The following is a 116,678-nucleotide window of genomic DNA, read 5'->3' as shown; positions in this document are numbered from 1 at the left end:
ATAAAACCATCGTTTGTCGGTAAATTTTTGTCAATTTTCCACGACTCATTACTTTGAAAAATTACCTAAAATACATCCACGCTAGGATTTAGGCATCCACGCTAGATTATGGACACTTCACTATGGCGAATAGAAAGCGACCAGGGGCGATAGTCGCATTTGCCTCATGTTCGGCGGAAATCGGTAAGTTCCAACATATGCGCAACATTTTCTATATTTGGGTACGATGACGTCGTCAGCGTACCCATTTTTGGAAGGTGCGTACCCATATATAGAAAATCCTTCCAAAAATGGAAGGCTTTCTAAAAATGGAAGATTTGACCACAGTTTCCCCGACTGATTACCACTTAGCATGACAACTGTAAAGGGTCTGCATAAGTTAGGGTGATGAATCCTAACCAGCCATACTGTGTAGGCTAAAAATCGCCATGGGGATATATTTAAGAAATACAAAATTTTACTGTAACCAACAAGCTCTGTGGTATTTTCAGGAATTGAGTAATAAGTGATTGAGTTGAATTTATTGTCAGGACCATTCATGCTGTGGGTGTTATAGTCTCACATCAAATGGCACATTGCTGAGACCAAGGCTGTAGAGTGTAGAGCCAATGGATTTTTATCAACTCGTGACTCTCCCACTCTGACTCCAGACAAGTGTTGACTTACTGACTCCAACTTTGACTCCACAGCCCTGCCAGTTCTGCAGAGTTGATGGATTTTAGGTGACTGACTCCAGCTCCAGTTTCCCAAATTGACTGACTCCAGTCAGAACTGTTGACTCTACCTGACTCAGACTCTGACTTTGCAGCCCTGGCTAAGATACAGAATCAATATGCATAAAACATTGGGTAGATAATGTTTTATTAAAGCATGCTGCTCAGTAGGTATACACAATGCAGATTATAAAACAGGTAGAACCACTATCTGAAAGGATATGAGGGCCATAGGCCCATAACTAAGAATGTGAGACAAGCAGAGCTAAGACAAATCACATTCTCTGCCATATTGTATTTGGTTGGTACTCTAACCACTGCTTGGCCACTGACCACAAATCATATCGCTGCTCCTGCTGAGAGCAAACAGTGAGCGGCAGCTAGCCCTGGCTCTAGCTATTAATCAGCTCTGGCGGAAATGGACACTCCCACTGAGTTACAGGAGTGGCTAACTTTGGTGTTGAGTGCTCTTGCGAGGAACATATTGTTATAATAACTCAAAATGAATGACCTTTTCGAATTTGCCAATTGGCACAAATTTGTGCCAATTGCTTGTCTGATGATGCCCTGTGGGCGAAAATTCACCTAAATACCTACATCATTTTCGACATTTAAACTTTCTATATTCGAGGAAAAGGTCATTCATTTTGAGTGGCTAACTTCCTTTCATTGCGTTCCATGCCGCCATGGCCCATCTATTGCATCTACAGTTGATCTGTTTGCTTCATATGGTATCCATCCTCATCACTGCCACCGACCGTTTCAGTCTCGGGTCTCGCCACCCCCACCTAGCCGGCCACCATGGGGAAGAGTATGCGCAGCAAGCGGAAGCAGAAGCTGAAGCGGGAGCGCCGTGAGAAGTTCAAGGTGAAGGAGCTGAAGAAGCTGAAGGACATGCTGCGCGCGGCCGGGGAGAACGTGGACGGCGCCTCGGAGGCAGTCATGGTGGACGCGGAGGAAAGTGAGTCGGGCAGCGGGGGGAGGGCAGTTCTCGCAAATAGCGTAAACACGGTGGTACGTAGCGCCACCGAATTTCAGACACACTATGGGGATCTATTTCACACATGCCCTGTGAATTTTGAATCTCAGCCTGAGACTCGCTAGCTCACAATAACCGGTGCATTGTCTAATAACATTGAAATTGTACTGTTTTTTATGAAGCCTAGAGTTTTGCACCGATTTTATTCAGACTTGCAGGATTTAGTAAACTCACCGAGAGCCATAGCATGTATCCCGGTTTTTCGAATTAGGTTGGCACGAGGTTATCTGAAGGTCATGATGACTTATGGGATTTTTTTTTTCGAGTAGCCCCAATTGTGAAAATGTGAGAAATAGACGCTCCATTTCAACCTTTTTATGTTGTACTTCCTCAGTTTATATATCAATACGCGACTTAGTTCGCGACATTTGCTGTAAGAACGCGGTCAAACTATGTTTTTGCTTATAACTTGGCACACAGTGAAGCTGGAGCTGAAACATTGGCGTTAGGGTATTCCTTTTGAGCAGCCAAGTCGAATACTATGCGATAGGATGCATTTGGTGAGATTATGAACCTACTTTTACCCTTTAAATGACCTTTAGAAGTTTACTTTAACTCGTATAAAGTACCTACATCATTCGATGCTATTGACGTTCTGATTTCACTGGTGCTGTTATTTTTGCTCTATCTTTCCTAGAAGAAAAGTTTAAGCCATTTCCGCTCCCGCTCCATTTCAACATTTTTATGTTGTACTTCCTCAGTTTATATATCAATACGCGACTTAGTTCGCGACATTTGCTGTAAGAACGCGGTCAAACTATGTTTTTGCTTATAGCTTGGCACACACTATGGGGGAATTCACATTTTTTCACCCATCCCAGTACGAGCAAACCCCATTATTATAACCCCGTTTATATTAAACACGCTTTTGGCGTGTTTTAGCGAAATTTTTAACTTGTATAAAGTACTACATCATTCGATGTTTTTAACGTGCTGAGTACTCCGGCTGAGTTCACTGGTGCTTTTATTTTTGCTCTATCTTTCCTAGAAGAAAGGTTATAAGCCCAAAGCTTTTGACGTGTATTAGCGAAATATTCACCTTCATACCCTCCAAAAGTCAAAACCCCCTTAAATACTGACCTAAAATCTCCAAATTGGCACAGGGGCGAGATTTTCTATCGGTCCACCTACCCTGTAAATTTGGCATTTTGAACTAATCGCTGCGGGGGGTTAACCCTCGCCTTGGCCAGGCGAGGGTTAATCTCACTTTTCATTGAGGCAGGTAATCGTTTTTCAAACCCCATATCACATCGCACTTATATCCATCACTACTAATCGTCTCGCTCCCTCCCACAGTGAAGTCGAAGCGGACCAAGAAGAAGCCAGAGGAGCTGGCCGAAGGCGAAGAGGCGATGGAAGTTACCAAGGAGAAGACCTCCTCCTTCCACCCGGTTACACTGAAGAACGAGCACGGCAACTACCCGGTCTGGATGAACCGGCGACAGATCAAACGGCACAAGAAGCTGACCTCCAAGACGGCAGACGAGGGCTACAAGAAGGGACGCAAGAGGAGGAAGCTGTAACCTATCCGGCTAGGGAGTGGGGGGGGGGCGGGGTATGGCGAGGTACCGGGCGTTGGGTATCTGTGACGGTCTCTCGCGGTGCTGTTTCTATAATGAAACCAGACATTAATTTCCACTAGTGTCGGAGGGAGGACCTGTGTGATGTCTCCGCCGTATTAAGTAGACTTGACGTACAAGAAACGGCTATCACCACCGCCGGGCCTTATTCACTAAGAGGTACGTCTCCAGAGTTACGCCGCTACATGCGGTTTGATCAGTGGTGTTACAAGTGACGGATACAATAAAACACAGGCACAAATGTATTTGTCAATTTTGCATTTTTACTTTTCTGACATACTACATTTCGCCCTACACCCGGTTATAGCAGAGGGTGAAATAGGTCACCGGTTCGATCACATTTTTTGCATTCTTACCAACCACACAGCAAACGCGATGCGGTAGATGCCGCGTCCTCAATCGCATTGCCATGCCATAGCAACCGCGCAAAGACTTCGTTTGTCGCCTGATACTGGCTGCAGTGGTTTGCTTCCGAGCGTTTCGTTTGCCGTGGGCGTGTGAGATTGCCAATTTCCCTGGGACCAATTCGTCATGGATCAACACTCAACAGTGCTACGAAAAGCACTGGAAAAGCTGTATACCTACTTTGAATGCGCACGTTGAGCAGCCGTTATTGGGTGCTCCGGACATGCTTGGCATGGCAAACATGGTCAAACTGCGTCCATTTTTAGAATGCCTCCTACGAGCTGGCGTGAAACCAACGTTAATGAATTATGCTGCTTAGGGTTCTGGAAGTCGGACTGAGATAAAAATTATCAAGTCAAATTTGAGCGATTTTGTTCGACCTATGCTAATTAAGACTGCTTTGCTGTGACGGTGAAGCCGTTGACATTCGTAATCGTGTAGAGCCTAGCTGAAAAAAAAACAATGTCGTATGGCGCAATGGACTCAACCGGTATATTATGATTCACCATGTAAATCCCACGATCAGTCTACTCGACAGTGAACATATGGTGTCCCGGTTACTACAATCCGGTCTCACTTACCACATGGCTATCCGATTCAGCGCAGGTTCACGATTTGGCCGTTAGGCGGCGCTTCGGTCACGGTGCGAGTCTGCGAGCCACCGACCCGCCGTGGGGGCGTGGGGGGGGGGGGACGGCTCGGCAGCCGCTAAGTTCGGTGTTGCAGACAGACGCGTGGTGACGGTGGTCCAGGCAGGTTGTGGAACTGGGGTGGAGAGAGTGGAAGGACCACATTCACAAGACGGCGGAGAGTGCCGACTGACAAGTATCTCAGACTTGTGGATAACGTTTAACACTGTTGCAAGCGTAGTGTCAAAATATCGGAGCTTCCCGATTTTCTCGAAGCTTATGAGAAAGCGATTCCAACTAACAACATTGGAGGGAAGGTAGAGTGGATTACGTTTTAGTGCGAAGCTCGCATATGCTGTGAAGCCAAGGGATGGTGGATGGAGAGCCATGACTAATCGTAATCGGCGTCTCGTTCTTATCCGTTGACAGCCACGTGAATGCAAACTGGGTGCTATTGACCCGTCAAATGGTAATGTAATAACTCCGATTAGGTATTGGGTACTGGGTACTCCGATTACAGCTATTACTGGTTATCAGCGTTGACTCACCTCAGTTGAAGAGGTGCTCTCGAACGTTGCACTACCATGCGTGGTAGCCGTCCTCTATGAGAAACACGAGGCCGAGTAGGTACATTTAAAGGTCGATGGTTCTGCAGACAACAGTGCAAAGTGTGAAAGAGCGTTGGTGGTTTTCTGACACAGGCAGGCAACTGTGGATTACCGGGTATCTCAACGTACCGTGATGGGTTTCAAACGGTGTGTTGGCTTCATGCATGTTTGTTTAGTGTTTACGGTGGTAATTATTGTGGTAAATAGTCAGGGACAGGAGGATCAAGTGCATCGGATACGACAACGACGGGAGTCGGAGTCGCAGTCTGAGGACCTCCAGGAGGAGCAGTCTCACCCGTTACAGCAGTCTCAGCAGCAGCAGCTGCAACATCAACGGGAAGAGCAGCAGGAACAGGAGCAACAGCAACGGCGGCAGCGGGAGCAGCAGCTGCCGCGTCAACAGAGGGAGCATGATGACGGACAACAGCTTCAACGGCAGCAGCAGGAGCAGCTCGACTCGCAGACGCAGGTGGAAAATGAGGCTCGGACATCAGTATCGCCGTCGCCAACTGTCCAACCACGCATCGGGCCTACCGACTCCGCAACGGATAACTCTCAGCAGGATCCTCACCAAGCTGAGACGGATGGCCGACAGCAGAGGCTAACGGAAACCCAGGGTCACGACGAGGAGATTGATGCTTACACCACTGAGGTCGTGACTGATGTTAGCCGGGATCAAGAGCTGCAACAGGTAGAGGAGGGAGAAGACGAGGAAGGACAAACACAGACAGTGAGGATAGAAGACGAAGATTTACAGCAACAGCTAGAAGACGGAGAAGTGGTGGTCGAAGAGGAAGAAGACGAAGTGCTATCGGACTTGCCGTCGAGCCTGCCGACCCTGCGCTGGGGCGAGGCGGCCACCATCACCAAGTGCTGTCCGCCCGAGGAGGTGCTGGTCCGACAGACCGACGGCCAGCCGCCCACCTGCCAGCCGGTGCCGGCCGACCAGCGCTGGCGGCCACTGCTGCTCAACGGCCGCTCGGGCCAGCGCGTGGCGCCCAGCGCGCGCTCGGCGCTGGTCTCCGGTAACGTCAGCTGCGCCGGCCAGCACTTCTGGCTGGACTCGACGGCCGGGGATCGGTTCGAGCTGCTCACCACGGGCCACCTGTACATGCGGCGCGCCGACGCGCTGCTGGCGCCGCTGTCGTTCTGCGCCGACCGGCTGCTCTCGCGGCCGGAGCGGCCGCCGGAGGAGGCCGGACCGCCGGCGCCGCTGCGGGCCGGCCGGGCGGCGCGCGTCTGCACCCTCTCGCTGCAGGAGCGCAGCTCTCTGCTGGACGAGCACACGCTGTGGCCGGCCTGCGCGCGGCGCCGCTGCCTGCGCAAGTGCTGTCCGCGCGGCCTCAAGGTGCGCTGGCACGACCAGCTGTGTGTGCCGCAGACGGGCGAGCGGCCGTGGCGACCCGGCTTCTGGCAGCAGGCCGGCAACGTCACCGACTACCTGACCGTGGCCGGCAACCCGCCGTGTCGGGCTGACGACGGCTCCTTCCGCAAGGTGTTCGCCCTGGAGCCGGCCTACACGGACGACGACCAGTTCTTCCTGAAGGAGGACGGCCGTCTGTGGGTGCCGCGCCAGGAGGCCACCATCCCGCTGGAGGACTTCTGTGTTGATCAGGTGAGCTGGCTTAAGAGGCCAGCAGATGACTATATTTATTACGGATGCATCGGCTTCATCTGATCCTGAGCTTGTTCAGTCATTTTCATTTCTTCTTTCATGTACTTATTTTTCGATCATTCATTCATCCATTCATTCGTGCGTCCATTCGATCGTTCGTTCGTTCATTCATTCATTCATTCATTCATTCATTCATTCATTCATTCATTCATTCATTGGATGTCCTGCCCATTTAAAATTAGAACCGTGTTGTTCGTTCGCTTTATTTGCGAACTGATTGATCAACTATTCCATTGCTGTTTAGTTTTAGCTCGGCTAAAATTTAGCAAAGACCGGCACCTCGAAGTGACGAGCCATCTCTTCCGCCTCCCCCCCCCCCCCCCCATAGGTGGAGTACGAGCACCCGCAGAAGCCGGGCGTCCTAATCGACTATCACGCGGCGATCGTCTGTTTCGGCGAGTCGTCGGGCTCGGCGGCCGGCGCGCGCGTCTCGGCGGCCACGCACCTGTACCGCGCGCTGCTGCTGGTCTCGGCTCTGTTCCTGCTGGCCACGCTGGTCGTCTACTGCGCCGTGCCAGAGCTGCGCAACCTGCACGGCCGGTGCCTGCTCTCGCACGTGGCCGCGCTGCTGGCCGCCTACGGCTGTAACCTGGCTGCACAACTGGAGGTCGTCTACTCGAGCATGGCCGCCTGCCAGGTCACAGGTCAGTCCAGGTCATACTATACAGGTCACAGGTCGGTCGAGGTCACACTGTACAGATGACAAGGTGATCAGGGTCACACTGTAAAGGTTACAGGTCAGCCGAGGTCACACTGTTCAGGTCACAGGTCGGTCGAGATTACATGGAGGGATCACAAGGTCACTTGAGGTCACACTGTACACTGTACAGGACACTGGTCAGTCATTCACGGCCTTGACGAAAAAAAGTATTTATGTACCTCGCAGTCAGCGAGGGCTGTACGTACTCTGTGGTCTCCTGAAACAGAATAACTTTGGTCTTGGCTGGCCGGGCCAATTCACCACAAACCCAAATATGGCTCAGCTCAATCAGCATCCGCATTAGGTATGCTAAGCCCTCGAGACTGTCACTGTCCCTCTGCAGTAATGCTGCACTCCTCTCTGCTGCCGCTGTGCCTCTTTCCTGCAGTTCCTGAGTCTCCAGTTGCACATTCCAGTCGTTCCTCTCAGCTCCACTCCCAGAGGAGTTGAGATGCCGACCGCATCTGCAAACCGCATCCCGTTTACGTTATGACTAATGACATCAGTGCTCAGCGTGCGACTAATTCATTCGGCAAGCTTCAAAGATCACATATGCTTATTGCATACCTACTCTATTTACCAGGCGATTATGTATGCTGTCCGATTAGATCACACTCAAATGCGAATGCTAGGCATAGAAGGAATGTCACAGAGCTATTTTCAAAGTAACTAGACAAAACGGGTGGCCCAGCTATCGATTATTGACCGGGGTTGTTTTCTTCAAACCGACCTGTATATACGCCGATACCGGTATCATGACATTGGTTATCGTATACCTATCACATGACCTGAATACGGGGTTATGTCTACCACATTCGGCGATGAAGGTGGTATGAGCGTCAATGGTAAAATCATATGCGACCTCTGATCATTGTGGTTACGTTTTCAGTGATATTTCACTCCCCGTTATCAGTCATATGAAATTACGAGTATCGGGTCGAGGCAATAATTCTACACGTCATTCGTATTTCGTACCATTGCAAAAGCGGCTTATGCACAGATGCAGCCGTTAGGTATTGGACACTAATGTGTCGTAGGTATCTGAAACACTTCGATGCATCGACTAGCAAACTAACCGGAAGCGCTGGTTTCAGCGCTGGTGATGTACTTTTCATTTTTGGCGGCGTGTTTCTGGCTGAACGCCATGAGTTTCGACATCTGGCTGACGTTCAGGTGAGTTTTCCTCTACACCTGTGTTGTCTTTGTCCAGGCGGCACTTTGCGCTGGGATTGTGTGTTGTGCGCAATCGAGCCGTCACTGTCAAGACACCGTTGCTGACCGCAAGCCACTCCTGTAAGACCACATCCTGTACATAAGACAGGCTCCATACGACCACCGGTAATGGCAGAGCGCCATTAAATGTCCGGTTATTTCCCCGCAGAATAAGATTGCGCCGTTATTCTGTCAGCATGACGGATTACGCCAAGTCGGCGGATGTAGATTTTTAACGAGACGGTGCTGGATCGCTTTGTTTATCAAGCTGTGAATAGTAGATGATTCCCGTCCCGGTCGAACGGGTCGAACACTCCCCAAGCTATGCTCGGTTCATATTGTCTCGAAGCGTTTGACTCCGTAACTTCATTTAATTAACCGTTATCCCACTGCAATTATTCATTCACGCAATTGTTATGTTCTTTGTCGCACGTTTTGCGCTCACATGACTGTCTTCTGTCGCCAGCCGGATCCGCTCGGCAGCTCCGAACAGAAGTCAGACGGGCCGCTTCGTCAAGTACTCGCTGTACTGCTGGTGCTGCCCGCTGGTGCTCACAGCCGTGGTGCTCACCATGCAGTTCGCGCCCGACTGGCTGGTGCCGCCCGAAAACTTCATCAGGCCGCGGCTAGGAGAGCAGAGCTGCTGGTTTCCAGGTAGGTTTAGAGCTGCTGATTTCCAGGTGGGTTTTCACGCGGGATGACATTGCCAGGCGTAATGAAGACTGAATGACCAAAAGGGGATTGCCAATGGTGCAGACGGTGCCCCGACCGTTTGATCCGAACAGAAATGCACGTTGCACACTCGTGTTAGCACCAAAACCTAACTACTCGGTAAATCGGTTAGGGAAAAAGAGCGATGTTTTTGCAACAGAAATTAACTGCATGGGATATTTCAAGCCTTGGTCATTTTACGGTGAGCAGGAAATCGAGCCGAATGTATGGGTAACCACATTGTGTTATCAATCTTGGGAGTTCCGACGTCTTATGAACTTATATAGGCAGGAACAAATGCGTGCTCGTGCGCGCGATAAACGGTATAGCGCTAGCCATTGCTGTGGGCTTTCCAGGACTACTTGTTCGCTGGAATCGCATGTCTCATTCCTGGGAAAACTGGACTATGAGCTAGCGCCTAGACCCTCTTACAACGCCCTGCTTCTATGTGTGTTGCCTATTCGGGACGTTCAGTACAGCAAAGTTTATCGAGGTCGACGTACAGTCCATCTCCGTAAAGTGGCGTGCGGAGTCAACTTCATAGCCTGGCGCGGTCTTGGAAAAACACCATCACTCAGCGGACAGAACCGTAAGTGGTGGGGTTTCCTGCGTAACTGCCGTCTGGTCTGTGACAAACGAGAACCCGGACGAGTTGTGACGAACGTTTTGTCCGCAATGAGACGACGAGGGGAATTGGCTAGGCGCTGGGAGAGTGGGAGGAGAGTACCAACCGCTGTACCCAGCACACTGACGATAAAAACTCGGTCAGGCTATTCAAACAAAATCATCTCTTCATTCATTCTACGGGAGCACGATATTTCTCTGGCAGTGCGTACTCATAGGTACCTATACAATATACATCCATGCGTGTGGGTAAAGGTGCGTCTTACTGCTTTTTATTCGGGGCAATACTCTCTTCACCAATATCATATTTATGGAAGTCATAAAATGTAGCGCGGGCTGCCCTTTTATTCACTGGAAACCAATTTATAGTCATTTTTATGTTATCCCGATATTTAGTGATTGCTGCAACACTTAGTGGTGATCGTTTGAACTTTTAAGAACTTTTGTACAGTGCCGGAGCTGGGGTAGACCTATGGGCTATGTTCATTACGGCAATTGAAGGATCATCCCCCCATCGGTGTTGTATAATTCTGGCTGGCTGTCTTGGCCTCAGTTGGCCTCAGCCTTTGGGCCCTAATAACTGCGTCGCAGGGTGCCGTCTTCTAACGGATGTTCCATTACTTGAATTGCCGCGCATCGCGTGTGTTAATGCACGCTGTCTGAGTAATGAGGAGATCAGTAAGATGTTGGTATAAAATCGGCGAGACACTGTTGCCTGCTATACTTCGTGCGTGCCGCACGCATGGATAATTTGCGCCGCGGGAGGCAGACAATCGCATTTAGTTAGGACAGCGTAAGGAATAAGGAGCTTTGCACACGAAGTGGGTGTCGGAATTTCACACAACTAGTCCGTTTCGTTGATGAAAAGATATCTCTGACAGGTGATAATGTTTGTCTACTTTAAGTGGAACTGTGGCCCAAGATGGGAGCAATGATAGCGCATTGCGTGCTGTTACAAATTCACTTATCAAATGGTTGTATGTGGACGATTTCGCTTGCTTATCAAACAACAGCTCTTGAAACTGCTTCGGGGCTCGTTGATACAATTCCATCCAGATGCTACACTGGAATAGAATGTGTTTATACGATAGAGACCATTGGACAGCGATTGATGCGACACAGGTCGCGGGCCTGTTGCAGACAGCGTCCATTCTAACTCGATAAACACTGGAGCGCCTTGATACGTATACGTTTCAATACAAATTGCAAATATCTATTGCGAAACAATGTAGACATCTCCTAGGTAGTTGATCCGTTTGTACTAATTATAGCAGACAGCAGATAAGTCATATTTTTAAAGGACACAAATAATGGTGAGGAGACAGGATAGACTCAAGGTCCAGATAATATGTGTTGAGGTGCGCCCGTAACGCGAGAGACGTGACAAGCACACGAGGCCGTGACGACTGTTACGTGACGCCGGCCCGCTGGGCTAGCTCGCCGCCGTCTGCCATCACGTCACATCAGTTACGTGACGTGACTGGCTGTTTGCATGCAACTCTACCCGAATAACAAGCTGAAGCTCACGTGGCTTTTGGCCGGGCAGTATCCTTGCGTAATCCGGTGTAATGAAAGGTATGCTAGAGCTCAAATGATATAGCGACAAAAAGGGTGACAAGCTCAAAGCCAGCCAGTTTGCTAACGAGCGAAAAACATTCAACTTGTCTAAATCTCAAAAGAGCAATTACAACTACAACTCTTATATGAAATATCTCGTATTTTTCCTTTAGGGTCACCGTGCCAATCCACCAATGAACTGAACTCTTAAAAAGTGCACGTACGATGCACACACAATGCACGACCTGAGCATTTGAGCAGTGTGCACTTTGCACAGTGCACATATCACAACCATGTAGGTAAACATAGTCGTATAAGCATCGATACCGATATTACACCAACCTCCTCCAAACGGCGTCACCACGGTACGTTTGAGGTCTGCACGCTTGTCTGAGCGGCTTTGATATCATTTGTCAGTAGGTTACAAAGCATGGCCCAAAGCGAGACCATAACGGTTCATTTCGCCGAAGCGTCCCACAGCCCAGACTCTTGGTTGTCACTCGGGATCCATATAGCTCAGCTTGCAGTTCGTTTAACGGCTGAATGTGAAAGGGAAGCTGGAAACGTATTTGAGGCGTATTTTTTCAAGCTGATCCGTTTGACATATTCCCTATGCAGTATGCACCTATCATATATAGGTTCACACGCATTCATGCATGTAACACACATATGGGCATGTTTCCTTTGGAACAGCTCCACGTCCACGCTCGTGGCTAGTGAACGTTTACCCGACAGTGAAGGTAGCTCTACTCTGGTAGGCCTGGTAGGTACCGCCGTAGATCAGACGACGTGATATCAGTTTACGCGTGTAGTAGCATGAATGACGTCATTTATGTTCGGTGATGCGGCGGCGCCGAAGGGCTATCACTGGCTGTTTCTGTTGGCGCTCGTTGGGTGATCGAGTCAAGGGTAAGAGGCTTCAGGTCGTCACAGCTCAGGCAGCCGACCGACCGACTCTGGCCGAAAGGAGCGGTCAGGACAGGGCCACACGGACGGGGAAACGTCCATGTGCACAGTCTTTGAGAAGCCACCGGCGGATTCAGGTTAATCCCTCGGTCGCGGGCACAATCCCCTCCCCGTGGCGTCCGAATTTAAAGCATTATTTACAGGGGTTTATAACTCCCCCCTCCCCGTGTCCACCAAGATGGGTCAGTGACGACCGTCTTTGCAAGAGGTCACAATCATAAGTCACTGGTAACCGGAGCAGCACATTCGTATTTCGTGCGCTTTGATAAAGCTGTTTTTGCCGACTGAAACGCACATATTCACCTACTGACCCCATTGCTCCTGTCCTATATTTCGATATCCACCAGCCGTTTTTGTTGCCAGTCCCGGTAAAGAAGACGTTGCTCTGGTTTCCTTCCGCTATCCGGCTGTACCGCGCGCTGATTCCTCACATTGCTTTGTTGCTCAATGCTCATTCATTTATGACGTGTCTGACATATTGCAACCAGCGGAAGATGAGTCATCGTTTGCGACATTTCAGGGAGCCTGGAGATGCTGGTCTACTTCCACGTCCCCATTCTGGTGCTGATGACGGCTAACCTCGTCTTCTTCGTGCTCACCGCCAAGAACCTTCTTCAGACCGAGAAGGATACTCGCATGGCCGGCAGGCAGAAGAAGGGCATTGAGAAGTACGTACTTCTCGGTTTCATAGGGTTTCATTGAAGGTGCTGCCGAGTTCCGCATTTTTATGGAAGCTTTTTGTTTCCTCAATTGTCTGGCATTACCCGCGGAACATGCCTATTCTCGCAAACTACGGAGTACCTATAGTCTATACTGATGCGTGTACCTATTTGCTTGCTTAACCGGCCCCTATCATTACTAGACTGATGCGAATGAAATGAAAACATGCCTGCAACCACCCTTATTTAGTCTGTCACCTGACACCATTTTCTGTTGCAGGTTCAAAATCTACGTGAACCTGTTTATTGTGATGGGCGTGGCGTGGATAGCCGAGGCGCTGTCCGTACACCTGGGACCTAAGGAGGTCTGGTGAGTGTCTGCCTGTTCTGCGGGTCCTAATTGTGCCCACTGCCCATTCATTAAGCTGCTAATTATCGCTGTCAGTGGAAAACCCGTGACGAACTTATCGCGTCAGGGCGCGCCAGCTGCGCCTGCGAGCCACACTGCTGTTGGCCCAATCTGCCGTCTTATTGACAGTGCAGAGACCAGTTGTACCCAATTACTTGACTTCATAGTCTCATTTACAGAGTACCATCTGATCTTTGTCACCACGCAACATAACACAGTCATGGACTGGGTAATTAGTCCGATAGACTTTTCCCTCCCATTTTACATGGCAATAAAACCGCATTCTCTTTTCTCTTACAAATATTGACGCACACATCGGTCAGGGTTCGATACGTGCTACATGAACTGTGGAGTTGTTCTCAAGTTATTTTAATGCCCATACATCGCACAACGGTGCATACCTACATTAGTACATTTTAATCCGTCGAATGTCACCGAAGGGTGTTTGAGAATGCATTCGACCCCTGTGACCTTTCTAAGTCTAATAACGTCGTCAGTGCTGATGCCTTTGTGCGGTTTACTGTCGTAAGTTTCTGGCGCGTGTCTTGCCGCAATTTATGGGCGACGTTTCTGTCAACATCACCAGGCCACTTCCTGCCGTAATGGGATGGCTCATGGCATTGGTAATGAATGGCCCAGCGCCAGCTAACAGGTATCCAAATTTGAACCTGTTCCTTACGGCTCGCGAGATCCACCTCTGCATCGATAGATTCTGATCCATTTTCGCACTTCTTTTAGGCGCAATAAATCACTTTCATCCTGCCGATTAAATTTAAACCGTCTTTGTAAAAAAAAAAAAACATGAAAAAACATGAAGTGCCAAAGTGTCATCCGATGCAGACAAGCTGCATCCATGAGTCAAGGACGTGGCCACCGTCATCGTCGTCATCCTACAGTATCATTTAATGTTGATCGGCTGGTTGATCGGTTTCCTTTCCTTTCTACAGGATTATAACGGACGTCTTCAACGCTCTGCAAGGCTTCTTCATCTTCATCTTGTTCACGCTCCGCCAAAACACGCGCAATACTATCCGCAGGCACTTCGCCTCCTCCCCGCTATGCGGCCGCTGCTGCCCGTCCACCGTCCATCTGCCGGGCTTCTCTTCGTCCCGCAAGACGGCGAGCACCTCCGTGCCCTCTGGGGAGGCTGGGGAGGCCTCCCAGCAGCACCGACAGCAGCAGGGGGAGGCCGGGGAGGGGTCACCAGCGCGGGAGACTGCCGCACTGTGCGGCACCGCTGCGGATCCGGAGCAGGAGGAGGAGGTTATCGGTAGGGAAGACGCAAGCTAATTGGTCCGTTTATTGAACTTTGTTGTTGCTTATTTATGTAATACGAAGGATTTATATTTTTGTTCAGTGTGGTTGAAGCGTCGATGCTTCAAAGTGGTGAGATTATAATTGGAATCATCAACTGAGTTGTTTATTGTTTATCGAGGTTGTTGTTTATCGAGACTAGGCGTAGTAAATGTTTCCTACATGCCGGGGTATGTCTTAAGCACAGCACGAGCCGGGCAGTAAAACTATGACCAAGAAACTGTCGGTGTCAGAATGCCATGTTATTTGATAGGCCGGGCAGGAAACAAAAGTTTACTGCCCGAGTTTACTGCCCAGGGCAATGACCTCTAAACTACAGTTTATCGCATTAGCCCAGAGGTATAATTGATAGGGAATGTATAATTGACATCATTATTGCATGATATTTGCCGCGTAAAATTAGAAAACTAACATTTTTTTTTGGTAAAAAAATATCTGCTCTGCTTATTAAGGGTTTTGAAATGCTTAGTATTGGTTACAAAGCCGAAATTATGGCAAGATATGCTCCTATTAATCGAAATCCGTTATCGCTTGTTTCTTATCTTCGTTTGATATGTCCACTGATACCTTGGGCCTAAGTTATTGCGTTATTATTTGACAGTTGTAGTCCTTTCCTCGAGACAAACATGTAAAATATGGAAAATATAATGTATTTCACGAAAGTTTAGCCATAGGTCATCAACAAAGTACGATTACATAAATAAAGAAAAGATTCTTGCAAGGGCACTGGAAAATTCACGTTTAATCACTAGGAATATTACACCTTCTACCTTCTTCTTGTTCTTATGTCGTGGCAAATTATTCATGCATGATGTTCCTTGGATATCCAATTGTTGTGCCATTCTGAGTTGATATTTTCAGACGCGAATCTTTTTGAAGTGAGGTATTTTGATGCATTTTCTTCTATAAATTTCCTTTAAAGCTTTATCCACAGCAGTAGCGCAATCACTGTTCGGAAACTATGGACAAAACAATTGTATAAGTGTCACCAAAACCTGTCGAAACTACTTAGCATGTATGCGGCATGTAGGAAAAATCTTACTGACCTCAGCCGTACGAAATTATTTGGAAACTCGGTTTGCAAAATTTGACTCCGGCCCTCGTGCTTCGCACTCGGGCCTACGTCAATTTTGCAAACCTCGTTTCCAAATAATTTCGTCGGCCCGGTCAGTAATATATATTCGCGACTGCCGCTCATGTTTTCAGAAGTCACTGTAATGCGAGTGAGAGACATTGGCTAACGCGTCGCTTTCAGTGAGCAGATCATGATGAACGTACGTTTGGTCTCGAGATGAGGGTACCAGCGACCAGCAGCTGAAGTCTGGACGCGGTGAATTTCTCACCTTTTCCCCTACTCGAGTGGGATCGGGATACACTTGGTCTGGGTCTGACTGCTGGGTTGCTTGCACAGCCGATAGTGGAAGGTATCCAGGCCGGATCCTAACTCTGGTCACTGGAACCCTCATCCTGAATTGATTCATGTGATGTTAACGCTTTCATTGTTGCATTGGCTAATGTTCACGGTTGACAGGTAACCTGTCCCTCATGCGCTCTGTGGTCAATGGTATATTACCATACCACACCATACGATGTAGCTTGTAAAGATGTTTCTCATGCCGCCCGGTAATGCTAGGTTAGAGTGTTCTGTGATCGATTTCTGTTGACTGTTGGCAGTATTGGCGCTTCATGTGTTTTATCAATCATATTGTTAAATGTCACGCAGTGAAGCAGCTTGTGCAAACAATATTAATCACAATATCGCTAAGTTGATGTTGTGCGATGGCTTCCCACTGCAAACAGGGCGAATTTAGCACGGATACCGTTTATTGAAGATGATTACTGGGAACTGTGAGGGATGATGCTCGCTAACCACGCATTTACATTTTAGATATCCCATTAGAGAATATTGACGGCTGTATTTAAACCCGTGTATTTTTTGAACCTATGACTGAATATACGATTCAACTTAACGTTAACATCGAACAACTGGCAAAAAGAGCGCCAAAGATGAGGAAACATGGTGATGACGGCTAACACACGATCACATCTGTTCACACAATCTACTAACATGACGGAATTATCCCAATTCATCCGTGGATTCCTCGTTGTGGGAATTCAAATAATGAAACCGCCTGCAAACGAAGGCCCCGACACGGACGTGCCACAATGACTACACAGATACGACCGCCCAAGCACGTGGTGTCCCCAAATGTTCCCACCAACCGGTGAGATGATGGAGCTCTCCTGGGCGCCCGCAGCGCCGCGCCGCGGCCAACAGGAGAACTTGAGCTTGGCCGCCTGCCGGTAGACGTCTCTCAGCTTACCTGGAGAGGCTCCGCCGCGCCGCCCCACCGCTGGAAAAATGCAGCACCCAGTCTAAATTGTGCACCCCACAGGGACAGACCTTGCTAATTCACACACGTCCGGGACACGGGGGAGGCTGTCAGTCCACTTGATCTGTTTTAAAACGTCCACTGAATGTGTAGACCAGCGACCGACTTTTTCTGTGGTTTATCAAAGGCTATGACAGAAGGCAGAGCTGTGTACCAGCAAGCAAGATCAGCGAGCTGGAGTATTCAGAGACAGCCTCCCTCGCGATCACTGACGTCTACCGCCACCTCATGAGCTATCTGGAGGTGAGGGACGAAGAAACAGCGGTGGCGGTGCGCCTAATCACTGCATCGGACCCGTCATCTGATAGGCTTAGGGAATAGCGGGACGTAAAATTTCTTTGGATTGAGGATAAAAGTCATAATTTGCTCCCCTGTGTGATGCCGAAAATCGGAGACAACTTTGATAAGTGATGGCTGTTATAATTTCATTGTGGAGTAAAATATGGGGATATTCCCATGTCAAAAAGCGATATAATTAAAATTTCGCCATTTCGTTTGCCACCAGTTTGAATGCCAAAGCAGGAGCGGTATCAGATGATGATAACCATAAATATGATTGCGATCAGAACCGAGCAGCATTTGGGCGCGCACCACCGCTGTTACAGCTCAAGATCACACCTTTTCCACGCCACTCTGCGGGCTTCGAGAGAACTCGAGAGGTCTAAGAGCGCCCCGAGAGCCAGCCAGGGATGGTGTCACCTGTAAGGGGTGTCCTGGCGGACCTCGTGCCGCGGCACTCCAGCTCGGCTGCTCCTGAAAGGTGCGGCTGCCCCTCGGATTCCCGCGGGGCTGTCGTGTCCAGGGCTGTCTAGATCTGTGGTCGTCATCGGAACGTCTCACTTTCTTTTGTCTTACAGTCGGTCTAAGGAGTGTGTATGTTTTGAGGGCGACTAAATACCAGTTGGTTGTTCTTAATTGGCAACGTTTAGGAGTTGACAGTAATGTAAAATAACTTTAAACAGTTTAAACCATTGGTTGCCAACCACAAAATTGAAAGGAGCACAGCTGTTGTCATCGACCACGGCTGAAGGTTTTGTACAAAAAGGAGTGTCATGAAGAGAACTAACTACAATGAAACCGAAAAAGCTCGGAGCGAACAAGCCTAACGTGCGTATCTGGTACCAAAAGCCAAGAGGCTTCCCAGACACCATGATATAACTGTAACGTTTAACAGTGAAAAGTGTTCTCTACTCTAAACCTTAGTTGCAGGTAGGTTAGTAGCCTTTGGCGAGTATTGTAATAAAAGGGTAAATAACCGTGGATGAATATGCATTTGGTGCATTAAACGTCATAATAAGAAAACAAATGTATAATAATCTGGATGTTGAAAGATAGTAAACAATGTCGTGATGACTGATTTTTAGTAAATTGCAGTTCTAAATCACGACTTTCTGGTGCAAAATCAATTGATGGCTACCGATTTGCAAGTGACCGTTTTACGTTAGACCTCGATCCCCGATTGTGTCCCTGTATCCCGGGTCACGGGTGTGGTCTGGGGTTGGACTGACCTCTTTTTAAGCAGGGGACTAACCTCGGATTGTGCCCGTGACGCCGCCGGTGTTACCGTCACACTCTCTCTCTCAGTCTCTGTTAACGCAGCTCTCGCGCGCGCACCGCACGGCGGGCGCGGTACCTATTACCGACTGAGTCACCGTACGACCGGTCAGAGTACATCAGAGACAAAACAGCAGCAAAGTAAGCGATCGACGGTCATTGGACGCTCATACAGAGAAATAAGGACAATAGTGGACTGACACACACACACACACCTGTGAGGACCAGACTGCAGCATTCACCATCGCACAGAGGACAAAATGGCAACCGATAAAGAAGTAAGCTGTAAAAATCAACACCCCTACACCAAGGTTCTTAAAACGAAAATGCTGCACGCTCCTCAAGATCCTTTACAAGTCGACATTTTCGAAAAGTATCAACAGTCAACACAATATAAAAAACAATCATAGCAAAAAATCACAACACTGATACCAACAGGCAACTGTAGAAACAAGCTATAATTCCTCCGAAACAAGAGTACCACACAGATCTTTAACCTCCTATTAGCTCCTGAGTCCTGATACAACACAATAACCATGATAAACACAGCAGAAGTAACACAAGTCACAAACCCGATTCCACACTGCGTAACACCTCCTCTCAATCAGCGTCTGTAAAAGACAGAACCACCCTTCAACCGCCTCCACGCCCGCCTCATCCTCGTCGAACCATCCAGTTCCTCCTCCTGCTCTGCCCCGCGGCTGCTCCCGCTCCCGCCCCGCCCCCTCTCACCTGCTTCTGGTTCCCCTGTGAACGGTACAGCGCCTCTCTCGTGTCAGGTCAGCCAGGGCGGCGGCCGGCGCGGTGCTTACCTGTCCTCGGCTCGTCACTCGTCACCTGGGCTGGCGGAGACGGGCGGAGCGGCGGCGGCGGCGGCGGCTCCGGCTCCGGCTCCGGCGGCGGGATCACTCGCGGCGGTGGGGCTCTGGGCTCCATCGGCTGCGGGGGACGGGGGAGGGGGTCAGGAGCTGGCAGCGGTAGAAACGCACACGAGCCAGAACACTCTCACTCCTGACTTGAAATATATCTCTTGAATACTCGCATTGGTGATAAATAAACATGCATGCGTTTCGCTGAAATCACAAAAAAGTTGCAAAAGCTTTGAAGCACAATTATTGCGAGCTTAGAAATGCGATGCATTACTAAATATCAATGCATCATCGGCTTAGCGACAAGGTTGCTCTAACCAGCGCTTAACGAAAAAGTTGCCATCATCCTTACATTTGTGCGACTCGCCGTTCTGATCCATGGGCTCGTCCTTGCTGTCCGCCTCTCGCCTTCGCTTCGAGTCCGGCTCCTGCGAAGAGCGCTTGTCTCCCGATGCTCGCCGCTCTCGAGATCCGTCTCGGTCCCGGGATCTCCGCTTCTCCTTGGAGTCACGCCTTTCCTTGGAGTCACGCCTCTCCTTCGAGTCACGCCTGTCTTTGGAGTCACGCCTGTCCTTGGAGTCCCGTCTGTCCTTCGAGTCCCGTCTCTCCTTAGAACGTCTGGGACTTCGGCTGAAATCGGAGGATGCGTTTCACAGATACATCGCAAGTACAAGACCGATAGACGACTTATTATTTCTCACAAAACCTACGATTACCTGAAGTTATCTCAATCATCTTTAAGCAAAAGCATGAATGAGCCATCAAATGTTTAGCTACTGGCACTAATCTATAAAAATCATGCCGCAATATCAACCACCGCCACCGCGAGACTCAGTGCCGGCGCTCCCAGAAATGATCCCCACCTTCGCTCGCGACTGGAGCGCCGCGACGATCGGTGGCTCCTCTCGCGGCTCCTGCGCCGCTCCCGGCTCTTGCTGCGGCTCCGGCGCCGCTCCCGGCTCCGGCTGCGGCTCCTGGAACGAAGCAAACGGAGTCATGGACGCCACAGACGAAATGCAAACGAAGAGCGCCCACAAAAACTGCACGTCGCTGGACGAGCGCTGGGTAGGGGGGAGCATGAATTCTCAAATCTCAACCCCTTCCTAAAAAAAAACAGCACTTTTTTCAATATGTCACTCATATTACGCATTCGCAGGTCATCAATCGCAGATTTATAATTGTCATTGATATCAACATTGATCTTTTTGTAGGGCAAATTTTCTGATAATTTACTTTGGAAAACACCGGTCATGCAATAACACACAACTAATTAAGGGTGCGTTTCACGCGTAACGCTATGAGAAACGTTTTTCGTAAATATCTAGAGCATCGTTGCTTCGATTGCCTTCGTTTTTGGATATGTTATGAAGAACGTTAACCTCGTCATCACAGAGTGGTTACTGTTGTTCTGGCATCCACATATACTGAGCAATTGAGACAAACATATTGCAAAATCAAAATTTCAAACGAATAGAACTCAATAACGGATTGTCGTACGACTGTGATGTTTGCAGTTTTTGACTGACGAAACCAAGGAAAACATTTCCTAGCAAGCCTTTTTTCAAATTTTGTACTATGTTTTGCATGATACAATTTTCATCTTGCAGAGCATTGCATAAAAGCCCTGACAACAATTTCAAAAATGTGGCTGCTAGGAATCATAAAGACATCGATTCTCTACACAATCCTGTATAGAGAATCATCATTGCATGCATCACTATACAGTTCTATTCATTTGAAAGTCATTGCACAGCTAGTTCATAAAATCGCCGAGAGATGTCTCTGGCTGTATGGCCCGCGCGTTTCGACGGTCCCCTCGGCTCGTCACTCAGCGGCGTTTGTTGACACAGTGTCACACCCATTAGTTACGGCGCTCCGCTGGCCTTCGGCCGCCGTCGAGGTACTCTGAACCCAACCCTCCCCGCTAAGTCTCGCCGTGACCAGACGGGTCGGAGACTCATCCCACGATCTATCCATGAGCGGCGCCCAGCCAGGCGTCTCCTATCGCGCGCCTCTCACTCTTGATCGGGAGTACGCCGGGAAGAGCTTGTGAGAAACTGACAACTTTGAAAGATGTCACAAGTTTGTGTGAGTGGTAGGTATTACGAACAGCGAACAGGTATATTTTGACAATAGGTATTTGACCTGACCTGGGCAGTCGGTAGACGGTACTGAACATAGGTAATGAAAATAACCAGCAATATCTACAAATTCCATGGAGACATAGACCCTAAGTGACGTGAGACCAAATATCAGTTCGATTGTTATGTCAAAACCCTCGCCTTGGCAGGGTATTTTTCATACCCCTCCCCCGGCGTTTCGTTCGAAACTAAGCGTCGTAGCTCGCTTCGCAACAAAGAGCAGTCGATTGCTCTCAACGCGTACCTACTCGCGATTGGTGGTATATCTTTTTACCCTAATTCAATATTTGACCCAGTTTTGGCAGGTCAAAGGTCAAATTTCGGGGAAAGCTGCAATTGTCCAAATTACTTAGCCAATATTGGCGAATCTATGAAAGATAGCGACATGAAACCTTCATGGCCGTGTTTCTCAACGAATTAGCAACAAAATGATAATGATAAATAATTGATTACATTTCAGCCAAAATAGCGTCTCTGGAGATAGGACTCGGGATGGTATCTACTGTAGCTCTGAAGCGGTTACAAAATGAAAAAAGTGTTTTTTAAAGCATATGCGATAATCCGGCACTATACAGTAGTGTAGCTCATGCTGATAGCTCATGCAATACCCCAAGTTTCGAGCATCTAGGATATACCTGAACTGGGTGACCTAAACTTCTGAGACCGGGGTTCCACAATTTCACACACGATTGCGATGAGAAATTGGTGTATGATAAGCTATGCCAAGTTTCGCGGCGCTTATACGGGCAAAAAAACTTGCAAGTTTGACCAAAGAACGCCCCACTTCCCCAAGCGCGGATTAACCCTCGCCCGTAAACGGTGTTTTGCCACCTTCGCCCATGCAGGGGGGGGGCGACCCCCCCCCCCTGGCGTTTGAAAACGGAGCGTCGTAGAGCTTAGCGGAAAAGACCAACAGATTGCTCTCAACGAGATCTCGCGATTGGTGGTATATGTTTTGGTCCTAGGTCAACATTTGACCTACTTATGACCGGTCAAAGGTCAAATTTTCGGAAAAATCTAACTTTTTCAGATTTCCGCGGCGATTGCGGCAAAACGGTAAGAGATATCGACTTGAAACCTTCACTATCGTGATCCTTGATCAATTCTCTATCGTTTGGTGTGTATTTCGATGTCATAACTCTAAAAATGATGCGTTGGGAGCATCGGAAGTCTGCAAGGTCATTTGTGCATTGGGTCACGTCAGGCGTGTGACGTCACTGACCTGACCCTGACCCAAAATGAACTACAAGAAACAACCGACGATGCCTGAAATGGATAGCAAATTCGAATTCAGGGCATAAAAATACCCCGAAAAGGCATACAAGTGCAAGAAGTCATTACAGGTCAACCGAGGTCACTGACCTGACCTTGACCTTTAGTAACCTTGAAAAGGTCAACGGACATTGTGCCAATGTCAAATCAGCCAGTTATGATTCTAAAACAATCCATCAGTGTGTCAGGTCAGTCGGCATTTATACCAATGTGAAGCAATCTCCAACTTAGCGTAAATCTGGCCGGAGGTTGTTCCCTTTATGACGTCATAACTCCGTGACCTGACATGACCTTGACAAAAAAAAAATACCAAAAGTTGCGCAAAGGATGCCCCATAGGGTACTGAAAATTTGAGCAGGCTATCTGAAACGGTTCGGCGTGTAGCTAAGAAAAACCTCAGGGGGGGGTGCACCCCCCCCCCTACATGGGCGAGGGTTAATGAAGCTATCACTATGAATGTGACTGAAGCTCCTTTCCTGTACCTCATTCTGTTAGCCCTTTCATTTTTCCGGTCTTTCCCTATCCGTGTGTGTCCGCGTGGGTTCTGCCCAATGTTATTCGACTGAGAGCATGACATCTGGTCCTTTCCGCCCGGCCTGACCGGCGCGGCGGACCCGTGCCACTCCTCCCCGAACTCCCGGGGCGCGGATTGGGAGGGGCTCTCCGCTAACAGATGGATGGACAGGGGAAATGTGATACTTGTCCTACGACAACAAACCGGCGTTCAGCGCTAGGGCCATCTACTGGTCTAGAAACGTATCTCTATGTCGGCAAGATCCTCGCCAGGTGGTGTAAAGGTCGCGTGAAACGCACCCTTAAGTAGGACGTACTGAAATCATTGGCGATAATAGGTGGCAGTGCCATAGCTCCTACCTGTGCTTGCTGCGACGATCCTTGTCCCTGTCGCGATCCCGGTCGCGACTTTTCCCATCACGATCCCGGTCGCGACTTTTTCTGTCGCGATCGCGACTTTTTCTGTCGCGATCGCGACTTTTTCTGTCGCGATCGCGACTCTTTCCATCACGATCCCTGTCGCGACTTCTTCTATCCCGATCGCGACTTTTTCCATCGCGATCCCTGTCGCGACTTTTCCCATCACGATCCCGGTCACGACTTTTTCTATCGCGATCGCGGTCCCTGCTTCTGTCCCGCCGGCGGTCTCTACTGCGGTCTCTACTGCGGTCTCGCCGGTCCCGGTCCCGATCGCGGCTCCTGTGACTTCTATCGCGATCACGATCGCGGTCGCGGTCTCGGTCTCTGTCACTGCCGCGACTTCGCGCACGGTCCCGGTCCCGACTTCGATCTCTTGTGCGATCACGATCGCGATCACGGTCTCTGTCGCGATCTTTGCCGCGGCTACGCTCTCGGTCTCGGTCCTTGTCGCGACTTTTTCCGCGACTCTTCTCTCGCTCCAGCCTTTTCTTCTCCTCCTCTTCCTGTTTCCGTCGTTCTTCCCGCTCCTTTTCTCGTTTGGCCTCGCGCTCTTGCTTCTCTCTCAGCCGAAAATCCTGGGAAGACAGCACAGAAGTGTCACAAAAGGAAAGTGTTTAAATTTGGAAGCCCTTCATAAAAAAACACTGCAGTGAAGAGTTAGCTATAAAACACACTTCGTAGGGGGAAGAGGTGGCAACGCGCGCCCTTATCTCTACCTGTCAAACTCAGAACTGAAAACAAAAGAAACTAATGGACAAGGCCATCTAAAGAAGGTACAGTCACTCGCCCGCCAACCAATCAGACAAAGATCCTGAGTGACGTCCTGAGGCCCCGTTAGGATGTCATCAAAAGTGGAGTGACATGGGCCTGCTAATGGATATGTCGGTGTCCAACACACGGCCACTCACGCGCAGTTCGTCGACGGCGTCTCGCAGTTTGGCGTATCCCATGTGCATTTTGCCGGTGAGGTGGTCGTCGATACGCTGCTGGGCGTCGCCGACGATCAGGAACGAGCCGCAGATGTCACACACCTGCATCTGCTTCTCCTGTGAGGCGGCCATTTCGGCCGCCTGGTGCCACACCGAGCCCTCATTGGCGCGACGCAGCTGATCGCGCTCGTCCTTGAGCTTGTCGCACAGCTTCATAATGCCCTGGGCCTCCTCCACCTGTGTGCCAGGGAGCAGATGTCAGAAATCAGCGACGGTTACTGCATGATGCATGCGCTTCAATATCGCAGAGGTACCCATATCATAACCAGCCTTCTAGTTCTAAAAACGATGCACATATGTTCGAGCGTTTTATGTTGTTTGATTTATGGTCAAGTCTTAGGTACACATGGCCAAAATGTGCGATTAACTCCACCTCACCCCTAGGATCACTTTCATTACTCGCTATATCTCGCACAGACCTGGCCCTTGCATCCGAGTTCCTCAGCCTCCTCCACGAGTTTGTTGATTTTCGTGGTCAGCATCTGGATCTTCTCCTCGTGTCGGCTGAACTGCGGTGGTACCAGTGAGGCCAGTTTGCGGTCGTTGGGCTGCAGCTCCAGGCGCTGGCGCTGCTTCTGGATCTTCTTCTCCACTTCATTCAGCATTGACTGCAACAAGAATAAGCATACCTATTGAAGGGATTCGACATTCCACAAAACACAAAATTATAGTTACAAATTGTGACAGCAATATTCAATGCGAAGAACTTGATAACAATATATGCATATTAAAAACACAGTAGGAAGAAAATAAAGTAGTTTTTGCTTATCACCAGCGAATTATCAATAGAAAAACACAATTCTAACGAATAAAATTTGTCTATTTCAAACAACCTGTGGTTACATTCGCCTGCAATTACCTGGGCAAAACGGTTGAACTCGTCCTCGTAGGGCTGTCGTTTGAACGCCGGCAGTTTGTCAAACTCTGCTTTGACGTCATCATCGTGGAGCCCTCCGCACGAGCCAAGGTCGGCCTTGGTGTTCGTGAAGAGATCATGTGGACACAGCTTTGCCAGGAACATATGGCACATCTGGGGACAGAGTGATGATATGACATACATCAACGTTGAACCTTTAAATTCGTTGTTTAAAAGGAAAGACGGTACCTCCCCTAAAAATACCTACATTACCTTTTCCTACGTTCCTCTGCACAAAATGAAATGGAAGCTGCATTTTACATGGATTTTTTTTACACATTTCTAATGATGACACAGACGACGAGACAGCGTCCGTCGCCATCTACACCCAGAGAAAATCTAGACGTCACATAAACCGAACAAAAGAGCGAGCCGTCAAATAAACCCACTGAGTCAGCCCACTTCGCTGAGCTCAATCAACGACTCGTCGCTGGAAACAGTTCGCCAGTCCCAACTGAAGACTCGGAGTCGGCGCCCGTCGGACTGGGAGTGCCGAGGGACTGCCAGGCTCGGACGAGTGACACGCTCAGGGATGTGTCTCGAAGGGGCGAGGTATGTGTCCCGGGGGCGGTGGGCGGGGACGAGGGGCGGGTCCCGGGACCAGTGGGCTGGACCGCCATTCAAAGGTCAGCAGTATTGCATGTGACCTATGGTGCTAAGATAAACCATAAAGACATAATTTGCTAGACGCTAGTATGAACATAATTCCATATGTCACTCCACATAAACACCATTCCACAACTATAGTAGAGGTTGGGGATTAATTGCTTGACCAACATGCTCAGATGGCTAAAAAAGGAGTGACAAAGAAAAAAGATTACTTCTTTTTACCAGGGATGCCCAATGACTCCCAAACATCACATGGCCATGTTTTTTTTTTAAATTCCAAAGTTGATAAATTTTGAAAATTTAAAAAAAATCTAACGTCAAGTATGTTCCTTCACTAAAATTGAAACTGTTCCAACAGAGGAGCAACCTCTGCCCATCTATCCTTTCACTGAAATGGCAGCACTTACCTCTGGTGAGTCCCATGTTAGCTTCTTTTCCTGTTCATTTGGCATCAGGTTTCGACTCCTTCCCATCAGCTCATTGAGCAGTTTGGCAGCATAGTCAGTCATGTTGACAACCTTTAAGACTAACTATAGAATTATTCAGCTTATTTCTTGACAATCCTGAAATGTAAGAAAAACAGTGACTTGAAAAGACACATACATGAGTCCCATGCCAAACATCTTCATCCATTAAAGCAAACAATGACAGAAGATTCTTTTTTCTATCATATGACAAATATACTATGGATGCTGGTTTTTCACCATTCAGCCAGAGTTGAAAAAGTCCATACCCTACACTGGGCATCCCAGCCCCAGGACATCTTTCATGAGCCAAAATTCAGTGCAAATAATTTTGCTCCAAATATATGGCATAATTTGCAGTGTAAGACATTGGTTACTTAAGGCTCACTAATTCACTAGTGCCTTTAACCTTTTATAATGTCTAAGTAAATACACATACTTATGGGTTATCTGTCATAAACAGTAAGAAGTTTGGCAACAAATAAAAGGAGACTTGGTAAAAGGCAGGTTGAACAAGAATGATTTTATGTAGAAGTTCTTTAAAATGGAGAGGACAACACACAGTCAGTACATGGATACTAGTTCATAAATATGCTACATTTGGCTTGGGTACCTATGCCAGGCATTGCTTGTTCAGCACATCCCCTTGCCATTCCCGATTGCCACATTTTGAATCTGCCAGCGATTACAGTGGAATCTGAAAACAGGGCGTCTGGGTCGATTTGGTCAAGGATCTTGAAATTCATTTGATCTAATCATGTAACAATTAGGCTGTTAAGTGTTAAAGGCACCAAGACCTGGAGAATGTCCCAATAATCACATGGCTAAAAATTCCCTCTGGGGCCATGTTTACATTTCCACCATGATTACCTGGTTGAAGTAGTTAGGGTATTAGTAAGTCTGGCATTCCAGGAAGATGCCAGATTGGGAGGATGGAAATGTTATAGACCAAAACAAACCGGTATTCTTATAGCAGGCGTCTCACATGCTGCCACCGGTTTGGGAAAAGTCGCTAGATTCGTCAGGACTCAGGTCTAGAGATGTTTCTACCAATTCGCTATATAGGGTAATTACATAGCGGTGATTTAAAAAACGGCGTCAGTTTTTTTTTCTGAGGGGGCAGGGAGGGGGGTACAACAGATAACTTGTTTCCCGGGAACGCCTGATCGGAGTCAGGCTTGCAAGGCCGCGTTGGAAAGCGTTCGAGTAGGTAAGCCTAATGGCTAATAAGTAACGCGAATTATCATCGGATACGGGATACTGGGGGAGGGGTGCGTGGGGGGATTGCCTCTTGACCGATAGCTCGGGAACGGCTGATCGGAGCCAGGCTTGCACAAGGCGACGTTGGAAAGCGGTCGTGTAGACAAGCCTAATTAGTAATGCAGACTAACATCGGGATACTGGGGGGGGGGTCTGCGTGGGGGGGGGGGTTGCCCCCTGACCGATAGCTGGGGAACGGCTGATCGGAGCCAGGCTTGCCAATTGCCCCCCTGACCGATAGCTCGGGAACGGCTGATCGGAGCCACGCATGCAATGCAGCGTTGGAAAGTGTTCGAGTAGACAATCCTAATTAGTACCGCCCCCCCCCCCTCCCCCCCCACGCGACCCTCCCCCTAGTATCCCGATGATAATTTGCATTACCGTAAAATGGGGTGTTAAGGGACAGTGGGGTGATAAGGGACAGTTGCGTGGGAAAAACTTTGAGTCATATTATGTTCCTAATTTGAGAAGGTTAAATAAAAACTTGAGTGTGGTAGTTGACACTGTTTTGTTCTCGACTATAGGACAAAATGTCATGGTTTTTCATGCAAGTGATTTGGTTCAAAAATGGTTTTGAAAATCATGCTACATTTTCTTAAAATTGAAACATCTCCAAAACTCTGTGTGTACCACATAAACTGGTAGGTGTACAGGGAAAATGAATGCATAGGTGTATTGTCACATGTATTGCTCATGTTTCCTGAAAAACTTATACAAATCCACTGATTCATTCATCATCCTCTTCCTCTTTTCTGGACACATGCATATTTTGAGATGGATGTGGGGTGCTAAGGGACAGGGAAGAAAAAACAAAAAATAATATCTAAATATAATTTCATAAACTTTTCTTTCAGTGGGCATGGAAAACACCAAATTCCACATAAAATGTTGGCAAGCTCATGCTTTTATCTCTAACACATCTTAACTTATATCACAAAACACCTCAAAACTCCCTATCACTCTCTTTTACAATGATTGATCAATGAAGACTGATGTAGTTAAATGTGATGTCATCATAAAAAGGCCAAAACAAAGAGGGCAACATAATGACAAGTGACTAGCTTCAAAATGGGTTTTTTGTTGATAACAGAAGGGTACTTTTTGGTTCTGTTAACCTTATAATTAGCACATTTCCAGAAGCATAAACTGCATAGCATGTAATTGGCTAAAAAGGCCATTAGTGGTGAATGAACCTGACTTAGTTTGTCACAGAATATGCAAAACATTTCAATAAATAAATTGTGTGCCCTTTCACACCCCAATTGTGGGCATTTGATGACCATTTCTTGGAATAATATAGGTGTCCCTTATCACCCCACATTGGGGTGCTAAGGGACAGTAATGAAAAATAATAAAAAATAATATGCAGGGATATATTTTAAAAACTTTAATGTAGCAGGTATGTAAAGCACCAAATTCCACATAAAATGCTGACAGTTTGATGCTTCTACCTCCAACCCTTCTTGAGTTATATAACAAAACATCTCAAAACTGTCCCTTAACACCCCATTTTACGGTACTAATTAGGCTTGTCTACTCGACCGCTTTCCAACGCCACCTTGCATCCCTGGCTCCGATCAGCCGTTTCCGAGCTACCGGTCAAGGGGCAATCCCCCACGCACCCCCCCCCCAGCATCCCGATGATAATTTGCATTACTAATTAGGATTGTCTACTCGGACGCTTTCCGACGCCGCATTGCAAGCCTGGCTCTGATCAGCCGTTCCCGAGCTATCGGTCAGGGGGGGGGGGGCACCCCCCCCCCAGTATCCCGATGTTAGTCTGCATTACTAATTAGGCTTGTCTACTCAACCGCTTTCCAACGTCGCCTTGCAAGCCTGGCTCCGATTAGCCGTTCCCGAGCTATCGGTCAAGGGGCAATCCCCCCACGCACCCCCCCCCAGCTTCCCGATGATAATTTGCATTACTAATTAGGCTTGTCTACTCGACCGCTTTCCAACGTCGCCTTGCAAGCCTAGCTCCGATCAGCCGTTCCCGAGCTATTGGTCAAGGGGCAATCCCCCACGCACCCCCCCCCCCCCACCTCCCCCAGTATCCGATGATAATTCGCATTACTAATTAGCCATTAGGCTTGTCTACTCGAACGCTTTCCAACGCGGCCTTGCAAGCCTGACTCCGATCAGGCGTTCCCGGGAAGCAAGTTATCTGTTGTACCCCCCTTGCCCCCCCAGAAAAACTGACTCCGTTTGAGAAATCACCGCTATGTAATTACCCTATATTGATATATCGAATTGGTAGAAATATCTCTAGACCTGACGAATCTAGCGACTTTTCCCAAACCGGTGGCAGCATGTGAGACGCCTGCTATAAGAATACCAACAAACCTAAACTTACCTGACCTAACCTTACCTACAAACCTACAACCTACAATTTACAAACCTACAACATACCCTACAAAACCTTCAACCTACAACGGTATCTGGCATCTTCCTGGGATGATGATGATGATGAATTGAGGTTTTTGGGCGCCCGGACTACAGTGGTCATCAGTGCCCATCATCTTCCTGGGATGCCAGGCTTACTTCAACTTAAGCCATAGTTTGAGTTAGTGCGAGAAAGAGACAATGAGCCCATTAGCACTGGCCGTAACATGGTGTTTCTAACAAGTCTCTACTTCACATATTCTTCGATGGTTTCGATTCAGTGCTCTTCGTGTCGTTTTACGAGATAATTTTGTAAACTGCAAAGTGTCATTATTTCAATTTCCGGCACAGCTTGAGCTCAAGCTAGGGATCCGCAACAAGCCCCACGTAGAGTAGACGCGGCTTGTATTTCATACTAAATGCCGTCAGACTATAAAGAATAATCAACAAAAACCCTCACAATCTATTTGTATGATGCAAATTTCAATTTAATAATAAATTCTGAACATTCATTCACTTGTATCTTGCTAGTTGTTGCTAGTATTCACAACATTTTAAGGAGAAATCACGAGCCAAATAGCGCACGCTTGCGGCGCTTTCGCTTATCACTTGTTTAAAGTGGTGTAGAAATTTGCAGTGAATTTGTCGATGATATTTTAGTGGTTTTCTGCAGTTTTTGCACCTTAAAACATCAATCTTCAATCAGTTTTGGCTTTAGACCTTTTCGAAACAAATTTGTTTTTAACATAATTGCGATATATGTTTTTTCGGTAGAATATATAATGTTGTTCAGCAGTATAATTATCCTGGGCTCTTTTCTGGCGCATGCGCTCTGAATATGACGCCATAACCCGACTCGCTATTGTGATTGGTCGGCTGGTCGATGCCTATCTCTATACGGCCTTGGGTCGATGCCCTCGGGCGATAGCAGAAATTTGTGATAACCCGGGTCAGGTCACGCATTTTGTCGGTGGTCGTCGTTCCGTGTGGAGGGGCTGCTAGTTTTCAACCAGTTTCCGTCCAGTTTCATTTCAGCCTGGAGCGAATGGTGGCCAGCTAAGTGATAGGTAACAAGTTCATGAATATATATTCTGCTGAATTCCAGCAGTTTGCATCCGATAATAACTCAATAGTCTATTGAAGCCATCGATTGATTATTGTGATAATTTAAATGACTTTAGAATAACAAAATTCAGGTAAGTGCTGAGGACTTCTGACTGCTTATATAAAAGGCCACGTCATGGGCCGCAAGAAGAAGAAGCAGCAGAAGCCATGGTGCTGGTATCCTTTTTGTTTTGTTTGGTGTTTTTGCTGAGATGAATCGTAATCATTTTATGGCTTTGTGCTGGCTGATTCCCAGTTGTGCTGTGGCTAATAGCTGCCTGAATATGGATTTATTCTGTAGCTAGCACTTAGCAGCACTTAGAACATTGACACATCTTCACCTAAGGGCCTGATTTTCAGCCATTTTTTGCCCACTTCTTGTCATGAGTTTGCACTAATCTTGAAAATGTCAGTACTAGGTAGGTACAACCTGCCTGCCTATGCGTACTGCAGTTCTATTGTCAGTTGACGAATAATCAGTGTTGTACTTGTGACAATTCAGTATTGACAATTCAGTATGACAGTATGATGAATGTGTTGTGAATGAATAGGTATGTTGTGACAATTCAGTATGATGAGCTGAGATAGGCCTACTCTAGAGAATGTGAGTTTTCAAGATAGGATACCTAGTTGTGTATACTGCTGTGAATTCCATGCAGGTGTTGCTCTGAACTTAAAGATTGTTGCATCTCCATGTTGTGTCTTAGTTCCTTAACCAGAAATATAGGTACTGCAACCGAGAGTTTGATGACGAGAAGATCCTGATACAACACCAGAAGGCAAAACACTTCAAGTGTCACATCTGCCACAAGAAGTTGTACACAGGTCCAGGGCTTTCAATTCATTGTATGCAGGTGAGTGCCCCATCACCATCTGCCTGCTTCAAACAACTGACCTTTTATTGGAGTTTTGGCTAATTTTCCTGCAACACTTCAATGTGTATGGTTTGCCCTGTGGATGTTCAGCAAGGGTGTGAGCATGCTGGCTGACGTTGGGAGGCCACCAGTTGACATGGAGTACCGCTGCTTATGCCCTGCCTCACCGCTCCGTAGGTGCACAAGGAGACTGTTGACAAGGTCCCTAATGCAGTGCCCAGCCGGAACAACATAGAAATTGAGATATATGGCATGGAGGGCATCCCGGAAGATGACCTCAAGGCCCATGAGCAGAGTGCCAAGTCTGGGCCCGCAGACTCGGACGGTATGTCTTCCACCGATCACACCCACCGGACTGTCTGCTTCTAGAAGCTCTGCAATGTCATCTTTGCATGAACAGTGGTTGTACATTACTGTCGCCAAAGACAGGTTTTCCTAATTGGTCTTGAGTATAATGAGCTATATGTGTATTTCACCTGATTTTACTATGGAGATTACTATTTTGACTTGTCCATTGTGGTGTTTGATAGTGGTATCACAGATTTTCAACATCCTGTGTTTTGTGAAAGGTAAGTCTTGCTAGTTAGAAGTTGTTTCCTTGTAACATTCTGAAAGAAAATGATTAAATATAGCTTTACCTTTGACAGAGCTTAGAGAACAAAGGGAAATATTATCTCAACTTTCAGACCAATAACTAAGGCTTTTGCCAGTTGTGAGGCATTCATTTCAGCAGCCCTCATGACAACACTACGCTTATTCAGATAATCTTCAACCTGTTTTGTTTCCATCTGTTTCTATCTGCTCACACCTCACGATGTCTGACCCCCCACCGCCGCCGGTCGCCCAGGCGAGCCGTCCGCCTCCAGCCCGGACGTGGCCCGGCCCGGTAGCAAACCGGCCACGCCGGCCTCTCCCGGCGTGGGCGCAGCGTTCGGCGGGTCGGGCCTGCCCGGCCTCTCGGCGGCCAGCAGCGCGGCCATGCTCGGTCAGATGACACCCATCGGGCCGATGGCGCCCTACATGCTGCCAGGGTGAGAAAAGGGGGTCGCAATGTCGATCTGTGAGCCGATGACAGGGCTCACTTCGAGGAGAGGGGAGGGGGAGAATCTTGCGGCGTGCCTCGGTCGATGGGATAGAGGGGAGAAGGCAGAGAGAAGCATCTTTGGGAGGAAGGACGGTGTTTGACTTGATTTATGACAGGCATCGATTGGCTCAACTGACTGTTAATTTGGATGAGTGAAGTGATTGATAACGGTTATACTGTGTGCTTGCCGTCACAAATAAGCATTGCATGCTCATTCTGTTGTTCGTAGAGTCGGATATTAGTGCGTTAACTTATTCCCACCAAGCTAGCTGACCCGACGCTGCCCTGTTTCAGGATGATTGGCCCCATGGGCCAGCTAACGCACATCCCCGGTATGGGCATGGCGGTACCGGGCGGCGTGCGACCCCTCTTCCCCTCGGCACAGGTAAGCCACCCCTGCCCCCACCCTCCCCGGGAGTCGCGAGGTCATGGGCTCACGGGGTGAGATCGATCGTCTTCCTGGGTGACGTGCGATGGACGGGGAGTGAGTGTCTGAGTGATAGGCTGATGCCCTGCAGTCTATGTCCGGACGATCGCTCTTGGCAGGACAGTAGGTGATGATGAAACAGTGATGGACGCGCTGTGTATAATGTGGTGCAAATATTTACCGTGCTGGTATGATATTGCGCCGCAGGCGGGTGGCAAGTCGCTGAAATAGCGCTAGGATTCGATGGTTGCGAAATCACGGGTGGGCATCAACATTGAATGTGTAGTGTATTTATAGTTCGTTAAAGTATATGCTTGAACGTTAGCTCGTATACGAAATATCGCCTATGTGATCTGTTTCTAAGAACATATATTATTTACTTGAATACCTATCTTCAATGTGATTGACTAAATTCCTTTTCGTCGATTTGGGATATAGAGGATTCTTCATGGCTCCGAGTGGAAGATAAGGATATCTTTTCCAAGCGGGTTACTGAAAAACCGAGCGACGAAGGAGCGAGGTTTTTCTGTAACACGCGAGGAAAAGATATCCGATCTTCCACGAGTGAGCCATGAGGAATCCTATATCTTTCTATGTTGAGGTTTATTCTTGATTAATGAAATATTAGGTATATTTAAATGTATTCATCTATGTAAAAATAGATTCAGAGTAGTTTGTTCTTATTTCATAAGTTTCATCCATAAACAACCATTAAAAATGTCGTTCGGTTATTGACCCATCATCACTTAAACTCTTGATTTTTCGCTATGAACCCTCGAGACCTTATCTTTGCATCTCCGAGGGATGCAGAGATAACAAATTCTTATCTCTGCATCTCAGAGGAGTGCGAGATAGAAATATCCCTGCACTGTAGACCCAATGGCAAATAAACCTCAACTAGAAAGATATCTGTATACTGAAGCCGTCGCGCCTGTGATTTGCTCTCAAAATTTACGATAAACGATGTAAAATTCTAACCGCATAACATCGTCGTTAATATTTCGGGGTCTCTCACTTGTCTCCATGATATCTATAACACTTTTAAATCCTTTCATATAATGTGACTCAAACCTTACGTCGAATTCTGCGCGTTGTGCAGCGTTGGCTTTCCGATTTATGGCGACTGCCGGCTGCTCAGCTCTGGTGGGCCGCGCTGACTGTCTCTGTGTCTGGTCTTTCCCACCAGGCCAGGGTGTCCGGCAGTCGGGCCGGCCGGCTCGCGCGCCCGCCCGCCGTCTGTGCCTTGTTTTGCCCGTGACCAGGTACCCCAGACCTCTGGCTGCTCGCCCGCTCGCTCGCCCGTCCGCGCGCGCTGCACCCGCCCCCGACGACTGAATGTCTCCCTCTTTCTGTCTTTCTGTCCGTCTTTCTCTGTGTCGGTTGGATGGTCACTAGAGGCCAGTCGCGGAGCAGCAGACGTACGTACTTTGGCCGACCGCTGGCTCTCCCCTCTGTCTCCCTCTCTCACTCTTTCTCTCTGTGTCTGTTTGGGTGTCTTGGACGGGACGCCAGTTCCTCCTAGCCGGGCGGTACTAACGCCGGGGGAGCAGCCTGCAGGGCGTGCCCGATCAGGCCGCAGTGCGCCGCCCAGCTTTGGTTTCGAGTGCATGGTCGCCCAGATGGGGAAGCGCGTCGCTTCTGAGCGCATTGCTCGCGCTCCGGTCGGCCGCCGGCCACCGGTCAGATGCATGCCGTGGTGTTGGTTTGCCGATGGTTTTTGGTGTGTCTGAAGTCACTGCACAGAGTTAGCGCACAGTACGAGTTGCACAGGTTTCATCTCTTGCAGCCGCAGCTTAAACAGCCCGTTTAACATAGCTAACATGATATTCCCCGGATGCTGGAGCTGTGTCCCGTATTTGTGTACTCGGTGGCCCCCAGCCTTGTCTGTTACCTGTTTATACAAACGCTCGGCACGCGAAGTAGCAGATGTAAAAGTATTGTCAGTCTTACGCACTGAGACTTATCTATCGGTGTTACCTTCGTTGCTATTTCTGACCTATGTGTTTGTTTCCCCGCGATTAATCTACATTTGCAGACTGATATTAAATGCGTACCTAGCGTGCTTTACCGAGAGGTCGTGTACTATGGTATGCGTCGCCGCAGCTAGTACCAAAAGTATCTAACTCTTTTTATGAAGCTTATTATATAGCTATCTGTTACATTGGAGCATACATATGCTTCATGTTTACACACATCTACGTCTATACAATTTTGATGCTGGCAAGATTTTCGCTGAGACGCCGGTGCTCTTCTCATACATCACCGTTATTATCGTTATGGGCATCACTTGCATAGTCACAAAGGAAGACCTATTTTGCTCTTTGTGCGGGTATGTGGTCAGATTGGCATGCAGTGGGTCGCGGGCTGCCGTCGCCGTTTCGGCAGCTGTGTGCGGGCGTCGAGCCTGGTAGGCGTCGGCTGTCTTCGCCGGGGCGAGTCGACGATACGCGATCGATGCGGCCCCACCTGACGAGCGCCGCCCGCCCCTCCCCGTGCTGCCGGCGCGGCGCCCCTCCCCGCGCGGCGCGGCGCGTGTGGCCGCCGCTATTTCTGTCCCGGGCCAGTGGGACCCCAGCCAGGCACCGGCGCCGTGCCGGTGGCCCCGCCGCGGCCGCCGGCGGCGTCCCAAAGCGTCCTGTGCCGTCCCCCTCCCCTCTGCCGGCAGCCGCCGCTGTTGCTACCTTGGGTGGATGACACTAGACTGGTCCCGTTGTTTCCCACCCCGACTCGGCTAGCGTCGCCTCCCTCATCTTGTACTGTCCCGTCCTGACTCCAGCACATCACATCCTATTCCATTTCGGTCACACAATTTTGGCCATATTCGTTCTAGCTGACTGTATTCTAGCCCGGCCAAATTTGGCCAATATCATTCGCTGGCTTGGAAAGCTAGAGTCAGTGTGATTGTGCGCCGATTGTCCCCAGCAGAGTTGTTGAGCTCAGCACTGGGCTCAGCACCAATCTCAGCACCAATCTTAGCGCCGAGCTCAGCACTGAGCTTAGCACAGAACGCGCCCCGGTTTCGTGAACAGAGACCTGCTATTGTCACTCCGCTACTGCAGACCACAGTCAGTCGTGCCGCGCGGAGGGCAGACAAATGTCCCTACAGCTGTGGCTCGACCATCAGATGCACCGGTGCCATGCAGCCGGCTGCTGCTCGGGTTAGGGCGCTATATTGGGGCGGCCGACGGCAGCCGACCGTCGTATGAAAAGGTCACGCAATATTGTCTAGACTGAGAATGGCAAAAGTTGAAAATGTCAGCGGGATTGAATTTGTGCGGTTGGATGCGTTGCAAATGGAGCAGGGCTTCAAGCAATTTACTTGACATGTGTTTGCGTCTTCTCGCATTCCGGATCATCGGCTTTGTATTATTACCAAGCCTGGGTGGCCCCGCGGTACATCCTAACGCCTCTGAATTATTTGATGTGTATTGAGTTGATATGCGTGTTTTCACATCGTACCGTTTGTGTTACCACAGCATTGGTGTATGCAGTGTCTGCCTGCCATCAATGTCCCACATTTGTCTTCTTTAACCGGGGCCCACTCCTTCCTATCCAGGGACCCTTCTATCATCTCTGCGACTATCACCCCCACTACTGTCAGTATCTCTCCGTCGTAGTCCGATAGTTGCTCGGTTGTGACGGGAGCCGCTGTTGACAGGTGTCGTCACCGGCTCCTGTGGGGTCCTCGGCGGCGTCACGGAGTACCTTCCCGGCCTACAGGTGAGCTCACGGTATTAACACGACACAGGGCCGGCTTATCCAGAATTGGAGGATCAAAAGCATGCGATAGCATGCTTTTGCATCCGGAAATTCCCATTGGTGGGTCGCTGAAAAAAGTTCGGCTGAACCTGTTTGTCAGTGAGTGAGTACGTGAGTATGTGAGTGAGTTTGTCCAAGCTTTTTTGGACCTGGAGTCAAAATGGGTGGACCGATCGGGACGAAAGTGGGACCGTTTGATTCGTCTCCGGCGAGGTAAACTTTTGGTGCTGGCCTCGGTTCGCTCGGTGCTTCGTGGCACATGCTATTCCGCTTCAAAGTTTCGGTGACACGAAATTTTTTGTCAAGACTACAGGTCAACCCGAGGTCACGGGCAAAGCCATACTGGCGGGACGCATCGGTGACACCTTGAACCAGTTTCCAGGGGGGTCACCGTCTGCGAGGGGTGCAGGCTGCACGTGCTGGGGTCGGAAAACCGTTTTGACGTGAGGTCCTCTGGCTCAAAGAAATTTTAAGCTATCAACCTCAAAATCGGTTCAATGGTAGTCCCAGGCAAGGCCTCCAAAATAATGCACATTTGGTTGAGCTAAACTCTGTGGTGCATGAGCTATGCACGTGCAAGCCGATTGCACCCCTTCGTACGTTACCACGCCTGCAGGGTAAACGGCAGCTCTAACTGGTTCAAAACTTGCAGGTCGTAAGAAGAATACATTTGATCACGACATTCCGGCGAGATAATATCCGAGGGGTGCAAGCTGCGCGTGCGGGGGGCGGATAACGGTTTTGACGAGGGATCCTCTGATCCCGGGAAACGTCGATCTAGCGACACAAAAGTCGGTACACTGATAGAACTAGACACACGCTACATGATGTTATGAAAATGACTGCACTGGGGTGCCTGGGACATGAACTATGCACGTGCAGTTAATTCATATCTTACTGTAGGTCATTAGAAAAAAGCAAAACGCTTTCTTTTTAATGAAGTCATTTGGGCTATGGATCCTCCAATTCTGGCCCAAGGCAACGCACGAGCGCTGCCGGCATCTAGTTCAGTAGCTGTAGTGAGCTGTAGGTGAGCTCTATAGTAGGTGAGCTCACTTTGTAAGAACGACAAAGAGCCGACTTGAGTCACCACGAAATGGTATGGAAGCTTCACGGAACTAGTTATTACGGAAGTATCGTGGAAGTATTTGATGCCATGGGATAGCATGAAAGGTCACAACTCACAAGCTGTCACCGATTTGGCGCATAATCAATACCGGTGATTTATAATACGTGTACGCTAGTTATTGTCTGAGGCTGATAGTAGTTATTTGAGGTTGCAACTTACTACGTAGCTCATAAAGGAAAGCAATACTCTAAAAGTCACGTCTCCACAATATTGAATCGTAATGTGAGGAACGGGATTGGACGACCGACCGTGGCCCGCTCGTCTCTGGACGCCGGGTCTGGCTGACGGGCTGTATTGGGACTGGGCATTGGGGAGGAGTGAGGTGTGTACGTCGTTCGGCCGTCCCTCGCAGCGGTCCACAATGATCGATGAATCAATCGACAGTGGGGGTTGTGGGGAGGGGATGGGTCTGGAGTATGGAGCCTGGGCTTCGACGCTGTCACCAGGGACTGGTCGTGCTTTATCGTAAATCGTCGTATGTGGCTAGTCTGCTAGCACAATGCATTTAGAGTCTTTGTTGTGATTGCTGTGTTCAGTGTTCACATTGTTTACTGCGAATTGTTTTGTAATGCATGCGTCACCGAATGGCTAGCGGATCTGCCCTCACCTCATCGAACCTCAACTGCGTGCTGTGTTAGCTTCGTAGCCTGTTTGGTGCCGCATCTCTTTTCAATATCACTACGCTTGCTTTTCCAACAAATGACATTATTGACCCTGCAGTTACCCCGTCTGTATGAATATGGGATAAACCGGTTGGGTATGTTTATCCCATATTACTACAATCTTATCAATTAACATGTGTCCTAACGTGTCGTCCACAGCCAGGCGACGGGCAGCAGCGGCAGCAGTAGCGGCGCCTCCACCAAAACGACCACATCCACAGCCACGTCCCGGCCTGCGCTGATACCCCAGGTGGCCGGGGCCACGAGCAAAATCGTCCACCCGGAGGAGGACGTATCCCTGGTGAGTTGTGGAAAGAGTACGGAGAGGAGAGAGCGAGGAGAGGCGCCCGCTCGAGGGTTGGGATGAGCTGTGGGCCCGGTCGAAGGAAGTCGGCGGCCGCTGTATTGATTTGGATGGTTTGGACGGTGAAAATGGCGTCTGGAGAGGATGGGAAGGTCTCAATGGGAGGGCAGGCGGTCGGTCGGTTGGAGTTTATGAGCTGACGCAGCTGTTTGAGCCGGGGTGAAGTGGGTCGTTCGTTAGTGAGAATGACTGGCCAGGTTTTGCTTTCAAATGCGCGATGTTTTTTAAAACGGTTGTTACATCGCTGCGCAGTACACAATGCGAAGTGATACATGCATATTTCGCTCTAACGAACTGGATTAAACAATTCAGACTTTTTATTTATCTGGCCATCCGACCGGAGTGAAGAGCCACAGAAACAAACATCAAATTGACACCGCTCCATAAAATTACGCCACTTGTCCACTGTTGCGTCGACGGTATTGACCAACGCTTTTTTGTTTTCACCTCATCACAGTATGCATCCCCTACTATACCTCTCGTGTCGGCTGATTATCCACCTTCGCATGCCTTAATATCCTTTTCCAATTATCTCACTATTATTTGACAATCATTCTGGCCTCCCCGACGGATTCCTTATGTGTCCTCTGGTCACCCTCGCCCGTGCATCTAGGGACTTTGACACTCCCCTTATTTCCCTTTTGGACCGTTAGCACGTTCTGACTCTCCCCGTGCTATCTTCCCCAGGAGGAGTGTCGGCTGCGGCTGCCGCGCTACCAGCGATTCCGGCCTCGTCCGCCGCCGTCACCGCCCGGTCTGGCCGCGGCCGCAGCCGCCAACGCCGCTGCCGCCGCAGCCGCAGCCGCCGCCAACGCGGCAGCCACGGCCAACGCCACAGCTGCCCTGGAGGTACGGACGACCAGGGGGGGGGGGGAGGGGGGGGGGGGAGGATTGGGCGTTGAAGGGCTTTGGGTGGTGCTGATGAGTGACTTGTGAGGTGTTGTGTTTGTGTGATTGTGTTTGTGTGGTGTTGTGCTGTGCCTGTGTGATTGTGCGAGTGGTGCGTGGTGGATGGCTTTGGGGAATGACGGACAAATGAGAGTGGATTCTCGTGTTGTTTGGTAATGGACGGTACCTAATGATATAATGGTAATGGGGTGATATTGAGAAAGGAGCTTCATTGTGGTGGATGCGGTGGAGGTGTTGGATATTTGATATGGCGATTGTCTTCTGGATATATTTACCTTTACTTTTGTCCTTTTATGCTATACATTTTTCACTAATCCGCGAAAATGAAGAGCTCAAAAATAATTTTTATATCACACAACATCGAAGTAATACAGACAACACAGATCCAAAAAGACCTTTGTCAGTAAATTTGTCAGTAAAGCAACCACCTTACACATAACAGCATTATCTTTTTCAGCTTATTATGATAATCAAAAATGTTTGAAATTACGAAACATTTCCCTGAGGATTGCCCTCGTTTTATTTCTTTCACCCGTGTCATGGTTCGATTTTCGTTGAATACGGAAAATGATACCGCCTCTGCGATATGTCAGCGTTTATGGACGATGCCCTTATCACCTACACCTTTTTACGCCCAATTTAGGCGGCAGTGCACACATTTCAGTAATAGTGCAGACGATTTCGACAGTATGGCATAGTCTGTCTGTGCCGAAGTGTCGAAATCGGTTGCACTATTACTAAACTGTGTGCACTATGTCTAATGTCTATACTTGGCCGTAAAAAGGTGCATATCCTGCCGCTTATACCTCTCGCCCAGTGACCAGGGGTTGTCCTTTTCGCTGGTGGGCCGTCCGTGCGGCGTGGCCTCAGCAGTCGCCTACTCTGTGTTTGCAGAGAGTGCTCGTGGCCCGCCTGCGGCCTACTCAGCTGTGCCGGTCGGCCCCGCCCCCCGCCCCCGCCCCCGCCCCCCGCCCCCGCTCGTGTGCCGTGCTCTCTTGGTCCGCCCCGCCCGCCCGTCGCAGACTGTACCGCTGCTCTAGTGCTAGATTGGCTTACTGCATGCTTGTATGCCTGAATAGACGAACCAGCACTGCTCAAAGTGTGGAAGGTCTGTACAGAACCGGGCGCGGCTGTGAGTAATTCGTCACAGCGCTCTTCCAGCATGCTTCGCTTGTCTTCCCGCTTAGTGACCCGTACTGCTCGTCCCTTTCCTTGTCGTTCTTGATTTTCGGTTACTCCCGCTTCGCTCCGGCCCTTAGGAGCAGTTTGCTCTGGTTTGCTAGTTAGCTAGGTGTTTATTACGACCAGTTTCGTGTTTGTTGTCTGCTTCTTACGACGTGTGGATGTCTTTATTCGTCACCTGGGCTGGACAAGCTTCAAACCACCGTGTGCTGAAGGGCATGGAATATATGGGCTATGGCCCGATGTTCAAGACACGCCTCCACCAGTTTAAATCGTTTGCTTGTCTTGTAGCAGGCACCGTCGTGAAATTTAAGATCCCAGTTCTTGTTTCAGGTAGATCATGCACGAATTGCGCTGTAGCAGTCAGCAAGTTAACGTGTCGTAAATGAAAGCAATAAGCATCCATATTTGGCATTTGCACGTCTTTATCTAAACATCTGGATAATTATTTGTTGACATTTTTTCTGTATTGACTCACTCGATGGCACTTTCAAAAACATCTTTTCCACCAGAGTTTCTGTAACATCACAAGGGCTGTAGATGCAGGTAAATATTGTTTCAGGTAATTTCACGTTTCACTTCAACTCCTCTTCTCAGTAATTGTCACCTCACATATTGCAATGGCGGCGTTTGATTGCATGCTGCCTATTTCATACCCGGGTCGACTTTGATAGGAAATGCTCAGTCTTTCTAGCAGCTGTTCTTCGTTCACTGTTTATACTTTGGTCGCTTTTCCATATATGTCTACCTTAGATAAATCCAAAATCGATGTAATGTGGCATTTATTGTCAATATATCAGTAGTGTATAAATTCTGGAACACTTCGCCTGTTCTGTTTTTCATCCGACACCACATAAATCACTTTGTTGTCCGTTGCATGTCTGCATGTTCCCCCATATATCAACAGCAGCTGCTGTATTATAGCCAGTGTGCCGTTATCAACACCCACGATGACGTTTTGCTGCGTTTAACGTTCCGGCGTGTGCTGTCGATCTCAGCTTAGTCTATGGAAGTGCTCGTGTCTTGTGTAATCATCTGCTGAATCGGAAGAAGACAGTTTGTACTGCTCTGCCTTACTTGCATGCTGCATATCTTGCCTGTTTGCTTGTCTTAGCAACACTAGCTGCCGACTCCGGGCAGCGTTTTGCGGCAGTCGCGCTGGGATTTGGTGATGGATACCCGCCTGGCGCGTCGTTCCGCTTGTCGAGGTCACTTAGCCTGATGTGGGTGCCAGCCGGAACTGTGTACACTACACCTTATTCGCCTATCAGTGTGTGTATGTGTGTGTGTGTGGGGGGGGGGGTACGTTTGTGTGTGGTGCGGTCTCGACATGCAGGCGAGTCGCTCGGACTGGATTTCGATGGACTGTTGAGTTGGCCGCTTCGCCACGGTATATCGCCTACCTTTCATATCCCAACCTGACCTGATCTGACCTGACTTGGTCGTTTCAGGAGGAGCGTCGCAACCAACTGGCCAAGTACCACCAGCAGATGCGGGCGGCGGCGGCGGCGGCGGCGGCCGTCTCGATGCCGGCCGTCTCGATGCCGACCGTGTCTCTGATCCCCCAGCCGCTGATGGGATCGCTGGCTAATGTCATGGCCATGCAGCAGCAGCCCCGTCTGGTGGTCAGCCAGCCGACGCCGCTGCCCATACCCCAGGTGGGTGCCGACGGAGGAGGGTGATTAGGGGGACGGTGGGGCTGTATCCGCAGCTGGGTTGGCTGGTTTGTGGTGTCTGTACGTGCATAGTACGTGTCGAGTGTCTGGTGTATGTCTCAGTGGTCTGGTGGGGTTGATGTGTTAGTACGGCGTGTATACGTGGTCTGTTTTATACAATTGCTTTATTCAAATATCAGTTTTCATCATAAATCATATTTCTTGTGTCCAGAAATTGGAGTAGGAAATAGGTGTGGCTGTTTTGTATAATTCAACTGTTGTGATGTCTGTGTGCAATACATTGTCTGCAACTGCAGCTGAGCCCGACCACCAGTCTGTCTGTCTGTCTGTCTGCCTGTGTCTGTGTCTGGGTCTGTCTATCTGTCTCTGTCTGTGTGTGTGAGACCGCGCCGCCGTTTGTCTGCAGCTGCTGAGCCCGCCCTCCAGTCGGGCGGCGCCCGCCGAACAGCCGTTCCCCGCACAGGTTAGCGCTGCAACCGAGCCCGCCTGAACCCCGGCTGACCTGACCTGGATCAACAGTCAGACCACCGCCGACTGACCCTTCCCCCGGCGACTGCCGTGCATGTGATAGTGGCGGTGTGACCTGTGTATAGCTGTGCATGAGTTGAGAGCTGCGCACGTGTGGTTGTGAGTGGAGCACCTACCCGGAGTAGATAGGACTACTGACAGCTAGTGGAAGTGCTGTGCTGGTGCCTGGGACAGACGGAGAATTGCATTAAAGAAAGGTACGTTGTAACCATCTGTTGTCAGCTGTAGATTGTAGCTTATATGCTCGGTTTGAGGTAGAAGAGAAGGAGGCATCCGGATCCTTCAAGATTACAGACGCAGCAGACGGCGCGGTTCTTTAAAGCAGGTTTGTTTCTGGTGGATATGCTTGTGCAGTGGTTTATACATCCCAGTAGCTTTTTGTAGTTTTATGAACGTTGCAGGTGTTGGTATTTGACAGTTTGAAACACAGCCATTTTTTTCGATTTAAATATTTTGCACCATTGAGTTTGATGTTTCGACTTTCGATAACCGTTTATTACATTGTCTCGAAATGCTAAGTGCACGTGATTGTTTCCAATATTTAATACACCATCGACGAGTAGCTAGTGATCCGCACAAAATTCGCTTGCAGTATAAATGATGCCATTCCATCCCCTGTGTTTTGCGGTTCGGCCGTATCAGCTATCGTGAAATAATTCATATTCAATATCAGGAAGGAGCTTTGGCCAGCTCACATACGAATCAACTTTCCTCGGATTCTCATTCGTGAGTAGAGCACACTCACATTGGCCTTCCCCTGGCTGGCTTGGGTGAGAGAGACTGGTGTCACTCGCTTTTCCGACGGATGCCCAGCAGGGTACGTGCCACCTGTGCGCCAGCGTTCGCATGCGTGCGCCTGTCCACAGGGCAGCAGGCGTCATTCCGTGTGTCAGCCTGGTCAATTCAGCATTATCACAGCATCATGTATGTAACGTCATAGTATCGCTGTAACATCGTGTGCAGCTTTTTCATCCACAGGGTGAAGCTCACAACGCCATCGTCTAGTCTGCTCTGCTCCCCCTCCCCCTCCCAGCTTCCTGTCTGTCGCTCAGCTCGGTGTCTGACGGCCGTCCCGTGCGCCTCCGTCCGACAGATCCCCCATCTGCTGCGGCCCGGCTACCTACCGGTCTCAATGGGCGCGCCACAGCTGCTGGGGCAGCCGCCACATCAGCTGCTGTTTGCGCCGCGGCCGCCCGCCCTGCAGTCGCAGCCGCACGGTGAGTCAACGAGGGAGACTCAGAGTCATCGACTGAGTCAATGAGTCATCGACTTATCGATTAGCTGCCTGTCGCCATGAACTTTGCCGCTGTGCGTGATCCTAGACATTGAGGCTGGTCTTTGGTGTTTGTCCGACTTACTTTGTGTTTGTATCACCCGGGGTCTGGTGTATCAAGGTTTTCAGGGTCCGTGTGTTAAATCCGAGGTCTGATAGTGTCGTATTGTATATTCTGATCAAGTGTTGTTGTGTGACATTGGATGTGCGTCTGGGCAAGATGCCGAGCTATCAGAGTTTCGGGTCCTGGCTGATGGTGTGTATGATCAGTTTCTACGTTTGGGCTGGGAGCTATGTGTAATATCTGTGGAGTTAATATGTGACGCGTGTCTGGTGCAGGTTCCGCTCGTGATCCGGTAACTGTGTCTACTATTTTACCAAGGATATCTCTTTCTCTCGTGCTTACCAATCAGTGTCTAGTTTCCCACGTTGTAAAGGATAAGCGGATCAGCAGTGTTATCTGACGTACTGGTGGTGTATTAGCTCGCTGTGATACTGTGGTCTGGTCGCCAACATTCAGCGACGTCTGTCGGTTATTACACCCGTCACGCTTGTGAGCGGTCTCCTGTCCATTTTATCAACAGATTCCCTCTCCTAATTCCTGTATGCTCCCGACTGTGAGGTGCTCTACCTCTGTCGTTTACCTTAATTCGTCCATGTGTCTTTTTCCGTTTGTGTTGTCCATCCCATTCTACGCAGCAGCTCTTTAATTTGCTCACTGCATTTGTTCCTTTGTTTTGCTGTCTGTTTTGTCGTGTTCGGGATCGTCTATCTCTACCTGTGCCTTTCAAACATCGTCCACTTTCCTCGTTATATTTGGTTGATTCTTGTGTTATTCTCCTCAATTTTCCTCAGCATTTGTTCGTGTATGTTCTCTGTGACTTGTAACCATTTTGTCTATTCATTTTATTTAGTATTATTTCGTTTGTTTGTTCGTTCATGCTCGTTTCATGTCTACTTTTGTTTAGTTTTTATCACTTTCATTTAGTACACTGGATAACATTTCAGCGGTCGATGTCGCGCCGGCCGCCCTGAGCGAGGTCGCTGAGCTATCTGACCGAGTAGCACACCTCCCCACCCCACCCGTCAACACTGTGGGACCGCCTGTCGCCAACCAGCCAATGTGTTACAGACGACCCGCGTGGCGCGCGTGCGCCCCTCGGCCGCGCGCCGCGCGCCGCGCCGCAGACGCTGCCTGCCAGATAAGTGTGCCTGTGTCGAGAGAAGCGCGCGTGTGGGTTCACCGCCGCTGTGCACCGCCCGCGTAGTAGGCCGCGCGGCCCGCCCGCCCGCCCGACCGCCAGCCCTGTGTCTCACTCCGGTGATCTGGATACCGCTTGGCTCATGCTGTAGGCGTCCGATGCGGCCCCGTGTCCCGTCCCCAGTTTGTTACGCAGCGCTCCGGACCCGTCTCTATCTATCTATCACTCTATCTATCTCCGTTTTGCTGTCTGTTTTCTGTCTCTGTCTGTATCTATTTGCTCTCTGTCTCCTGCGCGCGGCTGCGTTTGGCCTGCGGTGCCCGTTGTTTGTTATTGGCGGTGCGTGGCGGGCGCGTGCCGCCGCAGCTTGGGCCACTGACTGACTGACTGGTGGAGGGTAGCGCATGGCTGCTGGGCGGTCGCCGCTCCGGCCGGCCGGCCCCGGTAGTATATCTGGTCTGACTAACGTCTGGTCGGCGGCAGCGGCCAGAATCCAAGGTGAGTGAGCAGGTGAGTGCGCGCTGCCGCCGCCGCCGGCGCCGCAGGAGGAGCTGCGACTGCCGGCCGACCGCACTGACCGCGCCGGCCGTGTGTCGTTGCAGCGCACCTGTTGGCGGCGCCGGGCGCCCCGCTGCTGCCGCCTGGCTTCCACCTGCCGCCCGGACTGCTGGGAGCGGCCGCGCCGCCGGCGCCACACCCGCACCAGCTGCTGGCCGCTGCACCGACCCCCTTCCCGCCGGGCGCCGCCGCCGCCGCCGCAGCCGCCGCCTTCATGCCGAGGTTCATCTTCCGGTAGAGCGCGCGTGCGCGACTCTGACGGACGAAGATGGAGTTGCGCGGACGGAGTCGGCCCACGCGTGTCACCGCCACCGGCGGGCACTCAGAGCGGGGTGTCTGGGAGTGTGGGACTCGTGTCTGGGTGTGTGAGTGTCGCAGAGTGCCACCAGTGTCTGTGCTGTCGTGCCCTGACGGCGGCGGCGGGTGCAGTGCCCCCTCCCAGTCGCCCGCCGGCTCACCCGCGGGCACACCGGCCCGTGATACTTCTAGTCCCGGATCTGCAGAGGTGGCGCCCGGAGCAGGCCGCTCGCCCCGCCGCCGCCGCCAGCCGCGCCCCGCGACTGCGAGCCGCGCCGGCTGACTGGCCCCGTTCTCTCTTCTCTCGATAGCTAGTGGAGCGGCGGCGCTCGCGCCGGGCGCTCTCTCCCTGTCAGTGAGTACGGGCTGTCCGGTAAGGCGCCGGCGGGCCGCGCCCGGCCCGCCGGCCGGCCGCTCTCTCGTATACTCGTCTTCTTTGTACACTGCTTCGTCTGCATGTGGGTGCTGCGGGCGCGGGTCCGGCCGCCGCCGCCGGGCAGACTCCTGGGTCTGTTCCGGCGGCCGGTGGCCGGGTGGCGCCGCCCGCTCGCCCTTCAGCCGTCAGAAAGTGCATGTGAGGCGGCCTCGGTGGCCTGCGTGTGAGTGTGTCGCTCCCCTGCCACCCGTCCCGGCCCGTCCCGGCCCGGCCCGTCACTGCCCTCCGGTCCACCCCGCCCCTGTCCGAGTCATTGCCGGGCTCATAAGATCACCTGAGGCTTCCTCTCACCCCCAATAGCCAGATCCAATGCCCCGGGTGCGGGGAAAGTTTGGTATGAGGGATGTTTTAAGAGGAGCAGTAGGGGCCTCCCGGGACCTGCCTAGGTGCTGGATAAAGGGTGAGGGGAGGAGGGAAAGTGAAGGACTGACGTCCAGCAGTGAAGACAGGATTGAGGATAGTAGCGGTCAAACGACCATCCCTAGGACCGAATAAGAAATTGGCGGTTGGGGAAGGGGAGCAGTTCTTGTTTCGGCAATCCCTGGATTGCTGTGTACTTACGGCAATGTAATTGTAATTTATCGGAGCTAACAATCATACGCGTGCCACTCGCTTGTCAACAGAAATAATGGAATGGCATTTTAGCTAACCAAACGCTATGAAGACTGGATAATGGGTATGCCATGTTACAACATATGTTACATCATACTTACGGCATTGATAACGTTTCCTCGGGGATACGATTCAGCAAGCGGGCATTGTCCGCAAAAATTGTATCGAGGTATGAAGTCAAATGACTGGGAAATTCACTACTGTAGCCCACCCACTTAACGCCGCCGAAAGGAATGAGGGTGTGCTATTTGCCGAGCTTTGGGGCAGGACTGAAAGGAAACGTGCATGTAGCTGACGGAAAGTTCGACTGTTGATCGTTGCTGGTGAGCCGTTCACCTGTTTCCATCTAGTCACCGGGGCCGAAAAGATTCAGGGCCTCGTGCTCCCAACGAGTACACAGATACTCGTGTGGAGACACCAACTTCCAGGGTATATTGGAGACTGGAGTCATCCGGCCTCGTGTAAAAGCGAGGTGTTTTCATGGTGGGGACTTTTTTTCTTCGGGGACGCTTGTTTGTCGACTCTTTAAGGTTATTTCAGCGACTGCCTAGATCAATTTAAGGAAGCTGCAGTAAGGCAGTAGGACGAGGCTTGCCGCAGAGGTGTATAATATATAAGCGTCGGATGTGCTGCCTGAAATGGTGGATGCTAAAGTTAACTTTTGTTGTGCTTTCTCAAATCGCGCGTCTAGCTGTTTCTGCCTTCATTTGCCCGCAGAGGTGTCACCTGTAGTGTCGATCGGCCCCTATTGCGGCCTGAAAATGAAGCTTACGTGTGCGCGAGTGAAGTTAAGCTTAAGCTGTGTCTGCTGTTGGCTCTTGGGGGCTCGGGGGCCGTGGGACGGAACACACAAATTGACCCTTAATTTGGGACCGTGAAATTGGGACCTTAGAGTCTGTGATTGTTAGAATTTGGGACATTTTACCGGTGACAGTTATCGTTACCCCTCTCATTGGATATAACTCGTTGGCCATTTAATCCTCGTGGTCATTGGGTCCTGGGAATGGTCCAACTCATGGTCTCCGGTCCTGGTGCTCTGGGGTCCCAGGGCGACTGGTCTACCCCTCTACGTGGCCCCTTTTCCTGGGGTCCATCCCCAGGTCTCGGTTCGGTGATCCAGTGGTCCATCCCCGGTTCGTGATCCCTCGGTCCGTGATCCCTAGGTCCATGCTCACCGGGTTCGCGATCCCCAGGCCTGTCAATCCCAGATCCTTGATCCCCAGAATCATGCTCCCCAGATCCATGCTCCCTCGGTCCCGGCCCCGAGGCGACCTCTGTCGCCGGCGCCGTCCCGGCCGGAGTCTGTCGTCTCGCAGTGTCGCCGCCACCGCGCGCCACTGTTGGAGCCGCCCCCCAGAGGGCGCTCCCCGGCCAGGCCGGCGAGACGGCGGCGCCGGCCGCCCCCGCCCCCGCCCCCGCCCATAGAGCTCTGACTGTCCCCTCGGTATGCGTACATCACTATTAGTTATCTCGGGCATATACATATAAATACCTTCTAATAAAGACGGCTCTGCTCGTTGAAGCGTATCCATAATGTACTGTTGGTTTTCCTGAGGCGGGTCGCTGCCGGCGGCGGCGGGTAGAGGCTGGTCATCCCGCCGCCCCCGCCGCCGCCGCCGCCGGTCGCGACCCGCCCCCACTGACTGTCGGTTTTGGGTGCTTGCCTGGCTTGCTGGCTGAGGTGGCGTGATCGGGCGGCGAGGCGCCGACTCGCAGCGACTGCGCTGCTGGCTGCCGGGCCGCCGCCGCCGCCGCCCCCGCCCTGAGAGCTGGCGGCGGCGGCGGCGGCGGCGGCGGTCCGGCCGCCCTCGTCTCGGAGAGGACGAGCGAGCCGCGCCGGCCGCGCGCCCTAACGTTGGTGGAAGGTGGCCGGAGAGGCACTCACACGCGGAGGTGGCCGGTCCGACGGCCAGTTTGGTACGCACCGCTAGACGTAACGCTTGCCGACACCCGGCCGCAACTCTGTAGATCCGAGTCTGACTGCCCGAGGCGCCTGTCGCTCGTAGGGAGAGGAGGGGAGGTGTGGTGTGGTGCACACAGAACGAGAAAGAGGAACGGAGTGGCTTTGGACAACTCCAGACTTCAGGATAGAAGATTGAATGTCTCGCCGTTGAAGATGCAGCCGGTTGATACAAGCTGGCATCGTCCATCGTTACAAACACAGTGTCCCAAAATTTCTCAGTTAGGGTGGGAAGTGACATCCAAATCAAAATAATATTCCACTCTCACCTCCAATTTTCCACAGCAATTTTTCACTCCCTATTTTCCAATAAAAAGCATCTGCATGTACCTTCTACCTCCCTCCATAGTTTATTCAATTATCTAGTATAAAGCAGCTCCCACATCCTCCAACAACCACAGATAAATTGTTGATCCCTGTTTTGCGCTCTTTTTTTGTGTGCCTCTTACTGACATTTTTCCACTCTCACAGCCCCTTTGTAGTGATGAATATTCCCCTCCGACACCCAAGCCGAAATATAATTTTGGGACACTGTACAAACATCGACGAAGTAAGCCTCGTCTACCAAACGAAGTCTGCCAGGTCCTGGATGAAGATGCACTGGAATGTCTGGTGGGATCGGTCGGACCCGTCGCTTGAGGATACTGGACTGTCCTTCATTTGGGCAAAGCGAGCTGCTCCTCCATTCTGCCAGCAAGTGAAGATGTTTGAGGCAGGTAAGTGTTGATGGTTCGGAGAGTTCTAGAGGCGACCCTCGCAGCAGAACGCTGCTGGACCACGCGGCCAGGGACCGGACCGCGTGGTCCCCTGCCCGGCAGAGTCCGGACCAGGCGAGGGACCGCCGGTGTCAGAGACTCGACGAAAAAACTGCCTGGAGAAATACGGGGTTCTGGAATGTGCTGTTTGAAGACAGCCAGATGTGTAACGCTGGACTGTGGCTATGAATTGAAGCGAAAACACAAGTTCTTGGCATCCGAGGCATTGTTAAAGCTTCAGACAGCAGGGGACGGAAGGGCTGAATGCGGACCGAACCGCAGATAACCTCCGGAGATGAACCCTTGAGGGAGACGCTCACTTCACCGACGAGAAAGCTCTTGACGCGCACCGGTCTCTGGAAATTAGTGCTCGACTGTGCGGTCATGATTGGTACATATTTAAACACCACCGCTGAACCACAAAGAGCCAAGGGTAGCCTGCGCTCGATTCGTTTCCCTCTCTACATGTCGATTAACTTTTATTACGATAATGTTTTTAATGAACTTTTTGCTCTCGTTGTTTCGATAAACCGATTCCAGTTTATGTAAATTAAAAAGTAGGCATGATTCGTAGAGCAGGATGTCTTACTTGGTGTAAAAGCATGTCTTTTTCGCTGTCAGTCCATCCATATTTATGATATTCTTATTTCTTGACATTGTCGACCAGTGGGCATAGCATTCCCGTTTTCGCGTAACTAAAAGATGATAAATTCGTAAATTTAAGCTCTCTCCCACTGACCGATAGGGGTACATTTACGACCGCTGAGAGAACTGTCGAAAGCAATTTTGTGTCACAGGTTCCTCATTGTCACTTTTGCTTCTTGTTAACTTACGTGCATTATCAGAGGACTATTGGATCTACCTTCCCTCTTCGCAATCCGTATAAAAGACAATCATTTATAAACGCAAATTGGTCTGGTGCAGGTCAAAAGGATCGGCCTTTGCTTACGCATCGTACTCACCACGAACTTCTGTAGTCCGGTAATACAGCCGGTTTACTACAATGCGTATGTCATTATGACGTGTTGTAGCCAGGGCGTAGACATCACTCACGAGGACATTGGAACTCTACATCCAACGGGTCGGCGACTTCAGCGTTGCGCGGACCAGGGTCATCATCATCACTCCATCCGTAGGCTCTCGAAGTTCCCTGGAAGCCTCGCCGATCTCTGGAAGCCAACGTGAAAGCTACTGTGTGAGAAGATGGATGTGAAAGCCTCAGGTCGTGAAGAACAACGATCCGGATGACCGTGGCAACCATACGCAGACTGCGGGCCATTAGACTCGAAACATTCGGTACGGAGATGTTGAAAGAACTGTGAATAAGTGGAGGTCGTATGCTCCTCAACTGAGTAATGTTGCGCGCCTGGACGATCTGGTAGGCTGGTGACAATGGGAACAAATGGTGAACGTGCGCCGGTGCTTTGGGGGCTGCCGTCCGTCAAAACACGGTCACGCGAGAGGACCATTCCCAACCGAAGCGGTGAAGCAGTCTTCGTGACTGGCTGGTCCGTGCAAGTATTATGGCTGAATTACAATACAGACAACTGTGATCCTTATCGGGTGGTTTATAGGTATATGGGCTTATGATGTGTGAGAGGTTCCTGATCGTTGCAGTGGACTGACCAGCGGATCCCGAGGGTCTCTTTAGGTACGCGCGGGGGAAGGGGACGTACAACACAAACTCTAGATGAAATGGAGCGTGTGGGGCTATGTCGGCTGATGGAGGCCTCGTTTGTTTCGCTCTTCAGACAACGATATTGCGGTAGTTACGTCGACACTCTACTCGATAAGTGTGGCTAAGTGTACCTATTATGAAGCCACTTACAAGCCACTTGTCACGTACGATGAAGGTGACATGAAGGTACAAAAAGTGGCACGGTAGGGTACCCGTTTGCTATTTATTATGTTTTACGCTCTCATGTAGCTATTGCCTGTCATGGAAAAGTGGATAGGATTGGCGTGATGCACGTTTATTTTTATTCACCTATAATGCGTGTATGTAACGGTCATTTTCACATTGACGCGCCCAGACGAAGAAGGGTAGCTGGACACAGTAGATGGACAACAGGTCTCACGGATAAATGCTCGCGACGTGACGCCGGTTCCTAATGACGGGAAAAGCGTAGACATGATACGGAATCGCCGGGCTACGCCGTTGCGTCGTGTGATGGCCAGATGTAGGGCATACTGCAGAGCACATGGGCTGTACACGTTGAACGAAGGATCCCTACCTTCGAAAGGTCTACCGACAAATCACATTAAACTGGACTGAGACCCGACTTGATTGATAGGTACACCTAATTAGAATCTCACCATGTGGCATCGACACGGCTCGATGATTTAAATTCAAATATCGGTGTAAATTCGACACTTTGAACATAAGAAACGAATGCAGAACTACACTCTACAGTCAAAGCAAAATATACCTACAAAACACAGCCTCGAAGCGACTTAAAGGTACTGAAGTCAGCATGAATAAATGAAGAACGTAGTTCATACACGAAAAAAAATGACACTTGGAACTTCGCTTGGCGATTCGTTCGTTCCGCCGTCCTAGCGCTTCCTTCTCGTTTAGGTTGATGTCCAAAGCCAGGGACAGTTGACACTTGACGAGGACATAACGCTGACTGCCGGTGTCCTAAACATCGAACTCCTAGCTGCGAACAGTGTGGTTTGCAGCCTCAGACCGCGCGACAGTCCATCTCAGCTGGAATTCGTGGTTGATGACAATCCAAACGCGAGAGGCTACTCCTGACCTAGCTCCGCTTAGTAGCGACACCTATAATAGAAAGTAGCAGTGCATACAGCCGCGTCCTCTATACTACCGCTACACGGGCGTATCTCCCTTATCATCGCTGGCCGCGGGGTCTGCCGAGGGCTGGCGACCGTTCTGCTGCGGGGGAGCGGTCATCTTGGAGCTACTGCTGCCCGGCGCCGACGACGAGGTGGTCTTCCTCGACGACAGGCCCGGCACGAGTCGGGTGACCTTGCAGCAGCAGCGGCCCAGCGTCGAGGAGGCGAAGTGCCTTCGGATGGTGCTGCGCGTGTTTTGCCGGAGTGTGAACAGAAGGAAGATGAAGAAACCTTGCAGAGCGTTGAAAACGTCCGTTACCAGCCTGAGGAAAATAGGGGCGTTAGGTATTAGGAAGGGCAGCTCCTTGAGATTTAGCAATAATGGTAAGAGTTAGGTTCAATAGGTATTAGGTAGGTAGGTACGGTGAGCACATTTCGAATGAATTTGAAAATTGATCGAAATGCTCGGCGAGCGAAACCTGGCCCTCGCTATATCTACTGCCGTCAAAACCTTTACTTTGGTCAAAACGCACTCGAATTCGTTCTTCGGATGTTCACGTATGGCCGTCGCCCGTCGGCCGAATCTCCTGCCAGCTGCGATGACTGCGCAACCATAACATTAGTTAAAATACTGCCGCTAGATGGCAGCAGGGGTAAGCGCCTGAAAGTATACTATACCGCATGGCGCGGGACTCGAAAGCGTTGATTCGGGCCGTTGCGGGAGCGTGCCTAAATGTTTTTCGAGAGAAATTTGATTTTAGCACACCCTATGAAAAATTCTCGCATATTCTAGCCATGGTAAGGTGAGAGATAAATCTCCAAACCACGTCATCGTGAAGTGACTACAAGACGAGAAAAATGAAGTGCTCGGCGCATAGGTGTCGATTTGTATACTTTTGGGTGTGCCCGGGCACCCCCAATGCTGAGTTGGGCACCCCCCAAGGGGCTCTGGGCACCCACAACCAAAGTTGGTACTGGCAGCACTGTTACGATTCTTTGAACGCATTGTTTTCTCTAATTCATAGGCGCGGGAACGGGGGGGGCAGTGGGGACAGTTTACCCCCCCCCCCCCCCCCAACTCTAAGGCCGTGGGTGCGGTGCCCCCACAGATTTAAGAAGAATATCGCACTTGTTTGCAAATGTTTTCTTTTTTGATGAAAACGCCAAGGGATGAAAAATAAGTGGCCTAGATTTGGGGGTACCCTAGGTTGATTTCAATTATGGTGTGCCCCCCCCCCCCCCAGTCTGAAAGTAGTTCCCGCGCCCCTAATTACCGTACATCAGAATGCGTTGTAAAAAATGGACACAATTTTTCGCTTTATTTATACCAGACAGCAGCATTTGGTAGCCATCGACGCATTCGTGCCGCGTCAATGGGTTTTCGGTTCCGGACGTCCTGAAGTTTTGCTTTGAGTGGCGAGATAGTCTTTTGGTCCGAAATATCATGGTTTAACCCTCGCACCAACGGGGATCCGCATTCCGCGCCAACGTCACACCGACGGGGGGCGGATACCTGCTCCCCGTGATATCGCGAGAACGAAGCAAGATAGGAACAAGCGGTAAATGGCATGGGATACAAACGGACAAAGTCTACAATTTTTACCGAGGTCATTTTCAGGTCAGGTAAAAAATGACGTCACAGGGGTAAACAATTCAAAATAGCGGCGCTTAAGGTAGACAGTAGACAGTTTTTTTTTCACGAATAACGATTGAAGTACCAATGTCTGTCATACCCACACCGAGTGGCTGATTGCTTTGAAAATTTCACCGATTGATAAGGCCAACAGTTTATACAAAATGTATATCTCGAAACTTCGATACCGGTGACCTAAGGTCAGGTCAATTTTGCCACCTCCCCATTACCTATATGTAAGTCCATGGGATAATTCTTCGGAATGCTTGAGACGAGGCATTAGTATCACGGATGTTAGTTGTCGGACTTTCGTTCCCGTCTTGAGTTGAGATGTTAGTTTCACAACATTTCGGCCAGTTACTTCTCCGGCCGTCGTTAGTTGTTCTTTGGTCCATAGAAAGATCTTGGGTGTTGGTGGCGTTACGTCGTACGCGTCATACCTTATCGAAAGCTCCTGTGGTCAGCGGGAAATGATCTAGGGTTGCCCCGGTGATAGGCGACAGTTGTAACTAATACAGTTGTAACTAATACTCCACCGCTCGAGGCAGACATAGCGGCCAGACAAACGAACATCTCACCTCAAGACGGGGACGAAAGTCCCACATCTATCATCAGTGTCAATGGAAGGAAATTAAAATGCGTTTTTTGCTGGACGGACACCATTCTGAACACTTCCAAACACCTATTAACAATTCAACATGACACACTGAACTGGAAAATGATACCCGACGTGAAAATGACGTCACCCTTCCTTATATCCCTGAGGTCATCTCAGGTCACAAAAGGGAGCCTAACAGTTTTTCGTTAATAACTTCTGGTAGGCGCATGCTACAGCGATGATCGACTGAACGGATCGACTGACATGCAACATAACACTTTCCGGTCAGGTATTGGCCTTGACCCGCGGTCAAATTTCAAAATGAAATTTCAAGGTCAAACTATAGTTTATTCGACGCGTCTTGATAAGAAGAACATGATGGCTGGCAAAATAAATGTCATGACTTTTTCGAGTAAAAAGCTATGGCAGAAAAAAATTCATAAGTGGCTATTATTGGAGTTTTTGCCCTCTGGAGAGTTTATGCTAAGCCGTTGACCTGAGGTCAAATCTGAGGACTACTTTGGCGAAAGAGCGTTGAAAGAGCTATGGAATGCGCTTGTCCGCGGCGCTGCAGCTCTATTAGTTCCCAAATTATGCGCCAGATTTTCGAAAATTGCTTAAACAATCCAAACTTGACCTTTTATGGCCTCTGGCCATCTGAGCTTTGACCTGACCTTTTAAAGACCAAGTATTCTCTTCATTTTAACTGCCTTTCCAATGCTGCCTACCGCATGTCGCTACGTGGCCCAGGAGCCGAGTTAGAAGGGGGTGTTCAGACACACACCCCCAGCCCGGCGCGGAAGGCGCTGAGCAGTGAGCACCGGCCCAGCGCGGGTAAAACTGCTTCGTCTCCGTCTTTACTGGGTGGGCAAACACACTCCACTGGTTGGGCAAAAATCGCTACTGGGTGGGCGATTGCCCAGTCAACGTGTTATCCGAGGTCCTGATACTAACACAATGCAGTTTTATTTATCTAAAAGAATTGCATATGAGCTCTGCCTTAACCCTCGCTCCTATTGGTGTTTTTCCAGCAGCGAACGTATAAGAGGGGGGGGGGGGTCTGTTGAACCCCCCTTGCCGTTTCGCCCCTGATCGAGCTAGAGCTTCGCGGAAAAAACGAGTGTTTCCCGTGACGAGAGGAAGCCGATGATACCCAATTTTAAGGTCCTAGGTCATTGGTTGACCTTCCAGGTCAGGCCAATGACCCAAAGTAGGGAAAATCGGGGCCGTTAGAACGTCGTTAAGTGTGCCTGCTATGAGGTTTTTCGGGGTGCTGATCACGAATATAATGTTAGTTTTGATCACAAAGATGTCGTCATACATTTAGGCCAGGTGGGGTCAGGACGGGTCAGGTCAGCCAGTAGGGGTCCGCCGGGTATTCGTATTAGGTGTCAACCGCCTCTGACAGCTTCGTAACATGTTACGAAGGCACCAGAACTACTTCGTAAATGTTCATGTGGTTGTTAAATTCGAATTCAGCTCCAGAAACTAGCCTAGAAACATGTAAAACTCGAAAAAGTGAACCGTTGTCATCAAAGGTCAATGGTCATCAAAGGTCAATGACCTGACCTGACCTTCAGGTGACCTTGACACTCACCCTAATGCATGGGAGCAACATCATATCACATGTTTGAACGCTTGAAACCACGAAAAGACTGCAAACGCGCGGCTAATGCGAGCCGACATACGCCAAATCGCGATTCCGGCCAAACCTGGTCTCGAAAAGTAGGTCACAGGTCAAAGGTCATTTGGGTCAGGGTCATGTAATTTTAAGAGTAGGTATGTGTAAAATTGATCAACGCGAGGGCACTACTGAAAGTTTCGTCGTGATCGGCCGCTTTCTACGCGAGTTATTCGCGAAAAACCGAGGGGGGTCCGTTCGACCCCCCCCCCCCCAATGTATACGGGTGCAGAGGGTTAAAGCTCTGGGCACCCCCAACCATTTTCACAAATCGACACCCCTGAGCCTCGGCGCTCCCCATAGCTACACAACCTGAACGATTCCTTTCCAGTTTAAATGATTGATGACTGATTAGAGTGGCAAGTTAGGTGAAACGATGATCTCCAATTCTTATATCGGTGACCTAAAGTCGGGTCAATTTATGACATTTATAATTTAGCGGGTGAAAATGGAAGTGCTTCTTTTTTCCGACAGAAGACAGAAGGCTAATAGGTATACAACCCATGCATACAGTAAATAAAAGTGTCGCCCAACTGTTAGCTCCGAATCAGGCCAGCTCACCAGATCTCCTTGGGACCGAGGTGGATGGAGAGCGCCTCGGCGATCCACGTGATGCCCATCACTACAAACAGGTTCACGTAGATCTTGAACCTGCAGAACCAAGGCCACGTATCGGTCAACAGATGTCATTTAGCTGCAAGGAGTGTCTGTGGTAGGTATTTCTGAGGAGGGGTTTATTTCGTGCAATTAGAGTGTCTGGAAGTCTGGAATTGTTCAGTCCTGTCCAGTCCAGACACATTGTCAAGCAGATGACGAGGAATACGAGGATTAGGTACTGTTAGTCAAAAGCTCATAAGTGTTTTGCTGAAAAAGGAAACATTGGAAAAGTCACTTTTAGTGCGCTCTTTTGCGGTTGAGCGTTCAGCGTTGCGAAACGGCGTCTTCTCAGCGAAAATCTTACAGACAACCGCATTGGTTGTAAACTCTTCTTATGTGGAGCCTAAGCCCCCATCGGTAAATCGGCCGTGTCACCAAAATACTATCTGAGCCTGCTAAGCGTCCAATCTCTGGGTCCGCACAATTTTCAGTAAACCCACGGCTATCGCCTGTTGAGCGCCACTCTACCGCGTCGTTGGTCAAATTAGCGGCAATTTGCAGCGATGGCCGATGCTGCCAATAACACAGCCTCGACGGCAGCGGTGGGTGACAGACAATCAGGTAGTCAGCTGCAGTGCAGGGCCGTGGTCTGGTGGCCTTGCGTCGCGCCTATAATGTCAGTCTGCTGCGGACAGCCACCGCACTACATTGTTTGTTTTTGTGGTCTTTGGTGGATGTGATGACGCTCTTTGGAAATCCCGTGAATCCCGTGACAATCGGGCGATGGCTGGAGGGAAGAGGGAAAGAGCGGTAACATAGAGGAAGGAGGGAAAAGAGTAGTGGCTAGAGGGAGAGGGAAAGAAGGGTTTGGGAGGAAGGAGGGAAATGACATAATGTTGTTTGGTGATATTGCCGTTTTGTTGTTTTCCGTGGGCTGCACAAAAGATCGGCTGTATCAGCGGTAATTCAGTAGGGACAGTGTGTCCGACGATCATCCTCTTTACCGCTAATCTACTACAATTGGTAGCACTCTCTAACTGTCTGTAGGTACGGTGTACTCGACACTATCAGCTGTATTTAACGGCTAATTGCTTATTGCATAATATTATCGATCACCTTTTTTACCGCACTGCATCCGTATTAGGCTGACGCCACAGGCCATCATGTCTGTTGTTTGCGCAAGGGAAAACTTTCGCTTATTCTTAAACCCACCAAGCGTTCTCGGGTTTTATAGGAACAGACGGCGCATGTGGTTCAAAGCACCTGCAAGTTGTGGAATTTCCTGTCGTATTATCCGAGTGAGCTGAGCGGCGGGACGTACGAGCGTCACAGCGGTAAGGCCGGGTCCTCGGACAGATCATACATGAAGTACAAGTGGTGTCTGAACAGATTACATAGGTAAGTGCATTGTCATAAGTGATCCAGAACAAAGAATATGTAAACGACACGAACTAAGTTGGTCGCATTTTTATAGCCTAATTCGCGTTTGAATTAAAGAATGAGCCAAAGCCAATTTTCTCAGCCAATTTTTTTATAAACCGAAGTGAGAAAGTGACGATATTGCTCAAATATCAAATGAAAAATCTATTTTTTAAGATGGAGGATCGTATGATTTACCTTATCTTCTTCGCTCACTTTTACAAAGCACAGTCGTAAGAAAATAGGTACCGTACTGCAGTTTACACCTACCTTTCTGTGCCTCTTTTCTGCCTGCCGGCCATGCGCGTATCCTTCTCAGTCTGAAGAAGGTTCTTGGCGGTGAGCACAAAGAAGCCCAGATTCGCCGTCATCAGCACCAGAATAGGGCCGTGGAAGTAGACTAGCATCTCCCAGCTTCCTGCAACAGGCACAATGAACACAAAATGTGTAGGTCAACAGGGAATTTCAATTTGTGCCCCAAACAAAAAACAAAAAAGAAGCGCCATTTTACGCTTCTTTCGCTCCACAATCCCGAATGCGACTCTTTCTTTATCCTATAGCGGACATTTAACCAAGAGACTTGTTGAGACCAAACCGTCACAATGTGTGCAAATTTACGCTCACCTAACGTGCCTCGAATGACCTCCAATTGTCAGTTCTTATCAATAACCACCGGGATTTTCGCCACTTTATCGTGACTTAGGTGTGACAGGAAAACGGGAGTGATTGCGGATGTATAGTCGATTCGGTAATTATACAATCAGCCAATAAAAGTCGACCATTGATGTGCTCGTGTTTGAGGAGTGCAGACGTGTTAATTATTAGGTTTGACAGGTGCACGCGACTACGGATAATCGACGCGGGCTGTTGAGGGAAAGTCCCGTGTCTTTGAGGTATCATGGCATTGGTTACCGAGTGGTTCGTGTCACGACACCTATTAGGCCACCAAAAGTGTCACCGTCACCAACATGTGTAACGACACGTGTCAATGCTCTCAATCTCATGTCATGCAGCTGTCGGTCGGTGAAGTGATGTGAGACAAACGCCATCAGTGTTGGACTGCGAGTTGCTGACACATACGTTGTGGCCGTGAACGCTGATCAACAGGGCCTTGGATGGTATAGTAGGATATTACGGGGATTTACACTTATGTAGCTTAAAACATGCCTAAATTTTTTCAAGCGTAGAAAAGCGAGATAACTGCGCAGCTCCAGTCGCTTACAAAGCCAATTTTGGCTCGCTCATTGAGCTCCTGAAGAATATGCTTGTCTGCACTGACCAAGTACCTACATTTTGCCTGTATAGTATATATCTGTGAAGTGTTTCGTTAGAGATACACATTTAACATACATATAACAAGCCTTGGAGCTGACGACCAGGATCAGTAATTGTCGTTTGGCCCGCTTTAGTCCGTAAACGGGACTGACCACGTATGTCCATGGCCACATGCGGCTAAGCCACCAAATGCCGTAGGTATATGTCTGGAAGTTCCCGATCGGACGGCGGAAACCGGTTGTGGCACTTGCCACATGCCAGCAAACCCTGTTCGGCGAGGGAGTTAATTGTTCCCTGGAAAACCATCTATTTTAAATCTGCAGGCTAGATTTGTTGTTGAACGTTTAAAACATTGATAAGTTTCAAACGTGTACTCAACTCACTGATGCTGCTCGATGTTTCGAAATAATGTAAATCGATAAAGGGATTTATATAATCCTAACCCTGACAGAAGGACCAAAACTGGTTATCATGGTTGACCCAACTGCCTTGCGTACCACGCGTCGTCGTCGCACACTGCGTAAACGTATGGCCTGCCGCCAAGGAAACTGGTTTTTGGCGGGTCGCTTATAATTGCTTATAACTCTTCTCACAAACTTTTACAGTGGCACAACCAATACAATTGAAAGATACTCGTGAAAGCACTTACAAAAGCTGCAGGTAGGCATTTTACACAAAATTAAATTTTGTATTTAAGTACGTTTTGAGCGAAGCCCAACATTAAGCCCATGGTTATTTTTTCGTGTAGCACTGAGCCTCTCGTTATGGTATCAGGAAATGATATCGCTGAAAGAATCATGCGCCCGGCCGTGACCCCTTTCACGCAATATGGCTGTTTCCTTCGAGGAGTCCTTCGAGGAGTTCCACTCATCCCTATCATTCCGCCCAAAAATAATTACTTCTATTTCATCGCTATGAATGACACTGCACGGTACACGTTATTCCATTTAATTTCTGACGGGATGTGCAAATGGCATGCCACTCGCTTTCCTTTCAGTGAACACTGAGGCAAGTATTATAACAGCAAGGTCATCTGATGTGCCCTGCTACAAATGTCAATAAGAGCATAGCCCCCACGAGACCAATTGCATTCTGCAGTCTGCACACCCTTCCCCTATCAATGCCCTCAAGACGCCAGCTCCGGGATATTGGCACGGACATGCAGAGGGGTGATATTGGGGCCCGTAATGGAAGAAGAAGCGTGGCGCCAGAGATATTGCGAGGTCATAAAGGCTTAACGTTTGTCGGGTCCCGACTGGCTGTTTGTCTAGAGCCAAGTAATTGGAAGCTCGGACCAGCAACCGTTCCCAATGATACCGGTTGTAAATAGGTGTAACCGAAATAGTGACTTTTCCGTCATCGACTACCCCATAATGAAATATGGTGCACAACTATCTGTGTTATCTGGCCCGATCCCCAAATATGACAGTTTTTGAGCTCAGCATAAACAAAAATTATCTAGCACCGTTTTAATATCACGCCAGTTCAATAGAATAAATCATTCTATAAATTGACATTGACCTTCCGCTACTCTTGCGCCGAAAGTCTCGGGCAATATTATCTCCTCTGACCTTGACCTAGTCTCATTGGGATCATCTCATACCATCTGGCTGATCCCCTAGGGAAGGCCCTCTGGCCACTGTACGGATATCGATCCTCCTGGGACACTTAGCGGCATCGGTCACCGGGTCAGCACCCAGGGGACGGCAGAATAACGCCAGAAAATCGGGGTGATGGCGCGCGCATGGCAGATATGACGCAGCTGAGACGAATGGCGCCGAGCCAGCGCACAGCTGATGAGGATAATGGGGATAATGGGTGATGTTTTCCTTGTGGGTGTTGTATATTTGTGAGCCGGAGGTAGCCTGGAGCTGGGGAAGTTCACCGATGAACCACACAATTCCAGGATGGTAAATTGGCCATCATCAACTTCGCCGCAGTAATGCGCACTGTTTTGCTTTGTTATGAGTCGCACTTGTGATTTTATTGTATGATTTTACCTGGTGTTGAAACAGTTCTTCATTGTGTTAGTACAAGAATAATGATATGTTGTTTTATAATTATGCGCCATGCGTGGCACAGCTTTTTACCTTCATGGCGTTGTCAATAGATCTAATTAATCTTAACCCTCGCCCGCACATGGGGGAGGGTGGTTGCCCCCACAACTCAGGTAGGTATAGTTTCCGCTCTGCACTAAACATTTTTATAGCTAGAAGCCTGATGTTTCGTATAGGGGAAGCGGGGGTAACACCGCCCCCCTAAGCTTTTCGCCAAAATGAGAGAATATGTGTGAAGTCTCTTGGTAGTTATTGTTTTGGTTACAATATTTAAACATTTTCTCACGTGTTTTAGGTACTTATTTTGCATGCTCCTAAAAGGTTTTCATGTATCACGACTTTTAAAAATACCTTGCATATTTGCTGCCTACAAATTGTGTGGGTAACCCCGCCACCGGTGTTGATGTTAACCCAACCAATTCCTACGAAAGCTTTTAATTGTTCAGAGATCGTGTGCGATGAGTTTCCTGTCGGTAAGTGGTAATTTTCGCAAATAATCGGTAATGGACACCTAAATAGGTATAGGTTCATCAGCTGTTTGCCAGTTTTATACAGCTGGCAAGTGCTTGGTCGGGATGCATGAAAAATATAAAGTAAAAAATCAAATAAGCTGCTTATTCCCGACTTAGGAACATCTACGAACATAAATAAAGCGTGTCTTTGGAGTTTCATCACTTATCACGCTACAAACAGGAAACACCGCAACCTCAATTGGGGTAACACCGCCACGGGGTGGCGGTGTTCCCCAATAAGTGATCACAAGCAAAAATCGCCAGCGGTAAGAATGTACTACACGGTTCAAGCAAACTTATCTTACTGGACAAAGCCGATCAGTTATTTTTCGATGTAATCAAGTAAATCAAAATGAGTCTCTACTTAAAGACATTCAAAAGTGCTCCCAACTCATCGAATTTTTATAAGAGAATGTGCATTTTTCTTTAAATGCCCACATTGAGCTTCGATTACACTGAAACACCGGAACACAAATCAGAAGACGCTTGCCTGCGTGCGGTCAATAGGAAATAACGGATTTTTACACTTCACATTTCATACTTTCGCCGCCAGATGGGGTGGCGGTGTTTCCCACAGTGGCGGTGTTACCCCCGCTTCCCCTAGCTGCTTTTCTATCGTTCATCCACTGAAAATTTCAAGTTTCTGTGGTTTTTGGTTTCGGAGATATGACCTTGTTCTTCAGGTCATGTCATGACCCAAATGACGAATACCCAATATCTTGCGTTGGCTATGGGTCTTGTGAGCTTTTTACACCTTGATTTCGGGTTTTTGCCAGTCTTACCTCCAACCTATCATAGAGCATGTTGTTCGACGATGTACAGAGGTCAGGGTCATGGTCAAGGTCAACCTAGGTCATCTAAAGACATTGCGGTTTTAGGCAAGCTAAATTTACCTTTCAAGAAGTTTCTTTGACTGCATTTTTGGCAAAAGCTTCTCAGTTCATGACCTCATGTAAAAGAAAACCAATCGGTGCACACATCAGTATACACACAGACACACACAGACATACAAACACATATCATTGACCTTGACCATACTTGACCTGAAATGACCACAGCCAGCAAATACCTAGTCGGATAATGTGACAAAGAGCTGTTTGCTGGCTTGACACCATAATACGGCAGCGTCATTGGTATATGATGGGCACCGCACGTGATATTCCAACGGTGACCCCAAACAGCAACATTTTTTAGTTTGACCTGACCTGGAAGGTTAATGACTGACATAATGAGGTAAAATTGGGTACCATTGGATTCGTCTCTCCCCAACAAATCTGTTGGTCTTTATCACGAAGCTCTATCTTCAGCAGGAACGAAATGGCGCGGGGGTGGTGACAACGCCCCCTCCCCCTCCCCCATGTGCGTTTTAGGATGGGAGAATGACATGTGCGGGCGAGGGTTAAAAGATCTTACGGAAAGTATGTAGATGTAGATACTACCCAGTGGGCAAATTTGGTCTAGGCTGGTTTTACTCTGGCTAGCTCCGGCATTTGCTCCAGCTAAGGTACGGGCAGGATCTGGGGCTCTACTGGAGCTGACACACGATCCCAGAGCTTGTCCGCACCACAGATAGGCGTAAGCCGTATGTTACAGAGGTTCTTTTATCACACATGTCGCGTGCACATATGTTTTGTGATGATTATCGTATTGAGGTCGGGAAGACGAGAGAACGAGGGTGAAGAAAATATATAGAAAAATGAGAACGAGGCCATTAAGTTGTTTTAAGAAAGTTAAGCGAAGTTAAGATAAATAAAGCATTAAGTTACAAAGCTAAGCGTAACACAACGCGAGGAAATAACCATTAAGACTATCCGAACATTTGGTGCCGTGACCCGGATGAAGCAATGCCGGGAAAAAGACAGAGAAGTAAGAAGACCGGAGGTGAAGAAATGAACAATACCAGCAACACTTCTGTAAACCCTGAGGAATCAATGATGGAAGCCAGTGTGCCTCATAGTTTGTATAGGCGAAAGCAAAAGTTAGTGACGCAGATACGTAACGACGAGTGTGAATTACATGCTATGCTCATAGAGGGAAACGCATCAATCTCAGTCATACAAGCACTGATTGCCAAGCTGGGAGAGCTAACGACACAGTTGTTGGACATAGTAGAAACTATGCAAGATGAAGATAACTCAGAAGACGGCTCATCTGTGCGATCAGGACCTCTGTGGAAGAATTATGAAGCTCTAGAGAATGACATCGCTGATTCGGTCTCGCTAGCAAATAAATACATTCGCCAAAAGATATCAGAGAACACAGATCGTTCAGATTCGCACAGCTCCAGTGGTTCAGTGAAAGAAGTTGAGAAAGTAGAAGCGTGCACGATTCCTGGTTTGAAAAAGCCTGAGCTGCCAGTCTTCAGTGGGGATCAGATGCAGTTTAGTGACTGGTCGGAGATGTTTAATGCATTCGTCGACAGCGAGAAAATACCGGCTAAGTTCAAGATGATTTACATGAAAAACTATCTCGCGGGAGAGCCTCTGAGAATTGTAGAAAGGTACAGACCCACAGAAACGGGATATGCAAAGGCGAAAGAAGAGTTAGATAAGAAATACGGTGGAAAAATGTTCAAAATCCGAAACGAGCTTGATTCAATAAGACGCACGCGGCCGATTCAAGTGGATGAAACCAAGCGGCTAGAAGAATTCTCTGACAGAGTGACAAGTTTAGTGACAAACTTAAAGGAAAGTGGATGCGTGTCAGATCTCACAAACACGTCTGCATACTACTTACTTGTTGTAGAAAAGCTCCATCATTTCTACGTGAAGAACTACAACAGATGGCTAAGCACTGAGCACAGAGAAGACAACTTCGAGTCATTCGCCGAGTGGCTGGCGGATGAAGCGCTATTCGAGAAAAGAGCAAAGCAAATGACACAAACCACGAGCAGCATGCCAAACACTCGACATCAGCAAAGGAAGACATTCCGAGTGAAGACCCAGAATCAACATCAGCCAGCAGTGCGGCAGTCCTTCAGTCCGCCGTCAGATACAAACTGCATGGTTTGTCAAGCTGATCACGCCTTGGAGAGCTGTGCTGTTTTTCAGAGCTGGACAGTGGGCAAAAGATACGAGTTCTGTAAGCAGACAAGAATCTGTTTTAGATGTCTCGCCGGACAACATCGTGGAATAAGATGCCACCGGTTTCCTGGATGTCAGTTAGAGGGGTGTGGAGGAAGCCACCACACCTTACTGCATGCCAGTCTGCGACAAGATAAGCAACTGGAACAGAGAGGACGGCTGAAAGAGCAGCACCGACAGACGGAGAACACAAGTCAGAACCGTCAGACTACGAGCCATCTACCTCAGCAAGGTCAACTAGAACAGAGCGGACAGTTGAGCTGGTCACAATACCGCCAAGAAGGAGCTCACAGCAGTGGATGTCAGCCATCGCGCAACACGCCAAACACCACCAGCAGTAGCAGTAGCGGGAACACACAAAGCTCCGGAATAAGCTACAATACGGCAGCCTCCAGATCACCACCAGGAAAAGGAGCGACCGCATTCCAGACAGTTCCAGTGCGCGTGTACCACAACGGCCGTTCGGTTACCCTCAACGCGCTACTGGACCCATGTTCTGACGCATCATTCATCAGTAAAGCAGCTGCATCCGAGATCGAATTCAATGGAACGAGCCAAAAGTTTGAGCTTGGAACGGTGACCGGCACACAAGACGTCACTATGAAAGCAGGTTCTGTGAAGTTATCCAGCCTGCACAGCAGTTATGAAGCCGCTCTGAACGTGTTCGTCATACCCAGTTTAGACGGAGCATCTGTGGGCATAAACTGGAACGACGCTAAGAAGAAGTGGGCGCATCTGCGACACATCCAATTCCCAGAGATGTCAAGAAGTCGTGGGGTCGATCTGCTGATAGGAATCAGCGCCGATACGATGCCCCTCTTCGTGCCACTGGATACTGTTCTTGGCACGACCGGAGAGCCAGTGGCAGTGCTCACACCGCTCGGTTGGACAGCGTTCGGCTGTATCGAAAGAGCAGCTGAAAACACCAGTGAAGATGTGTCATGCCTGAAAAACATGTCAAACTTTGCAAAAACCCTGCGAACACATGTGAAGAAAAGAGTGTTTGAAGATGAGGTCCAGATCATGCAGTCAATGACTGACTTGGAACTGATGCAGGTGAAGTCAAGCGAAGAGCATCTTCTCTCACGTGAAGAACAGACTGCAGTTGAGAAGGTTAAGAAGTCTCTGAAGTACACGGGTAGTCGGTACGAAGCAGCAGTGCCATGGCGCAATGAAGAACCGTCACTCGAGAACAACTACGGCATGGCGATGAGTCGACTCGTGAATACAGAACGATCTCTTTTAAGGCGGTACGACGAAGATCTTCCAAAGAAGTACAATGATGTAATTGAACAGTACGTCCACAAAGGATATCTAACAGCAATCACAGACGAGGAGCACGGACAACTCGAAAGTAAAGTGTGGTATCTACCACACTTCCCAGTCGTTAGAAACGACAGATCGACGACGAAGGTCAGAGTCGTTTACGACGCAGCTGCCAAGTGTGGAGACATCAGCCTGAACTCACAACTGCTCCCCGGTCCATCTCTCTACAGTGACCTGACGGAGACACTCGTCGGATTTCGTCGACATCCAGTCGCCTTGATCGGAGACGTATCTGAAATGTTTCTCCAGGTGGAGCTAGCGCCGGAAGACAGACGATATCACAGAATACTCTGGAGAAACATGAGAACAGATGAAAACCCAACAATATATGAAGCAAATCGCTGGATATTCGGAAATGCTGCCGCTCCTTTTGTTGCTCAGTACGTGTTAAGGGAGCACGCTCTAAGACGGGCGGACGAATATCGACTTGGAGCTGAGGCCCTCACCAGCATGTTCTACATGGATGACTGCATTGCCTCCTATGAATCCAGCACAGTAGCCGCGGAGGCAAGAAGACAAGTAGCTAGGGTACTGCAAGAAGCTGGAATGAAGATAAGAAAGTGGATGTCAAACCGTGAAGAGGTGATGAGCACCATTCCTGAAGAAGACCGTGCGAATGAAGCTGAACATATCATTGAAGAAAGGAGTTCAGCCTCCACCAAAACGCTGGGCGTTGTCTGGTCGACAAAAGAAGACCGCTTGTCCGTCGATTCTTCAAGACAACGCTCGACTGAGATTCTCACCAAGAGAAGCTGCTTGAAGGAGATGGCAGCAGTCTTCGACCCTCTCTGCTTGTTCTCACCATTTGTAGTACGATCGAAGATGCTGTTCCAAGACACATGGGCCGCAGGCGTGGACTGGGATGATCCACTAACAGAAGACCTAGAAGGCAAGTGGAAAGAGTGGCTCTCTGAGCTCGGTGACCTCGGCAGTCTTTCAGTCCCAAGATGCCTGCATCCATATGAAGGAACACCAAAGCAAGAAATACACGTCTTTTGCGACGCATCAGAACAGGCTTACGCAGCAGCAATTTACGTAGTGTCTGAGTATGGTGGCGAGCGCTCCTCACATCTAGTTCTTTCACGTGCTAGAGTCACACCACGGGCAAAGCAGCACACCATTCCACGCTTGGAACTGATGGGGGCACTTCTCGGAGTACGTCTTGTGAAGAAAGTTTGTGAAGTCCTCAAGATACCAGTTGATGACGTTCACTTCTGGTCCGACTCCATGGACGTCTTGTGTTGGCTCCGAAATGAAGTTCGCCGCTTCCAAGCATTCGTGGCCCATCGTATCTCTGAGATCAGAGAGATGACCAAGCCTGACCAGTGGCAACACGTACCTGGTGTCGAAAACCCAGCCGACCTGCCAACGAGAGGTCTGACGATAGAGCAGCTGCGCGTCAATGAACTTTGGTGGCATGGGCCGGCCTACCTGTTGAAAGGAAAAGATCAGTGGCCTCTGAAGAAAGAGTTCAACAAAGAAGAGCATGATCAAACGGAGTTCAAGAAACAAGCACCTCAGAAAACAGTGCTGGCAACTTCTGTTCCAGACATGCCAGACGAATTCCGTCTTCGACCAGAGAACTTCTCTACATGGCGCAGACTAGTGCGTGTAACCGCTTGGGTGTGGCGATTCATCCAGGCGGTGAGGTGTAGAGTAGAACCAGCAAGTGAAGAACATGAAGTCCAAGAAGCTCAGAGAGTAGAGCTAGACCCAGACGAACTGCTGAGAGCCGAGAAGTTCTGGATACGTCAAGTACAAGAGGAGGCGTACGGTTCTGAAATCAAAGAACTACGAAGAGAGAGCGAAGTAACAGGGGAAATCTCAAGCAAGAAGTCACGTAAGCAGAGCTCGATCAAACAACTTACCCCTTTCCTGGATGAAGATGGAATTTTGCGAGTCGGAGGCCGGCTTCAGAAGTCTGAGTTGGCGTTTGATTCAAAGCATCCGGCTATCTTACCAAGGAGACATCACATCAGCAAGCTGATCATTCGACAGCACCATGAGGACGCAGACCATGCAATGGGGACGGAGCACACTCTGTCCGAAGTCAGACGTCACATCTGGATACCAGGAGCCCGTCAACTCATCAAGTCAGTGGTGAGAAACTGCATCGTCTGTCAAAAGGGCCACAAGAAACCGGAAGCACAGCTGATGGCTCCTAAGATCGGCAGTCAAGTTTGTCCATCGTTTCGAGCGTTTGACAAATGCGCAGTAGACTATGCAGGTCCATTCGAAACCAGACAAGGAAGAGGCAAGACACGACAGAAACGATACTTGTGCCTGTTCAGCTGTCTACAAACAAGAGCTGTTCATCTCGAGATGGCCTATGGGCTAGACACGGACAGCTTCATCAGAGCTCTCATGAGATTTGTATCCAGAAGAGGCAAACCGTCTGAGATCACATCCGATAACGGCAGGAACTTTGTCGGAGCCACGAAGGAACTGAAGTGCTTGGTAAGAAGCATTGACTCAAGCAAAGTGCAGGAAGAGCTGTCAAAGCATTGTATCAGGTGGCAATTCACCCCACCAGGAGCTCCCCACTTCAACGGCGCGTGCGAGGCAATGATCAAGTGCGCCAAGCGGGCTCTGAAAAGAACACTCGAGAGGGCCGATCTTACCGATGAGGAGCTTCAAACTGCCTTCTGTCGAGCCGAGGCACTGCTGAACACCAGACCAATCACAGTCGTCTCAGCTGACGCCAACGATGAGAAGCCACTGACGCCAGCAGACTTCATCTTGGGGACGGCTAGCATCGAGACCTCACCGGCATCACAGGATGACGCTACAACTCTTCGGCAGCGCTGGAAACGGCTCCAGCAACTATCCATAGAGTTTTGGAAGCGTTGGCTTCGAGAATATGTACCAGCTCTCCAGGCGAAGTCAAAGTGGTTGAAGCCTCAGACCGACTTGAAATCAGGCGATTTGGTCCTGGTGATCAACGCAAATACCCCGAGGAGTCAGTGGCCACTGGGGCGAATCGAGGAAGTGTTACCGGGGAAAGATGGCCACGTGCGTGTGGCTACAGTGAAACTGCACAATAAGGTCGTGACGAGACCAGTCGTGAAGCTGATTCACATCGATGTGCTCCAGTGAAGTAGTAGCCAGTAGTCAAAGTAGTGGAAATGTGAAAGTGATACCTCTATGTAGAATTGGTTGAATTCGTGTCAATTCAAAGTCGAGGGGGGTGTTACAGAGGTTCTTTTATCACACATGTCGCGTGCACATATGTTTTGTGATGATTATCGTATTGAGGTCGGGAAGACGAGAGAACGAGGGTGAAGAAAATATATAGAAAAATGAGAACGAGGCCATTAAGTTGTTTTAAGAAAGTTAAGCGAAGTTAAGATAAATAAAGCATTAAGTTACAAAGCTAAGCGTAACACAACGCGAGGAAATAACCATTAAGACTATCCGAACACCGTATCAGCCTGCCCTACCTCAACCTTACTTCAGCCACAGTAAGCCAGAGCAGCTACGAGGCGGCCGGACTTGGCCGTGAGATGCCGGACTTGAGTTGTGGCAGGGAGCCGGAATTTTGCCAGACTTGGCGATCCGAAACTATACCAACTCGGGAGCGCTACAAGAAGGCTGGCTAACCGGAATAGAGCCATATCGACTCAAACCCCGGCTCTGACAGCGTTCCCTTTACACCGGCCCAACTCTGGCATGTCGGAGATGCCGGGGCAAAACGAACGTGAGCCCAACCAAATTGCTGGCTGGGTAGATACTGCATAATGCAAAAATTTCCATCCACAATTATATCCAAAAACAAAGGACACCTGAAAGCAATACAGCTACGACTAGAGTTTATGAGCGGATTCAGAAAGGTAAGTTACAGGTTACGCACGCTGCGGGCCCTCGGAGCATACTCATAAAAAATGCTTCAAATAAAAAACTCGTCGATTTCTGTTACCTTCCTAACTGCTTTGAAAGTTTAAGCAAACATTTTCTTTCCAACAGCATGCCGGGTTTACTTTTCGAACCTGAAAACGTTAACTGACAAAATGCTAAAAATTGAAACGCAATAGGGGTGCTCGTAAACCTCCATCACCGCGTCCCCAGATCTGCTGGCACTGAATTCGGATAGATTTAGATATGATTTAGCATTTAGATATGGATGATTATTTATCGTCTTAAAATTTTCCATTTATTATTCTATTGACCAAGTAAGTAAGTACACCGTACACAGCTTACAACTGACTTATTGTAAAAAAAGTGCGGTAACCAGGAAAACGCAGATATCTGGCACTGTGCGCATGGCAATCGTGACAGAACTATCACTTCTGGCACTCAATGTGTATCAAGGGTGTGATAAAGGGCTCACAATAAGGAAATCTAGCATTCACCGTTACAAATTATGTAATTATAACAAACGGCGCCACATCTCATTTTTAATCATGACTAAAGAATTTCAGAAGGTAAATGTACTGCGCATTATTGAACGCAAGGCCCTAAAAACAATGGACTGATGCTGGGCCCATAAAAGAAATTGTCCGATTTCGTCTCACCTGGAAACCAGCAGCTCTGCTCTCCTAGCCGCGGCCTGATGAAGTTTTCGGGCGGCACCAGCCAGTCGGGCGCGTATTGCATGGTGATCACCACGGCTGTGAGCACCAGCGGGCAGCACCAGCAGTACAGCGAGTACTTGACGAAGCGGCCCGTCTGACTTCTGTTCGGAGCCGCCGAGCGGATCCGGCTGGCGACAGGGAGACGGCCAATCAGTGAGATAGGCATAGAACCGATGGACATTGTTCAAGAGGACGGGTAAAATCGGGAGGACGACTTTTTGATATTGCTTTTATATAACGTTTGTAAATAATCAGACATGATTGAGTTTTATTCACGATCGATGGCAACACAAGTCAAATTCCTAAAACCAAATATCAATCAACCAAATAAGTTCAGCATATGAATTATAACATGTCTGTGCGTGCGTGCGTGCGTAATCCGTCATGACTTATGTGTCTTATTGCGCCTGAAAGGCGCCGCGTATCGGCGTGAAATTTGGCATGCCAAATCTGTGGGCGTGGGCGGCCTTTGTATTCAAATTTGGGCGTGATCGGGCCAGGGGTGCGCCGTCAGCACGCGCTCGCGTGCGCCATAGGGTTAACACGGGAAACGGTCAAATCGAAGATCGGGCGAAAACCGGCCTGCGGCGCCCACTTCCCGGGCCCAAAACTCGGCGACAGATTGCCGTAGCGAGAAGCGGTTTACACCACTGGATAGAGGAGAGATGGAACTAGCGTATTGATATGGTTTCATAGTATAGCACGCGCCACGTGCAAGACAGCACCCCCAGTTGCGTAAAAATGACCGATTTCGTGCATTGTGACGGGAAAATCGATGCCGCTGGGAAACGGCTTGACGGAATGAAATCGGTGTTGTATCATTTTGCAGGCAAATGTACGTGTAATCAGAGGATAGCAGATAAAAAGTGATGATCCGTACCATTTCTTTAATAATGAAAAATTAATTTGAAATTTGGCGGTTCATTTATGGTTTTAGGAATTTAACTTGTGTTGCCATCGATCGTGAATAAAACTCAATTGCTTTTATAATTATTATCGTGTTTTTGTTAGAAGGTACGTTTTTTCTGCACCTAGCAATGAACTTTTCCAAGTTTCTTACGTTCCAAACGCAGGGCCAATTTTAATTTTTAATTAAACTATCGCCTAATGCTGACAGCCAGGTTGATCGGAATGAACATGGCCATTGGCCAAAGGTAAATATAGCCAAAGGTAATACGATCTTCATGCTCAAAGTATTTTTTCATAGGTGCGGGAACCAGGGGGCAGTGGGGGTAGTTAGCTCGCCCGCCCCCCCCCCCCCCCAACTCTGGGGCCGTGGGGGCGGTTCCCCATAACTTTGAGACGGAATACCGGACGCTTTATGCAAATGTTTTATTTTTTGTTGAAGAAGTCAAGGGATGAAAAATAAGTGGCCTAAAACCGGTGAGGAAACTACTATGTATTTCAGACCCCGTGAGACCCTGTTTTTCGGCGATAATTTCTTCAGTTTTTGTCTAATTGGCTTGAAATTTTGACATTAGACATTTCAGCTCAAGCGCCGATTTTCATCAATATGGTCTCTTAACAAAATGTAAATATTTAGAGCACTTGTCATTGGCTCGTAATGCTAATTAGATTTTGCACCCGGATAGAGGCTCGTTCGCTACCGCAGCGGATTGGATGGGAGCGCTGGCCAATCACGTTGCGCCGGGCCCAACTAAGCTCCGCCCACTGGCCGTGACCGCGCTGGGTCTATGCAGGTTCAGTCGGCGACAGCACTGCGGGGAGGTCGCACGGGGGCCGTGCACTGGAAACATACATGGAATCGACAGGAAGTGCCTGAGCGAAAGCTTGCTCTTCATTTGGGGGAGTTGGTAACCGCTTCTCTCTTTTTGGTACATCAACACCGATCCCGCTCAGAATATGAAGAATAATCAAAATGAGGATATTAACCTCCCCAGAACCAACATTAAATAGAGAGCTGAGTCATGCACTATCTGAATATCTGAATGAATGCACATTCTGGCGCCTACCTCATGGTCAGGTCGTGCCACTATTCTGTCACCTATGACTTATGACGTCATGCGAAGCCTCTGCACTACTCGAAAATATCGATATGGTTGGCTGCGTCAATTGCTGTTTCTGAAGACGCTTTTATACCTAACTATGCAGAAAAAAACAGAGCAGGATTATTAGTCGCGAGCACTTCCGATTGCCTCAGACATCGCTCCACGAGCTGTGTTCGTTATTCGGGAAGCGTTGAGAAGGGAGCAGAAATGTAATGTGCGATTTATTGCGCATGGTAGAAATGTGACATCAGAATAAGGGAAACAAGCGCATAGGCTAATAAGGAAATCGCGTCTTTTTGTGAAACTAAAGTAACATTTCAAGCTCTCCAATAGTGAGGCAGTAGAGTACTTGCTTACAGGTATCTTAATTATTTGCAGTTCAACACGAAAGCCTGGGGTCAAGTCAGTCCGGTGACCTCAATCTAGCCAATTATAAAATGGGCTAGTTCTGAAGGTGTTCAATCACATGAATCCATTTCAAGCATACGCATAAGCATAATATATTTCATATTTTAACCACACTTCTTAAATGCTAGCCCTGAACTTAGTATTAAAGTAGATATATCTTTATTGATTGACAAGGTGCAGGTTAATTTGCGATAAATGCAATACCGAAGGCTAGTGCGCTAATAACGAGCGCTAGTTTCTGCTGTATCGTTATTACTGCAACGGCAACCGTAAGGCAGCCACGTCCAATGCGAGCCGCCCCGGTCCGGCATACGGCCTTGGGCGCGGCGGCTACTGCCCCGTCGGCTCCACGCATCCGACTGACCGGCCAAGGTCACCGCTCCGTCCGCCGGGAGGGCGGAGCTTAATGGTCACGTGCCTGTGACGTCACGCCTACGTACGGATAGCCTCTACTCCACTGACGGATTTACGGAGCTGATTTTAACATTACGAGGCAACGACAAGTACCCTAACAATTGATATTTTGTTAAGAGACCATATTAGCGAAAATTGGCGCTTGAGCTGAAATGTGCTTTGCGAAAATTTGAAGCCAATTGGATAAATATTAAATAAATTATCGCCGAAAAACAGGGTCTCATAGGGTCTGAAATGCATAGTAGATTTGCGGGTACCCTAGGTTGATCTATATTATAGTGTGTCGGGTGTCCCCCCAGTCTGAAAGCAGTTCCCGCGCCCCGATTTTTTTTTTTTACTTTGTTTTTGTCAATGCCATAATCATTTTTACACCAAGCATAAACGTAGAACATATTCCCAGCTTAAAAATGTAAGTGTTTCATTTTTTATTCCCAATTACCAACATTCAAGTTCCCAGAAGTTACCGAAGGGAATTGCCGCATGCCTCACTCGCAATCAGCCACGATCGGAAACAGAAGGTGACCGATCAGCTGCAGTTGTGGGGGCGTTACAGATGGGGCTCGGCGAGGGATTCCAATCGCAGCTCGCTGATAGACGGACTGATGAGCATCGAATCGAATATGGCTAATGGTTTAGTGCAGCGAGAGAATAAACGTTTTATGCATATAAACTCGATAAACAGATCCATCCGAAACTCAAGCTATCACTATAAAAATGGCTATAAGTTCTCGCGCGAAGTGTTTTCCTTGTTTCCTTCTTTGCACGCTATCCATGTATGATTTCCCAATTATTTCATGCCCTCTTGCATCGAAATGGAACTCCTCCAGCTCTCTTTGTCCGTCGCATGTTACATTCTGTGGCCACTCAGTGCCAGCATAGCAGAATGACAGTCCGTCACGCGACTACCCCGGAGTGACGGAGCATGGCAGAATGCCGGTCCATCCCGCGACTAATGGCGTGTCACTAATGATCTGTCATATGTGTTCCTGACCCTACTCTCTGCCTCCCGTCCTCTCCCCTGTCCTCCCGTCCTCTTCCCTGTCACTGGTAGGATGGCATCCCAGAAAGGGGCCCATGCACGGGTGGAGAATGTTTGAAAAAGTTACCCCGGCCGGCGACCGAAAGTCAGAAAGACAATGATGCTCAAATATTTGTCAACGGTTATCAACAAACCCCTATTCTGTGGCATAGAATAATGGATGCCTGCCGCTTGTACGTTTTTAGGGAAAACTGCTGTACGCAGGTGCGGAAGATTTCGTAATTGTAACAACAATTTTGCAACACGACTTAAAATTTCGGACGCATGTCACCTAGTGCTATAGGTCAGGTCATTAGGTCAAATTTGCTGGATGACCGTGCTAAAAATGCAATCATGCCCTTTGCAAAACTTATTCCGTGGAAGTTGCAACCTTTCCCACACAAAACAAAATGTCAAATTTGACCGTTTTGACCCTCTTGGCTCTTATTGAACATTGATTTGAGCTCGCACCTGAAATATTATTCGCGACCGAGGCTTAAACGAGTAATCGAATGTTTTGTTTGCAGTGTTTAACCCGCGCCCTACTGGGAGGGGGGTGTTTGAACACCCCCCCCCTTGTGGTTTTTCGCGAATATCTCAAAAAACGGCGGCGCGGAGCGCCGCCGTTTTTGGTACACCTTATCATACATCAATTCTACACATGTTGTGAAAATGTCAGACCAAGGTCATTCAAGGTCAGGTCACCAGGTCACTTGAAGTGACCTCACCTCATAAAAAGTTTCAATGTCTGTCATAGCTACACCGAGTGACCGATCGCTTTGAAACTTTTAGCGATTGTCAAGAGCAATAGCATGTACAAAATGTATATCTCAGAATTTCGATATCGATGACCTAAGGTCAGGTCAATTTTGCGACCTCCCATTATAAGTCAATGGGAGAAAATTGAAATGCGCCTCTTTTGGACAAAAGACATTATAAACAATCCCAAACACCGAATTACAAGTGGTTTAGATACACTGAACATGAAAATGGTGTCCGTGACCCTTGTTTATGCCCTGAGGTCATCTTGGGTCATAAATGGTATCTAACAGTTTTTCGCAAATAACTTTTGATAGAGGCATGCTAGAGCGATGAAAACGCCTTAGATGTGTTCAGCTCGACGATACGGATCGACTGATATGCAACATGACCCTTGCCGGTCAGGTCATGACCTTGACCTGAGGTCAAATTTTCAAGTTGACCTTTCAAGGTCAAGTTATAGTTCATTCGATGCGTCTTGACAAGAGGAACACGATGCCGGTAAAAGTAAGCTCGTACAGGGCTTGGGTCAAAAGTTATTGCAGAAAAACTGTTTCCGAAAAAATCGGCTATTTTTGCAGTTTTTGCCCCCTGCAGGCAAAACCGTTGACGTTAGGTCAAATCTGAGAGAATTACTCAGAAAGGGCGTTAATAGGGCTATCGAATGCGCTTTTCCGTGGCGCTGTAGCTCTATTGGTTCCCGAGTTATGCGTTGGCTTCTTGGAAATTTTCGACATTCGACCTGGAAATCGGCGAAATTTTGCCTTCAATGACCTTTGGTGACCTGACCTTTGACCTGACCAAAAAATTGACCGAAGTGATTTCGTCATTATTTTTGACGCTCTTTCGAACGCCGCCTTCCGCGTATCGCTACGTGGCCCAGGAGCCGAGTTACAAGGGGGGGGGGGGTGTTCAAACACCCCCCCCCCCCCAGCAGGGCGTGGAAATCCAGGACCCCCAGCCGGGCGCGAGTTAACCTCCGTTATGTTCATGAACTGTGAGAAAAGTTGTCGGAGAACGCTAAAATCAGAGAAATTTGGCTTTTGATGATCTATGGTGATTTTATTATTGAGCTTGCCTAAAACATGACCAGATTTCTCTGATCACGTTTGTCGCTCTTTCAAACGTCGTTCCGCTTCTCGCCTCGTAGCCCAGTAGCCGAGTTAGAAGGAGCGTGAAAAGCCCACCTCTCGACTCAACGTGTTACGATAGGGCCACCACCCTGGCGCGGGTCAAGTTGGGGGAGCCTTGAGCCCCAGCAGCTCGTCCTTCCATCTCACTGATATTACCCTCGTCCTGTCTTGTGATGTTATTACAGTGCCATCTTACGATAACGGCCCTTAAATATGATTTACTTCTGTTTGATGAAACATGTCGGGCTCCGCGATGAAAAGACTTAAAAACATAAGCTCCAAAATGAAAGTAAAGTAAATTTTCAAGAACTTTTCAAGGTAGATAAAAATAATGAGAGACACTTTTATAGATGGCAGTTTTTTTCGTATGGAGACTGGAGACAGCTTTTAGGATTTACAAAAGTGGAAAAAGTTACCCCGGCCGCGCCGGGGTCGGCTGAAAGTTACCCCGGCCACGGCCGGGGTGGCCGGGGCAGGTTCTCCACCCATGGGCCCATGGGTGGTCTGGGGAGGGGGGGGGAGTGGCAGTTTGCCAAAGACGGAGTATCGAAGATGTGGTGGTGTCTAAAGAAAAGACTGTTCGTCTGTCGAGCTGGGACAGTTTTGATTTCGATCACTGAAGGAATGCTAGTTTGGGCTCATGGCGATGATGTCATTTATGGGATTATGGTCAAGGATAAAGCTAACGATCAACGGTAATGAAGCATTTCGAACAAAACCAGTATTTTCGGAGGATGCTGGAAATCGACCTATTCATTGCAACTTACACCAAACTGAAAACAAAGTGATGCAAATAAATAATTCGAAGGTGCAATCAGCTGGTGCAGCGTTATAGGCTCTGACCATTACACTGACCACTTACACTGACCAGTAATTAAAACGACTCAAAACAACAATTAACTGAAAGCAGTGCGACATATATTCACACACATTTTAAATTCAGGCCCTAAGCTAGGAGACATCAGGCCAGTGAACCCGGCTCATACGTCATAACAACTTTGACTATCAAACACAAAGTAGTTATATTTAGAGGATGAGCACCAACGGAAGCCGATTTATATTCCTAAGTAGGCTTACTTGACGGAATTCACCGTATGTTGGACTCTTCTTTCGTGACAGAGAATCCTAGCAAAATTGGCACCATACACGAAGGCCATTTGCGAGGCAAATTAATTGCAAATACACTAGACCTAAAGTAAGGGCTGTATAGGGCAACCATCACCATTTACCCATCTGATGTGCCAGCCCTGTCCGTCCTCTTTCTCTGTCATTCTTCTGTCTGTTCGTCCGTCCGTCCGTCCGTCCGTCCGTCCGTCCGTCCGTCCGTCCCTCCGTCCGTCCGTCCGTCTGTCTGTCTGTCTGTCTGTCTGTCTGTCTGTCTGTCTGTCTGTCTGTCTGTCTGTCTGTCTGTCTGTCTGTCTGTCTGTCTGTCTGTCTGTCTGTCTGTCTGTCTGTCTGTCTGTCTGTCTGTCTGTCTGTCTGTCTGTCTGTCTGTCTGTCTGTCTGTCTGTCTGTCTGTCTGTCTGTCTGTCTGTCTGTCTGTCTGTCTGTCTGTCTGTCTGTCTGTCTGTCTATCTGTCTGTCTGTCTGTCTGTCTGTCTGTCTGTCTGTCTGTCTGTCTGTCTGTCTGTCTGTCTGTCTGTCTGTCTGTCTGTCTGTCTGTCTGTCTGTCTGTCTGTCTGTCTGTCTGTCTGTCTGTCTGTCTGTCTGTCTGTCTGTCTGTCTGTCTGTCTGTCTGTCTGTCTGTCTGTCTGTCTCCGCTGGAGCTCAAACACGACACCTTCAATAAAATAGCCACAGCTAATGACTGGGCAGGTGTAGAGGAAAACTCACCTGAACGTGAGCCAGATGTCGAAACTCATGGCGTTCAGCCAGAAACACGCCGCGAGGAATGAAAAGTACATCACCAGCGCTGAAAGGTAAGGAAACTCAGGTAAGAGACGCACACACATTCGGTAACAATTTAACATAGATGTCAATTAAAAATCACGCTATCATTAGAAAGCTAAATCAATGGTTCATAGAATAGTATTTGTAGCGATCGAAGGCCCGTTTACCGTATACCTACATAACCGACAATGGTTGTGATTTGTCACGTGAATATATGGTTATCATGTCGCACGTCTTCGCTAGCCCTGGTACATAAAGTACCAAATGTAGGTATTTACAGCTAATATTAGCGTAAGAGGCTTTCGTCGTATCTTTGGAAAAGCCATGTGTCGGAATGTCCTACATATAATCATAGCGCCATTTCAACAGCGACAAACGGATATCATGCCCATCAAAATTACATCCGAAGATATAGGCAACACTCTGCAAAAGTAGAGAATGTCCACATCCATCCCTGTCATAGCATAGGACACAGTATTTGTAAGGTAGCTACCGACCTACTACAGACTCCTGCTAGTCTCAGTTACGCCCCTGTTTTGCATCAATCGTGACGCAGCAGTTTCGCGTCTCACGACCTCCAGCATTGGCCCACTCACGTAGACAAACAGAATTCTGGCTCTAACTGAGCTCACACCGGGAAAACCGTGGCCCCACAGAACCGTGGCCCCACGTGGGGCCACCGACCGACCGCCAACCCCCACGTATTCCCCCTCACTTGACCTACCCCCTCCCCCTCCCCCCCCCCCGGTGAACGATCAGTGAGCGCGCAGCATTGACCGGGCCTAGGCACCTTTCACGACGAACTATTGCAACACACTGGTAAGGTTACGGCGACGAGAAGTGACGGAGAGACTGCGAAATTCAGCGCGTCGCACCGCGCTCATGTTCGGGACTGGGGAGTGTTGGCGGGCCTTGAAGGCTGTGACACCAATCTTTGGAGTGAGGAGTGTTGAGCATAGAAGGGCGCCGGAGGCTGCGACATCACATCGATGACACGAATTTGAGCTCATGACCACAGCGTAAGCTGAAAAATGATGATGATAATAATAACTATCAACTATGGAATGGACGCATCAATTTTGCAAGGACAGATAATTCTAATCGTCATTTTTCCATCACGAAATGTTTGTTCCCTCACACACAAAAAAACATCTCAAGGTAAGAAACGTTAAAATCGTTCTGTACAATTCGAAAGAACTGACATACGATGTTAGACTTGAACAGGAGATAGTTCTGATGCTCTATACACACCATCTAAATACGGGAAATTCACCAGACTTTACTGCTATATCCACATATAATCTAACCACGCACCGGGCCAGACCAGAGATTCTCCTGTTTCGTTGTCATTGTTCGCCACCGCAGCATTGCAGTTTTTTGCCGTTCCCACATAAATATGCATACCGTCAGGCAGCTGATGTGTTTAATGTCTCAACATTGCAACAATACCACGGACAGTCCCCATTCGCCAGGCACGCGATCAAACACTATTTACCGTTTGGTCGCCGCTGGCGCGGCTGCACGCAACAGCGAAACATTCCAGTAGGTACCAACCCACCGGCCCTATGCCACAGTGCGATTCCCCGGTCCGATATACCTACCTAAAGTGGTGACTGCGATAATGCGATTCGCCGAAATCCACAGCGGTTTACATTGTGGAACGCGACTGACATCAGGACTAATCGGTGGCTTTTTGCAAGGAATTGCCCCGCGAAATTTCCGACTCGGCTAACGATTTGAACGCGGGGCTTAATAAAATAACTTTCGTAACGCTTCGATCTGTTTTGCTGTGAGTGTGCTCGGTTAGGTCTATCGGTCAACATCGACTCAACGTTCCTGCGGTGAGCATAGAGATCTTAAATATTATATCTCTATGGCGGTGAGAGGATAAGGCCGAAACACTGGGCCGATGCCGCCTGGCCCTTGACTGACACATGGCCTCAGCTCAGCAACTTCAAGGTGGCCCAATATCATACTGCAGTTCCGTCTGATGACTGATCCCTAACCTCGGCCTGCATGTGACTTACACACCATACCCTTGTAAGGTGATCTCGATGAACTTGTGACCTGTCCAGTGTGAGCTTGTCTGACCTGTGACCTCAAAAGTAGGCTCCGAACTGACCTGTGACCTGTAAACATTCCCTGTTGACCTCCACTGACCTGTGATCTGTTGTGTAGGATATGGTAGAGTGTGACCTCGACTGCGCGACCTCGAGTGACCTTGTGGTCCCTCCATGTGACCTGGACTGACCTGTGACCTGGCAGGCGGCCATGCTCGAGTAGACGACCTCCACCTGCGCAGCCAGGTTACAGCCGTAGGCGGCCAGCAGCGCGGCCACGTGCGAGAGCAGGCACCGGCCGTGCAGGTTGCGCAGCTCTGGCACGGCGCAGTAGACGAGCAGCGTGGCCAGCAGGAACAGAGCCGAGACCAGCAGCAGCGCGCGGTACAGGTGCGTGGCCGCCGAGACGCGCGCGCCGGCCGCCGAGCCCGACGACTCGCCGAAACACACGATCGCCGCGTGATAGTCGATTAGGACGCCCGGCTTTTGCGGGTGCTCGTACTCCACCTACGGGAAATGAGGTCTTGATCAAAACGTGGAATATTTAGATATGCAAATGAAATCAGAGACAAAAACAGTTCTCAAATAGGAATAATATTCCCATTCAAGTGAATAAAAAAGACGATGATCGTACGTATAGCCAACAAAGAAACGGCATGGACAATGGACATTGGTTGAATGAATGAATGAATGAATGAATGAATGAATGAATGAATGAATGAATGAATGAATGAATGAATGAATGAATGAATGAACGAATGCATTTACGTTTAGTGTCATATGGAGCCGTTATATCCATGTGAAACTGGGTATCGTCTGATATCTAGCCTGAAGATCCAGTGCGAACCGTTCACCTGATCGACACAGAAGTCCTCCAGCGGGATGGTGGCCTCCTGGCGCGGCACCCACAGGCGGCCGTCCTCCTTCAGGAAGAACTGGTCGTCGTCCGTGTAGGCCGGCTCCAGGGCGAACACCTTGCGGAAGGAGCCGTCGTCGGCCCGGCACGGCGGGTTGCCGGCCACGGTCAGGAAGTCGGTGACGTTGCTGGCCTGCTGCCAGAAGCCGGGTCGCCATGGCTGCTCGCCCGTCTGCGGCACACATAGCTGGTCGTGCCAGCGCACCTTGAGGCCGCGCGGACAGCACTTGCGCAGGCAGCGGCGCCGCGCACAGGCCGGCCACAGCGTGTGCTCGTCGAGCAGCGAGCTGCGCTCCTGCAGCGAGAGGGTGCAGACGCGCGCCGCCCGGCCGGCCCGCAGCGGCGTCGGCGGTCCGCCCTCCTCCGGCGGCCGCTCCGGCCGCGAGAGCAGCCGGTCGGCGCAGAACGAGAGCGGCGCCAGCAGCGCGTCGGCGCGCCGCATGTACAGGTGGCCCGTGGTGAGCAGCTCGAACCGCTCCCCGGCCGTCGAGTCCAGCCAGAAGTGCTGGCCGGCGCAGCTGACGTTACCGGAGACCAGCGCCGAGCGCGCGCTGGGCGCCACGCGCCGGCCCAAGCGGCCGTTGAGCAGCAGCGGCCGCCAGCGCTGGTCGGCCGGCACCGGCTGGCAGGTGGGCGGCTGGCCATCGGTCTGTCGGACCAGCACCTCCTCGGGCGGACAGCACTTGGTGATGGTGGCCGTCTCGCCCCAGCGCAGGGTCGGCAGGTTCGGCGGCAGCCTGTCCTCGTCCTCTTCCTCTCCTTCCACTTTCTCTTCCGCATGTTCCTGTTCCTCTGTATACGTCCCTTCTTGCTCTCCCTGTTGCTGGTCTTGCGACACTCCATCTCCGTCTTGGTATTGAAGTTGGTCTTGCCGCTGATGATTCTCCTGCGGAGGAGCTTCACTTGTTAGCTCACCCTCACCAGAAGACTGCTGCTCTTCGTTTTCGGGTGGCATTTGTCTCTGCTGCCGTTTCATGCCTGTCTCCTGTGGAAGCTGTCCCTCTTGGTGTGCCTCATCTTGTGACGATGTCATACCTGGCTGTGGCTCGGTCTCTGCCCGCACCTCTTCATGCTCCGCCTCACGCACATCCTCTTCATGCCGTTTCCCCTGATGTTCCTCCACTCCTTTTTCTTGCAGCGACTGATCACTTACGTCCGTTTCCAGACGTTGTTTTTCTGGTTTATACAAGGAAGACCTGCCATCCGGTTCTTCGTGCGGCTGTTGTGCCTCCATCCCTGAGTCCATCTCAGACTTCTGAGAACCCAGCTGTGTTTCTACGGCATGTGACCCTCCCGAGGCTAGCTCTGGATGCTGTACAGGTTGTTTTCTCGGCAAAGTCGCCGACGTTGGATGGTGTTCCTCCTCTTCGAGCTGCGGACTGCTGAAGACTGAGTTCAGGAGAAGCAAAAGTATCAGCCACCAAATAACGATTTTCATTATATTGTTCGGCTTTGCGAACATTTTTTGTTCGTTTGTTTGTTAAACGTTCATGTAGATATTAAGCAATATACACTTCTCGATGAAAAACGTTTATCTGCTACAATCGGCTATCACTTGCACACCATCATATGAGGATGTTTCTTGGCTCACTTTAGCCCACAATAATCTTGTAGTTTATAACAAGTTTGTCCTCACGAATCGCCAAGAGAAGCGTCAGCCGTCTATCGGTGGCTGTTTCATCAGAGCACTTATGTCACATCTCACATGTCGTGCTGCATACGTTTCTCGATTGTTTACCACTGACAGGGTACCTTGAAGTCTAAACGAATCTTGGGATATATGTCACCATGCAATTAAGTCATGAATGACAGCTAGCGGTAGCATTACAATCGGTCTATTATGATTCAATGAATGAATACCGAGGTCCAATAACAATGAAACTCAGTGTGAATGAGATCACTTTACCGAATAATACATCCACACAACACAACGCTAGTCGCTACGTCAGCGTTTGTCTCACACCAGTCCCGCGTTTTGCGTTGGCTTTCACTCGCGACACCGCTTCGCACTCGCTCCCCCTCTCTCCGCTCCTCTCACGCTCTCTCCAACGCGCGTGTGTCCCGCCCCCTCGACGTCCAGTGACAGACTGTCATGCTGCCGTGCCGACTGACCGCCTCCCTAATCCCCCTCCCCTCCCCAAATGCCCGGCCCGTCACCAGACAGGCACAGAGGATACCCATGGCGACGACCAGGGCGCCGCACAGTGGTGGAACCGTGAAGCTGTAGTAAGCCTGCTCAACCACACAGGCTGAAGTCACTTTAGGTAACGTTATGAGCAGACTGGTTTTTGATTCACCTTTTTTGGATCGATTCAATCATTGATTCATTTGATTTTTGTTTGATTCAATCACCGTTTGATTCCTTCAAAAAATTTGGTGAATCGATTCCTTTTGATTCAGAGAATAACAAAAAAAAAACACAATAAAAGGGATGATTCACGTTTAATTCAGCCATTTTTTATTGATTCTTTTTTGATTCAATTAAAAAATAAAATATACAAAATATCAGGAATAGTATTGTAGGTATTTGTTGTGTTCTTTTTGTTGTCATGTAATGGCAATGGTGTTAATATTTGTTGATAATGAACTATGTTCGTTCACTTCAATTTTTTAAGTTCATGAATCATTAATTTTTTTTTATTCAATCAACCCTAATTCCCAACACTGGCGGATCCTGGGGGGGGTCCACGGGGTCATGACCCCCCCCAAAAGGTCTGAGAGGGTCATTTGACCCCCCCCAAAAGCCGAAGACCTAAATGCGCTATAGACGCCGTCTTGCATGCTCAAAATCACCTGTCAAACACTTCTGAGCTAATACCTTTGTTTTTCTGGATCGTGTTGCGTGAAAAGGCGTATTGAAGACCAGAATCTTACTCGTTTTTGTCTCAACCGTGCGAGCACCAGGGGATGATCCAGGAAAACTCCAAGGGGATGGTCATGAATTTAATTCGTGGTGCCCCTACCTATACGCAAAATTAAAAACTCAACGGATTTCGGTCACTTAATTTTGGTGATGTCCTATTTTCATTTTTTATTTTGTTTGTTTTATTTTTAGTGCCCCTGGGCCCTGGCAGGTCAAAATCACGTCTGAGGCGAAAGAAATTCACGGGAATCCCAAAAATCACGTCAGGACATTCAGGGCCCTCTGACCAGCCTGACAGCTAGGGCCCTTCTTACTTCCTGGGGCCTCCAGTGAATGACCGCTAGTGTCTGTGTCTGACCGCTAGGGCCCCTCTGACTCCTCAGTAGGTAGGAGGCCCTCTGTAGAGGAGGTCCTCTGTAGAAAGGAGGCCCTCAGTAGAGAGGAGGCCCCCTGTAGAGAGGAGACCCCTTTAAAGAGGAGGCCCTCTGTAGAGAGGAGACCTGCTGTAGAGAGAAGGCTCTATGTAGAGAGGAGGCCCTGTGTAGAGAGGAGGCCCTCTGTGGAAAGGAGACCGCCTGAATGCAGAAGGCCCTCTGAAGAGTGGAGACCCGCTGTAGAGAAGAGGCCCTCTGAAGAAAGGAGGCCCTCTGTAGAGAAGAGGCCCTCTGAAGAGAGGAGGCCCTTTGCAGAGATGAGGTCCTCTGGCTCTTTGAAGAGAGGAGGCCCTCTGTAAAGGAGGCCCTCTTAAAGGGAGAGACCCTCAGTAGAGAGGAAGCCCTCTGTAGAGAGGAGGCCCTGTAGCTTCTGTAGTTAAGAGGCCCTGTGAAAAGAGGAGGCCCGCAGTAGAGATCGGTGGTCCTCTGTAGAGAGGAGGCCCCCTCTGTGTTTTGACAAATGTTTTTGCAAATTTTTCGCGGCGCTTCGCGCCGCCGATTTATGTACATACGTACAGGTCAATACGAAATCTTGACTGTAATTACCTAAACCAACCGTGTCAAATTGAATCAGAATTCATATGTGTGCTGTAAAGGAACTCCGGCTTGTACTGCAATGCTAAAAGGGTGGTAAAATTTGTGTTTTGGAGCTGTGTTTCGACACATTCTTTTGCAAATTTTCTCGGCGCTTCGCGCCGCCGATTTATACACCAATCAATAAGAGAGAAATAACAGTGACTGTAATAACACCAACCGTGTCAAATTGAATCGGAATTCATATGTGTACTGTGAAGGAACTCCGGCTTGTACTAGCATGCTAAAAAGGTTGTAATATTTGTGTTTTAGAGCTGTGTTTTGACAACTTTTTTTTGCAAATTTTTGCGGCGCTTCGCGCCGCCGATTCATACACAGGTCAATAAGAGAGATCGTGACTGTATGCTACTATTTACTAATGCATTAGGCTAAAAGTGAGGTAACTATATCTACTTCTGGGTTTTTAAGTCGGTCGACCCGCCTCCCCCCCCCCCCCAGTAAAAAATCCGTGGCGACGCTCCTATATAGGTGGGTTTCACTAACTAAAACTACTGAGCCGAGTGACTTACGATAAAACTTCATCTTATAAACGACGAAGATCAAATGTCATTTTTTGATCTCGACATACTCGCTCCCTACCACCCCCCCCCCCCCCCCGGTCGTCAGAATTCATTCACCAGACCTGGTATGTCGGCCGACTGGTGACCCCCCCCAAAACGACCCCCTAGATCCGCCCTTGATTCCCAATGCGTTTGATTCAATCATGGCTTGTGAATCAAACAATCCTGACGGTGAATCAAACGTTTTTGATTCAACAAATTTTGTTTGATTCAATCCAATCGATTCAATCACAGATGAATCAAACACCAGTCTGGCTATGAGCAAGAGATGCTGGCTTGGGGGTAACAATGCCCGTACGAAATACGGAAATGTTTATCACCAGGCGCAGGAATATGATTTACAGCACAGATCATTTCCGCTATTTGTATGAATTTGCGTGCGCATGACACATGAAATGAAGTCCATCGATGAATAAACGGTTCTAAAAGTTCCAACTTTCACGCTGATGAATGGCCTATCAACCAGAAAAGGTCATGGTTATAGAAATACAGCTCGAACTAAAGCATCATTAACTACAGATAACACACATTTCATCCGTGCAATCCTCTGTATGAAGTACCTAGTTTTTGTTATTGGCGTTGTCGTAAAGTTTCATTCGTACCTATTCAAAAACCGAAGTCACGCCTCACGAGTTGGGTAAAACACCACATGTTAAGTCCAGAAAGATTTATTATTACGATGTCATCAGTCATGAGCTACATATTCAAACATGCGCTATGGTGTATGACCCTAATCTCTTTGGCCGTGTTCCTCGCGGCAAAATGGTGGTATGAAGCTGAATAAATAAAAAACGTCTTTTTCAATCCACATGGAGCATTGTAAAAACATAATAAGGGAGCTACGTTCGTGACAATCATAGTCCGTCGTTTAAAATCGATGAAGTTTCAGCTGCAAACCTAATTTAGCTTCCTGTTTCACTTATCCTTGCATTTGTGTAGACTGAGGCCTTAGCATAGTTTTACAATGACTAAGACGATGTATGACAATCATTTTGAACTATATCTCCAATCATTCAATCCACATGGCTACGGCACACACTACGCATTACACAATTAATGCCACCCTGTCCGCTTTAATACTCTGATGCTTCCGAACAGACCATGCTCATTAGCTGAATATGATGGTGCAATATCGTTGTGCATCTTGCAAAGTCTGCAAGTCATTGCAAGCCTGCTCCGTCACATGTACGAGTAGCCGCCGAACACATAAGAGTATGTTTGTCAGTTGGAGTTGATAGTGCAGCTGATCCAGTCCAGGTGCGCCCCGACGTAGCTGTAAACGCCTGGGTTGTCGGGGTTTCCACAGCCGGTGCCAAACGACACTATTCCGGCCACGAACCACCTCTGAACGTTGTTGTGGAGACGTCGCTTCATCAACGGCCCTCCGCTGTCACCCTGCAATGAAAGGAATAGATAGAATTTACGATAGGAAATGATTACAACTTTGATTTCATGATGCTATACCAGGAGAAAGGTGATACACAAGCTAACCGATAAGCACATTTTTATCTTACTTTTTTAGCTGAACTATTTGAGGTCATGGAACGAATAAAAAGAAAGACGGTACAAATATTATGATACTTTTAAATATTTGTCAGTCTATGTGCATTGTGCAGCCAGGCGCGTAACCACCACTGGGGACACTGGGGACCGGTCCCCAGTAACTTTTGGGATACTGGGGACCGTCCCCAGTAAACCGACGACCTCCTGAATTTGCTTAAATGGCCAAATATTGTCTCTAAATCGACGTGAAGAGTAATATGTAGTCAACGGAAGATAAAACTATGGATGTTTTGCTTAGCCAGCGCCCGGGTGGGCCTCTCAGCCAACCTCGCCACGGTGGGGGGGTGGGGGGGGGGGGCTTTTGGCCACACCAGATTATCTCGGAAAGTAAGCAAGCTAGAAAGGCGCGGTGAAAAGCAACAGATAGCTCGCTACAGTATCTTTCAGAATTAGGTACCTATGTCATTTTTGATCAGGCCATCGCTGAGGTCTTTGTAGGTCACCAAAAGTAAAATTTTAATTAACCTTTGCTCCCAATTTTGACAACTTTTCACAAACCGGTGCATAAGTCAGGAACCAAATAGGTAGAGCTGCAGTGCTGCTGCTGCTGGAAAGCGCATTCGATAGCTCTTTCAAAGGCCTTTCTGAGTAATGTTCTCAGATTTTACCTAGGGTCAACGGTTTAGCTTCCAGGTTGGCGTTTTTTGCGGAAAAGGTTTTTGTATCATAAGTTTTGACTTGAAACTTGTATCGGCATCGCGTTTGTTTCGTCGAGACGGGTGGAATGAACTAGGTAAGATAGGTATAAGTTGACCTGAATGATCAACTTGAAAATTTGACCCCTGGTCTAGGTCACATGTTGCATGTCATTCAATAGTTATTGTTGAGCTGAACACATTCATGGTGTTCTAAGCGCTCTATCACTTGTTTCTACCTAAAGTTATGGTTGAAAACTGTTTGAGATGTTTCATGACCTGAGATGACCACAGGGGCATAGAAGGGGTCATAGGTGCAATTTTCCGATTCATTTTGTCATTTTTAGGTACCTGTGTCACGTGGTTTGAATGTGTTTTCGGCCAAAAGAAAAGCATTTCAATTTTCTCCCAATGACTTATAATGGATGTCGCAAAATTGACCTGACATTTTGCGTCCCCGTAGCTCAGTTGGTAGAGCGTAAAGAAAAGCATTTCAATTTTCTCCCAATGACTTATAATGGATGTCGCAAAATTGACCTGACATTTTGCGACTCCGTAGCTCTGAGCTCAGTTGGTAGAGCGTTGGACTCCGCTTGGTGAGAGCACGCGCCACGCGTTCCCATGACGTTCTTTGAACAGATTTCATTTCACGTGAAATTTCACGTGGAATCGGAAGTCAAGCCGTTCTTTACCGATTCCACGCGGAATTTCACGTGAAATCCCGCGGAATTCCACGTGAAATACGGGAATTGGAAAAGCTTGTCCCGAGCGCTTTTTTCAAGATGGCGACGCCCAGTGGAGGAGGGAATGTGAATGTGTGCGTATGATATGGACTGGTTTTGCGGAATATGTTAGGTACCGTTTTTGCCAAAAACCTTTTTAGGGATTGTTTCCGCTGTTACTAACCAGCAAACTGGTGTGGAAATATTAATCGGTAGGTATTCTTACAAGCTGTGTGCACACCAGAGACTTTTCTATAAAAACTCCATCTGCCTCTTATCACTTAAGATGCATCATGTAACTTACCGACAATACAAGCAACGCTAAGTTCAATGCATGTTTCACAAATCTGGGCATATTACATTTATGAAGCCTCTGCGACAATTACGCCGTGAAATTCCCGTGCGGTCGGCAAAGAACGCATCAGCTGACTGAGCCGTAAAATTTCACGTGAAATTTCCGTGCAAGCCTTAGCCTCCTGATAGGTATGGTTGCGGTTAGTGGCAGGCCGTAGCCAGGCGAAGTCAGTGAGGGGACCGGCCATGCGTGGCTATTTGCGCACGTTAAACTTTGGACTCTAAATTCTGCCATAGAACTGGAATTGCGCGATCGGAGGGTAGAGGGCAGGGTCACCGCAACAAGCTTCGCTTAGCGGTGGCTCTGTCCTTGTGAGTCCTTCCTATCAGAAGGTTCGGACTAATTTTTTTTTTAAACATTAGGTCACCGATGTGAAAACTTGATATACGAATTGTTCATACTGATTTCCTCATGCAAAAGCTCGAGTTTCAAACTTCTGGGATAAAACTGTAGGAATGACAGAGTCACAAAGTTTTTTGGAGGCATGGCTACTTTACTTTACCTGGTGACACCTGACCTTAGGTGACCTGGTGTCAAAATTTTCACACATGATGCGAAATTGAGGTATCATAAGCCATACTAAATTTCGCGGCGGTGCGCGCCGCGGTTTTCCTTACACGCGCAAAAAAAAAAACTGGCGGGTGTGGCCAGAAACACCCCCTCCCCCCCCCCACTTGGGCGAAGGCTGATCCTGAAATATAATATTTGGTCTTCGCGGCCCTCCATGTGGTCCCCAGTAACTTCAGAATCGTGGTTACGCGCCTGTGTGCAGCTTGCCTGACTAATATTTATTCAGGAAAAAATATAAAAGTTATCGGACTATTATTACCTATCACTTTAAGGAGGAAAACCGATTACCTAATTATAGTACGAGCATTGCATGTTGTGGTGCTCTCAAACCAAGGAGGCATTGAAGACATGACGCATTAGGTAATGCTCAAAATACCATTTATTCCCAGAACCCACAGCCACGTGGCACATGTCCACCCCTCCCCCACACTCACGTGGCACGTGTCCACCCCTCCACGTTCGTTTTCTCCAATGGCACAGAGCTGCGATGTGTCGACCCGGGTGCCCCGTCTCGCGTAGGTGTTCCGACAGCTTTCAAAGTCGGATATCCGCACACGGCCCCACTGCATCGAGGGTGACGTCAGACCACCTGGTGGCGTCACAGAGAGAGAGAGAGAGAGAGAGAGAGAGAGAGAGAGAGAGAGAGAGAGAGAGAGAGAGAGAGAGAGAGAGAGAGAGAGAGAGAGAGAGAGAGAGACAGAGAGACAGAGAGACAGAGAGACAGACAGAGAGACAGAGAGACAGAGAGACAGAGAGACAGAGAGACAGAGAGACAGAGAGACAGAGAGACAGAGAGACAGAGAGACAGAGAGACAGAGAGACAGAGAGACAGAGAGACAGAGAGACAGAGAGACAGAGAGACAGAGAGACAGAGAGACAGAGAGACAGAGAGACAGAGAGACAGAGAGACAGAGAGACAGAGAGACAGAGAGACAGAGAGACAGAGAGACAGAGACAGAGACAGAGACAGAGACAGAGACAGAGAGAGAGAGAGAGAGAGAGAGAGAGAGAGAGAGAGAGAGAGAGAGAGAGAGAGAGAGAGAGAGAGAGAGAGAGAGAGAGAGAGAGAGAGAGAGAGAGAGAGAGAGAGAGGGTCATTTTTACGCCGTCGTAATGTAGATAGTTGCGAGAGGGATGTTTCCCCTATCATCGAGAGAAGACCTGCGGTGGTGATGCCGTACACTTTTGATGCAATTTAAGTAGCTAATGGTCGCCAAGGTTCTCGGAACCTTGCTATGAGAGTGATTCATAGACATCAAGCATAGCTTGAAGGTAGCATAGCAATGCCACTTTCCTTTGTACGTTAACGATACGATTTCATATAAACGGTATAATTTGGATTTTTTTTTTTTTTTGGACGCCATACTTTGTCAGCATCCATTGAATTATAATTGTCGATTTTTTTTTATCTCACTGATAATAAGATCATGTGAATGTGGCCCGTAATACGCACCGAACTCTGTAGCGCCCCAGCCGGCAACGAAGGCCTCATCTCCCTCCATTTCGAAGACGAACATTGTCCTGCTGTCGAGACAAATCGGCTTGACTGAGTCTGAAAACGGCGCAGATGACAGAATGAGCAACCCTGTCGTCACAATACGTAAGGGTGATTGATAACAAATAAATGTGACAACCAGGAAAATTGTGCGACAAAACATTGCAATACCTCACATTTCGCGTCGTTATTAGCGAAGCATGCTTTAGATAAACAAGGAAGAGGATTTAAACTTCTGTTAATTTTCTTTGTCCTAAGATCAACAAGTCAAATAAAAAAAGGAAAATGCATTTTTACTTTACCTACCTCATTAGCACGAATAACGAAATCACCATTGGTTAAACTTTCATATAAACTCCAGCACAACACCACAGCCCTCCGTACCCCCGCCACTCTTTGCTTACTGACCTGTAAATCGGATCGGTCGGGCCAGCTTGATGAGTGCCACGTCGTTGGAGACTCCCTTGTCGTTTCCGCTCACCACGCGTCTGTAGCCGGGGTGTCTGGCGGTCAACTGAACGGGCACAGTCTGGGGAGGGGACACAATGCTGTCGTCTGTGTCGGTGGCCAGGTTCAGGTCACTGATGACCACGTCCGTCCTGCAATGGAGGGTTTAGAGCGCTGGGTCACAGGGAGTTCGATTTACGGACGTAGGATAGGCCACAACCTAACAGGAGGCCGGACGTATAGACTATTCGAGGCAAAAAGATATAGGGAATTCAGACGGCAACATGTCATGCACGCTGAACATTGAATAGTGGTTAGTGAACATGGGAAGCCAAGCAAAGTTAAATTGGAAGTCGGAATGTTTGTCATGCTGCGGCGCACAGAACATCGGAAACATCGCGCTTTGCATACTTTTCATATTGTATTAGTTGCGAAGCAATATTTCACACTATTATTGGTAGAGCAAACTAGCGACTTTAATCGGATATTTGTAAGACAAATTACAAAATATGGATACGAAATGTAATTAAAGACATAGTTCTTACAGTCCAAATTCAATGAATGTGTAAAAACGTACCCTGAAGCTGTAAATTTATCACAAATGAAAGCTCTCCTTCCCCCTTTCCCCGTACTTACGGTCCATCGCTGAGCAGACAGTGCGCCGCTGTGAGTATCCACCTCTCATGGATGATGGCCCCTCCACACTTAAACCGCGGCTCGGAGCTATACTTCAGCGCAGCCATCCACGGAAAATCTCCAAGGGACTGGACCGGTACCCCATTCACCACTCGGGACGGACTGAAGGGCGAGCTGCCGCAGCTCGAGGGGGACCGGAATTTGGGACAGGAGGGGGAGAAGAAGGAGGGAGGGGGCCGGGGGCGCGCGGTGGGACGGGCGGTGGGGCGCGCGGTGGGACGTGGGGACTGGGGAGCGGAAAAGGAAGGCGGCCGGCTCTGGCTCGGACGAGAGGCGAATGTAAATGAACCGGGAGAGCTGGATGGGCTGGAGTCGGCTCGGCTGAGGTCGGCACAGCACTGCAAAATAAAGACGAGATTATATGAGACTCTGAGAGGGATATATGGTAGCATCTGTGCTGTTCTGACGGCAAAATATAATTAGATCAAACGCACTTTTAACCCTCGCCCGCACATGCCATTTTCCCATCCTAGAACGCACATGGGGGGGGGGGTGGTTGCCACCCCCCCCCGCGCCATTTCGTTCCTGTTGGAGATAGAGCTTAGCAGTAAAGACCAAAAAGATTCTTTGGGAAGAGTCGAATCCAATGATACCCAGTTTTACCTTCTCAGGTCAGTCATTGACCTTCCAGGTCAGGTCAAACTAAAAAATGTTGCTGTTTTGGGTCACCGTTGGATATCAAGTGCGCTGCTTATCAAATACCGATGACGATGCTGTTTTCTGGTGCCAAGCCAGTGTTACAATTACTTGAACTTTATTAAACTTAATTTAAACACCAAGGTAGCACTGTAACCGCTTACTAATGCTCAAAACTCTCGGCCACACAAGCCGGCCGCCCGCCGCCACACAGGTCCGTCGCGAGAAGGGCAAACAGCGCCTCTGGCGGCCGGCCGACAAATTACGATCAGCTGATCGACAAAACTGGGTCACCGGATCGGCGCGCGGCGGCCGATCGTCAACAGCGGCAGCTGATCCACAACACCAGCTAGAACCTCTTTGTCACACTATCCGACCAGAATTTTGCTGCTGAGGTCATTTCAGGTCAAGTTAGGTCAAGGTCAATTATATGTGTTTGTATGTCTGTGTGTGTCTGTGTGTATACCTACTGATGTGTGCACCGATTGTTTTTGGGTCCATATCCCATGAAATCATGATCTGAGAAGCTTTTACCAAAAATGCAGTCAAAAAACTTCACAAAAAGTAAATTCAGCTTGCCTAAAACGCAATTATCTTAGATGACCTAGGTTGACCTTGACCCTGACCTTGACCCCTGTACATCGTCGAACAACATGTTCCATGATAGGTGGGAGGTAAGACTGGCAAAAAAGGCCGAAATCAGGGTGGCAAAAGCTCACAAGGCCCATGGCAAACGCAAGATGTTGAGAATTGGCCATTTGGGTCATGACATGACCTGAAAAACAAGGTCATATCTCCGAAACCAAAAATCACAGAAACTTGAAATTTTCAGTGGACATCAAGAAAGGATAGACGAGCAGCTATACGAAAAATCAGCCTTCTAGCTCTAAAAATGTTGAGTGCAGAGCAGAAAGACTGCCTGGGGGGGGGGGTGGCAACCCCCCCCCCCCATGTGCGGGCGAGGGTTAAGCCTGGCTAGTGTCTGTTGTCTACTGTCTTCCAAACAACACCGTGAATGTAAGGATTTCGGATAGAGTTCTCTATGTCTACATTCTCTGATATTTTTGTATGTGGATGTAAAAAAGATATAACACAGTAGCTCGGGACACCATGTCATAATTGACGCTCGTCATTTGCTCACCAGCTGAATCTGGCTCCGCTCCCGTCCGCAGTAGGCCCGGCGCAGGTAATCTGCGTCCCTCTCTCTGATCTTCCTCAGCACCGTGGCGCAGCCGTCCGCCGGCCCGCAGACCCCTCTGACTCCCTCAGGACTGGTACAGGACCGGCCGGTACCGGTACCGGTACCTCCGGTACCCCGTCCAGGGGAGGGAATGTCGCGGACGGGGATGGAGGGACTCGGGGGTGGAGGGACGAAGGGACGACGGGCGGGGCTAGAGGGACGACGGGCGGGTGTGAAGGGACGGCGAGTGGGGCTGAAGGCACTTCCGCTATTGGTGCTTGTGCCACTGGAGCTACCGCCGAACACAACTGAAAAGAGATGAACCATGTTTTAACCCTCGCCGGCACAGGCCATTTTGAGTCCTTCGACGGCACAAGTTGGTACGACCCCCCCTCGCGTTTGGCCCCTGATCAAGCTAGAGCTTCGCGGAAAAAACGAGCGTGTTGCCCGTCACGAGAGGAAGCCGATGATACCCAATTGTAAGGTCCTAGGTCATCGGGTGACCTTCCAGGTCAGGTCAATGACCCGAAAACCGGGAAAATCGGGACCTGTTAGAAAGTCATAAAGTGTGGCTGCTATGTGGTTTTCCGGGGTGCTGATCACGAATATCGTGTTAGTTTTGACCATAGATGATGTTTTTAAGCATTTAGACTAGGTCGGGTCAGGTCAGGTCAGGTCAACCGGTAGGGGCTGTGACGGGTATTCGTAATACGTGTCAACCGCCTCGGACAGCTTCGTAACATGTTACGAGGACACCAAAAGCACTTCGTAAATGTTCAAATGGTTGCTAAATTCGAATTCAGCTCCAAAAACTAGCCTAGAAACATGTAACACTCGAAAAAGTGAACCGAGGTCACCCGAGGTCACCAAAGGTCAATGACCTGACCTGACCTTCAGGTGACCTTGAAACCCACCCTAATGCATGGGAGCAACATCAAATCACATGTTTGAACGTTTGAAACCACGAAAAGCTTGCAAACGCGCGGCTAATGCGAGCCGACATGCGCCGAACCGCGATTTCGGCCAAACATGGTCACAGAAAAGAGGTCACAGATCAAAGGTCATTGGGGTCAGGGTCATGAAATTTTCAGGGTAGGTGTAAAATTGATCAATGCGAGGGTACTGAAAGTTTCGTCGCGATCGGCCGCTTTTTACGCGAGTTATTCGCGAAAAACCTTAGGGGGGTTGCATCAACCCCCCCCCCCCCTGTGCCGGCGAGGGTTAAATGTCGTTACAACTTACAACGAACTCTTTAATTTCTAAGAATGCATGCAAACATGATACAAGTGTAAGTGCAGTAAGCATGCTACATAATATTATCTTTTAAGCATATATTAGTATCTGCTGTCACAACAGAGAAATGTCTAAATAACCATCCCTCACCCGACCCGACGTACTTTGTCCATTGGCGACTGCAGAGACGGCGCAGAGAACAAAACACCAACACCACATGGCTCTAACGGTATCTCGCACCCCGTCAGGACACCTCTTCCGCACTGCAGGACTGTTCTCTGCGAACTAACTGCAGATGAATCTTCTCCGGTGCCTTCGGAGGTCACGGGCGGATCCAGGTGTGGTGGAAGGGGAGGAGCGTATCGCAGGGGCGGTCACAGGACTCATTGGAAGGGGGACGGGCAGTGGCTGCCTCACGGGCATCGGGGGCGGGATGATTAGATGAGGATGATGATGCTAAGGAAATTATCAAAGAAATCGAGCAGAGCGATGCGACGCATTCCTCACGCACTAGCCTCTCTGTGGTAGTAGGTATATTTACTACCGCACTAATGCCCGATTATTCTGGTGCCATGTGAACGGTGCTCAGAGACCCCCGGCACTAACACGCGCGCCGGTTGGATTTTCCGCCGACAGTTCTCAGACACGCTGCATACCTAATGTGCCGGCGAAGGCTGAACATTGCGCAACCAGTGGCGATTTAGTCATCCAGCTTCCTGAATCTGCGCTCCACAAATAGATACATGTACTGAAATGATGTACCTACTGTACTGAATGTATGAAGTGTACTGTACTGAAACCATATCACTTGAGAACTGAAAAAGGCCCAATTTCCTGGTAACCATCTGAGAGGTCATAGCGACAGTGTTGCTATAACTGTTAAATGCTCGATTCAATGCCTTCACGAGGCTAATTGTAGGCATAGAGGTAGTCCCTCAGTTACATCCGCAGCACCGCCCCCCTCCCCCCAAGTCATTTGCGTGCAAATTGCGGGCTGCAGCTGTCATTACCTTCTTCCATCATCAGCACCACATGTCTGATCGATGCATAGATACAGCTCTATAATGTCCCTAGCATTCAGCTTGAAGAGAACCGGTTGCAGCTAGGCAATATGCAATAAGCGGCAGCAGCTAAAAGCTAGCAATCATGAACCCTCAAACACACATATTTAAAAATGGAATAGCTATTTCGCTCTAAAGAACATCTGCATGTCGAAGAACGTCAAAAGCTGTTCCTAAGTTGTAATTATTCATCCAAGGAACCCTAATGATTCATAAGCCGTTTCGCTCCGGGATCATCTGCCCCCAGATTCACATTCGATGACAACACAAAAGCAAATATTCTAAATAGCCAGATCAAAAATGGTTGAATGGTTGAAAAATGTCCAAGTCATGTGTACTTTGAAAGTGTAAAAGATATTGATTAATTTATTAATGTATTAGTATCTCGATATTGTCACTGACGAAGGTACCCTGAGGCCGAAACGTCTGGCTATTTAGAATATTTGCTTTTGTGTTGTCAATTGTCATCGAATGTGAAAAAATATCACAATGTCTGACACGATACATGCCCCCAGATCATCTGACTCAGACGAGAGATAAGCACGTGAGGCAGTCCTCGTTTCGCTGAGTCGCTGCTATGATAATCGCTGACGCGCTGTTTTGGTGCTGAGTCAGTGAAGTGTGATAATAGCCAGCGAGTTTTTGTCAGTCACGTCACTGAAAAATAGGCGCATTCCAAACACCCTGCGAGTGGTGAAGATGCGTTATAGCTGGTTGACGTCATTTTGGATGCGAGCAGATATAGCTAAGTGTTTATTTGACGTCTAGCCCGGGTCATACCACGATATTATGCTTCACATTCTCTTGTTGCTATTTTAATGTAGGTAGGTACACCTACTGGATTTACTATGAATTATTCAGCATGTAAGAGTGTGTCTAAATATAATATACAATTCGATATTTCGAATTATAGTGAACAAGTTGCTGTTTGGTTGACCTTAACCACTGCATCTAAAAGTTGTTGCATGGTAATGACTGAGTAAGTATGCATTCACAAGTTAGTCCGTCTTTTAATCAGGCATCCTGATTTAATCAATTCGCTGGTGTTGCCAGCAGATGCTCCGGCCACCTGCACACTAATTTGCAAATATTCTCAGAAGATATGTACATTGTATTTGCATCAAACCACCTGTACCTACATATGTGTGCATTGTGCTCCAGCCCCTGGGCAGTCGTTTGGCCCTGTTCCGCGGCCCAGCCTTGGCCTCGGATATACTGGGAGCTGCAGCCATGCAAATGAGGCTGGATTGTTCCGGACGGCTCGCCGGGAGTCTGCAGTGGTTTGGCCGGGACTCGGGCTGCATCAGCCGTCGGAATAGGCAGGAGGACTGAGCGACGCAAAACCCATGGGCTCAATCGCACTGTATATACTTAGGAAGCACGGGCTGGTTGGAAACAATAGACGCGTTTACATAGGGTTTGTTGCAAGCTTATATATCCGTCCGTGATGTTGCAAAAGATGCCAATGGTGCTGAACAATTTACAAAATGATCCCCTCTAAATATTTGAAGACCACTGCATCGAAATTATCGCCAGATTAACGAGCTAGAGCCTCGTCAAATATGCTATGTAAACCGGGTTAATGCAGTTCAGATCCGCACGAAGTAAGTAAATACATAGGCACGTATAGGTATACTAAATACTAAATCGTATGGAGTATAGTTTATCCCTCATGTATGAATACTGAATAGTCGCTGAACGCAATCGCCCATAATTGCGATCTAAGAATGTCGCGCAGGCGATGCTTTATCTCTTGAACCGTTGAAATGAGACGAAAGTTTTCTTATTTGGCATTGAAAAAGCCGAATGCGTAAATGTGTGGAGAGGAATGTGTGATGCAACGCAACAGTAACAGAAAATATCCGTGAGGAGTCTGATATATCGCATGCGGAAGCTTTCCCTAGGTACCGACCTCTCACCAACGGGAGTCTAGCCTTTTATCAACCGAGCTACGGGACGAACTTGACGCACTAACTACACGTCATTCGTCCACTAACCCCTTATGAAGACGAAGTTACACCATTGCTTACACAGCCGTGTATGCTGCAGCTATTAAGATATTCAATTGCGGCATGCTGGTCGAATTTTGGCATGAAGTTTTCACACTATATTTTTGGGTGCTCAAAAGATATTGCCATGATACGAAAAGTGCTGAGGCTCCAGCACCTGGCACCCGTGGCCGGTAAGCAGAATTACTTCCTTAATTAAGGGTAGAAGTTCCGATATAAGGCTAATGCTGTAGGCGTTGCACCTCAAACGTTATAAAGCAATAAGCACAAAACAGAGGAACGAAAGGCATGAAATATATATTATCTAAGTGCATGCATCACACAGGACAGAATTACACACAACACAATAACACACAACGCAGTGCCAAGAAAATAAAAAGGTATCCTGATACCACAACACTTGACATAACCCTCGCATGTGTGCGGCGTTTGCCAGCTTCTAATGTGTAGGGGGGGGGTCGGTTGGACCCCCCCCCTTGCCGTTTGGCCCCTGATTGAGCTAGAGCTTCGCGGAAAAAAACGAGCGTGTTGCCCGTGACGAGAGGAAGCCGATGATGCCCAATTTTAAGGTCCTAGGTCATTGGTTGACCTTCCAGGTCAGGTCAATGACCCAAAGTCGGGAAAATCGGGACCTGTTAGAAAGTCGTAAAGTGTGGCTGCTAAGGGGTTTTTCGTGGTGCTGATCACGAATATCGTGTTAGTTTTGATCACAGATGATGTCTTTAAGCATTTAGACCAGGTCGGGTCAGGTCAGGTCAGGTCAACCAGTAGGAGTCGTGACGGGTATTCGTAGTACGTGTCAACCGCCTCTGACAGCTTCGTAACATGTTACGAAGGCACCAAAACTACTTCGTAAATGTTCAAATGGTTGCTAAATTCAAATTCAGCTCCAAAAACTAGCCTAGAAACATGTACAGCTCGAAAAAGTGAACCGAGGTCACCCGAGGTCAATGACCTGACCTGACCTTCAGGTGACCTTGACACCCACCCTAATGCATGGAAGCAACATCAAATCACATGTTTGAACGTTTGAAACCACAAAAAGCTTGCAAACGCGCGGCTAATGCGAGCCGACATACGCAGAATCGCGATTCCGGCCAAACATGGTCTCGGAAAAGAGGTCACAGGTCAAAGGTCATTCGTGTCAGGGTCATGAAATTTTCAGGGTAGGTGTAAAATTGATCAATGTGAGGGTACTGAAAGTTTCGTTGCGATCGGCCGCTTTTTACGCGAGTTATTCGCGAAAAACCATGGGGGGGGGTCCATCCGCCCCCCCCCCTACACATGCGAGGGATAACTTATCTCCCACAGATACCACCAAATGAATCCTTATCACAGCTATTGGACACAGCCTTACACACACACAAAAAAAAAACGTTAGACGGTTAGAAACTACTCGACTATGCACAAACACTGATAGTTTTTTTTACGTATCCTGCACATGCTGGTATAGATCACTTTTCATTTTGTTTAACTTGGGCAGTGTGATACAGGGAAAATATTGTAAAAAGGCCGCGAAAGGGTTTCGACGAATCAGAAAATGTTTCATTTATCCCTTTATTGTCATTTGTTGAAGAAAAGCAGATTGAATCTGTCCCAGTCAAGTCTCACCAACAAAACTTTATACATAAACTCTCAATAACTATTTTGATCAACGCGAATATGCATCTTTTATTGGCATAGCTGTCACGCTCATCCACATGCGGTAGCCCTTCGATTCGAGCTCCGATTTGTGAAGTTAGGCTACCTTAACCTAACTACACAAAAATGTATCGAATCGCAATTGGCAACCAGAAGCGACTACTTATGTACTACTCAAAGTACATGTTTGATTATACAGACACAAAAAGAAACACAATAGTACAACGCAACACCACAAGGTTAAAGTCACTGTCCGTTAACTTCCATAACATCTTTCATCCAATCCAGATAGTTGTCGACTCTTGTGTAGATTCCCGGAAATTTCGGGTTTCCACATCCGACGGCAAAGGACACCACTCCAACAGCAGTGACCCGAGATACGCCCTCCAGGCGCTCAAAGGTCATCAGAGGGCCGCCGCTGTCACCCTGTTGGAGAGGAGAAAGAGGGAGAGAGAGAGAGACAGAGAGAGAGAGAGAGAGAGAGAGAGAGAGAGAGAGAGAGAGAGAGAGAGAGAGAGAGAGAGAGAGAGAGAGAGAGAGAGAGAGAGAGAGAGCACAAATGCTCAGTTATGTACGAAGTCGCCAACGTGCCTTGATGAAAACACAGGCAAAGGCAGATAAAATAACATTGCAGAAGCATCAGGGTTCATGGGATAACTAAAACGACCCGAATAGGATAAATTTTAGAGTTGGACTTTTTGAAAACTTGAGGCTTATTCCTATTACATAAATTGTTTTTGGTGAAGGAAAAGTCATCTTTTTTTTGCAAATTATAACTAGCCTACAAATTACATTCTTGCGTAATTATGTTATCTCAAGGCACTTTATCGAATCAACAAGAGAAGACAGAAAACTAAAACAAACACCACCATACGCCCCCCCCCCCCCCACCTAACCACCACCACCTGCCCTTTCCTCTTACCTCACAGGCGTCGACGCCTCCCTGACATTCGATCCGGTCGTCCCCGGGTGAGCAGCCGGGCAGGGTACGGTCGGTGACGTTACCGCTGGCGCAGGTGTGCTGCATGGGGTCCACCCGGGTGCTGACCGTGCCATAGCTGGTGCGACACGTCTCCACGTCGGTGAAGTTGACACTGGCGTGCTGCATTATGCTGGAGGCGACGCCGGCTGGGGGAGGAAGAGAGTGTTGGTTATGATGGTGTTCGTTATGTTGGAAGTGTTGATGGAAATTTCGTGATTCGTGCTTCGTGATTCGTGAAATTATTGCATCATGTTCATCGAGATCAGAGGTCTGGAATACTGTCTGGACTTGGAAAGAACGCCAGGAAACAATATCCAGATTCAAATCTAGAAGCCACGCGCGGATCATCTTACCGAATTCGGTGAGACCCCATCCAGCGATAACGGCCTTCCCAGTCATCTGATCAGCCATTCGATGAGTTGGCAGACAGATAGGCCGGACAATATCTGAAACGTGACACATGTTATGTCAGCTTATAACTCTGAGGTCTTTAGAAAGTCAAGTATAGAACTATCTTGGGTGGCAGAAGCACATAGTGGCCATATTGTTTCTTTTCTTATGAATTAAAGGGTAACTCAGTTCTGTACTTTTATTCTCCTTCCATAAGAGGTTGAAAGTATCATAGAAGGATTGATGATGTCCTAGCAAGCATATTTCATTAACGATCATAAGCACGACGAAGTGGCACATCCGGTATCGTTATGAAATATATCCAAAAGTCCATAGATAAATCTACCGTTGTACCTGGACAACAGATATACCGAAATGATGCTCACCTGAATACTGAATATCTTCCTTGAGTTTGATGAGTGCGACATCGTTGATCAACCCCTTAGGCGGCCTGTAGCTCCGTTTGAACTCGGGGTGTCCGAACTCTTGGTCTACGTCGATATTCTGAGGCGGATTGATGAAGTCGTCATCGGTTGAGGTGACCAGGTTCAGATCCCCGATTCGCGCTGAAACTCTGTGAAATAAAGACGCTCGGTCACATTGGGCAAGGATTTGAAAGCAATATTGCAATCAATAAATTGAGAAAGCAGCATAAGCATTTATCATATTTCCTCTCGGTGTATCTCGCCCGACCCTAGTCCGAAACTCACATTTTTTTTTCTCTCTCTCTCTCTCCCTCTCTCTCTCTCTCTCTCTCTCTCTCTCGCTCTCTCGCTCTCTCGCTCTCTCGCTCTCTCTCTCTCTTTCTCTCTCTCTCTCTCTCTCTCTCTCTCTCTCTCTCTCTCTCTCTCTCTCTCTCTCTCTCTCTCTCTCTCTCTCTCTCTCTCTCTCTCTCTCTCTCACACCCACCGCAGAGGTCACTCACGGGCCGTCATGTGTAAGACAGTGCGCAGCGGTAAGCACCCATCTCTTTCCAATCACCGCTCCTCCACACTTGAACTGCGGCTGACCGTTGTAGCCCAAAGCCACCATCCAGGGGTAGTAGCCCAGTGCGCGCACCGGCTCCCCGCCTACAATCCTCGGCGGCACGACCTGGGTCAGGCCGCACTCGGAGGGTGCTGGAGGCGGAGTGGGCGCTCTGTCTGGGCAGCACTGCAGGAGGGGAGGGGGGGGGGGTGAGAGGTTTGTGGTGGAGGGGGAGGGGTGCAGTGTGAGATCCGAGAGGTTTGTAGGGAAGGTGGCTTGTACGTTTTGTAAAGTAGGTTTGTAACGGAAAGCGGTTTGTAGCGATGTATGTAATGTAGGGGGACAGGGAATGTTCAAATGACCTGGCTAAGACATGACCTCAGGTGATAGTGGGTGACGGAAAGTGAAGGGAGGTGAAACAGGATAGCGTGCCCCATGATTTCATAACGGGAAAGCAACATTGAACTTTTAAACTTATACCTAAATCTGAATCGGATTAGGCTCACACGTCAGACCGAATAATCATTTCTTTGCGGTTTTTCACTTGGTGAAAATAATTGTTCACGGCTTACTCGAAATGTTTTAGATATGCATTCGTTATAGGTACCAGGAACTTTGAGATCATGCCGGCCCCCGCGCCGCAGTTTGTCCTCTTGTCAGTTATGGTGAAGCCTTTGACCGCTGTTATGTGACCCCTGACAAACAAACAGGTGGCGAAACGACTCAGGAATGCGAGCTTGTCAGGAGAAAGTACCAGCAATGACCAATAGGACGCGAGCAGAACAGCATCAGGTCCGATTACCACGTCTTAGAAGCCTTTTTATCATTGAGTGCATGACGAGAAAGCCTTGAGAAGGCTCAACTGATCATGTGGTATCAGGATAACACATCAAATCCGTGGCATCGGGAGCAAAATTAATCGCCTCAGAAAGTAAAACGAACGAACAGAGGGAAAAGGAGAGTCTCAGGCGTCTTGTTCTGGGAATGGAAGCGGGATGTAACTGATCAGGTTAGCAAGCATATGATATGCAGGAAAATCATGGCTTAACCCTCGCCCTGGCAGGGGGGGAGGGTCGATGCGACCCCCCTAAGGTTTTTCAAAGATAGCGTAAAAACGGCGGCGCGCAGCGCCGCCAAATTTGGCACAGCCTATGGGGCAACCTTTTTACATATGACCTGAAAAGTTCAGGTCCGGGTGACCTTGGGTCAGGTCACCAGGTCAGAAAAACCGGTACAAGGTCATGGTCAAATTTCAATTTTCTTTTTGCACCTGTCCAACTCACAGTTTTCGACTGATTTCCTTCAAACTTTCAGGATGTGCTAAGTTAACCGAGTTGTATAACATATAGTCCGGCTTTTTTTAGGTCACTGACCTGAGGTCAGTTAGAGGTCATTACGTCGTAATGTTAAGCCTATGGGAAAATACTAAATTCGGAAAATACTGGAGATATCCGCTTCGTTCTATCACTTTTGTGCTTTGAAACCACGGTACTTAACAGCAGGTCACTTGGTGCTTCTTTGTTTGGTGTACTTATCCATGGGTCAGGTCAAATGAGGTCAACTGAGGTCAAATGACGTTTTTGCCAATAACTTGGCACATAATGACGCTAGAGCTTAAAAAATGGTATCATTGTGTTCCTGGTGATCAGCCGAATCGAATGATATGCGATATGATGCAATTCGGTTAACATGAACTTAATTTATTAATTTAAGTTAACTTAAAATTTAAGAAAAACTTTAAGTACACTTAAGCAAGCTTAAAAGTATATCATTTGACGCGCCTTGACGTGCTGAGTTCACTGGTGCTTCTTTTTTGCTCTATCTTAATTAGATCAAAAGTTATAAGCGAAAAACTTTTGACCTGTTTTCAGCGAAATTTTTACATTTATACCCCCCAAAACCCCCCTAAATATTGACCTAGAGCAACTAAATTGGCATAGGGGCGAGAAATCTATGGGGCCCACCTACCTACCAAATTTGGTGTTTCTAGGTGCCATAGGAGCCAATCGCGAGGGGGGGGGGGTCGCATCGACCCCCCCCCCTGCCAGGCCGTGTTATGAAAAATGCCCTGCCAGGGCGAGGGTTAAACATTTTGAAACATAGGTACGATAAAATCCTATATGATCAAACTCCGCATAATAAAAAATACCTATGCACTTTTGATACTCGTTATTTAACCCGCGCCCCGTTGGGCTCTGCCGAGCAACGCGCCCCGTTGGGGGGGGGGGGCATTTTGGCCCCCCCCCCCCTAAGATCTCGAGAACCACGCAACCTAGCGACAAGCGGCAAACGGTGTTGGATAGCCCTATCAGGGAACTACCTTGTGACCCAATTTTATTGACCTAGGTCAAACCGATGACGTCACAGGTCAGGTCAAAGGTCCAATTTTCACCGTTTACAGGCATTTCAAGAAATGCGTTGTAAAATCGAGTAAAATGCATTTCATTGAAAATCATCGATGGGGAAATGTTCTTCAAACACATATTTTGCTAGTTGAGGTCACTGATACCAGGTCAGGTCACAGAGGTCAGGTCACTGGGGGGTCACAATATGAAAGTGTCGTGTGATACGTGTTTTATGGTCCATTTTATATGACAAATGCGATTATGTGGGTCAGGCAGCCTTTGGGGCCAGCTTAGGTAACGTTTTGGTCAAGGTCAGGTCAAGGTCAGGTCAAGGTCGGGTCAAATTAGGTCAAATTTCAAAGTTGTTATTTTTGCATAAAATGGGTATCGAATCGACGCAGCTCGTCACGGGGAGTTCAATGGTGGTCTTTGTTTTGCCGTACGAGGTCTAGAATCGCTAAAAATTGAGTTCAAAAATTTGACGTCATCATTTTTGAACAGTTTTTTCGCTATAACTTGGCCAAAAAACAAGATATCGATATGAAATTTGGTATGTATATAGAAGAGGGCAGGGACTATCACATATATTCCGGTTTTTTTCAAAATTCGGAAAAATTTTGGATTTTTTTCTAGTTTTTCTAAAAAAAATCAATTTTTTGAAATTTTTTGGGTCAAAAACCCAAAATTACGAAAATCCGAGATAGCAGTTTTGTAGCGCCGCTTTTTGTCTACTAGACCATATAAAGAACTTTGAAATTGCTTGATAACTGTAGATTTGGTGAGCGTTTAAAGATTGCATGTTTTTTGCTCATTTTTGCTCGAACATGACCTCAGTTTGACCTCAATAACTCCTGACCTAAGGTGACCTAAGACTTGAAATTTGGTGTGAAGGTGTCAAATTGATGCCCGGGAAGGTACTGAAAATTTGGCGACGCTGCGCGCCGCCGTTTTCTTGCTATTCAGGAAAAACCACAGGGGGGGCCAAAATGGCCCCCCCCAACGGGGCGAGGGTTAAGCTTAAAATGCGTTGCTTCATTCATAGATAAAATGAATCATGTTATCTGCTATTATTCATGCTATTATTTCAATAATCAGGTTATTATTTATGTTATTCATGGTTCTTGTTAACTTTAGAATCAATCGACAAGTAAAAGCTAAAAGCGAAATGACCGTCAAAAATCAATTTGAAAAATTTATTTGACTGAAACTGCCATCCACGATTCATCCACAATTTAGTCCATATGAGAGTTAATATAATTCGAAACATTACCATATGAAAGCATCCAATAATATAGAATATCTATCAGGCAAAAATAGTCAATTTATGTTATACATATGCCTAACGTCATGGTTGAAATTAGAGAACTCGCGTCAGTCGCGTCACCCATTAATTTCCTACACCGGCTTAAAATGATTTTGGGAAAAAATCGCTCGAAAAAATCGTTGAGTGAAGCTAAAAAAGAAAAAAACCTGGCTGGCCCAACCCAATTTACGCGATTACTGTCAGTTTTGTTTTCATTTTAGAGAGGTGCTTTAACCCGTACCGTGCTAGTGGGCTGAAAGTGGCAATCTAAAGAGCGTAAAAAATAATGAAGAAAACACTCGGTTGTTTTTAGGTCAGGTCATTCAACAATTTTTGAAAAACTGGTGCATAACTCGGAAACCGATAGAGCTACAGCGCTGCGGAAAAGCGCACTCGATAGCCCTTTTAATGTTCTTCTTTCCATAGCGTGTTCTCACATTTGACCTCAAGTCAACGGTTCAGCCTCCGAAGGGAAATAGCTGGACATAACCGTTTTTACGAAAAAAATGTTTTGTTCTGCAACAACTTTTGATTCAAGAGAGTCACGACGATACAATTGCCAGCATCGTGTGACCGTGTCCCTCTCGTCGATACGCGTCAAATAAATCATAGTTTGAACTTACAAGGTCATTTTGAAAAAAACTGACCTCAGGTCAAGGCCATGACCCGACCGGAAAAGGTCATGTTGCCGATCAGTGGATCCGTATCGTCGAAATGAACACATCTGAGGTGTTTTCTAGCATGTCTGTATCGATAGTAACTGTAAAGAAACTGCTGGGGACTTTTTATGACCTTTGATGACCTCAGGGACATAAGGAGAGGTCACAGGTGGGGCATTCCACGTCAAATCGAACAAAAATCGGCTGTTTTGCACCTTACCATCAGCGATTTCATTATAAATTTGTGAGCGAGTTCCTGTGTGGCCCCAGACATTACATTGATGTTTTTTGCACATTCTGACCACAGGTCTTCTAAATATAGGGCATCAAATTTTTACAAAATGTTGCATCTTTATATTTTTGAACGACCATAACTTTAATTGTACTTGTTTGATTTGAATGAAATAAACCTTATTGTTTAGGTAATTTCTTAAGCATTTGTTTAGAATTGCACCTAATTAAATATATGACCTTGAAATTTGCTTAACTCTGTTCTTAAGCACAAATATTGAAATAGCAAAAAACACGTCACCTTCGATTTGGCTCATTTTCATATATTTTGTATCGAGAGTACATGAAGCTCCACGAATCAAACTATGAAAACAGTTACATTAAAGGCGCCTTTAAAGGGACACTCCCACCTTAACATTAGTTTTGAGTTGAGATAGCCAAATTGGTGGCCATGGCCTGCAAATACCGGTTTGGGCACTCACAACATCGACAAATGCTTTAATTCGGAGATATGGAATTTCAAACTTGCAGTTTTCGGATTCTAAGGGGCTAGTGCATTGGTATGCCCCCTTAGAATTTGTGACGTCAGCGGAGATCTAACGATTTTTAAATCTTTTACTAAAACGTTTGGTAGCACGCGGTGGTATATGCTGCTTTGCGCGCAACAAATGCCGCACTTTCAAATAAAGTCGCTAGGAACAGCGGAGATCCCAAAAAGTAAACAAAAGTAAAAGTCTAATATCTTGAAAACCGGTGAATATTTTTCGATGAAATTTGGTAGATATTCGTTTTCGCTCTTTCTGAACCGAGCGACATCACTTTCGTGCCAATTCATTAACTTTTTTGAAGGTGGGAGTGTCCCTTTAATGTAACTGTTTTCATAGTTTGATTCGTGGAGCTTCATGTACTCTCGATACAACCTACTTGTCCATATCATAACTACTTCATATATTTTATTGCTTACCATATTCTTAACAACCTGTGAAAAATTAGAGTGGGCCATTCATAAGTTTTGAAGAAAATTGCACATATGCAAACGTATGTCAGCACGCGCAGTGGAGGGGGAAGAACGAATTTCGCCCACCCCTCCTGTTTTTCGCCAATATCTCATAAGATCAATGCGAAATTAATTATGGCTACCTGTCAAGAATTGAATTGGACATCTCATCGTGCAAGCAATAAGAAAATCGGTTCACAACTGTTCTAGTAATAGCGGTGTAAAGTGAACATCCTGTCGCCGCAGCAACGCGGCGGCTCGGCAGCCGGCGCCGACCGCTACGCGCCGCCTGAATTGTAGACTGTGGCGGGACGGAACGGAACGGTTCCGTCTTTACATCGCGCTCCCTACCGCTGATTACGTTCGATTCGCGTCAAATTTTGTGAGAAGACTAAGAAATGTACAGGCAATCTTATGGTGAAAGAATTTTGAAAATCAGTTGGTAAACAATTGAAATATGAACGTGTAAACACAAAATTGTGATTGCTGCGTTTCCCGCATCGGCCGAGCCCGCCTCAGCCGGCGACATGCCTACTCTTAGCAGGCCTCTAACTGCCATATTTATTATTGGATTAACTAGAAATTTCCCATACATACTAAAAAATGTATGTTCTTTCGTATGGTGGAGATCAAAAGACGTGAAGATATCGTTGCGTGATAATGTTTTCGTTGAATTTACTTCATTATGCATTTCCACACGGCTCAAAATTCACCGCGAAATACCGTTTGCCTGAGACACTTTTACTATGGAACGTGAATGCTTGTCTACGATGACTATGCATTTCCATTCTCGCAGAGTTTGGGATATCACTAATCAGCAATCATTCATTTCAGAAAGTGTACACAAGCAAGCATGTCTTGACTCTGTCTTTCAAGGTCACGCGCGGTTGCGTAATGTTGATGCATGAAAACGGCGTTTGCCGCGAAAGTTATGAATGGCCCACTCCAATTTTTCACAGATGGTTAGGAACATTGTGACGGACATAATATGTAAAAATTACCCAAATCGAAGGTGACGTGTTTTTTGCTATTTAAATTTTTCCGTTTTAATTCAAGGTCGAATGCATTTCAAGGTCACTTCAATTTAATTTTACAATTAAAAATCAAAGCCTTATCAATTGCCTATAAGACCCTGTTAATATCATTTTGATACCAGAAAAGGAACCAGAGTTATAGCTATTTAAAAAATTGATGTGTGGCATTTTTTGCTATATTCAATGACCTATATCTCAGCGATACGTTATCAAATTTTGAAAATATTATACGTAACTCAGTTTTGAACAATGCCCAGTCTGCCTACAAATTTTCAGAAAAATCGAAGGGGATGACGGATTTCGGTGTTTGATTTGACGTGGAATGCCCCAGGTGCCATTTTCCGGCTCAGTGTAGCATTTTCACTTTTAACTCGGTGTTTGAGTGCTTTGACTTTGAATTTGTGAGCATTTAAACTTTTTCTGAGATAAGGTCACTTGACATAACCTGATGACCTGACCTTAAAGGGACACTCCCACCTTAACATTAGTTTTTAGTTGAGATAGCCAAATTGGTGGCCATGGCCTGCAAATACCGGTTTGGGCACTCACAACATCGACAAATGCTTTAATTCGGAGATATGGAATTTCAAACTTGCAGTTTTCGGATTCTAAGGGGCTAGTGCATTGGTATGCCCCCTTAGAATTTGTGACGTCAGCGGAGATCTAACAATTTTTAAATCTTTTACTAAAACGTTTGGTAGCACGCGGTGGTATATGCTGCTTTGCGCGCAACAAATGCCGCACTTTCAAATAAAGTCGCTAGGAATAGCGGAGATTCCAAAAAGTAAACAAAAGTAAAACTCTAATATCTTGAAAACCGGTGAATATTTTTCGATGAAATTTGGTAGATATTCGTTTTCGCTCTTTCTGAACCGAGCGACATCACTTTCGTGCCAATTCATTAACTTTTTTGAAGGTGGGAGGGTCCCTTTAAATGTCCCGGGTCTGAAATTTTCACAACATGTGCACCAAAGATGCTTGATAAGGTGTGCAAATACCTGAGGGGTTGGGCGAGAAAACGCTTTCCCAGCACGGTGCGGGTTAATTTGTTTGTCTTTTGCGCCGTTCCACCGCTAAACTTGTTTATTGTTTTGTTTGTTTTTCGAACTGAGCTAAAAGACTTACCACAAGCGTCAGCTTGCCATCTTTTCCACACACGGACCGCCTCAAATGGGCGTAGTCCTTGAGCTTCAGCCGTTGGAGTAGAGGGGAGCACCCATTGAGCCGTTCACAGAGGCCGGGTTTGCCCTCGGGCGTTTGACACGCTGACCCCAGGTCAGAGGTCACAACCGGAGGGGGCGGGGTCGTGGCCGGTGGAGGAGTCTTGAACGAGCCGCCGCCGCCGAAAATGACTGTCAGGGAAGAATGTGGTTACGGACACGATGTTTGCTAATGAGCCTTTGTTAACACGCCTACGATGACCTCCAAACAATATAGCAAAACAACAATAAATCAATAAAACAGAGCACTGGTTATCAAATGAGACGAACGCTATGATCACATAATTGCTCAATGAGCATGAGTAAACGATCAGTTACAACTTACTCTGTGCAGGCGCCAGGGAAAGACCACATGACAGCACTAGCACCAGGTTCACCAATCCATACAGCTTCCCCATTCTCCTCTGTTATCCACTCTCCCCCACCTCCTCAACTCTGTCTGCCAGTCGTCCACACTGCACCTCACACCGACGTCTCTCGTGCTACTAACCACCAGTGCCGAGTCGCAGTGAGCATTTTACTGCCGGCCGCCGGCCGCCGCGGGGCAGTTGGCTGGGACGTCCGCGCCGCCGGCCGGTCCAGGTAGATGGCATATGAGTCAGGAGTTGGGGCCGGAATAACCGTGTGCACTGCAGCGTACCGGATCGTTTACGGAATGGTGCACTGTCAGAGCGCTGATGCAAACGGGGAAACGAGGGGGGTGAGTTTGGACTGACGAGACGAGACAGGGTGACAGCTCGTTGGGTAAGGCGATTGCAAGGAACGGGAAGGCCAGCAATAGGAAATATTACAATTTACGACGGCGATGGATAGGAATGGAAGGTTAAAAGATGTGGTAGCATGTAGAATGTCGTCCTTAGTTTGGGGCTTTTAAGGCCCTGGTCATTCCAGTGAAAGTATTGTTGTATCTGTTGTTATTGTTATTGATAGGTACCTATTGTTATCCTTACTGCTTACGTCTAGGAAATGCGGATATTTTGCACTTATCCACGCTATAAATGCCTAATTTATGAGGCTATAAACCCTAATTCATAAGTCTATAAAAGCTTAATTCATAGGCAAACATGCGCATGCTCAACATCCCGTGAACTTGTTTGGCCGTGGAGATTCCCAATGTCACAGCCACATCTAAAAGTCGTCGACCACTAACGACCGTATCCAACGTCCATATCTAACTATCGGAAGCCCACAGACGTAACCGTCGAGCGGCCAAACGGTCCACCGGAATCGATGACTTATTAGGATAATCCACTGGTGGTCGAAGGCCGAGCGGTTTAGAAAAACCGCAGATTCTGGAGACTGGGGACTGTCAGCCGTTGCCAGACTTCCGCTCTTTCCACGAAAAGTCGTGGGAAATATACGTATGACGAGCATTCCGAAGATTGACGGCTCTAGTCGATGATGTCAGCATGACGATAAAGATGTTACGAGATACCTCTTAGCATGTCGTGCGGTCATGCACTATGAATGATCCGTCATGCTAGGGGAACGTGGCATATCATGACACATTCGATCTCTTTGTTCGGTTTGCCATATGATTGGGAAGGAAAACCGTGCACAAATGAACATATTATCAGGCCCGTTAGCTCAATGCTTCAGCTCCTAGCCCGAGATGAGTGAGTAGACAAATCATCAGTTTTAACGGCAGTTTAACCGTGTACCTATCTCTGCGTAGGACCAAATGTTGTAGGTTCAGGTCACTTTAGGTCGGAGGCCATGGATTCACAAACAGAAAGTATCGCCAGCTGCGGCTATTTTTACTTACAGTCACCCCCGAGTTTCGCCAGCCACGCGAAAGAACAGGTAGGTAATCGCTGATGTGAATAACAATCTAAGATGGCCTAACTGTAGTCCTCTCTCCGTCCCTTCCTCCCCATCCTTCCACTCTCGGAAACACCGCTTTCCACCCATACGCCGTCACACTTCCCTGACTCCAAATTGGGCATCACATTTGTCTTAACCATGCGCTTTATCAAGTGTACCGCGTATAACTGCGCGCCTGAGCTTCTGACACATGTCCCGAATAGCGCAGCCGGTACAGCGTTTAGCTCATTAGCGTGACTCGATAGTGACTAATAGCGGCGTGGCGCCGGCGGCCGCCGACCGTGAACAGTGACGTCAGACTATGACGCCAGAAGACTCGGCTACCTTCATGCACAGAGACGACTACGCTTTAAGAAGAGAGCTCGGAGTAGCATGAGTGGGTTTAAAGTGAGAGACCAAAGATGCACGGGGAACCGGAGGGAGGATGGACGGTTGGAGCTCCATCAATGTAGATATAGTAATAGCCTATTTATTTAACGATACCCGATCGTTTAATGTGCTTTGATGGAAAGCGTTCCAGTTTAGCGTGACTCTCTCCAAAATTTTCATTTGGGAGGGGCAATTTGACCCTCCATTCATTCTTCGGGTCGTGCAGTACCTATTTTCTTGTGCACTTATATCGATCCGTCATTTGTAGGGTCTGAGAGGTCGAACTATGAGCGACTCGAACCTAAAGTATAAAAAACAGACAAGAACTTCATTTTTGTTGAGCTTCATTTTGAATGTTCTAATAGTGCATTAGATCCTCCCCCTCCCCGCCCCCACCCCCAGGCTGTCGTGGGTACGGAAATAGCCCAGGCGGTGCAGGGTTAAGAGCCAGACTCTGGAGTATGACAAGCTGGTGACCTGATAAATAACCATCACTCGACACTTTGGACGCGCTCCGTAACCCCAACAAGCGGACAAAAAGGTTTTGATGACTTGCTTTGCATGCTATTGATTATCGGAAAGCCGCCATAACTCTAATAAAAATCTTCCTAAAATTCCACAACCGTCTCAGGAAGTCCGATGCTTTCTATTCTATAGGCTTGCATATTCTTTGTATGTACCTAGTTCTAAAAGTCAAACAATGAAAATCATGTTGAACTGTCTATTTAACTAAAGGAGTACATAAATGCGACTTACACTAACAAGATACGCTAAGCTGTACGCAACATAAATATATATTGAACCGAATCACCGGATATAACTTTCATATTGAATACATATTCGACGCATATAAGCCTTTGTGTGATATAAATAAATATGCTGATAAATACAAGTCTCCCATACAATAATACGCACGCTTCATACCAACCCACACGGCCAAACTGTGAGCAAGCACCAGGGAACCCCAATAAGCCTGTATATGTGACTTTTCCCATGCAAAGATCCCTCCATCAGAAATTATGCACATAATTCATATTAACGGTGGAGTGGAGATCGGAACGCCGGAATGTGTGCATTTGATATCGTAGTACACCGAATAACTAGGAAAGCACTGAGAATGATCATGGCCCCTTAAACACGATGCCGTAATAATGGTAGCTGAGACCCAATCCATAACATTAAACATAGACATTATGCAAAAAAAAACATACAAAATAATGCCAGCACTGCATGTCACACAAAAATGCCGAATATTCATTAGCCACCGCAGTGCAAACTTTCCCAAACATAGCGAATGCTATATGCATTGCGATTCACCATAAAGCTACCACTAATGGCAGATTTTTCTGATCCCCAACCTACCAAATACAGCAGCTGCACTACACCAAAGCATCACGCTGCACTATGCGTACACAATTATACACACTCCTTTCAGGCAGTTGAGGTAAAACGCCATGCAGTTCACGCTGTGAGTAACGATCCGACTCCGTTCCGAATATTGTGCTGTGTCTGGAGCAGTGCGGTCTCTCTCTCTCTCTCTCTCTCTCCTCTCTCTCCTCTCTCTCTCTCTCTCTCTCTCTCTCTCTCTCTCTCTCTCTCTCTCTCCTCTCTCTCTCTCTCTCTCTCTCTCTCTCTTCATCTCCTTCGTTTCTTCCCCTTCCGCTCCCATTCAGTAGATGAGCCGAATAGAGCCCTGGTCGGATCCCAACAACAGTAGTCGGTTGGCCCTCAGAAGTGCAATCGACGACAGGGCACCTGAAAACAACAGGGATACTTGTTGGGACAGAACAGCAGCTAGTCTCCTGACAATATTATAGCTGCTATTCATGGCTATACGCTACCATATATTTGTCACATATGCCACATATGCTACATATGGCTATACGACGTCTTTACAATAAGTAGGCTCGTAAAATCAAGCTCTGACTTGAATGCTTCGTTCAGTTTAAATATTAGAAACTATACCTTCAAAAAAAGAAACCTATCAGCAGCGAAGAGTTCGTGTGTATGACGTGTATGACGCGTATGATGGTTTAACGCATATGATGAGCATTTATGCCATAAATGAGCTATGCAATAACGAAGACGAGAAAGATAGATACAGTCATGGTTGATAATTAGAGGGTGGGCTGAA

At 48.3% G+C, this 116,678-nt stretch overlaps 8 protein-coding genes across 22 annotated transcripts in view; 4 read left to right on the top strand and 4 right to left on the bottom strand.

The window, feature by feature from the left end:
* LOC122387984 (protein LLP homolog) overlaps window positions 1-3,577 on the top strand; it is a 5,134-nt gene extending 1,557 nt beyond the window's left edge. For 5 of the 8 annotated variants that reach the window (XM_043378705.1, XM_043378704.1, XM_043378711.1 and 2 more), the window contains exons 2-3: window positions 1,480-1,674; window positions 3,049-3,577. In XM_043378705.1, coding sequence (XP_043234640.1) covers window positions 1,515-1,674; window positions 3,049-3,275 — 387 coding nt within the window. In that variant the 5' untranslated portion in view covers window positions 1,480-1,514 and the 3' untranslated portion in view covers window positions 3,276-3,577. Of the gene's footprint in view, window positions 1-114; window positions 184-323; window positions 369-1,479; window positions 1,675-3,048 lie in introns of those variants that run through there. The other 3 variants (XM_043378710.1, XM_043378712.1, XM_043378709.1) reach the window with 3 other exon arrangements.
* Window positions 3,578-4,465: 888 nt separating this feature from the next.
* Window positions 4,466-14,953, top strand: LOC122387966 (probable G-protein coupled receptor Mth-like 1). Its single transcript, XM_043378676.1, has 7 exons — window positions 4,466-6,589; window positions 6,978-7,293; window positions 8,444-8,522; window positions 9,028-9,215; window positions 12,940-13,087; window positions 13,359-13,448; window positions 14,435-14,953. The coding sequence occupies exons 1-7, from the start codon at window positions 5,108-5,110 to the stop codon at window positions 14,775-14,777; spliced, it is 2,646 nt and encodes an 881-aa protein (XP_043234611.1). The 5' UTR covers window positions 4,466-5,107; the 3' UTR covers window positions 14,778-14,953.
* Window positions 14,954-16,715: 1,762 nt separating this feature from the next.
* On the bottom strand, window positions 16,716-31,194 carry LOC122387967 (luc7-like protein 3). 8 transcript variants are annotated; one of them, XM_043378685.1, is made up of 11 exons: window positions 31,091-31,124; window positions 26,885-27,040; window positions 25,812-25,982; window positions 25,372-25,560; window positions 24,872-25,129; window positions 24,043-24,538; window positions 23,904-24,000; window positions 20,481-20,591; window positions 19,970-20,247; window positions 19,561-19,687; window positions 16,716-17,155 (listed from the first exon to the last, which is right to left on the bottom strand). In XM_043378685.1, the coding sequence occupies exons 2-10, from the start codon at window positions 26,984-26,986 to the stop codon at window positions 19,575-19,577; spliced, it is 1,815 nt and encodes a 604-aa protein (XP_043234620.1). In that variant the 5' UTR covers window positions 26,987-27,040; window positions 31,091-31,124; the 3' UTR covers window positions 16,716-17,155; window positions 19,561-19,574. The 8 variants fall into 8 exon arrangements, with proteins under 8 accessions (XP_043234620.1, XP_043234613.1, XP_043234614.1 ...); XM_043378678.1 differs by lacking the exon at window positions 31,091-31,124 and adding an exon at window positions 31,135-31,194 and having other exon boundaries at window positions 23,904-24,538; XM_043378679.1 differs by having other exon boundaries at window positions 23,904-24,538; window positions 31,101-31,190.
* Window positions 31,195-31,507: 313 nt separating this feature from the next.
* LOC122387971 (BUB3-interacting and GLEBS motif-containing protein ZNF207-like) lies at window positions 31,508-50,182 on the top strand. The gene is made up of 12 exons (XM_043378688.1): window positions 31,508-31,864; window positions 32,415-32,541; window positions 32,740-32,887; window positions 33,410-33,593; window positions 33,941-34,031; window positions 37,732-37,793; window positions 39,783-39,924; window positions 40,675-40,836; window positions 43,530-43,736; window positions 44,161-44,217; window positions 45,376-45,499; window positions 47,360-50,182. The coding sequence occupies exons 1-12, from the start codon at window positions 31,824-31,826 to the stop codon at window positions 47,551-47,553; spliced, it is 1,539 nt and encodes a 512-aa protein (XP_043234623.1). The 5' UTR covers window positions 31,508-31,823; the 3' UTR covers window positions 47,554-50,182.
* Window positions 50,183-53,338: 3,156 nt separating this feature from the next.
* Window positions 53,339-85,624, bottom strand: LOC122387973 (G-protein coupled receptor Mth2-like). The gene is made up of 7 exons (XM_043378690.1): window positions 83,469-85,624; window positions 82,806-83,121; window positions 80,498-80,576; window positions 72,864-73,051; window positions 60,370-60,517; window positions 58,645-58,734; window positions 53,339-54,494 (listed from the first exon to the last, which is right to left on the bottom strand). The coding sequence occupies exons 1-7, from the start codon at window positions 84,990-84,992 to the stop codon at window positions 54,206-54,208; spliced, it is 2,634 nt and encodes an 877-aa protein (XP_043234625.1). The 5' UTR covers window positions 84,993-85,624; the 3' UTR covers window positions 53,339-54,205.
* LOC122387974 lies at window positions 66,790-71,611 on the top strand. Its single transcript, XM_043378691.1, has 2 exons — window positions 66,790-67,448; window positions 70,872-71,611. The coding sequence occupies exons 1-2, from the start codon at window positions 66,817-66,819 to the stop codon at window positions 71,446-71,448; spliced, it is 1,209 nt and encodes a 402-aa protein (XP_043234626.1). The 5' UTR covers window positions 66,790-66,816; the 3' UTR covers window positions 71,449-71,611.
* A 3,009-nt stretch (window positions 85,625-88,633) lies between the features above and the next one.
* Window positions 88,634-98,083, bottom strand: LOC122387981 (transmembrane protease serine 9-like). The gene is made up of 7 exons (XM_043378702.1): window positions 97,678-98,083; window positions 96,242-96,588; window positions 94,405-94,802; window positions 93,730-93,920; window positions 93,280-93,378; window positions 92,261-92,415; window positions 88,634-89,376 (listed from the first exon to the last, which is right to left on the bottom strand). Exons 1-7 carry the CDS (start codon window positions 97,730-97,732, stop codon window positions 89,203-89,205), a joined length of 1,419 nt encoding a protein of 472 aa, XP_043234637.1. The 5' UTR covers window positions 97,733-98,083; the 3' UTR covers window positions 88,634-89,202.
* A 3,866-nt stretch (window positions 98,084-101,949) lies between these two features.
* Window positions 101,950-112,936, bottom strand: LOC122387986 (venom protease-like). Its single transcript, XM_043378714.1, has 7 exons — window positions 112,677-112,936; window positions 112,257-112,483; window positions 104,522-104,748; window positions 103,983-104,170; window positions 103,560-103,652; window positions 103,147-103,352; window positions 101,950-102,650 (listed from the first exon to the last, which is right to left on the bottom strand). Exons 1-7 carry the CDS (start codon window positions 112,747-112,749, stop codon window positions 102,471-102,473), a joined length of 1,194 nt encoding a protein of 397 aa, XP_043234649.1. The 5' UTR covers window positions 112,750-112,936; the 3' UTR covers window positions 101,950-102,470.
* Between the last annotated feature and the right edge of the window lie 3,742 nt (window positions 112,937-116,678).

This window comes from Amphibalanus amphitrite, unplaced genomic scaffold (genome assembly GCF_019059575.1).
Source record: "Amphibalanus amphitrite isolate SeventyFive unplaced genomic scaffold, NRLGWU_Aamphi_draft 000304F_arrow, whole genome shotgun sequence".
Taxonomy (NCBI): domain Eukaryota; kingdom Metazoa; phylum Arthropoda; class Thecostraca; order Balanomorpha; family Balanidae; genus Amphibalanus; species Amphibalanus amphitrite.
The sequence above is the reverse complement of the archived record's forward strand: the minus strand, read 5'-3'. Positions and strand labels throughout refer to the sequence as shown.

What these genes read in the sequence shown, in the direction of transcription:
- LOC122387966 (XM_043378676.1), top strand. Translation starts at nt 5,108, where the DNA reads ATGGGTTTCAAACGGTGTGTTGGCTTCATGCATGTTTGTTTAGTGTTT. An exon ending in AGGACTTCTGTGTTGATCAG is followed by an intron (nt 6,590 to 6,977) that starts GTGAGCTGGCTT and finishes CCCCCCCCATAG; the next exon opens with GTGGAGTACGAGCACCCGCA. An exon ending in CAGAAGAAGGGCATTGAGAA is followed by an intron (nt 13,088 to 13,358) that starts GTACGTACTTCT and finishes TTTCTGTTGCAG; the next exon opens with GTTCAAAATCTACGTGAACC.
- LOC122387967 (XM_043378678.1), bottom strand. Translation starts at nt 26,986, where the DNA reads ATGACTGACTATGCTGCCAAACTGCTCAATGAGCTGATGGGAAGGAGT. An exon ending in AGTTCAACCGTTTTGCCCAG is followed by an intron (nt 25,561 to 25,811) that starts GTAATTGCAGGC and finishes TTCTTGTTGCAG; the next exon opens with TCAATGCTGAATGAAGTGGA. An exon ending in AACTCGGATGCAAGGGCCAG is followed by an intron (nt 25,130 to 25,371) that starts GTCTGTGCGAGA and finishes CCTGGCACACAG; the next exon opens with GTGGAGGAGGCCCAGGGCAT.
- LOC122387971 (XM_043378688.1), top strand. Translation starts at nt 31,824, where the DNA reads ATGGGCCGCAAGAAGAAGAAGCAGCAGAAGCCATGGTGCTG. An exon ending in AGTACCTTCCCGGCCTACAG is followed by an intron (nt 37,794 to 39,782) that starts GTGAGCTCACGG and finishes TGTCGTCCACAG; the next exon opens with CCAGGCGACGGGCAGCAGCG. An exon ending in ACGCCACAGCTGCCCTGGAG is followed by an intron (nt 40,837 to 43,529) that starts GTACGGACGACC and finishes TGGTCGTTTCAG; the next exon opens with GAGGAGCGTCGCAACCAACT.
- LOC122387974 (XM_043378691.1), top strand. Translation starts at nt 66,817, where the DNA reads ATGACACAAACCACGAGCAGCATGCCAAACACTCGACATCAGCAAAGG. An exon ending in CCAGGAAAAGGAGCGACCGC is followed by an intron (nt 67,449 to 70,871) that starts ATTCCAGACAGT and finishes TATCAGGTGGCA; the next exon opens with ATTCACCCCACCAGGAGCTC.
- LOC122387973 (XM_043378690.1), bottom strand. Translation starts at nt 84,992, where the DNA reads ATGTTCGCAAAGCCGAACAATATAATGAAAATCGTTATTTGGTGGCTG. An exon ending in AGGACTTCTGTGTCGATCAG is followed by an intron (nt 83,122 to 83,468) that starts GTGAACGGTTCG and finishes CATTTCCCGTAG; the next exon opens with GTGGAGTACGAGCACCCGCA. An exon ending in CAGAAAAGAGGCACAGAAAG is followed by an intron (nt 58,735 to 60,369) that starts GTAGGTGTAAAC and finishes TTGGTTCTGCAG; the next exon opens with GTTCAAGATCTACGTGAACC.
- LOC122387981 (XM_043378702.1), bottom strand. Translation starts at nt 97,732, where the DNA reads ATGTGGTGTTGGTGTTTTGTTCTCTGCGCCGTCTCTGCAGTCGCCAAT. An exon ending in TGCAGTCGCCAATGGACAAA is followed by an intron (nt 96,589 to 97,677) that starts GTACGTCGGGTC and finishes ATCTCTTTTCAG; the next exon opens with TTGTGTTCGGCGGTAGCTCC. An exon ending in GAGGGGTGGACACGTGCCAC is followed by an intron (nt 89,377 to 92,260) that starts GTGAGTGTGGGG and finishes CTTTCATTGCAG; the next exon opens with GGTGACAGCGGAGGGCCGTT.
- LOC122387986 (XM_043378714.1), bottom strand. Translation starts at nt 112,749, where the DNA reads ATGGGGAAGCTGTATGGATTGGTGAACCTGGTGCTAGTGCTGTCATGT. An exon ending in TTCCCTGGCGCCTGCACAGA is followed by an intron (nt 112,484 to 112,676) that starts GTAAGTTGTAAC and finishes CTTCCCTGACAG; the next exon opens with TCATTTTCGGCGGCGGCGGC. An exon ending in GGAAGATATTCAGTATTCAG is followed by an intron (nt 103,653 to 103,982) that starts GTGAGCATCATT and finishes GTCACGTTTCAG; the next exon opens with ATATTGTCCGGCCTATCTGT.